Source organism: Hemiscyllium ocellatum, chromosome 8 (genome assembly GCF_020745735.1).
Source record: "Hemiscyllium ocellatum isolate sHemOce1 chromosome 8, sHemOce1.pat.X.cur, whole genome shotgun sequence".
Lineage (NCBI taxonomy): Eukaryota > Metazoa > Chordata > Chondrichthyes > Orectolobiformes > Hemiscylliidae > Hemiscyllium > Hemiscyllium ocellatum.
The window spans coordinates 22,377,636-22,516,218 of record NC_083408.1 but is presented as its reverse complement, the minus strand read 5'-3'; the positions used below and the strand labels follow the sequence as shown (position 1 = coordinate 22,516,218).

At 47.0% G+C, this 138,583-nt stretch overlaps 1 protein-coding gene across 1 annotated transcript; it reads left to right on the top strand.

Moving 5' to 3' along the window:
• Window positions 1-33,030: 33,030 nt before the first annotated feature.
• galnt16 (UDP-N-acetyl-alpha-D-galactosamine:polypeptide N-acetylgalactosaminyltransferase 16) lies at window positions 33,031-124,242 on the top strand. Its single transcript, XM_060828637.1, has 14 exons — window positions 33,031-33,230; window positions 48,003-48,101; window positions 64,229-64,296; window positions 74,525-74,590; window positions 77,380-77,501; window positions 82,269-82,356; window positions 87,806-87,890; window positions 92,443-92,546; window positions 97,618-97,744; window positions 106,028-106,120; window positions 106,729-106,812; window positions 108,995-109,139; window positions 111,132-111,248; window positions 121,308-124,242. Exons 1-14 carry the CDS (start codon window positions 33,031-33,033, stop codon window positions 121,443-121,445), a joined length of 1,536 nt encoding a protein of 511 aa, XP_060684620.1. The 3' UTR covers window positions 121,446-124,242.
• The last annotated feature ends 14,341 nt before the right edge of the window (window positions 124,243-138,583 follow it).

Sequence of the window (138,583 nt, the reverse complement as noted above, 5' to 3'; positions counted from 1 at the left end):
GGAGAGAGAGAGAGAGAGAGAGAGAGAGGAGTGTGAGTGGGGGGTGGGAAGGGGGAGAGAGAGAGAGAGAAGGTCGAGAGAGGGAGAGAGGAGTGTGTTTGTGGTTTGGAGATTGTACAGTGCATGGGACAGGTTCCTGTTCCCGGTCACTGAGCAAGTGCTGCTGAGCATCAGGTTTGGAAATGAAATCAAACCCACACCTTTCCAATGGAACATGAGGACATGTGTCGTTTCTTTTTTAAAAGTAAATGTAATGTTTTATTAAAAATGCTCCCTTTACTATAGCATGTGTTAAATGTGTGATATTTACTGTGATCTGGGTTTATATTGCTTTCGTTTTTGTGTTACATTTTCTCACAGTCTCACAGAGCACCCCTTGTATTCTGTGGCTGTTGAAAGGTATGTGTGTGATCTCGGAGTGAGCCCATCCAGCCTTGAAGCTACACTGAGCCAGGAGTGGGCAATTTCCCAACAGCGCTCGAGTTAGCTGGTCTTTAATATGCTCAATCATTTGCCTCATGAGAAGACAGTTATTTCTTTTTTGTTAAAAGTAGCGTAAGGAGAAAGCAAAATGAATGAGTGTATTGCCCTTGATTGTAAACGTTCAACTGCAGTCTCCCTGCTTCAACACCAGTTTACATTTTGCTAGCGCCTTCAGTGGCAAAATATCCCCACGCACTTCCCTGGAACAAAAAGGAGATATTGGGCCAGTCGAGGGTTGGTTTGAAGAAGCAAATTGCTGGTGAAGGGGTTCAGGGATAAAATTCCTGAGCTTGGGACCTTGATGTCCAAATGGTCACTCAATAGCGTGTTGAAAGAATCAAGAGATGTACAAGGCGTGAGCATGGGTAGACACTTGACTGACTGACAAAACAGAGCGTGGCGATAAAAGGGCCCTGGTCAAAATGTGTGGTGCTGGAAAAGCACAGCCGGTCAGGCTGCGTCCAAGGAGCAGGAGAGTCGATGTTTTGGGCATCAGCCCTTCATCAGGAATGTTCCTTCCCAGCGCCACACCTTTGGACTCTGATCCCCAGGTCCTCACCTACTCCATAAAAGGATCCTTCTCGGGATGGCCAGCCGGTGACAAGTGATGTTCCACAAGGCTCAGTGTTGGGACCACACCTTTTCCCTTGGTACATTAATGATCTAGAAGAAGGAACTGAGGGCATTCTGGCTACATTTGCAAATGATACAGAGATAGGCAGAGGGACAGGTAGCATTGAGGAGGCGAGGAGGCTGCAGAAGGATTTGGACAGGTTAGGAGAGGGGGCAAGGAAGTGGCCGGTGGAATACAATATGGGAAAGTGCGAGTGCACATTGCTAGGAAGAATAGAGGCGTGGGCTATTTTCTAAATGGGGAGAAAACTCAGAAGTCTAAAATGCAAAGAGACTTGGGAGTTCTAGTGCAGGATTCTCTCAAGGTAAGCTTGCAGATTGAGTCAGTTGTTGGGACGGCAAATGCAATGATGGCATTTATTTTGAGAGCATTTTAATATAAAAGCAGGGATGTACTGAGGCTCTATAAGGCACTGCTCAGGCCACATTTGGAGTATTGTGCACAGTTTTACATCCCATATCTCAGGAAGAATGTATGGTCCTGGAGCGGGTCCAGAGGAGGTTAATGAGAACGGTCCAGGAATGAAAAGTTTAACCAATGAGGATCGTTTGAGGACTCTGGGTCTACACTCAGTAGAGTTTTGAAGGATGGTGGGGGGGGGGGAATCTAATTGAAACACACAGAATCCTGAATGGCCTGGACAGAGTGGATGCTGGGAAGATGTTTCCATTTGCAGGAGAGACGAGGGTCCGAGGGGGACAGTAAAGGGAAGACCTTTCAGAATGGAGGTAAGGAGAAACATCTTCAGCCAGGGAGTGGGGAATCTATGGGATTCATTGCTACAGAAGGCTGTGGACAAGCAGGAGGCTGGAAGAATAGAGCAAGCCAGGCAGCATCAGGAGGGGGAGAATTCACCCAACCACTCTCTTTCCAACCTGACCATCCTTGGCCTCCAATACCACAACAAACCACAGCTCCTATTGGAGGAACAACACCTCATCTTCCATCTGGGCAACCTTACAGCCCGGAGGACCCAGCATTGAGTTCTCCAAATTCAAATAACCTCCCTCCCTCCCCATCCCCCGACTCCCTTCCCAGCCCCTCCCACTCCTCCCTGCCACCAACCAGATTCATTCCTCCCCTTGACCAACCAGGTCGTACCCTCTACCTGCCTTCACTTACAGAGACAGTGAGGTCTGCAGCTGCTGGAGATGAGAGTTGAGAGTGTTGCTGGAAAAGCACAGCAGTTTCCTGCTCCTCGGATGCTGCCTGACCTGCTGTGTTTTTCCAACAACACACTTAACATTGCCTTCACCTATAGCTACTTCACCACCCTGTGCCGGCCTTCCCCTTTATCTGCAGCTCCCTTCACATCCACCCCCAGTCTGGAAGAAGGGTTACACCCAAAACATTGCCTTCTCCACCCCCTGATGCTGCCTGCCTCGCTGTGTTCCCCCAGCCCCCTGATGCTGCCTGCCTCGCTGTGTTCCCCCAGCCCCCTGATGCTGCCTGCCTTGCTGTGTTCCCCCACCCCCCGATGCTGCCTGCCTTGCTGTGTTCTTCCAGCCCCTGCCTGTCTACTTTGGATTCCAGCGTCTGCAGTTTTTTTGTCTCCAACAGAAGGCAGTGGTAACCAGGTCACTGAGTATATTTCAGACTGAGATAGATAGGTTCTTGATTGTCAAGGGGATCCAGGGTTCTGGGGAGAAAGCAGGAGAATGGGGTTGAGGAACTTCTCAGCCATAATTGAACGGTGGAGCAGCCTCAATGGGCTGAACGGCCTAATTTCTGCTCCTATATCTTATAGCCTTAGTCTAGCAGCAAGGAAAGCAGAGAGATCCGCAAGGATTGTGTGCATTTGGTTATCCAACCGAAAGAAGATATTGGGATCAATCTGAGACATCACAAGGAATCTGACCGAGTTTTGTTTTATTTTGTATGTGTGTTTGTACGTGTGAGAGTGTGTGTGTTTGTGCGTGTGTGTATGTCTGTCTGTGTGCGTGTGTGTCAGTACGTGTGAGTGTGTGTGTGTGTCTGTATGTGTGAGTGTGTCTGTGTGTGTGTGTATATGTGTGTCCGTACGTGTGAGTGTGTGTGTGTAAACGTGTGTCTGTGTGTGTCTGTACATGTGTGTGTGCGTGTGTGTGTCTGTATGTGTATATGTGTGTGTACGTGTGTGTGTCTGTATGTGTATATGTGTGTGTACGTGTGAGTGTGTGTGTGTGTGTGTGTTGGGAGGAGTGGAATATATAAAGCAGAGCCAGATGTTACTGTGAGGAATATTTTCATTAGGCTCAACTTGGTCATCACAAGAGTGTATCGCTGTATCATCCTACAGACTGTAATGGCTAAGAGAGCTGGAAACCCTCACGTTAATGAAGGCGCCAGTATAACTATGAAACATGATCTCTATATAACGCGGAGAGAACGAGTTCTTTGCCCTGACTGTCATTTCCGTCAGGATCACTTGGTAAATAATCCTATGCAAATGCAATTGCTTCTGTCAATCTGGCTTCACTCACAGGGATTTGGCATGTGTAGCTGTGGTTAAATTAAACAGCCCACTGTCTTCATGGAGAGAGAGAGAGAGAGAGAGTGAAAATAATTTTTGGCAAACCTTTGTTTACAAGCCATGAGTTTGGGAATTGTGTGTAATCGGTTAATTGGCCTGATTAAAGACATCTGTAGCTTTGCTTTGTCATAGACAAGCAACGTTTGAGGCAAAACCCCTTTGATCAAATTGGGCTGGAATTTGCTGTGAAAGTAACGGCAGTAAAATTCATATCACGGCCTGTAATTTCTGCTCCGACAGCGCAGTCATTTCTGACGTGGGGGTCAGACACACAGTTAAATGCAGTTATCCCAGACCTTCATATACATCTCCGGGACACACCTGCACCAAAAAAACCTCACCACCCCATGGCCGACCACTTCAACTCCTCCCCCCCCCCTCACTCTGCCAAGTCCTGGCCAAAGTGGGCTCTGCAGATGCTGGCGATCAGAGTCAAGACTAGAGTGGTGCTGGAAAAGCCCAGCAGGTCAGGCAGCACCTGAGGAGCAGGAAAAATCGACATTTCGGGTAAAAGCCCTTCATCAGGAATGAGCAGGTTTTGAGTTGCCTCCATCGCCAAATCCTAGCCTGGAGGAACAACGCCTCATCTTCTGCCTCCCTTCAACCACACGGCATCCTGGCGAAGAGCTTCTGCTCGAAACGTTGACCCTCCTGCTCTCCAGATGCTGCCTGACTGGCTGGGCTTTTCCAGCACGACATTTTTTGACATGGGATCAATGTGGATCTCACCAGTTTCCTCATTTTCTCCCCCCCCCCCTCCCCTTCCCTCCCCCACCAGACCTTATCCCAGATTTGGGGCAGCACGGTGGCTCAGTGGTTAGCACTGCTGCCTCACAGCACCAGGGACCCGGATTCGATTCCAGCCTTGGGTGACTGACTGTGTGGAGTTTGCACATTCTCCCCGTGTCTGCGTGGGTTTCCTCCGGGTGCTCCAGTTCCCCCCCACGGTCTGAAGATGTGCGGGTCAGGGTGAATTGGCCATGCTAAATTGCCCATAGTGCATTAGTCAGAGGGAAATGGGTCTGGGTGGGCATGGACTGATTGGGCCGAAGGGCCTGTTTCCACTCTATAGGGAATCTAATCTAATCTAATCCGACCCTCCAACTCAGCACTGCCCTCATGACCTGTCCTACCTGTCCATCTTCCTTCCCGCTTAATTGTTCCACCCTCTTCTCCGACCTATCACCATTACCCCACGTTCATCTACCCATCGCATTCCCTGCTACCTTCTCCCCAGCCCCAACCCCCTCCCATTTATCTCTCAGCCCCCTTGGGCAACCCCCCCCCCCCCCACATTTCTAATGAAGGGCTTATGCCTGGAACGCCGAATCTCCTGCTTCTCGGATGCTGCCTGACCCACTGTGCTTTTGCTGCACCACACCTTTTGACTCATACGCAGACCACATTGTGCTCCTCTGATGTTAATGCCATCAGAACGGCAACTCTCTCCCTGGCTCGTCATTAGGGGTACAAGAACGGTGTGAGGGTGCTGAATGGTGAGTGGGGCACTAAATTTACTGCACGTATTTTGAGCCATTAATTATCGTCATACAGCACGGAAACAGACCCTTTGATCCCACCAGTTCACGTTGACTGCAATCCCAAACTAAACTAGTCCCATCTGCCTGCACTTGGCCCACATCCCTCCAACCATGTCTTAATCATGTACTTATCCAAATGTCTTTTAAATGTTATAACTCTACCCACATCCATCACTTCCTCTGGGAGTTCAATCCACATTCATTGTAAGAAAAACAAGGATCCCCGTGTGTCTTTTCACCTCTCACCCTCTAGTCTTGAACTCACCACCTCTCCCTCCCACCCCTCTATCCTCCCAGAAAAAGATACCTTCCATTCACCTTATCTATACCTCTCATGATTTTATTAACCTCTATACGGTTACCCCTCAATCTCCTACACAAATGTCTCAGCCTCTTGTTACATCTCAAAGCCTCCGGTCCTGGCAAATCTCTCCAGAACTCTCTTCAGTTTCTATAACAGGGCAACCAGAGCTAGGCACAGTATTCCAGAAGAGGTCGAACCAGCATGACCATAACATAACAACCCAACTCCTATAGGTCTGAGCATTGAAAGCCTGATATATGCCTTTCAAACAACCTGTCTATATGTGACGCAAACGTTAAGTAATTATGTCACTTGAACCCTTAGGTCTCTCTGTTCTGCAGCGCTACCCAAGGCCCTACTTTGAATTAATAAGTTCTGCCCATGTTTATTGGCCCAAATATCCTTATCAATTACTGCCAGACAATCTCTCTTGGCATTTTACCTACACAGTTCACAGTGTGGAGTCTCATTCTGTCAGGTTTTAATCGTTGGTGATAATTCTAAAATTAAGGATTTGAGTACAGGAGCAACAATGTCTTACTGCAATTGTACAGGACAAAATGGGGTGAGACTATTTTCCACTTTGGAACATTAGAATGGCACATCTCAGGAACAGGCCCTTCAGCCCACCGTGTCTGGACCAACCACAATGTTGTTCTCAACTAATTCCATCTGCCTGCACATGGTCTTCATCTCTCTGCCTGTTCCCATGTCTGTCCAAATTCCTCTTCTACGTTGCAATAATCTCTGCTTCTCCCACCTCTCCAGGCAGCACGTTTCTCGCACATATCTTTAAACTTACCCCTTCTTACCTTAAACCTATGCCCCCTGGTATTTAACATTTCCACACTTAACTAGAGTAAGATTAGGGCCTGTCAAAGACAGTTGTGCATGGATAGGTGAGGCGCTAAATGAATATTTTTTGTCAGTAAAAAGACAATGTTGTTGAAGAGAACACTGCAATACAGGCTATCAGACTAGATGGGATCGAGGGCCATAAGGAGGAGGTGTTAGTAATTCTGGAAAGTGTGAAAATAGGTAAGTCCCCTGGGCTGGATGGGATTTATCCTAGGATTCTCCGGGAAGCCTTGGAGGAGATTGCAGAGCCTTTGGCCTTGATCTTTATGTTGTCATTGTCTACAGGAATAGTGCCAGAAGACTGGAGGATAGCAAATGTTGTTCCCTTGTTCAAGAAGGGTCCCTGGTAAGTATAGACCTATGAGCCTTCCTTCAGTTGTGGGTAAAGTGTTGGAAAGGATTATAAGAGATAGGATTTATAATCATCTAGAAAGGAATAAGTTGATTAGGGATAGTCAACACGGTTTTGTGAAGGGTAGGTTGTGCCTCACAAACCTGATTGAGTTCTTTCAGATGGTAACCAAACAGGTGGATGAGGGTAAAGCAGTTGATGTGGTGTATGTGGATTTCAAGTAAGGTGCTTGGTAAGGTTCCCTGTGGTAGGCTATTGCACAAAATACGAAGGCATGGGATTGAGGGTGATTTAACGGTTTGGATCAGAGATTGGCGAGCTGAAAGAAGACAAAGGGTGGTGGTTGATGGGAAATGTTCATCCCGGAGATCAATTACTATTGGTGTACTGCAAGGATCTATTTTGGGGCCACTGTTGCTTATCATTCTTCTATGTGACCTGGATGAGGGCGTAGAAGGTTGGGTTAGTAAATTTGCGGATGACACTAAGGTTGGTAGAGTTGTGGATTAGTGGTTGTCCACAAACCCACGAACACACTAAAACAGCAGCTAATGAACTTGAAAGACCCTATACAGACAACAAGCAAAACTAATGTCATTTACAAAATGCCTTGCAAGAACTGTAACAAACACTACACTGGACAAACAGGTAGAAAACTAGCCACCAGGATACATGAACACTAACCAGCCACAAAAAGACATGACCCTCTCTCACGAGTATCCTTACAAACAGATGTGAAAGGTCACCACTTCGACTGGGACAATATATCCAACCTAGGACAAGCCAAACAGTGACATGCACGAGAATTCCTAGAAGCATGGCATTCCAACCTGAACTCCATCAATAAACACATTGACTTAGATCCCGTTTACCACCCCCTGACAAAAATAACAGGAAATGACATCACCACAGGAAATGACATCACCAACCCAAGGAAACCTAAACACATAAATAGAAAGTGGACCATGCAACCAGTGCTTCATTGGAGGCTCACCGATGATGATACCTAGTAATGTGATGAAATATGTGAAACTGAACCTTCCAACTCAGCGAGCAAACTTACATCCAAATTACGTAAGGTGGACAGTGAGAGCCTTTTTCCTCGGGTGATGGCTAACATGGGGGACATAGCTTTAAGTTGAGAGGTGATAGATATAAGACAGATGTCAGCGGTAGTTTCTTTACTCAGAGAGTAGTAGGGACGTGGAACGCACTGCCTGCAACAGCCGTAGACTCGCCAACTTTAAGGGCATTTAAATACTCACTGGACAAACATGGATGAAAATGGAATAGTGTAGGATAAATGGGCTTCAGATCGGTATCATAGGTCAGAGCAACATCAAGGGCTCAAGGGCCTGTACTGCGCTGTAATGTTCTATGTTCACACTGGGTAAAAGCCCATGGCTATCCATTGTATCCAAGGTTGTGGCTCTAACTCTACTCTCCTGTCCATACCCCTCTCACTCACCCACTGGTGACTCCCATCTCAATCAAACCTCTCTCACTCTCAGTCTGGAATATGTTCAGCAAGTCAGCCCCGACTGCTGTTGGATTGCAATTAATTCTGAGGCCTTCTCTTAGGCCTTCTCAGAGAAGAAACCCTTCCTTATCTCCATCTTCAATAGCAGACGCTTTACCTTCAAACTAGGGCCTCCTAATTATAGATTCATCAATATACAGCTCAGAAACAGATCCTTCGGTCTAGCTCGTTAATGCTAATAATATGACCCATAGTTTCATTTGCCAGCACTTGGCCCATATCCCTCTAAACCCTTCCTATTCATAAATGTTTAAATGTTGTAATTGTACCAGCCTCCACCATTTCCTCTGGCAGCTCATTCCATATACGCACCACCCTCCGCGTGAAAAAGTTGCCTTTAGTTCTTTTCATATCTTTCACCTCTCACCCTCAACCTATGCCCTCTAGTTCTGGACTCCCCCACCCCAGGGAGAAGACTTTGCCTATATCCCCTATCCATGTCCCTCATGATTTTATAAACCTCTGTAAGGTTACCTCTCAGCCTCTGACGGTCCAGTGAGAGGAGACCCTGTCTATTCAGCCTCTCCCTGTAGCTCAAACCCTCCAACCCTGGCAACATCCTTGTAAATCTTTTCCGATCCCTTTCAAGTTCCATAACATCCTGCTGACAGGAGGGAGACCAGAATTCCACACAATATTCCAACAGTGGCCTAACCAATGTCCTGTACAGATGCAACATGACCTCCCAACTCCTGTACTCAATATTCTGACCAATAAAGAAAAGCATACCAAACGCCTCCTTCACTGTCCTATCTACCTGCGACTCCACTTTCAAGGAGCTATGAACCTGCACTCCACGGTCTCTTTGTTCAGCAACACTCCCCAGGACCTTACCATTAAGTGTATAAGTCTTGCCATGATTTGCCTTTCCCAAAATGCAGCACCTCATTGGATTCTCCTGCAAGGCAAACTCCCTCTTTGCATTTGCTGTGTTGAGTCCCCTCAGATTCGTACATGTTTCAATAGCATGATGTCTCATTCCCCTGACCTCGAAGGAGTTTAGGCTCAACCTTGCCTGAAGATAAACCCTTCGTCAACCTGGCGAGAAAAACTGCATTCCATTCTGGTCACCACATTACAGGAAGGGTGTGGAGGCTTTGGAGAGGATGCAGAAGAGGTTTACCAGGACTCTGCCTGGATTAGAGGGTATAAGCTATAAAGGGGAGGCTAGAAAAACTCAGATTGCTTTCTCTGGAGCGACGGAGGCTGCATGCATTTAAGGTGAGAAGGTGAAAGTTCAGAGGAGCCTTGAGGGTCAAGTTTCTTTTCCATAGAGTGGTAGGAGTCTGGAACATGCTGCGAGGGTGTTGTGGTTGAGACGGATATGTTCGCGAATTTAAGCTTTTAGATTAGCATTTGAATATGCAAGGAATGGAGGAATATAGACCAAGGGCAGGCAGAAGGGATTAGTTTCTTTTGGCGTTACATTCAGCACAACATTGTGGGCTGAAGCCGTACTGTTCAGTGTTCATCTCAGAAATCAGCTCAGTGAACAATCTATGAGCTGCTTTTAATGCAAGCATGTCCCTTAGTTAAAAACTGCACAGTACCCAAGGTCCTGTACAGCTTTGTAAGAATCCCCTTCTTTGTAGTTTTTCTGCTTTGTTATAAAGGACGACATATAATTTCCCTTCCTAATTACTTGATGTTACTGCATGTTCAACTTTTGGGATTCATGCGCAAGGACATTCAAATTTCTCTGTACTGTCTCGTTCCACCGTCTCATTAAACAATCCTCTGCTTTTCCCTTCTTCCAGATACAATTGACAGCTTCATGTTAGGCTTAATTAAGTACATTTTCTTTATGCACTCCTGTAACCTGTCATCTTCCCTTTGTACACTCTTTGTCTCCTCCTCGCAACATGTATACTTGTATCACCGGCAAATCTGGCTATGATATTATCAGTCCTGAATATAGATTGCGAATTGTCGAGAACCCATCACTGATCAATGCTGCAGTCAAGTAGTTCCTAGTTGCCATCCTGTAGAAGGCCCAGCAACTCTGATTCTCCATTTCGTGCACCTTTTATGAGGCACTTTATCAAATGGAAAACTAAATATATTACACCAACTGGTTTCCCCTTATCCACCCTGCTGATTGTTCCTCAAGTGACATTCATAATTTTGTCGAATACAATTTCCCTTTCACAAAACTTCATTGCCTCTGCCCGATTGTATTATGATTCTTAAAAATCTTTTGCTACTGCTTCCTTAGTAATGGATTCTAACATTTTCCCAATGATAGATGCTGGACTAACTAGCCTGTAGATACCTGATTTGTCTCTCTCTCTCTCTCTTTATAGAATAGAGGTACTTGTTTATTGGTACTTGTTTATTGCTAAACAAGTGCTTGGCCATACAGAACTTAAATATTGGTAAAAGGAGACGAGAGGTTCAAACTTTTCATCTTCTACGCAACAGGACTAGAAGGCAAGAAACACATTTGAGAAGAGGGATACCAATTTATCCAGCTTGAGAAAGGTGTGTTGATTGGTTTGGCCACTTGAATACTGCATTCAACTCCTGCCTCCCTCCTATCGGAAGGATGTTGTGAAACTTGAAAGGGTTCAGAAAAGGTTTACAAGGATGTTGCCAGGGTCAGAGGGTTTGAGACATAGGGAGAGGCTGAATAAGCTGGGGCTGTTCTCCCTGGAGCATTGGAGGCTGAGGGGTGACCTCAGAGAGGTTTATAACATCATGAGGGGGCATGGATAGGGCCCTTGGGTGGGGAGTCCAAAACTAGAGGGCATAGCTTGAAGGTGAAAGGGACCTAAGGGGCAATGTTTTCACGCACACAGGGAAATGCAGATCTGCAATCAGCTGCCTCAGGAAGTGATGGAGGTGGGTGCAACTCTAACATTTAAAAAGCATCTGGATGGGTATGTAAATAGGAAAGGTTTAAAGGGATATGGGCCAAATGCTGCCAAATGGAACGAGGTTGATTAATAAATGGTCAGCATAGACAAAGAGCCTGTTTCAATGCTGTATATCTCGATGACTCAATCCTGATGAAGGGCTTATGCCCAAAACGTCGATTCTCCTGCTGCTCGGATACTGCCTGACCTGCTGTGCTTTTCCAGCACCACAATCTTGACAGCCTGTGACTCCACATAACACAACAGTTAACGGTCAATGTTTAGTTTCAGACCAGGCAGGTAGACTCTGATTGGTTAGGATGTTGCCATGGCAATGCAATAGAATTTGGCAGTTTCCTTCATGGAAGAGCTGCAATATCTGTATGATCCTGTTTGCCAACAGAAAGCAGGGTGCTGTGTGTGTTTCACGCGGCTTCCAACACGTGCAATTAATTAATATGTTTTCTATCTTGCAATAACAGGGATACATTTATATAGCACCTTAGGGCATGGCATGTAGTCAAGCTGAAATTGCCACTGGAGCAAAGAAGGAAGCGATGGTTACTGATCGGGGTGGTTGGTAGGAGTCTGCAAGAGGGAATATGATAAGTTCTCAAAAGAAAGGAAAATTGTCCAATTACATGTGAAAATTATGATAATTATATAGGTACAGTACTGCATGAATTGAATTGAATTAGCTTTATTGTAACATGGCAAGTGCAGTGAAATGTTTGTGGTGTCGTCATTTACGGCTCCATGCTTGGTACAGACGCTTAAGAATTTGGGATAAAATAGAAAAAATTAATAAATAAAAAGGTCAGCGTAAGATTAGAAAGGAAAAATGTGAAAACAGTACTCCATTCACAATCCTTCCACTCCAGCCCGTGCTGACACAAGGCTCTAGGCTGCACAGGCCCGAATCTTTCGCCTAAACCTTGGGGCCTTGCCTCCAGTTTGCAAAGGGTCAAGCCTCACCACGACGGCTTCCAGTCCATTGCATGATACAGTGTCAAAGGCAGGCTGTTCTCTCTCTGGTCAATATTTCTCCATGAACCATTGTTGCTCCATTGCCTGAGCACAGGGTCGCTGCTGTGTGTGGGGGTGGTGTCAGCAAGCTGATGTTTGGAGCATTCGTCCCAGTTAAATCAACATGGAGGGTATCGAGTAGAATGATAGCACAGGCTAGAGGGCCCGAATGGCCTCTGGCTTTTCCACTGGGAGCTGTTTTGGGATTTTCTTTTGGTTTATTGAAGATGGCATTGTTTTAACACATGGGAATAGTATGCCTTTTTCAAAGTTGGTGGAGGAGAAATTGAGGACCCAGCAGTGGATATGCCGTACACAGGGGCTAGGAGGGATGGTACAGGGGCTAGGAGGGATAGTACACAGGGGCTAGGAGGGATAGTACACAGGGGCTAGGAGGGATGGTACAGGGGCTAGGAGGGATAGTACACAGGGGCTAGGAGGGATGGTACAGGGGCTAGGAGGGATAGTACACAGGGGCTAGGAGGGATGGTACACAGGGGCTAGGAGGGATGGTACACAGGGGCTAGGAGGGATGGTACAGGGGCTAGGAGGGATGGTACACAGGGGCTAGGAGGGATGGTACACAGGGGCTAGGAGGGATGGTACACAGGGGCTAGGAGGGATGGTACATAGGAGGCTAGGAGGGATGATACACAGGGGCTAGGAGGGATGGTACACAGGGGCTAGGAGGGATGATACACAGGGGCTAGGAGGGATGATACACAGGGGCTAGGAGGGATGGTACATAGGAGGCTAGGAGGGATGGTACACAGGGGCTAGGAGGGATGGTACACAGGGGCTAGGAGGGATGGTACATAGGGGCTAGGAGGGATGGTACACAGGGGGCTAGGAGGGATGATACACAGGGGCTAGGAGGGATGGTACACAGGGGCTAGGAGGGATGGTACACAGGGGCTAGGAGGGATGGTACATAGGGGGCTAGGAGGGATGGTACACAGGGGCTAGGAGGTATGATACACAGGGGCTAGGAGGGATGGTACACAGGGGCTAGGAGGGATGGTACATAGGGGGCTAGGAGGGATGATACACAGGGGCTAGGAGGGATGGTACACAGGGGCTAGGAGGGATGGTACATAGGGGGCTAGGAGGGATGGTACACAGGGGCTAGGAGGTATGATACACAGGGGCTAGGAGGGATGGTACACAGGGGCTAGGAGGGATGGTACATAGGGGGCTAGGAGGGATGGTACACAGGGGGCTAGGAGGGATGATACACAGGGGCTAGGAGGGATGATACACAGGGGCTAGGAGGGATGGTACATAGGGGGCTAGGAGGGATGATACACAGGGGCTAGGAGGGATGGTACACAGGGGCTAGGAGGGATGATACACAGGGGCTAGGAGGGATGGTACACAGGGGGCTAGGAGGGATGATACACAGGGGGCTAGGAGGGATGGTACACAGGGGCTAGGAGGGATGGTACACAGGGGCTAGGAGGGATGATACACAGGGGCTAGGAGGGATGGTACACAGGGGCTAGGAGGGATGGTACATAGGGGGCTAGGAGGGATGATACACAGGGGCTAGGAGGGATGGTACACAGGGGCTAGGAGGGATGGTACATAGGGGGCTAGGAGGGATGGTACACAGGGGCTAGGAGGGATGATACACAGGGGCTAGGAGGGATGGTACACAGGGGCTAGGAGGGATGGTACACAGGGGCTAGGAGGGATGATACACAGGGGCTAGGAGGGATGGTACATAGGGGGCTAGGAGGGATGGTACACAGGGGCTAGGAGGGATGGTACATAGGAGGCTAGGAGGGATGGTACACAGGGCCGGAAGGGATGGTACACGGGGGGCTAGGAGGGATGGTACTTCTGGATGAAGCCATTGTGGGAGGGCAGGATTGGAAGTGGTCATGACGGAGATCTCCAGAGCTGAGCTGGAGTCAGGAGAACCAGGAGATAAAGAACAACAGCTTGCATTTGTATAGCACCGTTAATGGTGGAAAAACGCACATATACAAACAGGGAGCAAGAGTTGGCTCCTTGGCCCTTTGAACCAGCTCTCCTGTTCCATAAGATCATGATTTTAACCTCAAGACTGCATTCCTGTACAATCCCGATAATCTATCTTCCCCTCATAAATCAACTGGCTGTCTACCTCGGCCTTAAAAATTTTAAAAGATTCTGCATCCGCTGCCTTTTGAGGAAAGGAATTCCAAACACTGTCAGGTCTCTGGGAGAAAGAATGTTTTCCCATCTTGCGTTTGAATTGGTGACCCCTTGTTATTTTCAAACTCAGCCACCCAGTTCTGTATTCAGGCACAAGGGGATAAATCTTCTCCACTGCAACCTCCCCCCTCCCCCCTCCCCCCCTCCCACCCCCCCACCCCCCCTGGCCCCGGTCAGGATCTGAAATGTTTCAGTTCAGTCACTTCTGATTCTGTTAAACTGGAACGTGTTTCACAAATGTCAAGAAATGGAGCTATTGGGAAGTTTCTATTAGTTCTCCTTTCACTGCTTTCTGGGTTACAGCATGCTGTGTGATAAAACGCCAGTCATTATTTCCCTGTGTGTGTGTGTGTGTGTGTGTGTGTGTGAGTGAGAGAGAGAGAGAGAGAGAGTGTGTGTGTGAGTGAGAGAGTGTGTGTGTGTGAGTGAGAGAGTGTGTGTGTGTGTGAGTGAGTGAGAGAGAGAGAGAGAGAGAGAGTGTGTGTGTGTGAGTGAGAGAGAGTGAGAGTGTGTGTGTGTGTGAGAGAGAGAGTGAGGGAGTGTGTGTATGAGCGAGAAAAGGAAAGAGAGAGGGAATGAGAGACAGGGAGAGGGAGTATGTGGGTGAGAGAGAAAAGGAGTGAGAGGGAGAGATGAAAGAGGGAGGAGGGAGTATGTGAGTGAGTGAGAGAAAAGGAGTGAGGGAGAGGGGGGAGGGAGTGTGTGAGTGAGAGAAAAGCAGAGAGTGAGTGAGAGAGAAAAGGAGAGAGAGGATGAGAGAGGGCAGAGAGTGTGTGAGTGAGTGAGAGAGAAAAGGAGAGAGGGCATGAGAGAGAGGGGGAGGGAGTGAGTGAGAGAAAAGGAGTGAGAGGGAGTGTGTGAGTGAGAGAGACAGAGGGTGTTTTCTGGATGGTCTCACAAGGTAACGGGTTTGAGAAGCATTGTTTGAAACATTGAGGTGGACTGAGCCAGGAATTTAACTTTGGAAAATAATGTTCTGTGTGAGTGAATGATGATACCATGAAAGTACAGGGCTGGAACTGGCTAATAACTAACAAATAAAGAATATTGTGTCTGAAAATTGGAGTGTCGAGGTTGGCACAATGGTTTTTGGCATGTGCTAAGATTGCACAGTCCAGGGGGAGTATACATTGAGCCAAGGATACGTCATATTAAACATCAGTCTGCCAGCTGGCCAGCTCCATGTTTGATTCATGAATTGCATGGGCATCCATTGGACTGTCACCAAGTTCTGCTGCCGACGCTGGTATAATTTGGCCTTCTTATTGCTTTCTGTAAACGTGATATTTTCTGTTGACACAGCTGCACCTCCAATGCTTGGCCATTTCTGCCCCTCTCACACAGGGTGGATGTGGGCTGGGCATGCCTGAGAACTGGGGCCTGGCTTCTCAAGCTCAGTGCTGGGAAGGTTGAAGATAAAACAGTCCTCCCTGCGTATTACCAACATCAAGTCCCGTTGACTGCCGTGGACAGCTGTCCGCGACATTGGTGCAGTCACTTTTAGAATACTGCATTCAATTCTGGTCTTTTGTCTACAGGAAGGATGTTGTGAAACTTGAAAGGGTTCAGAAAAGATTTACAAGGATGTTGCCAGGGTTGGAGGGTCTGAGCTATAGGGACAGGCTGGGGCTGTTTTCCCTGGAGCATCGGGGGCTGAGGGGTGACCTTATAGAGGTTTGCGAAATCATGAGGGACATGGATAGGGTGAATAGGCAATGCTCCTTGGAATATCTTATTACTGTATATACACTTTAAGTGTACATTAAGGGCGGCATGGTGGCTCAGGGGTTAGTACTGCTGCCTCACAGTGCCAGGGAGTCAGGTTCGATTCCAGCCACAGTCTGTGTGGAGTTTACACGTTCTCCCCGTGTCTGCGCGGGTTTCTTTTGAGTGTTCTGGTTTCCTCCCACAATCCAAAGACATGCAGGTCAGGGTGAAATGGCCATGCTAACTTGTCCCATAGTGTTCAAGGATGTGTGGGTTAGGTGCATGAGTCAGGAGTAAATGTAGAGTAATAGGGTAGGGGAATGGGTCTGGGTGGGTTACTCTTTGGAGGTTTTTGGGCGGCAGGGTGGCACAGTGGTTAGCACTGCTGCCTCACAGCGCCTGAGACCCGGGTTCAGTTCCCGACTCAGGCGACTGACTGTGTGGAGTTTGCACGTTCTCCCCGTGTCTGCGTGGGTTTCCTCCGGGTGCTCCGGTTTCCTCCCACAGTCCAAAGATGTGCAGGTCAGGTGAATTGGCCATGCTAAATTGTCCGTAGTGTTAGGTAAGGGGTAAATGTAGGGGTATGGGTGGGTTGCGCTTCGGCGGGTCGGTGTGGACTTGTTGGGCCGAATGGCCTGTTTCCACACTGTAAGTAATCTAATCTTCAGTGTGGACTTGTTGGGCCGAAGGGCCTGTTTCCACGCTGTAGGGATACTATGATAGGGTAAAGAGCCAGGTCTTTTCCCCAGCGTAGGGGAGTCCAAAACAAATGGGATAAGTTTGAAAATGATCTGAAGGGTGGTTTTCTCATGCAGTGTTAATGGAACGAGCTGCCAGGGGAGGCTGGTACAATGTCAACATTTAAAAGGCAGTTGGATGGGAATATGAATAGGAAGGGTTTAGAGGGATATGGGCCAAGTGCTGACAAATAAATTGAGGTCAGATGTCTGCTTGGCACAGATGAGTTGGGTCGAAAGGTCTGTTTGTATTTTGTATAAATCTGACTAATCACCCCTGTCTCACTGGCCTACCTTGCTTCACTCTAGTGTAAAATCCTTCCTGACCACCTGAAATCTCTGTGCTCCTCCAATTCCCTCTCAATCTCTTTCCGATTTCCTTCTTTCTGACGTTGGCAGGTGCCCCTTCAGCTCCTTGATCCCTAGACCCAGGAATTCCCTTCTCTAACTCTCCCCATCAAAGGCAATCCTCCGAAACCAGCCTTTTTTTTGGTCTGGTCAAGTTAATGACAACCCGGCCTTGTGTCCTGTTGAGGACATTGTGTCTGGCCCTGAGATGGGATGGAAATGCCAGTGTATATTCCTGAGCCAACAGCACATGTACGGCCAGTCAGCGTCCTTCTGTTTAGCTAGTGGGAGCTGTGGTGACTCCCCAATGCTTGTGGTGTTTGTTTCATTACAACAAGTCACTGAATTTGCAAAGTGCTCCTTTTCAGCAGCACCTTGCAATGACTGATGGTTGTGAAAGGCACCATATGAAGGTGAGACATGTGGCATAGAAAAAGAACCGCTGGTCCAACCAGTCCGTGCTGATCATGTTCCCAAGCTAAACTACTCCCACCTGTCTGCGCTTGCCCATACCCGTCCAAACATTTCTTATTCACGTATTTATCCAAATTTTTTTTCGACGTACCAACTGCATTTGCATTCAGCCCATTCCTCTGGGAGTTCATTCCACAAACAAACAAAGCCTCTTGTGTCTTTTTTCCTAGTTCTTTCTCCTCTCAACGTAAACCATGCCTCTTAATCTTGAAGCCCCCAACCCCGGGGAAAAGACACCTTGCTTTCACCTTACCCCTCATGATTGTGTAAACCTCTATAAGGCCACCCCTCAACCTTCTATGCTCCGGTGAAAAAAGTCCCAGCCGTTCCTCACAACTCAAACCCTTCATTCCTGGCAGCATCCTGGTAAATATCTTCTGAACCCTCTTCAGCAGAATAATAATCTTCCATGACCTAGCAATCTGAACTGGACACAGTATTCCAGTTCTATACAATCTCGACATGATGTCCCAACACCTATAGTAAATTGTCTGAGCGATGAAGGCTGGTGTGCTAACCACCTTTTTAACCACCCTGTCTACATGTGACACAAACTTCAAGAATTAGGTCTTTCTGTTCTACAACACTACCCAAGGCCCGAATTTTAATTGGATAAATCCTGCCCGCATTTAGATTAGATTAGATTAGATTAGATTTCCTCCAGTGTGGAATCAGGCCCTTCGACCCAACAAGTCCACACCGACCCTCCAAAGAGCAATGCACCCAGACCCATTCCCCTACACCTAACACTACGGGCAATTTAGCATGGCCAATTTACCTGACCTGCACATCTTTGGACTGTGGGAGGAAACCGGAGCACCCGGAGGAAACCCACGCAGACACGGGGAGAATGTGCAAACTCCACACAGTCGCCTGAGGTGGGAATTGAACCCGGGTGCCTGGCAGTGTGAGGCAGCAGTGCTAACCACTGAGACACCGCGCCACCGTTTGTTTTACCAAAATACGGTACCTTCACAAGTATTGAAATTAAATTCTACCTGCCATTCCCACCGATCAAGATCTCTTTGTAATCTGAGGTGACCTTCTCACTGTACCCCCTTTGCTTGAACAGATCTTCAGGATCTGGGACAGAGCTCACCGCAGTGAGCGTTTCAATGGAAGAGGCATGGGTCGGCCATCCAACTCCTTAATTTTCCATCGCCGTTCAATAAGATCATGTCTGTTCTGACTGCCTTGCCCCCACAGTCACCATCATCTTTGGTGCCTTCATCAATCAAACTCCTGTCTGAGTCCTCCAACATCTTCCGTTGGGAGAGGTGATGGTTGAGTGGTGCTGTCACTGGATTATTCATCTAGAAACTCAGCGCGTTTGAATTCCGCCATGGCAGATGGTGGAATTTTACCTCGGTAAAAGAGTGACCATTGTCGAACGTCAGAAAATGTCATTGGTTCACTAACCTGCCAGCCTTCCCTGGTCTGGCCTCTCTGTGACTCAAGACTCATAGCAATGTAGTTGACTCTGACCTGTACTCTGAAATGGCCTAGCAAGGCATTCAGTTCAATGGCAGCTAGGGACAGGTAATCAATGCTGGTCAGCCCGTAACGCCCAGGACTACTTCCATCTCAAAGGACAAGGGCAGCAGATACATGGGGACATCACACGTTCCTCTCCAGGGCACTCACCGTCCTGAATTGGAAATATATTGCCGTTCCTTCGCTGTCACTGTGTCAAAGTCCTGGAATTCCCTCCCCACCGGCATTGTGGGTCAACCTACAGCATGTGGACTGCCGCAGCTCAAAGAAGGCAGCTCACCACCACCTTCTCAAGGGGGCAATAACTGCTGGCGTAACCAGCATAGCCCATGTTCCAAAACTACTTATCCTATAGTTACGTTGACTGACCCAGCCTCACCTTGCTGCAAGTGATTTTTTTTTAAGATTAGATTCCCTACAGTTTGGAAACAGGCCCTTCGGCCCAACCAGTCCACACCGACCCTCTGAAGAGTAACCCACCCAGACCTACTTCCCTCTGACTAATGCACCTATCACTGCAGGCAATTGAGCATGCAATCACTACAGGCAATCCACCCGACCTGCACATCTCTGTGACTGTGGGAGGAGACACGGGAGAATGTACAAACTCCACGCTGACAGTCGCCCGAGGCTGGAATTGAACCTGGGACCCTGGTGCTGTGAGGCAGCAGTGCTGACCACTTAGCCACCATGCCGCCCGTAAATGATTGTTTGTGATTCCCATACAAAGTCAGTCACATCCCTCTGGGCTGCAGTGTTCCCTCGCCATTTCAATAGTGTGCTGTTTTCCTAGTCTTCCTGCCAAAGTGAGTAGCCTGACATTTTCTCCCTTGTTTTTCGCCTGCCAAGGTTTTATCTCACCCGCCTCACGTGGCTATGTCCCCACTGGGCTCTCTCACATTGTTCCTTTCCTCACTCTCATTGTGTCATCAGCAGATTTGGTTACAACACAGTCAGTTCTCTCGTCCGGGGCATGAATGTCGTTTGGAAGTAATTGCGGCCCCGGCACTGACTGCCGTGACGCTCCATCAGTTAGCGTTGCCTTCCCAAATATGTCTCCTTTATCTGGGGCCTCTGTTTCTTAGATTTGTGGTGAGCCAGTCAGCTCTCCATTCAGATATATATAACATTCCCCCCCCTCCAACAGCCCCAACATTCATGATGGGAGTATGGGATCGAATCCAAGACTGTTCCTGATTGCTGAATTTATGCCAACTCCAAGACACTATTGGATGCCAGTTTCAGTGTCTCCTGCCAAGTTTGATCTAAACCAAGGTGAGCAGTCAAAGGGATTTAACTGAGGAGGGGTTCCTATCATGGAAGGATCCCGAAGACTATTTCTGATCGTGAGACTTTGAGGATGATGGTTTCATGGTGAAAACATTCCTTGGGAACAATGCTCTTCACAATTGCATTAAGACATGTCTCCCGTGAATTTAAACCTTTAAAGTGCCAGTTCAGAGCAGCAGCACCATTGTGTCTAAGTTCTTGATTTGATTTCCTATTGTCACATGGTGCTGGCAGGTGGGACTAGATTGGGTTGGCACATCTGGTTGGCGTGGATGGGTTGGACCAAAGGGTCTGTTTCCATGCTGTACATCTCTATGACTCTATGCACCAAGATACAGTGAAAAGTATTGTTCTGCGTGCTATCCAGGCAAAGTGTCCCTTACATAAGTATAACAGGATCGTAGCACAGTAGCACAGAATGCAGAATATAGTGTGACAGCTACAGAGAAGGTGCAGAGAAAGATCAACTCTCATATATGAGGGGTCTGTTCCTAAGTCTGATAACAGTGGGGAAGAAGCTGTTCTTGAACCTGTTGGCTTGTGTTTTCAAACATTTGTATCTTCTGCCCGATAGAGGAGGGTGGGAGAGAGTATAACTGGGGTGGGGTGGGGTTCTTTGATTGGGCCTTCCCGGGGCAGTGGGAAGTGTGGACGGAATCAGTGGGAGGGAAGGCTGGTTTGTGTGATGGACTGGGCTGTGTTCCGAATGCTCTGTAATTTCTTGTGGTCTTGGGCAGGGCAGATGGCACCCCAAACTGTAGTGCGCCCAGGCAGGATGCTTTCTGTGGTGCGTCTTTAAAAATTGGTCAGAGTCAACTGTGGACATGCCAAACTTCGTTAGCCTGCTGGGGTATTGGTGTGCTTTCCTGACTGCAATGTTGTCGTGGGTAGACCAGGATGGATCGTTGGTGATGTTTCTTCGTAGGAACCTGAAACTCCCGACCACCATCCGTCTCAGCAGTGTTGACATAGACAGTAAAAAATGAGATCTGCAGATGCTGGAGATCACAGCTGCAAATGTGTTGCTGGTCAAAGCACAGCAGGTTAGGCAGCATCTCAGGAATAGAGAATTCGACGTTTCGAGCATAAGCCCTTCATCAGCCATTCCTGATGAAGGGCTTATGCTCGAAACGTCGAATTCTCTATTCCTGAGATGCTGCCTAAACTGCTGTGCTTTGACCAGCAACACATTTGCAGCTGACATAGACAGTTCAAAGGTCAAGAGCTCAACTATCAATGCCGGAGTCTTGTGCACACAATCCACATGTGCAGTGCAACGCTGAGGTAGTGCTACAATGTCAGAGGGGCCACTGGATGTATATCCCAGCTAGGACACTTGGCAGGATTCGCTGTGTGCTCCTGCTGGTGTTCCAGGGGATTGTTTACATGAGCTTGTCGGGCCTCAGTTTAACGCAGCATTGACAAGGCAGCACCTCAGACAGTGCAGCACTCCGTCAGTGTGCTCAGCCTGCACTGTGTGCTCTTAAACAAGTGGAACTCGGTCTGTTCAAGACTATGGTTGTGCCAGGAGCACTGCAGAGAAGCTGTTAGTTTGAGCCCAGTTTCAGAATGCCTGCTCAAACTGAAAGATTCGGGAATCGCCACTATCATTCACTCACCCAACATGAGAGGAGACTGGGCTTCGTCACCTCATAGACAAAAGGCTAACCTGAAAAGATTTGTTTGACCGAGACAATGTTCATTAAGCAGACCAGAACTAACAACCATTAGCCTGAGGGCCTCTGTGATAGCGAGCTATAGTTGTACCTGAGGGCCACGTGATGGTGAATAAAAGCCGGGGGTGTGGTGGATTTAATCAGTGGGCTGGATGCAAGTCTGGAATTCCTGGGCGGCACGGTGGCTCAGTGGTCAGCATTTCTGCCTCACAGCGCCAGAGACCAAGGTTCAATTCCTGCCTCAGGCAACTATCTGTGTGGAGTTTGCACATTCTCCCCGTGTCTGCGTGGGTTTCCTCCGGGTGCTCAGGTTTCTTCCCACAATCCAAAGATGTGCAGGTTAGGTGAATTGGCCAGGCTAAATTGTAGTGGAATGGGTCTGGGTGGGTTGCTCTTCAGAGAGTTGGTGTGGACTTGTTGGGCTGAAGGACCTGTTTCCACACTGTAGGGAATCAAATCTAAATTACACTCCCAGCTCCAGTCCAGGATAAGGTTGAGAGTCACCCGTGGCCTGCACTCCTGTTCCCATGTCGCCGTAGAGATATGAGAACCTCCCTTACTATTCCCCTTCAGGAATTATGGCTGACATCCCTTCAGGATAGCTGGGAATCACAGTCTAGGATGCTCTTTGCAATTGTCCATATTGTTAGTCTGCATAAAGTTTACACCGAGAATTAAGTTATTGATGAGCCAGATGTCTTAAAGTTTATATGCAACACTTGTTATTGCCATGGCTGTTATCTTGCTTTTGTACGCACAGATCATCTGGCCTCTGTGCTTACTGATATTTTTGTATTTTACACACTCATAACAGACATGGAGCCAGAGGAGGTGGAAGGCATAGGTTTCGGGTGAGAGGGGAAAGGTTTAAAAGGGACCTAAGGGGCAACGTTTTCACGCAGAGGAAGGTATGTGTATGGAATGAGCTGTCAGAGGAAGTGGTGGAGGCTGGTACAATTACAACATTTAAAAGGCTTCTGGATGGGTATATGACTAGGAAGGGTTTGGAGGGATATGGGCCAGATGCTGGCAGGTGGGGCGGGATTGGGTTGGGATATCTGGTCCGTATGGACGAGTTGGACCGAAGGATCTGTTTCAGAGCTGTACACCTTTATCACTCCCATCACATAGCACCGACTCCATTACACATGGAGAGTGGCCTAGGATGAAAGGGGTCCCTTTAATGTCACATTTCGTTATGTCTTAAAGGTGCAGTACCTGCCGTGTGGTCATGAATCTATGGCATAATACGGCAGTGTGGATTACAGAAACGTTTGAGAGTTACCCTTCTATGCACCACAAAAGCGGCAAAGTTGAAGAAATAATACCCATCCAGCAATTTGGTTTCAGAAAACATTGAATCAGTACAACACCGGCGAAGGCTGTTTGACCCACCACTCTTTTCACACGTCCCTGTACCCTCCTCCCACTTCACTCGTTGACAGTAGTTTGAAAGTATAGAAGCTGTTGCAGCTCAGGAGCAGGCCACTCTGCCTATCCTGTGTCTGCTGGTCGGAACATGAGCCCCTCCCGATTCTCCTCCCACTTCTTCAGCTCTAAGGCCGTATCCCCTGGAGGTTATGGGAGTTCAGGGGCAGACCCTGATGCCTTTTAACTGTGTTGACGGTTTCAAGTCTGCCTCTCAGGCACCAGAACGCTTTGGGGAAAATATTGTCCCTCAAGACCTTCTGCCAATCAATTGTAACATATACCCTTGCCCCCCTCCCCCACCCCAAGTCACTGACCGTCCACCCATTCGCTCCGTCCAGACCATTCCCAACCTTGGACACAACAATCAAATCTCCCCTCCCTGTCATCCTAGGGAGTATAACCCCAGCCCAGCCAGTCTTGCCTCACAGCACCGATTTTCCCAGTCCCAGCAACATCCTGGTCAATCTCCTCTGCCCCCCTCTGCTGCTTTGGTCTCCTGGTCTGAGGAATGTCAGCCTTGCTACGGAGGGAGCCCGGTAAAGGGTCACCAGACTGATTCCCGGCATGGCAGGACTGACATATGAGGAAAGACTAGATCAACCAGGCTGGAATTTAAAAGAATGGGAGGGGGGGGGGAGGATCTCATATAAAATCCTGATGGGACTGGACAGGCTAGATGCAGGGAAAGACATTCCCAATGTTGGGGAAGTCCAGACCTAGGGGTCGTAGTCTAAGAATAAAGGGTAAGCCATTCAGGACTGAGAATTTCTTCACTCAGAGAGAGTTGTGAACCTTTGGAATGGTCTACTACGGAAAGCTGTTGGGGCCAGTTTGTTAGGTGTATTCAAGGGGAAGCTGGACATGGCCCATGCGGCAAAGGGGGGGGGAATCGAGGGGTATGAAAAGAAAGCAGGATCAGGATGCTGAAGTTGCACGATCAGCCATGATCATATTGAATGGTGGCACAAACTCAAAGGGCCGATTGGCCTACAGCACCTATTTTCTATGTCTCTATATAACCCAACTCTGTCAGTAGTCAAGTCGTCGTTTGACCAGTCACTGCTACCGTTTGAGTCATGCTAACCTCCCTGCTTTTGTGTTCTGGACCACACCTCAGAAGGGGACAGACCCCACCCACTTCTCAAAGCACCTTCTCAACTTGCAACCTTCAGGGAACCGTGGGGAACAGCTCTAGCAGCTCCCTCACTTTCTCTCCCTCTGTCCCAACTCTGTTGCATAGTCCTTCACCTTGTTTGTCCTCCTCAGCGGTAGCCAATCACAATCTGTACTCACAATGCACACTAAATGGGATTCAGCGCTCAGACAGCGTGTACCCAATAATCCCGAGTGCGTGGAGAATTAAGTGGACAACTGATTCAGGATTGTCAGTCAGGTTTGCAGTGTAGTGCAACGACTGGAGGATACATATATTAATACAAAGGGCCCTGTACTTTGCAAACAGAACGCGCGTACATATGCTGAGTCTGTTTCAACTCAGAATGGGGGATGGCCATTCATTGGTTTCGTTGCTCGGGCCAGTCCCTTCACCAGTCAGAGACAACCCACATGGTTTAAGATTTAAACAAAAGCCTAGTAGTTAACTGTCAATCATCATTCACTGCTGTATGGAGTGGGGATTGAACCCTGTATCTCAGACCCAGAGATGGGACAGTGTAGAGTGTGTTTTGCACCTTGCATTTTTCTGATCTAGGGTTGGGAGGATATGCTAAAATCTCTGTGTTTTTATTGTGGTGAAATCTCTGGCTATGGCTTCTGTATTCCTGTAGCATATGATGTGGTTTTTGAGCTGTGGGGACAGTGAGAGCATTGATTTTTCTCTTTGAAGATGACTCCATCCTTGCTGCTATATTAATCCCTTTCATCCTCCTGCTGGAATTACCATTCCCTTCATCTCACGGATAATCAATTCTTCACGGCTGCTAACGATTGTAAGTTTTTGAACAAATTGGCGAGCTGTCCCACAGCAGTTAGATAGTGCTGATCATATTTCCCCTCATACCCAACGCTGCTGCAGATTCTCAGTAATGACCTCAGCTCAATCTTTTCCTGAATGCTCTAATATATTCACGTGCAGGGCCCTGGGCTTCGCAGAAAGCAAGAAAATACCCTCACAGTGTGCCCCGAACAACAGATTGTGGATGTGGGGGGGTGGGTCCTTCTGAATGCATTCCCCATCGCAATTCCTGGGCCCAGTCAGAGCCGACCTGCCTGGGGCATTCTCCATGGTAACAGCTCTGCTGATCAGAGCCTGCTTCCTGAGCCAATCAGCAACTTTTCCCTCACGAGGGGAGGTGATGGCCTAGTGGCATTATCGCTAGACTGTTAATCCAGAAACTCAGCTAATGGTCTGGGGATCCAGGTTCAAATCCCACTGTTGCAAATGGTGAAATTTGAATTCAGTTTAAAAAGAAGAAGCCGGAATTTGGTGTCTAATGAAACCATGGTCAGTTGTCAGGGGGGAAATACCCCATCTGGTTCACTAATGTCCTATAGGGAAGGAAATCTGTCTTCCTTGCCTGTGTGTGACTCCAGACCCACAACAATGTGGTTGACTCTTAACTGCCCTCTGGGCAATTAAGAATGAACAATAAAGGCGGCCTTGCCAGAGACACCCACGTCCTGTCAGTGATTAAAACCAGTCCAGTGTAAATTGTCATTCCCTCTGAGATTTGGTATTCTTGCGATTCTGTCCTGATGAGAGCGAGATGAAAAGACTCGACAGCTGGTTTCATTTCCAGCGGTACTCCCAGAGGATTGTGGGAACGGTGGTTGAGAGTTGACTATGACAGCGGTACACCCTTGCGACTTGAGATGATGTCCATAGGCCCAGAGACAGTAGACAAGGCCTCGGTTTAACATCTGAGCCTGAAGAGGGCAAGTTGACAGTGCGGTACTGTGCTCTCGGAGTGCCAGCCTGGAAATTGGTGTTCAAGGCCTGGAGTGTGACACAGTAATGGCTGCCTCTTATAGTGGCTATCCAGGGCACGTGTTTGACAAGATAGGGGTGGGCTGGGGGGGGAGTGGACTGTATCCTGCCACAGCACAGAAAGGTGGATGCAGTTAGAGGGGGTTATTGTGAGTGGTCAATGGGAAGGGTGGAATGGATATGTGAGTTGGATGGTGGACAGGTTAGGTCAGGTCAGGGAGGTGAGGAGGAGGGGTGGGAGCGAGAGGTGGAATAAGGCTGGGGCTGGAGGGATTTTGAAGCTGGTGAATTCGATGGTGTCCAGCTTCTGTTTGTCTTCACTCTGACCGTGGAGGAGGCCAAGGATGGGCAAGTCACCGGGGGAGAGGGAGGGGCCATTGAAATGGATTGCAACCAGAAGGTCCGCCTCCAGAAAGCAACTCACCATGATATCCATTTCAAGCCCACTGACTCCCACAACTACCTGTACAACACCTTCTCTCACCTTCCACACCCCCAACCTCTGCGAAAAATACTATCCCAAACTCCCAATTCCTCCACCTCCACTGCGTCTGCTCCCAGGATGTGGCGTTTTACTCCAGGACGTCCAAGGTTTCGTCCCCTCCTTAGTAGTTAAGAATGCCCTCAACTGTATCTCCAGTTCCCACACTCCTGCCCTCAACACCCCTCCCCTCCCCCGACAATGACAATAAGGGTCGAGTTCCCTTAGTCCTCACATACCACCCCACCAACCTCTCAATCCAATGCATCATCCTCCAACATTTCCGCCACCTACAATCCGACCCTGCCACCGGAAGGATATTTCCTTCCCCACTGCTGTTGGCTTTCTGCAGGGACCATTCTCTCTGTGACTCCCTCGCCAACTCTACACTCCCCGCCAACCTCTCCAGCATCCCCAGTGCCTTTCCCTGCTACTGCAGGAGGTGCAACACCCTCTCACCTCCATCCAAGACCCCAAGCAATCCTTCCAGACCTGGCAGAGATTCCCCTGCCCTTTGTCCAACCTGATCTACGACATCCATTGCTGTTGATGTGGTTTTTTCTATACTGAGGAGACCAAATGCAGTCCCAGAGACCGCACTGCACTCTGCATGCATTAACCTGATCTTCCAGTTGCCATCCATTTTAATTCCCCCGACAACATGTCCATTCTTGGTCTCCTCCACTGTCAGAGTAGAAACTGGAGGAACAGCACCTACTATTTCACCTGGGAAACCTCCAGCCCAAAGGCCTCAATGTTGACTTCACCGGCTTCAAACACCCTCCACTCCGGCCTTATCCCACGCCCAGCCCCACCCTTCCTTCCTGACCTGACCTAACCTTGTCCATTTTCCTACCCACCTGCATCCCCCATCACCATCCCACTCACCTCTCCCTCAGCCCCATCCCCCCTCCCTGGATTTACATCTGGGCTCCCCTCCCCCTCCCCAGTCCTGGTGTAATCTTGACCTTCCTGCTCCATGGATGCTGACTGACTTGCGGAGCCTTTTCAGCTTCACATCTATTCACCAGAAAGGGAATTTTTAACAATCTATTTTCATTCATTCCTGGGAAGAGGGTGTCACTGACTGGGCCAGTTTTTATTGCCCATCCCTAATTGCCCAGAGGGCAGTTAAGAGTCACCACATTGCTGTGGGTCTGGAGTCACATGTAGGCCAGACCAGGTAAGGATTCCTTCCCTGAAGGGCACTAGTGACTCAGATGAGTTTATCTGAACAATCAGCAATGGATTTACGGTCACCCTTAATTCCAGATTTTTATTGAACTCAAATTTCACCATCTGCCGTGGTGGCACTTGAACCCAGATCACGAGCTGAGTTTCGGGACTTTCAGTCCAATGGCAATACTGCTCGGCCGTTGCCTCTTCAATGAGAGAAGGACACTTTCAAATACAGCTCTTTGTTTTCCCTTGGTCCATCCTGAGCCCTTTGCAGATGTATGTCTGTTTTGAGAGGAGTAATTCCAGAACAGTTGGTTAGTCCAGAAAGAAAGCTTAGATGTTGTGAAACTTGAAAGGATTCAGAAAAGGTTTACAAGGATGTTGCCAGGGTTGGAGGATCTGAGCTACAGGGAGAGGCTGAACAGGCTGGGGCTGTTTTTCCCTGGAGTGTTGGAAGCTGAGGGGGGATCTTACGGAGGTTGATAAAATCATGAGGTTATGGATAGGATAAATAGACAAAGTCTTTCCCCTGGGGTGGGGGAGTCCAGAAATAGAGGGCATAGGTTTAGGGTGAGAGGGAAAAGATATAAAAGAGACCTAAGGGGCAACTTTTTCATGCAGAGGGTGGTACGTGTATGGAATGAGCTGCCAGAGGATATGGTGGAGGCTGGTACAATTGCAACATTTAAGAGGCATCTGGATGGATATATGAATAGGAAGGGTTTGGAGGGATACGGGCTGGGTACTGGCAGGTGGGACTAGAATGGGTTGGGATATCTAGTTGGACCGAAGGGTCTGTTTCCATGCTGTACATCTCTATGACTCTGGATCACCAAAGCTTTCAATCTTGATCTGCTTGGTACGTTTTCTGTCGAAGTAGCAAATGCTTCCCAAATGACGGTGTTCCAGAGGGAGCAAGTTAGATCCCAGCAGTGAGGATTTCTTAACTCTGTGGGCCAATATTGGTCAGCACAGAATCAAAGAATTCCTTAATCAGAGATGATGAGAAGATTGTCAGGGACAGGAAGAGGTCAGGATGAATCCAGAGTGTAGATTAGATTACTTACAGTGTAGAAACAGGCCCTTCGGCCCAACAAGTCCACACTGACCCGCCGAAGCGCAACCCACCCATACCCCTACATTTGCCCCTTACCTAACACTACGGGCAATTTAGCATGGCCAATTCACCTGACCTGCACATCTTTGGACTGTGGGAGGAAACCGGAGCACCTGGAGGAAACCCACGCAGACACGGGGAGAATGTGCAAACTCCACACAGTCGGTCGCCTGAGTCGGGAATTGAACCCGGGTCTCAGGCGCTGTGAGGCAGCAGTGCTAACCACTGTGCCACCGTGCCGCCCACTGATGTGGAGAGGGTGTTTCCTGTTGTGAAAGAATATAGGAGGAGGGGCGTGGTCACTGTTTAAAAATAAGTGGACGCCCATTTCAAACAAAGGTAAGGAAAAATGTTTTCTTACAGAGGGTTGGGAGTCTTTGGATATATCTCGCTGAAAAGACAGCAGGAGTAGAGTCTCTGACTGTTGTTAAGACAGCACTAGGTAGCTTTCTGATTAAGAAGGGGGTGATAGAGGTCATCAGGGGTCGCTTGAAGTGATCAGATCCTCCCATCCGCCCAATGGTAGGACAGGCCTGAGGCCCTCTGCTCCTAACTTGTATTTTCTTTTTCTGATAGCTGCTCCAGAGGTTGCTGAAAGTCAGAAGGGGAAGTTAAGGAGGACTTTGTAGGAGAACTTCCTGACGTCAAGGTCCAGGCAGCTGAAAATGGTTGAGGAAAGTTAGGGGGACGAGTGAGAAGCTTAGTTGGACTGCACACCGCAACCAAGATGGTTCATTCACATCCCGACGATGGAAATCAAACGCCGTCAGTTGCCGAGCCCCAGCGGATCATGATCAGCCTCTGCGCTGCCCACTGCAGGCGAAGAAAAACAGACCCTTCCCAATCGCAGTGAAATGCCCCATTTTCTTTCGGCGCTTTGTTCCCGTGTCCGTCCTCCCATCGGACCTTCGCTCCCATCTGTGTTTTCTGTCATGAGATTTTGGGGCTATACAGACCCAGAGATTAGAGTATACAAAGCTGGGCCCTCAGGGCCAGGTCTGGCCGCTGGCACGTAGGGCATGCTGGGATATGCCAGCATGACTGGGCTGACAGGGAGACCTGTTCTCTCTCTGTAGCCGCCTTACTCCATTGCAATGCTGTATGTCCGACCTGTCTCCCTTTGCAAGCTGATTAATCCCTGACAAAGCAGGCTTTTAATTCTTTGGCTTCCATCCACTTGCTTGTTACAAACAGCTTTAGGTTACGTTTGCTGGAAATTAAACTCCAGCTGCCTTTTCAGTGAGGCATCAACAGGCCGCAGTTTGCACTAACTCAGTCCTTTCCGTCTCCCCTGTGATGCCTGCTTTGTCTCACTAAGTGTTCTGACGGAACCTCAGCGGTAAAAGGTCTGGCCTGTTGTCCCTCTCCGGCCTCACCCCTCCCTATCGCGGCCATCAAATGTCTTGAGGCAAAAAAACAGTTCAGCAAAATGGCTATGGATATCGTGTGCTGTCTGTCTCTCTCTCGGTTTGCGTGATTATTTGGATAGGAATGGCGTGCAGGGATGTAGGCAGGAGATTAGCACTAGGGAATGGGCTTGATGAAATTATAATGGGCTGAATGGCCTCCTCCTGGAGTGCCAGAACAATCCTGTTACCTTGCACTGAACACACTAAATGCTGGAGATCACAACGGGTCAGGCTCACACACATGGAAAGACAGCAAGTCCAGATGACTCTTCACCACAGCTGTCTGCCCGAGCCCCGCCACACTCCGAGATCCCTGCTCTCCTCCAATTCCAATCTCTTCCCCCACTTCCCCTCCTCCCCGAATCCCATCACGCCACTGCCTGAGGTGCTAAGTGCTGGAATTCCCTTCCTCAATCTCTCTGTCTCTCCCGCCATGAAATTCGAGACCCTATACCTCTTTGACCATGCTCTAAAGTTCCCTTTTTGAGCCTGGGTGTCAAACCCGATCTGGCAACGCCCCTGGGAAGTGCCTGGAGATGTGTTTTGCCGCTCCGCAGGGTGCCACATAAATGCAGTGTTGTTGTTGTTGTCCAAGGCTCCCACCGAAGGGCAAGATCGAACGGCTGAGCTCATAGCAAGCACAGCGAAAGCAAAAAAAAAACATTTACTGACTTTTATGGTTTTCATAGGCAGAGATGAGTCAATTCACACTGGGCCTATCTGAGGTTTTCCACTTGTTAAACGATGCAGGGTTTTTGTACATCTCGTCCCTGGAGAGCAGTCAGCAAGCGAGCCTGAGCGATGTGCTTGCCAAAGGACATGGCTGTATAATTTGTACCATTCCCATATAAATTTCCGCATGAAACCTCTCTACATAACTGCCTTAAACCTTTCCCATCTCAACCTTGGTTGCTTGACCTTCCTGTGCCGTTCTGTCAGATTATGGCTGACCTTCACCCCACGTCGCTGCTTTTGATTTTTCACCGTCATTACTCTTAGACAAAGTAAAATATCAATCTCAGGCATGGAAGGTTTAATTTCCTCTCAAACTCAAAACAGTCCCACTCTCAAGAATGAGGGAGAGTGGGTCTCAGAGAACCCTGCAAAATTCCAGAGGGTCACATTTCTCACATAGGTCTTTCCCCCGGGCTGGGGGAGTCCAAAACTAGAGGGCTTAGGTTTAAGGTGAGCGGGGAAAGGTTTAAATGGGAATGAAGGGGCAACTTTTTCACTCAGAGGGTGGTGCGGGTATGGAGGAAGTGGTGGAAGCCGGTACACTGCCAGCATTTGAAAGGTGTTTGGGTAAGTACATGGTGAGGAAAGGTTTAGAGGGATATGGGCCAAATGCAGGCAAATGGGATTAGGAAACCAGGTCAGTATTAACGAATTGGACTGAAGGGTCTCTTTCCATGCTGTATGACTCTTAAGAGTAGTCAAGCTACATGCAGGGTGGATGCTCCCGATGGTCAGAGAGTCCAGGGGTCACAGTTTAAGGTTACACGGTAGGCAATTTAAGACTGAGATGAGGAGAAAGGTCTTCACCCAGAGAGAAGTGAGCCTACCACAGAAAGCAGTTGAGGCTAGAACATTCAAGGAGTTTAGATTGAGTGCTTAAGGATCAACGTTACAGGGAGAAAGTGGGAACAGGGGACTGAGTTGGATGACCAGACGTGATCATAGTGAATGGCAGAGCAGGCTTGAAGGGCCGAATGGCCACCTCCTGCTCCTATTCCCGACGGTAGCAGCATTTTTCAGCGTAAAGAGTTTTAGAATTCCGTGTCCCGGTTGTGTGGAGGAGTGCTTGGCCCTGAATGGATGACAGCTTTCATTGCAAGTTGAAGTCCCCTTGTTATGGGCTCCTCCTCCAGTCTCTCTCCTTCTCTGTAAGTGTCTACCTCCATTGACTTGTTCAGTCAGATCATGCCTTCAGTCCTCGGTGTTTCAGGCAGCAGAAACCTGGTCTGTGCAGTGAGATCTTAACCCTGGTTTCCTTCAGATATCCAACCAATACTCTAATCCAAAATGTGTGTGGGGGTGGGGGGTGGGATTTTTAACCCATCGCTTTGGCCATGATTATGTGCTTTGCTCCATCCTATACTTTGCACTGGATGTCATAGGCAAATACCCCTGTTGTGAGGATACAGACGGAAATCCCAGTAATTCCGTCTGGAGATAGTAGGTGAAAGGTTGCTCCTGGTCTGGCTCCCAATATGCTCCCCCCACCAGGACATGATATTAAAAAGAAGGCCATTGATCCATCCAATCTGCAGGTGTAACCATGGTGATTGACTGGGCAAAGTCAGTCGAAGGCAGGAAGGGGTGAAGGTGGGCACTGAAGGATATGCCAGGCATTTTCGACTCCACTCTGAGGCGGGAACTACGTCTCAGAAACGGACAGGAGAGGGTGGGCTGAGGCTGTGGGCAGGAGCCGGAGAAATGACCGTCTTGCTTCTGTTCCAGGTGACCAGGCCGCCGTGGCTCGATGGGGCTCACGCGCAGGCCTTTGACGAGAAGGCCTACCTCTCGAGCAAGACCCTCAAGCCCGGTGACGATCCTTACGGACGCCACGCCTTCAACCAGCAGGAGAGTGACCGGCTCCCCAGTGACCGAGCAATCCGGGACACCAGGCATTACAGGTAGCCGGGGGCACCCACACCACACACCCGCCCCTCCCCCCCCAAAATGTCAGACCTTGGGCCCCATACTCAGGGAGGGGTTTTATCAGTGGCATGGGAGCCGAAAGGAAAACATCGTGCGACCTCCCCCTTTCACTAACAGCACCTCGTCCCCAGTGCAGCTCCTTCCTTCCCCTTCTCCAGGAAAGGCTGACTGTAATGGACTGTGATGCCTCCCCTAGTTGAACAACAATCATCCCGCAGGATGACTCAGGATGGATGACCTGGGACTGGAGAGTCAGCTGGGCCTGTGGAAATGTATCCTGGGGGTGGGTTCGAGGGAGAAGGTAAGAAAGGATGCCAATTGGCGTGGGGCGAGGGAGGGGGGGGGGGGAGGAAATGCTGTGCCCGCCCCCCCACAGTCTCGGCAGGGACTAAAGCACTCAGTGCAGTGTAAAACGTGGGAATGTTTCAGTGAATGTTTGAAGCATTGGTGGAATAAATGAGAGGTTTTTTTCTCCTGTTGTGTGAAGTTGGTTGAGGGCTGAAGAGTCCAGGATGTTCAAGTGAGCTTATGATTGAAGATTCTCTCCAGCAAGTGGGGGCCTGGGTGGGGGAAGGGGCTGAAGTGGAGCTGTTTGTACCCAACAGGGATTGAGCTGAGAGATTTTCTGGCTGTAAATGTGTGGGGCATTTGGGATATCTGAAGGACGCTGTGTTTTTTATAAATGTTGTTCAAGCGCAGGCTGAGGAACATCTGTGCGTTCACTGGGGCCTGGTACCTGGGGACCAGCTCGTACTGTCTGAATGTTAGCACCGTTTTGGAACGCTGTGTGTCGGGGATTGGGAATCTTCCTCTCTGTACAGGAACAGCAGCAGGGTGTGGACACATCTGCAGCTTATCAGGGTGTCCATGGGAGGAAACTTCAGGCCTCCTGCAGGTCACGGAGTGAAGCCTCATGACCATGTTTAACCAGAAGGAGCAGTCCCTAAGACACACTCACACAGATGTATACTAACTCACACATGTGGATATACATTCACTCACACAAACATACTCTGTCATACCCTCACTCACCCACACACTCTCACACACATACACACAGAGTTGTACATTCATTCTCACACATAAAGAGCAGATAAACACTCTCTCACACGCACTCACACATACACTCACACTCATTCACGTACACACACACATTCTCTCTCACATATGGTACAGATAAACACCTTCTCTCTCATGCACCCACACACTCAGAGAGGTACACTCATTCTCTCTCACATATGGAGCAGATAAACTCTCACAATCACTCACACGTAAATACATGCACACACACACACACACACACACACACACACAATTACTCACTCTCACACACAGATACACAATCACTCTCACACATAGATGCATACTCATTCTCACTCTCACACACACACCCATCCCTGTAATCCTGTACTGTGTATCACATTGGAGAAAGTGAGGACTGCAGATGCTGGAGATCAGAGCTGAAAAATGTGTTGCTGGAAAAGCACAGCAGGTCAGGCATCATCCAAGGAGCAGGAGAATCGACGTTTCGGGCATAAGCCCTCCTCATTCCTGAAGAAGGGCTTTTGCCTGAAATGTCGATTCTCCTGCTCCTTGGATGCTGCCTGACCTGCTGCACTTTTCCAGCAACACATTTTTCAGCTCTGTATGTCTCATTGGCTAATCCATAGGATACTAGAATCCCTACACTGGAAGAGGATCATTTTGCCCATCGGGTTCCGTACCGACCCTCCAAAGAGCATCCCTCTGAGACCAACCACTCCCTCTGCCACAATCCCCATCACCCTGCATTTCCCGTGGCTACTCTGCACATCCCTGGACACTGTGGGCAATTTAGCATGACCAATCCACCTGACCTGAACATCTTTCGACTGTAGGAGGAAACTGGAGCACCTGGAGGAAACCCACGCAGACACGGGGAGAATGTGCAAACTCCACACAGTCAGTCACCTGAGCGGGGTATTGAACCTGGGTCCCTGGTGCTGGTGCTAACCACTGAGCCACCGTGCCACCCCTAACTATGGAAAGAGGAACTGCAAAGATGGGGTTACGGGAGGGGAGCAGTTAAGGGCTGCAAAAGAAGGGGCAAGACAGGCAGGAGAAAAAGAATATTACAACACAGGAACAGGCCCTTTGGCCCTCCAAGCTTGCGCCGATCCATATCCTCGATCTAAACCTGTCGCCTATTTTCTAAGGGTCTGTATCCCTCTGCTCCCTGCCCATTCATGTATCTGTCTAGACACTATCATCCCGCCCCGACCACCTCTGCTGGCAATGTGTTCCAGGCTCCCACCACCCTCTGCATAAAGAACTTTCCACGTATATCTCCCCTAAACTTCTCCCCTCTCACTTTGAACTCGTGACCCTTAGTAATTGAGTCCCCCACTCTGGGGAAATATTTCTTGCTATCCAACCTGTCTATACCTCTCATGATTTTGTAGCCCTCAATCTGGTTCCCCCCTCAATCTCCATCTTTCTAATGAAAATAATCCTAATTTACTCAACCTCTCCTCATAGCTAGCACCCTCCATACCAGACAACATCCTGGTGAACCATCTCTGCACCCTCTCCTTTTGGTAATGTGGGGACCAGAACTGTATGCAGTATTCCAAATGTGGCCAAACCAAAGTCTTATGCAACTGTAACATGACCTGCCAACTCTTGTACTCAATAGGCAAAAGTGAGGACTGCAGATGCTGAAAATCAGAGTCTGGATTAGAGTGGTGCTGGAAAAAGTACAGCAGGTCAGGCAGCATCCAAGGAGCAGGAAAATCGATGTTTCGAGCAAAAGCCCTTCATCAGCATTCCTGATGAAGGGCTTTTGCCTGAAACATTGACTTATCTGCTGCTCAGATGCTGCCTGACCTACTGTACTTTTTCCAGCACCACTCTAATCCAGACTCTTGTACTCAATACCCTGTCCGATGAAGGAAAGCATGCTGGATACCTTCTTGACCATTCTACTGACCTGCGTTGCCACCTTCAGGGTACAATGGACCTGAACACCCAGACCTCATTATACATCAATTTTCCCCAGGACTCTTCCATTTACCATATAGTTTGCTCTCGAATTGGCGCTAACAAAATGCATCACCTCACATTTGCCTGGATTGAACTCCATCTGCCATTTCTTTGCCCAACTCTCCAATCTATATCCTGCTGTATTCTCTGACAGTCCCCTTCACTATCTGCTACTCCACCAATCTTAGTGTCATCTGCAAACTTGCTAATGAGGCCACCTATACCTTCCTCCAGAAAGGTTACCGAGGCCAGCAAAGGGCAGGGGGTTGCAGCAAAAGGGAGGAAACAACGCCATTCACCAAACCCAGCACATGAAAACCGAGCTGTGAGTATTCCTTGCAAATTAGGAGAGAGTGTCAGGATTGAAGTTGCAGGAGTTCTGGAGCTACTGCATGGAGGGAGAATGCGGTGATATAGATATGATGAATGCTGTGTCAATAGTTTCATTTCATAAAGATGTACATTTATGTGTTGCCACATCTAAAAGGATCTTGCATGCTATGAACTACTGGTGGTGTAGCAATAGAGTTAAGATCTGACTTCATTACTCCATGGCATATAGGGTGTGGTGGCTTTTCAATGTGGAAGTGTGTGTCAGTTACTTTTTTAAAGCAGTTTTTGTTGCTAAATTAGGCCTGTACCTTTTGCTGATGGCTCAGTGGTTAGCACCACTGCCTCACAGCATCAGGTCCCAGATTCGATTCCAGCCTCGGGTAACTGTCTGTGTGGAGTTTGCACATTCTCCCCGTGTCTGCGTGGGTTTCCTCCGGGTGCTCCGGTTTCCTCCCACAGTCCAAAGATGTGCAGGTCATGCTAAATTGCCTATATTTTCCAAAGTGGATTGACCATGGGAAAAGTAGCGTTGTGGAGATAGGATGGGTGGGATGGTCCGGATTCATCACGTCACACAAATACAGTAGTCATTGTTTTTAAGTGACTGTATCACCTGATGAAGGAGTTCATAAGTCTAGAATAAAAAGGCAGATGATATGAAAACTGCCAATGTAACATCTTTATTTAGAAAGGAAAGGAGCAAAACATCAAGTAACCATAAGGTAATTAGCTTCATGTTGGTTATTAGGAAAATGTCTATAATATAGGGTGTAAATATTTAGAAATGTGAATATGTAGAGTTGGCATGGCTGAATGAAGGGAAAATCATAACTGAAAAATGTATTCAAACTCTTTGAGGATCAATAATGGGGAAGGAGTAGATGTAATATATTTGGATTTTCAAAAGGCATTTGATAAGGCTTCATACATTGGGTTACTTAATAAGATCAGAGTCTGTGATGTTGGGGCAGTGTATTAAAATGGATGGAGGGATTGGCTAACTGATAGAAGACAACATGTTGAGAGAAGGGGGGCATTTTCATGATGGCAACCTGTAGCCAGTAGAAGCAGCAGGGGGCGGTGCTGGGGCCACATTTATGTACAACACATTTCACTGACTTGGTTAGAGAAAGTAAATGTACGGTACGCCAGGTGATACAAAAATAGGTGGGAAGGCAGGTGGTAAAGAATGACATAGAATCTGCAAAGGGGTGTAGGCAGGTCAAGTGAGTGGGGCAGAAACTTGGCAGATGGATAATAATGTGGTAAACTCTGAGGTTGTGCACTTTGGCAGGAATAGTCTATGATTCTATGATAATAATAGAGGAGCTGAATATTGTTTAAACGGAGAAAAACTGCTGAAAGAACAGAGGGATTTAGAAGTCATTGTGAGTAGATCATAAAAACACCAGCACCCAAGCTCAGCAATTAATAGGGAGGGCAAAGAGACTGTTGGGCTTTATTTTAAAGAAAATGGAGTATTACAGCAGGGAGATTTTATTACAAGGCACTAGTCAGACCCCAGCTGGAATGCCGTGAACAGTTTTGGGTGTTGTATCTGATGAAACATATTGTGGCATTGGAGGCAGTCCAGAGAAAGCTCATTCGGCTGATCCCGGGTATGGAGGGACTGTCTTACGAGGAGAGGTTGAGGAAGTTGGGCCTGTACGCGTTGGATTTGAGAAGAATGAGAGGTGACCTTATTGAAACATACAGGCTTCTTCGTGGAGAGATGCGGAAAGGTTGACTCCCGTTATGGGGAGAGGCGAGGAGCAGAAGGCATCATCTCGGAATAAGGGAGTCACACATTTCAGCTGCAAATGTGTTGCTGTTCAAAGCACAGCAGGTTAGGCAGCATCTCAGGAATAGAGAATTCGACGTTTCGAGCATAAGCCCTTCATCAGGAATAAGGGCTTATGCTCGAAACGTCGAATTCCCTATTCCTGAGATGCTGCCTAACCTGCTGTGCTTTGACCAGCAACACATTTGCAGCTGTGATCTCCAGCATCTGCAGACCTCATTTTTTAGTCACACATTTCAGGCAGAGATAAGGAGGAGTTTCTTCTCTCAGAGAGGGGGGTGAATCGGTGGAATTCTGCTGAGACTGAGTCGAACTGAGGACGGAGTTTTAATCAGTAAGGGAATCGTGGGTTGTGGGGAAGAGGCAGGAAAGTGGAGCTGAGGGTTATCAGATCTTACTGAATAGCAGAGCAGACTCGATGGGCTGAGTGGCCTACATCTGCTCCCTACATCTTAGGGATTTACACGCTTTGGAGGAGTGTAGGAGACTCTGCCCACTATGATCCATCATATTCTTAATGTCTGATTAAAGGATATGGTTTCTCTGCATTAACCGACTTAAACAGAATAAAAGTCGGGGCCAGAGGTTTTCAGTGTTGCAAGTAAAGTGTGCATTCTGACATGCCGGTGTTGAATGTGGTGTCTTTGAGAGGAGACGCAGAACTGAGGCCCTGTCTACCAGGCTAGCAGGTGTGAAGAATTCTATGACCCTTCTGGAAAAAAGGTCGAGTTTTTAAAACATTTGATGATGGGACATGGGTGTCACTGACTGTTCCAACATTTATTGCCCCTCCCCAGTTGCTCTTGAGACAGTGAACCCATTGCTGAGTAAAACAAATCCTCTTTCTCTGTAATCCATCTCTCTCAAATTCCACATTTCTCCTGAAGTCTCAAGACAGACAGAACCAGCAGAGTTAAATCATCCTTTTCTGGCAGTTTTGAAACCATCCCCCAATTTTTCTCGCTGTGTAACGTTCATCCAACTCACGTTGCCTAGCAACCATCGTCTGGTAATCGCCATGGTAATATCGTCAGGTCAGTGGTTGTTATGGTACCGAGTAGCTTGCTTGTCATTGCAAACTCATAAACCTCCCCACATCTGTCCACTCCGCCAATTCCAAACAAATCTGCCCTAGATATCCGTACTTTGTGGAGGATTTAATTATGTCTTCACCTTCCCTCCACCACCCGTCATGATCTCAGACTGAGTGACTCCAGTGAATAAATATTTACCAACGAGGCTGTAGAAATAGGGATAGTAATCTTCAGAGTGGACAAGAGATTGAAGCAAGGTGTTAGAATCATCCATTGTGATTACCGTCCACCCTCCTATCCCTATAACCCTGCATTTATCATGGCCACCTAACCTGTACATCTTTGGACTGGAGCACCTGGGGGAAACTCACGCAGACATACAGAGACTATGCAAGCTCCACACAGACAGTCTGTAGTCTTTCTCTCTCAAATTCCATATTTCTCCTAAAGTCTCAAGCCTTTAGTCACCTGAGGGATGAATCAAAGCCGGGTCCCTGGTGCTGTGAGGCAGTAGTGCTAACCATACCACCCAGGTTGATAGTGATGAGGTGTTTTGAGACTCTAAATCCAGCCAAACCATTCTCCCTGGCAAGGGAAGGTTAGGAGGTGATGGACGAGTGGTATTAGTGTCGAGAGCGTGTTGCTGGAAAAGCACAGCAGGTCAAGCAGCATCCGAGGAGCAGGACATTTTGGGAGTAAGCCCTAGATCAGGAAATGGTATTAGTGCCAGATTATTAAACCAGAAACCACAATAAAATAGCAGATGGTGGAATTTGAATTCAATACCTGGAATTAAGAGTCTGATAATGACTGGACTGACAAGGATGTTGCCAGGGTTGGAGGATTTGAGCTATAGGGAGAGGCTGAACAGTCTGTGGCTGTTTTCCCTGGAGTGTCAGGGTGACCTTATAGAGGTTTACAAAATCATGAGGGGCATGGATAGGATAAATAGACAAGGTCTTTTCCCTGGGGTGAGGGTGTTCAGAACTAGAGGGCATAGGTTTAGGGTGAGAGGGGAAAGATATAAAAGAGATCTAAGGGGCAACTTCTTCACACAGAGAGTGGTACGGGTATACAATGAGCTGCCAGAGGAAGTGGTGAAGGCTGGTACAATTGCAACATTTAAGAGGCATTTGGATGGGTATATGAATAGGAAGAGTTTGGAGGGATATGGGCCGGGTGCTGGCAGGTGGGACTAGATTGGGTTGGGATATCTGGTCGGCATGGACGGTTGGACCGAAGGGTCTGTTTCCATGCTGCACATCTCTATGACTCTATGACCATGAATCGATTATCAGAAAACCCCATCTGGTTCCCTAATGCCTTTCAGGGCAGGGAATCTGCCATCCTTTCCTGGTCTGGCCTACATGTGATTCCACACCCACACAGCAAGGCGTGGTGACCTTGTGGGCATTAAGATTGGGTAATAAATGTTCAGTGAAGCCCAAATCTCCTGAATGAATGTTAAAAAAAGGCGCCACACTGTATTGGGAGGGAGGAAATGGAGAGAGTTCGGTTTCGCTTTTCGTTGGGCGAGTTGATGCCATCTGGAATCTTCCGCCCGGAAGCAGATTCCACAAGGGACAGAAATTGGGTTGAGGAATCCTTTGCAGGTCTACGATGCCAAAGGTGGGTGGGTAACTCTTTCAGACAGGCCTGTACCACCTTCAGTTCCATGAGGTACAGCAATAATGTATTGAGGAAGTGCTGCAGGTTTTTTGAGCCGTAGATTTCTTTGGAACTGCAGTTTCTGTCAGAGTGGCTAACATAGCCACGTCGGAAATGTGAAACAACAGAAGATGAAGTGTTGGAATGACGGAATAATTTGTTCATTACTGCGATCGATCTCCGTTGTTCAGGCTACGACTGACCCAGACTTGAGCTGGGGAAACCCTTTCCCGGTCTGGTCTAAAGTCACTGCTCTCTACTGAGCAAGTTCCCCTCACGGCATTAAATCATGTTTACACTGTACCCGTTGTGTTGCTATTTTGAGTGAAGGTTTTGGCCAGCCCTGAGCATCATGGGTTTAGGAAGGAAGGTGGAAGGCAGGATTCAGGAGCATGGTTACAGGGACGAAGAATTTGAGTTACATGGATGAAGTCAGGACTCTTTTCCCTGGGAGGAGAGGAGGGGTTAGAAACTGGGGGAGGAGCTGCACTGTGCCCATTTCCTTAAGGATGAAGAAGCACTGGGTGCTAATTTAAAGTCATTGAGAAAAGGCATACGATGAAACAGATGTACCTGGAGGGAGTGGCGAGGATGTGTATGTGGTGAGGATGCTCAGCTGGTTCAGACAGTCTTCAGATTATTATACAGCACAGAAACCAACCCCTTGGTCCACACCAACCGTCTTCCCCAAACTACACTGGGCCCACCTACCTGCGCTTGGCCCAAACCTTTCCCCATTCATGATCTTATAAAACATCAAACATAGAACATTCCAGCGCAGTACAGGCCCTTCGGCCCTCGATGTCGGTCCGACCTGTGGAACTAATCTGAAGCCTCTCTATCCTACACTATTCCATTTTCATCCATATGTTTATTCAATGACCATTTCAATGCCCTTAAAGTTGGCGAGTTTACCAGTGTTACAGGCAGGGTGTTCCACGCCCCTACTACTCTCTGAGTAAAAAAACTGCCTCTGATATCTGTCCCATGTCTATCACCCCCCAATATAAAACTATGTCCCCTCGTGCTAGCCATCACCATCAGAGGGAAAAGGGTCTCACTGTCCACCCTATCTAACCCTCTGATTATCTTATATGTCTCAATTAGGTCACCTCTCAACCTTCTTCTCTCTAACGAAAACAGCCTCAAACCCTCAGCCTTTCCTCTTAAGACCTTCCCTCCATACCAGGCAACATCTTGGTAAATCTCCTCTGCACCCTTTTCAAAGCTTCCACATCCTTCCTATAATGGGTGACCAGAACTGTACACAATACTCCAAGTGCGGCTGCACCAGAGGTTTGTACAGCTGCAGCATGACCTCGTGGCTCCAAAACTCAATCGCTCTACCAATAAAAGATAACACACTGTACGCCTTCTTAACAATCCTATCAACCTGGGTGGTAACTTATCCATTGTTGTAACTCTATCCAAATCCACCACTGCTGCTGGAAGTTCATTCCACACACAAACCACTCTATCTGATGATGAAATGTTTGCAAGCCCATGGGAAAAGGGCAGAGGGCAGTGGGACGAGGGGAGTTTCTTTTGCAGAGAGCTAGTATGAGGTGGTGGGTTGAATGGCTTCCTTTGTCATAGTGAGCATTCGGTGTTCCCATGACTCAGGAGATTCAGAGCAGGTTTTAGACACTTAAGGAACAGACGACAGTTGGAGGACTCAGTGAAATTGACACTTCCACGTCAGGTTTCAGGGGCACCTAGGTGTGGTTAACCCATGGATCTTTCCCTGTGTAATCAGGGAGTTAATCTCTGAATGTGTCACCCATGGAGTCATAGAGGAGAAAGTGAGGACTGCAGATGCTGGAGATCAGAGCTGAAAATGTGTTGCTGGAAAAGCGCAGCAGGTCAGGCAGCATCCAAGGAACAGGAGAATCGACGTTTCGGGCATGAGCCCTTCTTCAGGAATTATTCAGCATGGAGTCATAGAGTCATACAGTGTATAAACTGACCCTTCGGCCCATCTAGTCCACACTGACCATAATCCCAACTGAGCTACTCCCACCTGCCAGCACTTGGCCCATATCCCTCATATCCCTCCAAACTGTTCCTATTCATGGCCTTATCCAAATGTTTTTTAATTGTTGTAATTGTACCCACATCCACCACTCCCCTCTGGAAGTTCATTCCAAACACAAATTGCTCTCTGTATGGAAAAAAAATTACCCCTCGTGACTTTTTGAAAATTCATGCAGAGGATGGTACGTGTATGGAATGAGCTGCCAGAGTGAGTGGTGGAGGCTGGTACAATTACAGCATTTAAAAGGCGTCTGGATGGGGATATGAATAGGAAGGGTTTAGAGGGATAGGGGCCAAGCGCTGGCAAATAGGACTGGATTGATTGAGGATAGCTGGTCAGCATGGGCGAGTAGGGCCAAAGGGTCTGCTTCCGTGTTGTACATCTCTATGACTCTATTCAGTACCCTCCACCATTTGACATGAACATCACCGAGCTCATCCTAGCCTCTACCCCACACCCCTGCCTGCTCCCCGTAACCCTCCAATCCATTGCTCATTAAAAATCTGTCACTCTCCTCCTCAAATTTATTTCATGTACCAGCAGCTATTGCACTCTGAGGTAGTGAATTCCTGTGATTCACCATCCCTGGGAGAGACCTGATTCCTTCTAATCTCTGTTTGAAATCTGCTGCTCCTCATCGTGAAACTGTAACCCCTCGTCCTTGATTGCCTCATCTGAGGAAATGACCTCTCCACGTCTGCTTTCTCAATCCCCTTTAGCATCTTGCATTTAGCAATTAGATCGTCTCTCATTCTTCTAAGCACCAGAGAGTCTCGGCTTAGACTGCTCAATCTCTCTGCGTAAGACAAATCCCTCATCTCTGGAATTAATCGAGTGAACTTCCTGTGAACTGCCTCCTATACAACTACATGTGAGATACGAGGTAGTTCCTCATAACAAACTCCATATGCTGAAAGGCTGGCTTTGAACTACAGTGAGAGTGCTACTTGCTATGTAAAGATACGGCTAACCTTTACCATTGGCCTCAGTATAAGGAACACTTGTGTTTGCAAAACAAAAATACTTTATTCATAAGTTATCTGTAAGTGTCATCAGATTGATTTGTGGGGTGGCAGGACTATGTATGAAGAGAGAGTGGATTGGTTGGAACTATATGGGTGGCACAGTGGCTCAGTGGTTGGCACTGCTGCCTCACAGCACTAGCGTCCCAGGTTCAGTTCCAGTCCGGAGTGACTGTCTGTGTGGAGTTTGCACATCCTCTCCGTGTCTGCGTGGGATCCCTCCGGGTACTCCGGTTTCCTCCCACATTCCAAAGATGAGCAGGTCAGGGTGAATTGGCTGTGCTCAATTGTCCATAGTGCGAGGTGCATTAGTCAGAGGGAAGTGGGTTATTCTTTGGAGGGTCGGTGCGGACTTGTTGGGCTGAAGGGCCTGTTTCCACACTGTAGGGAATCTAATCTATATACCCTGGAGTTGAGAAAGGATCTCATAGAAATGTATAAAATTTGAATAGGACTAGACGTAGTAAATGTGGGAAGGGTGTTCCCAATGACCAGGGGAGTCCCGGACTGGGGGGGGGGGGGAGTGGGGGGGAAGGGTGGTCACAGTCTCAAGATACAGGATAGCCCATTTAGGACTGAGATGAGGAGAAGTTTCTTCACCCAGAGAGAGGTGGAATTCTCTGCCACAGAAAGCACTTGAGGTGAAAACATTGAACGTTTTCAAGAAGGAGTTGGGTCTAGTTCTTAGGGCGAAAGGGATCAAAGGGTATGGGGGGGAAAGCGAGAACCAGAGACTGAGATGCATGATCGACCACAATCATGTTGATGGCGGAACAGGTCTGAAGGGCTGAATGGCCTGCTCCTTCTATTTTCTATGTTTCCAGGTTTCTAAGTGCAGTACAGAATAGTTCAAGTACAGAAAATACAATATAATTATCACATTCCTCATTGACACATTATGTTCCTGAATCCAAATACAAAGTTGGAACATTTAATATGTATGATCAGAAATTATTTACATTCCAATGCAAGCTCATTCTATATTTTGACAAACCCTTGGGATATCCCAGTAGAAAGACCTCGTCCCCATGCAGTTTTGGAGAGACATAAACAATGCTGTACATTATCAAGGAGTGTCCCCTCGGCAGACTGAGGTATTGATTAATCACCTTCAACTCAGCAAATCAGGAAGCTACGACTTGTGTCCAGTTAAATAACTCACTGTCCCGTGCTCACTGACCACCCGTTGGCCAGCAAGCTGGCAATCCTTCACTTCGAAAATTCTCGTCTTCTTTTATAGAAAAATGCCACATATGTTTTTAATTTTCTTTCCTCGCAGTTTGGCCCAATAAGTCCGCGCTGACCCTCCAAAGAGTATCCCACCCAGACCCATTCCCCAACCACTCTACATTTTACCCCCGACTAACCTACACACCCCTGAACACTATGGGGTAATTTAGCATGGCCAGTTCACCCTAACCTGCACATCTTTGGTCTGTGGGAGGAAACCGGAGCACCCGGAGGAAACCCACACAGACACATACCAACAGATTGAAGAATTGCCTTTCCCTGCAGTTATTAGAATTCTGAATGGACCTTTCAAACTTTAAAATTAATTCTGATCTCATTCTTTGTGCAAACTGAACACAGCCAGTCACCGGGCGCTGGGATCGAACCCAGGTCCCTGGCGCTGTGAGCTGTGCACAGCTGATTTGTTTAAGTCCTCGAGTGGTTGCCTTTGGCTTGTTTTGTGGTTTCAGGGCTTTTGGGGGGGGGGATTGACACCTTACCTCCTTACCTCTGTCACCTTCTCCAGCCCGATAACTCTCTGAGGTATGTGTGTTCTTTGAATTTGGTCAGCTTGGAATCTTTGTGATGTTTAACCCCACACAGCAATAGCCTGTGCCTTCAGCTGTACTGGGGACCCGTACTGTGCAATTCCTTCCTTAAACATCTCTTCCATGCCTTAAGATGCTCTCAGATAGCTGTGGCCATCTGTGCGGAAACCACTTTATGTGGAACAGTGTCAGGCGTTAGATAATAAGTTCCTGTGAAGCAACTGTGATGGCATTAAATGAATAACTTTAAACACATTTTGTTTTGAGTGAACCACCATAACCCTGTACAGTTTGATCGATATCCCAAAATTGGCCTGGGATGGGTGCTCTTGTAAAGTTTAGTTTGTCATCGATTCTGGAAGAGGTCACTGTCCACAGACTTTTGGAGCCTTGCAAAAGTGTGTTTTAAGAGATTTGTGCGCGTACGCAAAAAAAATCTTTACATTAATTTGTCCTGCTCCATGCCAATAGCTGCATGCCTGTGGGCTCTTTAGAGATGTCTCTGTGTGATCATTTTGTGTCAATAAATGCAGATCGAGGGTCTCGACCGACTAATGTGATTGGCCAGGTTAATGCTCCGGGGATGATGGGAGGGCAGGAACGATACTGAGCTTAAAAATTGCAAGCTTCAGTTTGTGAAAAGACGAAAGAAAAACTTGGAAGCTGTAATGTCCGCTTCACAGCTTTAAGGTAGCTCACGGTGCTTTCCGCTCAGTGAAGTATTTGTGAAGTGTCCATTGTAAGAAAGAATCCTGGTGCTTAGTTTCCAAATGATTTGATTTAATTTATTGTTGTCCCATGTCCCTAAGTACAGTGAAAAGTTTTGTTTTGTGTGAAGTATCACAATGTACAAAGTTCATCGGGGTGATAGAACAGAGCTAGCCATACAGGAGGTACACAAAGAGTGACATCAGTATTAATGTTAAAGTTTGAAAGGTCAGGTCAGAGTTGTAATAACTGCAGGGAAGATGCTATTCTTGAATCTGTTGGTGTGTGTGTTTAAGCTTCTGTATCTCCTGCCTGAGGGAAGAGACTGGAAGAGTGTACAGCCAGGGTGAGAGGGGTCTTGGATGATGTTAACTGCCTTCCCGAGGGGTAAGGACAGAGTCAGTGAATTGGCTTGTGTCCATTGAAGCAATGAAACCACTAGCTGACTGCACAAAGTCTGTATGTGGGGCGGCACAGTGGTTAGCATTGCTGCCTCACAGCGCCAGGGACCCGGGTTCGATTCCAGCCTCGGGCAACCGTCTGTGTGGAGTTTGCACGTTCTCCCCATGCGTGGGTTTCCTGCAATTGCTCCTATTTCTTCCCACAATCCAGAGATGTGTGGGTAGGGTGAATCGGCCATGCTAAATTGCCTGTAGTGTTCAGGGATGTGTAGGTTAGGTGCATTAGTCACAGGTAAATGTAGGGGAATGGGTGGGTTATTCTTCAAAGGGTTGGTGTGGACTTGTTGGGCTGATTTCTCATAACATGTACATTGGGGCATTTCTGTTTTGCATTGATATGTATTTGGCGTGATTGCCATTAATTAATGAAGTCAGTGTTAACTCCAAACTGAATAGAAAGTACTGTGATGCTGGCGATCTGAAATAAAGGCAGATAATGCTGCCAATACTCAGCGGGTCTGGCAGTATTTGTGGAGAGAGAAAAACTGAGCTGGCCTGTCAGATCAGGGTGAACCTTTGTCAAAGATGTGGGAAGATGGGAATGTAATAGACGAAAGGTGCTGGAGATGAGAGTCGAGAATGTGGTGGTGGAAAGCCCAGCAGGTCAGGCAGCATCCGAGGAGCAGGAAAATCAATGTTTCAGGCAAAACCCCTTCATCAGAAATGGAATAGAGCCAGCGGGAGACAAGGCAGGGAGCAGCAGAACGAAAGGGAAGGTGGGCAATGAGATTCAATCGTGAAAGATATTGTGTTGCTGTGGTCGAAGTGAGTGTTGATGGTAATAGCAGAGAAACGAAAGGCAGTACAGATCATCCTCTGAGGGTCTTACTCCTGTCACTGTGGTTCAGTTCTGTGTTGTAACTGGCCTTCTTTCGGTGTTTTCCAGGTGCTCCGCCCTACAGTACAGCCAAGACTTGCCGGTGACCAGTGTCATCATCACCTTCCATAATGAAGCTCGCTCCACACTGCTGCGCACCGTGAAGAGGTACCAACACACCATCACCTCTCACTTGATGTGCCCCAGGCACCGAATGTCCAGATTGTTGCCTGTCTGTTCATAGGGGTAGGCCATTCATCCCTTTGAACTTTGATCACCTACCTCCAATGACAATTTCCTGTACTGTCCCAGACAGCTGTAGTGTGTAGAAACCCACTGGTCATCTCCTCCACTCTCTTCAGGCAGCTCTTGTCACTCGGTTTTCCCTGCTCGCTCTGTCTGTCCTTCCAATTACAGGTTAAAGGCAGTACAGAAGGAGTGCTGCACGGCCAGAGGTGCTGTGTTGTGACTGTGAGTTTAAACTACACTTAATCTCTCAAGTGGACTAATGATCTCATGACCCTATTCAAACAGAAATAGACTGTGCGCGTGTGCGGTTGCATGTGTATGTGTGTGACTGTGTATGCATGCGTTTTTGTTTATAAAAGTGTGCATGTGTGCATAAATGTATATCTGTGTATGTAGGCTTGAGTGTGTGTGTGTATGGGTCTGTGCACGTGTGAATCTGTGTGTACATTTGTGTACACATGTATGTGTCTGTGCATGTATGCATGTGCACGCGTCGGTGTGTATGTGTCCGTGTGTGTGTGTGTGTGTGTGCATGTGTGTGTATGTGCGCGCGTGTGTATGTGTGTGTGTCTGTGTCCGTGTGTGTCTGTGTCCATGTGTGTGTGTCTGTGTGTGTATGTGTCTGTATGTATGTGTCCGTGTGTTTCCGTGTCCGTATGTGTGTGTCCGTATGTGTGTGTCTGTGTGTGTTGGTGGGACGTTGGAGTTCTCCCCGATGCCTGCTATGTGCAATTTGATTACTGCGGTCCCTCAATTACAAGTGGCCACCACTTAGAAAGAACTCAGTCAGATCGATGTCACTATTATTTTCGAACAGGAGAATGTTGTGGTTGCTGTGGTTGTGAAAGGTGGCACTTAAATGCAGGATTTTACATCTTGTCCCTCTATATTCAATGACCACATCCTGAAATTTTGGAATTGTTAACTTAGTCGCGTTCCCATTAAGCCTCCTTCAAAACTTTCCCCCGGGATCTTCCATCTCTTCTGATGCATTCTCCCTTCCGGGCCATTAACTGCTTCCAGATTCCTCTTGAGATCTGTGGAAGTATTCTTTCACGGGATGTGGGCATCACTGGAAAGGCTGGCATTTGCTGCCTGTCCATAATTGCCCTTGAACTGAGAGGCTTGCTTAGCCGTTGCCGGGGTCAGTTATGAGTCAACCACATCGTTGTGGGTTTGGAGTCACATATAGATCAGACTGGGTAAGGATGGAAGTTTCCTTCCCTAAAGGTCATTGGTGTTTTGCACAATCCTTTTTATCTTGCCAGTGAAGTCCACATCTCGTAAAGGTAGAGAAGCAGTGAGGTTTGAGCTAAGCTGTCTTCCTGGTTTAAATTGCTGAGTTGATATTAATTAGGAGCGAACTTTGCACTCTGCAGAGTCACAGATTTAGACCTGTCTCCCTTAATTCCACTGAAAGCACTGATACATTGCACCAAACCCAAGTAATCATTCTTCACTCGTAAGCCTGGCCAACAAGCCATCTGACTGTTGTGGGATTAACACCAGAAACCCAATTCACTCCTCACCTGCCCTCCACTCATTCTCCAGCATTAGGCACTGGGAGTAGGAGTGTGACCCCTGACTCATTGTTTTCCAACCTGACTCAGGGGCACTTGTGATCCTTTGCAGAGCCCTCATTGGTGCCTTCACGTTCATCACTTAACTCAGTCCCAAACCGGTAGCCTCTGCCATCTAGAAGGACAAGGGCAGCAGATATATGGGAGCACCGCCACTTTCAGTTCCCCTACAAGCCACTCACAACCTGACATGGAAATGTATCGCCTTTTCTTCACTGTCGCTGGGTCAAAATCCTGCTTTCCTTCCCTAAGGGTATTATAGGTGTCACTACACCCCAAGGACTGCACTAAGTCCAAACAACAGCCCACCGCCACCACCTCAAGGGCAATTAGGGACCAGCAATAAATGCTGCATTTGTCTGCTTAAGAATTTCAAAAGGTAATGGGTGTTAAGAAGGGGTGTTTTTCTCATTTCTCTTGAACCTTTTGTTTATTAGTTCGAAAGTACTGTAGATGGGGAGAAAGGCTGTTTGACCGATGTCCAAGAACCATCCAATTGGCAAGTGAAGAATCTGTTCACCATCCAATTAGCTTTTGGGAAGCTAGTGCCAACGAGGATGGATGTACCATGTGACCAATGGAAGGAGAACTTGCAAAACTATGTATAAGTTCAGTACCTAAACCGAGAGGGTATAAATATCAGCAAATAAAAAAATAACCAGAGTGCTTTATTCTCAAAAAGTGAAGGCTGATAGAAATCATTAAAATTGTGAAAGGGCTTGATCGAATAAATGCAGAAATGTTTCTGCTTGTGATCTTGAACGCTTTGATACATACATATTGCGAACAAGACTAGACAACTCTGCACCTTGAACTCACTCTACCATTTAATAAGATCATGGCTGTTCTGATCACTCCAAGTTGTTGTCTATCCCCAATGACCTTTCACCATCCCCCCTGCCCCCAACCTCCTGTGAAAGTCTATCCACGTCCGCCTTAAAAATATTTCAAGACTTCTCTTCCACCACCTTTTCAGGAAGAGAGCTTCACCACCCTCTACGACAAATAATTTGTGCTCATCTCGGTCTTAAATCAGTGACTCCGGATCTTTAACAATCACCTTCTAATTCCTAGATTCACTGGCAAGAGGAAACATCCTTTCCACATCCACTTGTGGTAAAGTCTCCTCAGGAACATTTACATTATAATTAAGTCACCTCTGACCCTTCGAAACTCCTGTAGATGCAGCCTGTCCTCATAAGGCAATCCACTCATTCTGGGTTTTTGCCCATTAAATCTTCAGGGAAGGTTTCCAATGCATGAGCATCCTTCTCAAAGTAAGGGGACAAACACTGCACACAGTACTCCATGTGTGGTCTCACTAGTGGCCCTGAAAAATTGAAGCATAATCTCTATACTTTTATATTGAATTCTCCTTGCAATAAATGATAATGTTCTATTAACTTACTTACTGTACATTCATATTCTATTAGCTCTCTTAATTACTCCTGTGATTCTTTCATCAGGACACACAGATCTCTCTCTCTCTCTATCTTAGGGCTACAGGAAGAGGCTGAATAGGCTGGGGCTATTTTCCCTGAAGCATTGGAGGTTGAGGGGTGACCTTAGAAAGGTTTATAAAATCATGAGGGGCATGGACAGGGCAGGGGAGTCCAAAACTAGAGGGCATAGGTTTAAGGTGGGGGCGGGAATTAAAAGGGACCTGAGGGGCAGAGTGTGTATGGAATGAGCTGTCAGATGAAGTAGTGTAGGCTGGTACAATTACAACATTTAAAAGGTATGGGATAAGCATATGAGTAGGAATGGGCCAAATGCTGGCAAACGGGACTAGATTAATTTAGGATATCTGGTCGGCATGGACGGGTTTGATCAAAGGGTCTGTTTCTGTGCTGTACATCTCTATGACTGTGCAATCTTTCACCGTTTAGATGTGTGCTTGTTTTTTATTCTTTCTGTCAAAATGGACGATTTTCACATTGTACCCCATTTGCCCACATGCTTATCTGTTAAAATTCTCCTCATGTCTTCTTGACAACTGACTTTCCTACCTATCTTTGTGTCATCACTGAATTTAGCTCCCATGCCTTCACCCCCTTTATCCCAGTCATTTATATAAAATAATCTCTGTAAACTGTAAAGAGCTGAGGCCCCAGCAATGACTGGCACGCCACTCATGACATCTTATCATCTGAAAAAGACCCACTTATTCCCACTCTCAGTTGTCTGGTGGCCAGCCAATCCTCTATCCATGCCAATGTAGTACTGCCTCCACCAGGAGCTTTCATATATCCTCAACAATCTCTGATGTGACACCTTATCAAATGCTTTTTTGGAAATATAAGTATAGTATATCCAACAGTTTCCTGTTCCTCCACACCATACATTACTCCCTCAAGGAGCTCCAAGAAATTGCTGAAACATAATTTCCCTTTTCACAAAACCATGTTGATTTTGCTTAACTAATAAAACTTCAAGGAAGTAATAAGTTACAAACACATCCAATAATGAATTCAGGAGAAGTTTTGTACGTGGAGAGTGGACGGTATGTGGAGAGTGCTGGTACACAGGGTACTTTATTTTAATAGAGTCATAGAGTTGTACAGTTCGAAAGCAGACCCTTCGGCCCAACCTGTCTCTGCTGACTAGGTTTCCCAAACTAAACTAGTCCCATTTGCCTGTATTTGGCCCACATCTCTCTAAACCTTGCCTATACTTACTGAAAATTAACAGCAGCATGGGAATTAGCTGAGGGAGGAAGAGAGACAGACCTATCGAACTGTGTCGGCCACAGATTAAAACACGTGGATTGAACTGAATTAAATTTATTGTCAAGTGTACCGAGGCACAGTGAAAAGCTTTGTCTTGCAATACAGGCAGATCACAGAGTTAAGGAATATAGATAGTAAATAATAGGTAAACAGCAGCAAAAACCACAACACAGGTACAGGCGAATGTTAAGAGTTTGTGAGTCCATTCAGTATTCTAACAACAGTCGGGTAGAAACTGTTTCCAAACCGACTGGTGTATGTGTTCAGGCTTCTGTACCTTCTCCCCGATGGTAGAGGTTGTAGGAAGACATTGTCGGGGTGTCCACATGAAGAGTCCAAGAAAGCTTGTTGTGGATGAGCACTCCCAGGAGCTTGACACTCTCCACTCCTTCCACCTCTGTGCTGTTAATGTGTAGGGGGCATGAGTAACAAAAGTCAATAATGAGTTCCTTGGTTTTGCCGGCATTGAGAGCTAGGTTGTTGTCAGTGCACCATTTTTTCAGGTCTTCCACCTCCCATCTGCAGTCTGTTTCGTCACCATCTGAGACCGACCAAGGTGGTGTCATTAACGAACTTGTAAATGGCATCAGTCTGGTATTTGGCGATGCAGTCATGGGTATACAGTGAGGACAGTAGGGGGCTGAGTACACACCCCCTGGGGGGCTTCAGTGTTGAGTGTTAGTGAGGATGAAATATTGTCCCCAGTCTTCACTGATTGTGGCCTGTGGGTCAGGAAACTGAGGATCCAGGTGCAGAGAGTGGGGCTTAGTCTGAGATCACCAAGTTTAGTAATCAGTCCAAGGGGAGACATGTGAGATGCTTGGGAATGGTTGACACTCTGTCTGTGCTCTGGGCCTGGAGTTGGCTCGGTGGGGAGCTGGAGGTGCACTGCTTTGACAAAGGGCACTGTCTCATTGAGCAGGCTGGAACGAAGCCTCCCTCAGATGGATGTAAAAGATCCTCCTCTGAGGGCGAGTCCATGTCCCCAGATCAAATGTTGAATCCTCTGCACGAGATCGTGTGACCAGACATCTCTACCACCCCTGTCCCTGAAAAGCTGGTCTGACTACTGGGGTCTCCCACAGGTACAGTGGGAGGCAGGTCCTGAATCCGTAATGCTGTAAGGTACAGTCGGAAAATTAGGCCATTCAACCCCATTGCCCCTGATCCCCTTACTAATCCACCCCAGTGGGATCGCACCTTGTACTGTTGGCGTTAAGCTGGCTCCCCTCCACCCCAACTGTGCAGCCACTGACTACAACCTCCCCCCACCCCCCACCTCAGCTCCAAACCCACCCTCTCTCCCGGAGGAGTCTGGGTTTCCATGGCAACATGCATATGGATGGGGCTTTCCATCACATATACGTCAGGGGAAGCATTTACAACTCGATAACTGATCAGTTTGACCACGTTGCTAACACAGCTTCCCTGGCAACGAGACTTGAACCCAGAGGCTTCTGGCTTAGAGGCATGGACACTGCCCACTGTGTCACCAGGTCTCCTTCAAGTGCAGACAATGTGGTCATAATCAGATTGCTGATCCTGGGAACATGCGTACAAATTGGCTCCCAGGCATTCACCCGCTCCCCACTCCCCCAGTTACAGCAGTGACCACAAACCTAGGGGAGGTTACCAGCTGTAAACGCCTGGGTGACCTCAGGGTGCAACTCAAATGCAAGCTCTTTCTTTCTCACCTGTAACCTTCCTGCAGTTAGGCTGGGGTTAGCTCCTGAGTGCTCTGCTGAGATAATGCGGTGAGCTGGCACAGGGAAGTGTAGTGTCCTGACTCACTCTACCCCAGTGTTCAATTCCTGATGAAGGGCTTTTGCCCGAAACCTTGATTCTCCTGCTCCTGGGACCTGCCATGCTTTTCCAGCACCATGCTCTCGACTCTGATCTCCAGCATCTGCAGTCCTCACTATCACCTACCTCAGTGATCCCGTGCACATCCCAGCACAGGCCATCTTCCTCAGGAAGTAAAACAGTAGCTGCTTACATTTATCCTGAATGCAATAAAAATACCCAAAGGATGTGGTGGACAAAATTTGATAGCAAGTGACATTTATTGTTGGAGGGGCCTTCCTCACAGAGCTTCAGTCCTAAATAGGGGGGGGGGGGGAAGAGAGAGAGAGACCGACCCACCACCCTCTGCCTGAAGAACGTTTCATGGATATCTCCCCTAAACCTTTCCCCTCTCACCTTGAACCCGTGATCCCTAGTAATTGAGTTCCCCACTCTGGGAAGAAGCTTCTTGCTATCCTCACCTTTCATGATTTTGTAGACCTCAATCAGGTCCCCCCCAACCTCCGTCTTGCTAATGAAAATAATCCTAATCTACTCAACCTCTCTTCATAGCTAGCACCCTCCACACCAGACAACATCCTGGTGAACCTCCTCTGCATCCTCTCCAATGCATCCACATCCTTTTGGTCATGTGGCCACCAGAACTGTACGCAGAATTCCAAATGTGGCCAAACCAAGGTCCTATACAACTGTAACATGACCTGCCAACTCTTGTACTCAATTCCCCATCCGATGAAGGAAACACGCTGTACGCCTCTTGACCACTCTACTGAGCTGTATTGCCACCTTCAGGGTAGAATGGATCTGAGGTGAAGGGACAGCTGATGGCACGCTGAATAAATAAACGCGGGGTGGGGCTGTTCTCAAGAATTGTGAGGACTGCTGGTGATTGTGGGATGGAGCAGGTTATAGCAGTGAAGTGGGCCGTGACGGGGATACTGGGGACAGTGAGACCTCAAAGGGAACTGGAAATAAGGCCAAGAATCTGAGATGGAGTTTAGTTTGGATAAATATGAGGTGTTGCGTTTTGGCAAGACCTAACTCGGATAGGGCTTACACAATTAATGGTCAGACCCCAGGGAGTGCTGCCGAACAGAGAGACGTAGGGGTGCAAGTACATAGTTCATTAAAGGTGGCATCACAGGTGGACGGGGTAGTGAAGACAGGGTGATTTGGCACGCCTGTCTTCATCGGTCAGAGCACTGAGTACAGGGGTAGGGATGTCATGTTGTGGCCGTGCAAGATATTGGTAAGACCTCATTTGGAGTATTGTGTACAATTCTAGCTGCCCTGCTATAGGAATGACATTGTTAAACTAGAAATGATACGGGAAAAGAACTGACCAGGATGTTGCCAGGACTGGAGGGTTTGAGTTGTAAAGAGCAGCGGGTAGGCTGGAGCTTCAGAGGCTGAGGGGTGACCTCAAAAATTCATGAGGGGCATGGATGGAGTGAATAGCCAAGGTCTTTTTCCAAGGGTAGGGGAGTCCAAAACTAGAGGGCAGAGGTTTATGGTGAGAGGGGCAAGATTTAAAACGGACCTGGGTCATAACTGCTTCCCCATATGTGCTGTCAGAGAAGGTGGTAGAGGTAGGTCCAGTTGCAACATTTCAAAAACAATGTGGAAAGGCTTAGAGTGATATGGACCCAATGCAGGCAAGTGAGACGAGTTCTGTTCCGGACGTCTGGGGGTCTGCTTCCGTGCTGTATGTCTCTAACTGGGATTGGCTGTGGGGAGGGGGTCTAGAGGGCCAAAACTGAAGGTATGTCAAAAGGGGCAGCATGGTGGCTCAGAGGTTAGCACAGCGCCAGGGACCCAGGTTCGATTCCAGTCTCGGGTGTCTGCCCGTGGGGAGTTTGCACATTCTCCCCGTGTCTGTGTGGGTTTTCTCCCACAGTCTGAAGCTGTGTAGTGTAAGTGGATTAACCATAGGGTTACAGTGATAGGGTAGGGGTTTGGGTAGGTTGCTGTTCTGAGTTTCGATGCAGACTTGTTGGGCTGAATGGCCTCTATCTGCACTGTCGGGACTCTGATTTGACAAGGGAATGGGAGTTGGATACCGAGCAGCTCGAGCTGTGGCTGAACTGCAGACAATGCGGTCCAGCTTTGTAACCTTTCGCAGTCAATAACAGGATCTGAAAATGAAAGCTCTTGTGCTGTTGAGGCTGGGGATTGGGGGCTGCTTAGTTGTGGGCCCCGCAGCCTCCACCTATAGGAACAGAAACAAGCTCCGAAAGGAACCTTCAAACACCTTGTGGCCAGAACCACTCAAGTCGACTAACAATTGAAGGCAGCCTGGTTTGTGAGCGTCAACCTTTGAGCAGACTGCAGAGTGCTGGGTTATACAGCACTGAGTGAGAATATCGCCCACTGTTACCAGGAGTTACTACCCACATCATTACATTTTCACAAACCCTCCCTGCTTTCTAATCTTCAATGTTTTTGTTGACGTACAAACAATCTCAACAGTTGGTTCACGCGGGGCTGAGGAAAACAGCATCATGTTAGGGAGAGAGACAAGAGACCAGGAGCTGTTTTACAGGAACGGTTCAGGAATGATGAACTCCAGTGATGAGGATAGATTGAAGATGTTGGGATTTTCCTTCCTGGAGAGGAGGTGGCTCAGCTGGAAATCCAATAGAGGTTCTCAAAATCATGAGCGGCCTGGACAGACTTGACAGGGAGAAATAACAGAAACAAAACTGAGAGGGTGTAGGTTTAAAGTCACCTGCAATTGAAGCAAAGGTGATGTGAGAAAAATCCTTTCTTCACCCAGTGAGTTGTTAGGGTATTGCCTGGAAATGTGGTGTAGGCAGATTCAATGGAGGCATTCAAGAGGGACTTGGATCAAAATGGTGTGTAGGGATGTGGAGATAAGGCAGGATTACATTAGATTCCCGACAGTGTGGGAACAGGCCCTTCAGCTCAACAAGTCCACACCAACCCTCTGAAGGATGACCCAATCCCCTACATTTACTCCTCACTAATGCACCTAACCTGCGCATCTTTGGATTGTGGGAGGAAACCCACACAGGCACAGAAAGAACGTGCAAACTCCACACAGACATTCACCCGAAGCTGGAATTGAACCTGATTCCCTGGCGCTGTGAGGCAGCAGTGCTAACCACTGAGCCACTGTGCTGCCCAATTGGTTGGCACTAGGGAAATGATTGTTTAATGGACTGGTACAGCCAAGATGGGCTGAATCGCTTCTCTCTGCTCTGGTAACAGTCTGTGACTCTGTCTGTGTGAGTCTGAGCGGTGGGGCGTGGGAGTGAGGGTTTGGCAGGCCAGTGTGCAGCTTCTTGAATGAACAAAGCACTGAGCTCGAGAATCTTCCATCTTACCTGCAGCTAGAGCTGACAGCACCATCAATGTGTCAAACTGTATGTCTGAGCCACTGTCGATGGAGATGTTCAGGACTCCTCTTTCACAGTGACAGCACTCCAGCCCATCATCACTCCCTCATCTGTGTGAAGGTGGATTAACTCGGAATGGGTTAAAAATGATACTCCACAAACTGAACCGAATAATTTAGTTGATACTGTGGTAAGGAACAGCTGTCTCTTGTATACGATGCCCTAGGGGCTTGTGTAAATACAAGTCTGATACATACTTCTTAATAAACACCAGCAGGTGCTGGAGAAACTCAGCAGGTCTGGCAACATCTGTGGAAAGAGAAACACTTGGAATTCACCTTTTAAACCTGAATTCAGGTTTGAAAATGACCACGGTGGGATTTGAATTGCCATTAGACTGGGATTGTGCATGAATATGTGATTCAGCAATGTAACCATGACCCCATCACACTTTAAACGATGCAGTGGCTTAAAGGTGTACCACTGGAGTTTATATCCTTTATTCCAGCGTTTTTAATACCCAGGAGAATAATGTATGTGAAGTCAGTGAGGTTGGCCGTTTGTATCTTCTCTAGCATAGAGGCATTTTCCAGCTGAGTTTTGATGCTGTGGCTTTTCTCACGGAGGCTCAGTGGTTAGCACCGCTGCCTCACAGCGCCAGGGTCCCAGGTTCGATTCCAGCCTCGGGCCACTGTCTGTGTGGAGTTCGCACATTCTCCCTGCGTCTGTGTGGGTTTCCTCCGGGTGCTCCGGTTTCCTCCCACAGTCCAAAGATGTGCAGGTTAGGTGGATTGGCCATGCTAAATTGCCCACAGTGTCCACGGAAGTAGCCATGGGAAATGCAGGGTGATGGGGATTGTGACAAAGAGAGTGGTTGGTCTCAGGGGGATGCTCTTTGGAGGGTCGGTACAGAACCCGATGGGCAAAATGACCCTCTTCCAGTGTAGGGATTCTATTATCCTGTGCCCCAGAAATTGCTTTGCCACGAGTTGTAGAGGGGGATCTCTGCAGACAGGCTGTGATTCTGGAACATTTCCCATTCTGCTTAACACGTACAGAGCTTTGGTTAGGGTGCAGATGGAGTACACTCGAGAAGATTTTTAAAACTGGGAAGAACGCTCCCAGAGGTCATCTGTAAAGACTGAAGAAGCCTTTCCCCAGCAGGCAGATACAAAAGTTAGGAAGGATTTCAACATCTTAAAAGTTAAGCAAGGTTTCAGTAGGGTGAGTGCTGAGCTGATATTTCCACCTACCCAGATGTAAAGGGCATAAATATAACGACTAAACCCAATTGGGAAACAGCAGAAGATGTTTGGAAGGCAGACTGGTGAGAATGTGGAACAGGCATTCATGTTGAGTGACTGCAGTTAATGAGGAAGTGAGCTCAACACAGCGAGGGGAAACAATTGGGAAGTTGTTGTTTTGATTGATATGAAGCACAAGAGGAGGAACTTTCAACAGAAACAAAAAAACATTGAGGTTCAGATCAATTGGGCCTCTTCCCGCGCTGTACTTTCACTCTCAGGGAGTTTTGATCACATGAGCAAGGGTGTTTCCCCACTGAGGGGATGGCTCTAGTTAACATAGCCATGTTAAAGTCTGAAAAAGAGAACCAAGCCAAGGTGTTTTCGAGAAATCTCCACTTGGGGCTGCTTCACTCAGTTAATTGAACGGTGAGAATGGTGTCGTATGTGTTTGATCTCTGCGCTGACTCAGAGTTCTAGAGAATAGCAGTGTGTATTTACTCCCTGTACTGACTCAGATAATCCTAGAGAATGGTGCAGTGTGTTTGATCTCTGTAGACGTTTTGGGGCTTACGCCCTTGTCCCTGAGTAGCAACCCTTGGATATTGAGGGAGTTAGATAGAGAGAGGGGCAGTGTTACTGCTTGTCTATCTCCTGCTGCTGTTTAACTTGTCTGTATATTGTCTCTAATACGTTCACACTTCCCAGTCAGCTTTCTTGAAGTATGCCATCTGAGTTCTTCACGTCACTCTGTCCAACTTTCCACACGTCCTAGTATTCCAGCTGTCTGATACAGCCTTTCCCAGGATCTACCAACTTTCTCAGCCCATCCTTCCTCTCTGTTTCGACTCAGCGATAGGTATTCCCAGCTCCTGACTTGTCTTATTTTCACTGGTACGTCCTCCAAATGTGCTGAAGGCTGCAGTTCAGTCGATCGTACAGTCATAGAGGTGTACAGCATGGAAACACCACCCTTTCGGTCCAACCCGTCCATGCCGAGCAGATATCTCAGCCTGAACTAGCCCCACCTGCCAGCACCCGGCCCATATCCCTCCAAACCCTTCCTATTCATATACCCATCCAAATGCCTCTTGCAATGTACCAGCCCCCACCACTTCCTCTGGCAGCTCATTCCATACACGTACCACCCTCTGTCCCTTTTATATCTTTCCCCTCTCACCCTAAACCTATGCCCCTCTAGTTCTGGACTCCCCCACCCCAGGGAAAAGACTTTGTCTATTTACCCTGTCCATGCCCCTCATGATTTTATCCACCAAACAGTAATTCCTTCTGCCTCAACATAATGGACTGAAACGTCTGAATACAGAGCAGGGTGAGGTCCTCCTGCACCTCCCCCACCCCCTCCATTGTCTCTTTCATGAACACCTACCTCTCTAACCAAGCCCTGTCCCCATTGCCTCTACTTTGACTCTTAGAAACACTGGTTAGGTGCCCCGCTGGGCATAGTTCTGGTAAGGCAAAAGTGAGGACGGCAGATGCTGGAAATCAGAGTCTAGATTAGAGTGGTGCTGGAAAAGCACAGCAGGTCAGGCAGCATCGGAGGAGCTCATAGTTCTGGTAAGACACTTTCAGAATGTTTTCAGAGGCGCTATGGGGCAGTTTGACTGAATGGTTACAGGGTTGATGGGAGGCACGGTGGCTCAGTGGTTAGCACTGCTGCCTCACAGGGCCAGGGGCCTGGGTTCGATTCCCACCCCGGGTGACTGTCTGTGTCGAGTTTGCACGTTCTCCCCGTGTCTGTGTGTGTTTCCTCACACGATCCAAAGATGTGCAGGGTAGGTGGATTGGCCATGCTAAATTGTCCCGAAGTGTTCAGGGATGTGTAGATTAGGTGCGTTAGTAAGGGGGAAATGTAGGGTAGGGGAATGGGTCTGGGGGGTGGGGGGGGGGGGTCACTCTTTGGAGGGTCGGTGTGCACTTGTTGGGCCGAAGGGCCTGTTTCCACTCTGTAGGGATTTTATGAGATCACTCATTTGAGAGACTCAAGAAGTTGGGTTTGCTCTCCGAAGAGGGAAGTTATGGAAGGAGAGATTTGATGGAGGTTTTCACACAACGCTGCAGGCTGCTGAGACAGCAAACCGTGAGCAATCACGCTAACCCCGAGCTCATGGCTGGGCCATTGAGAAACAGAGCACAGGAGCTGGACAAGCTCATTCAACTCCTGCAGTGGCTTCACCTTCTGAAAAAGGAAGCTTGTGTCGGAGCTTCCACATGCAACTGGCTGCTCGTGTTTCTCAATCCCGCTCGAAGCCAGTCCCTCCCCGACAGACTCTGAGCTCTTTCTGGTCAGGAATCCTCAGGGGGAAAGGATTCCTCTCCGGCCCAGTCTGAAATTACTGATTGATTGTTTCTTCTGTGGAATTGTCCTCATGTTCTTGAATCCCCAGGCCTGGGTGGGCAGGCGGGAAGCAGCCTCTTCCCAGCACCTAGCTGGTCACCTTGGTCAGAGCTGTGTGCTGCCCTGACACACCGATGGTGCGGAGAAGCCCCCCCAGGGTGGTTAAAACATCCGGCGGCCATTTTGGATCACACTAGAATCATCCCCAACGTAGTTTGGGCCAGAGAGAGGCCTTGGAAGATTGAGGTTCCCCACTCCTCACTACCAGACACCTCTGACCAATCTAACCAACCCCCACCCACCCAATACCTGACTGGCCCCTCCTGCCCAATTCTTGAGCCTCACTCCCCTTCCCAATACTCACACCCTCTGTTCCCCCCCCTTTTCTCCACACACCTGACTTCACCCCCACTCCACCCCCAATCACTCCACCCCCAATCCCTCCTCGATATGACCCCTCGCTTAATCGGCATTTCCCACCTGCCTGACATCTGGTACCCTCTCACCCACCTACCCCCTCACGCCCCTGTTTCCCCATCCCTCACCCCCCTGGAGAATGCCAAGAGGCTGGGGGAGGTTTCGCCAGTTTTGATCTGAACAATGTCTCTTACACACCTGCAGGAAGAATGCTGCACTCCTGTCGTCCAATCCAGACTTACGCACCACTCACTTTCCAAATCACTTGATGTACTTGAATTCCTCTGGTTTGTGTAAAATAACGACCCACCCTCCGCTTAATGCCAGCTTTTCCCAGTCTCTTGTTGTTGAAAAGTAACCCTTTTCCTCTCTATGTTCTGTCCGAAGTGGATAGTTTCATGTTTTCTGTGTTTTACTCCACTTACTTTCTCACCCACTCATTTTTAAAACATTCTTTCATGGGATTTGGGCATAGTTGACTGGCCTCGTGTTGATTGCAGAAACAGTATTAGTCATAGGCTTTCTTTCATACTTGTGTGAGATGTGGACTTTGCACGTATTCATTGCATGTCCCGAGACAGCCCTTGAGAAGCTGATGGTGACCTACCTTTTTTTTAAATAAAAAACCAGTACAAAATAGTGTAACTACTTTATAATATAATAACAATAATAGGAAACAAACTACTATCCTACTCCACAAGATACCAAAATATGAAAAAAAGCAAAAAAATCTGCAAAAACTGCAATCCAATAAATAACCAAGGAAAAAGAAGAAGAAAAATAAATAAACAAACAAAATAAAATTTAACCAAGTTATAGCAAGGTAACTTAAATTATAATCAATTGAACCCAACTCAGGCGACTGACTGTGTGGAGTTTGCACGTTCTCCCCTTGTCTGCGTGGGTTTCCTCCGGGTGCTCCGGTTTCCTCCCACAGTCCAAAGATGTGCGGGTCAGGTGAGTTGGCCATGCTAAATTGTCCGTAGTGTTAGGTGAAAAGGTAAATGTAGGGGTATGGGTGGGTTGTGCTTCGGCGGGTCAGTGTGGACTTGTTGGGCTGAAGGGCCTGTTTCAACACTCTAAGTAATCTAATCTAATGTAATCTAAATGAATTAGCACACTCAGCGCTATCTCACCAAAGCTCCCCACCACTGGGAACATTAGTAAGTGAACCCGTACTTGTTTAGGATTCCTCCCCCAGGGGCCCGTGGACCACCAGACACAACCCTCACGGCTACACAAAGGCCCTGAACAGTACAGCCAACAAGTCTGCATCGATATAATTCAAAAAGGACCATGGTGTTCCGTTGTTTGGTGCACCAGACTCGTCAGGAGGTCCGGGGGGATGTGTTTTATAACTAACCTACACCAGCTTGAATCTCCTGGGGGATTCTCCGATACCCAGCTCATTTGAATGTTCCGTGACTGGCCTTCTTAAACAGCTCCAGGCCGAGTGCCGTATGTAGACCCACATTGCCCTGAAGGAGGGAATTCCTTCACCTTGTCTCAATGTTCTTGCCATTTCTTTGTGTTCTGTTCCACTTTCCCACCTCACTTTACAACTGATGCATTTCACTTGACCTCCTCATTTAAGTCGTTGATAGGGATTGTAAGGAGCTGAAGTCTTTCAGTAACACACTGGTTGGTATCTGTCGGCAGAAAAGTGACCCATTTATTCCGACTGCCCTGTCCAAACGTGGAGTCTTTGTGAGTATATTACCCTCTATTCGGATCACCCATGTACTTCTTCAAACGTGTTCGGAAATCCCATTAAAATTGATTTCCTCCTGTTAATCCTGAATGTTGCAACCTCCAAAACGAAATCCCTTGACAGATTTGTCAAATCAGCATTTTTTGCCATAACTAACAGCAAAGTATGACAGATGCTGGAGATCTGAAATAAAATCAGAAAATGCGACAGAAACTCATTGAATCCCTACAGTGTGGGAAACAGGCCATTCAACCCCATTGAGTCCACACTGATCCTCTGAAGAGCATCCCACCCAGACCCAATCCCCTACCCTACCCCTGTATTTCTCATGGCTAACGCACCTCGCCTACACATCCCTGGGCACTCTGGGCAAACTAGCGTGGCCAATCCACCTGACCTGCACATCTTTGGATTGTGGGAGGAAACTAGAGCACCGGGAGGAAACCCACGCAGACACGGGGAGAATGTGCAAACCCCACACAGGCAGTTGCCTGAAGGTGGAATCAAATCTGGGTCCCTGGTGCTGTGAGGCAGCAGTGCTAACCACTGAGTCACCGTGCCCCTCAGCAGGTCTGGCAGCAGTTGTGGAGAGAGAAACATTTCAAGTCCAGTCTAATTCTTCCTCAGAATTTCTTTTGATAATCCACATTGACTCTGCCTAATCATATTAGGATTTTCTAAGTCCTCTGCTGTGATGCCCCTAATGACAGAATTACATTTAAAGAATCAAAAAACCGATTAGTGTTTGGAGGTGAGGGAGGTGGAGAAACTGTCCTGGGGCTTTGTGTCTGTGTCACTGGTCTTGTAATAAGCTGCAATCTCTCATCGCCTTGTCTTCTTGCAGCATTCTGAACCGCAGCCCCCCGAAACTCATCCAGGAAATCATTCTCGTTGATGACTTCAGCAATGACCGTGAGTAACTGTTTCCTCTTCAGAACTGAGCTGCTTAAGAAAAGGAAGAGGCAAGAAGGGACTGCAGTGCATCCATTCAGAGTTGTTGCTGGTGCATGTTACAGGCCGGAGGATTGGGGGACTGGTGGTAACGTAGTGATCATGTTACTCGTAACCTAGAGGTAAATGTACTCAGGGTGGGAGATCAAATCCGGGGAAATTTAAATGCAACAAATAAGTCTGACAATTGGAAACTGGTCTCAATAATGGTACCATAAAGCTATCAGCCATTATTGTTAAAAACCCATCTGGTTCACTAATGTCCTTTAAGGAAAGAAATCTGCCATCTATACCTGGTCTGGCTCCAGGTGACTCCAGACCCACAGTAATGATGTTGAGTCTTACTTGGAGTCAGAGATTCCTACAGCATGGAGACAGGCCCTTGGGTCCAAACTGGTCCATGCCAACCAAAATGTCCGTCCACGTGAACTCCATTTTCCTGCACTTGGCCCATATCCTTCTAATCCTTTCCTATCCATGTATTTTTCCCAATGCCTGTTAAATGTTGTTAATGTACCCACCTCAACCACTTCCACTGGCAGCTCCTACTATATGCGTACCACCCTCTGTGTAAAAAGCTGCCCCTCAGGTTCCCTTTTATTCTTTCCCCTCTGACCTTAAACTGACGCCCTCTCGACCTTGATTCCCCAACCCTGGGGTAAAGACTGAGTGCATTCACCCTATCCATATCACTAATGATTTTATACACTTCTATAAGATTCCCCTCCTCAGTCTTCTGGTCTCTAAAGAAAACAGTCCTCGCTTGTCCAACCTCTCCCTATAACTCAGACCCTTGACTGAGATAGATTGGTTCTTGAGTATCAAGGAGATCAAGAATTACAAGCAGCAAGCAGGAGAATGGGGTTGAGAAATGTATCAGCCATGACTGAATGGCGGAGCAGACTCAATGGGCTGAATGGCCTAATCTCTGCTCCTATATCTTATGGTCTAATGAAGTCCTGGCAACATCCTTGCAACTTTCTTCTGCACTCTTTCCAGTTTAAAAACATCCTTCTTATAACAAAGTGACCAAAACTGAACACAATACTCCAAGTGCGGCCTCACCAATGTCCTGTACAACTGCAACATAACTTCCCAACTTCCATACTCAGTGCCCTGACTGATGAAGGCCAGTGTGCCAAAAGCCTTCTTCACTGCCCTGTCTACCTGGGACTCCACTTTCAGAGAACCATGCACCTGAACTCCAGGGTCCCTCTGTTCCTCTACACTCCTTGTCATTCACCAGGAAACTCCTACATTGATTTGACTTTCCAAAATGCAAGAGCTCACATTTATCTATATTAATTCCATTTGCCCTGTCTCGACCCAGTTTCCCAGCTGCAATTTCTGATAACATTTCTCACTGTTCACGCCTATTTTAGTGTTATCAGCAAACTTACTCATCATGCCTTGTACATTCTCATCCAAATCATTGCGATAGCTAACAAACAGTAATGGGCCCAACACCAACTCCAAGACACTCCACTAATCACAGGCCTCTGCTTCCTACCATCAAGCCAATTGTGTATCCAATTTGCTAGCTCCCCTGGATTCCATGCAATCTAACCTCCCAGAACAGACTATTGTGTGGAACCTTATCAAAGGCCTTACTGAAATCCATATAAACTACATCTACCGCCCGGTTCTTGTCAACCTTCCTGGTCACTTCATCAAAGAACTCTAAACATTTGTGAGGCATCATCTCCCACGCACAAAGCCATGCTGACTATTAATGCCTTTCCAAATGCATGCATATCTTACCCCTCAGAATCATCTCAAGTAACTTACCGACACAGAGATGTTAAGCTTACTGGTCTATAGTTCCCAGGATTTTTTTTGCAGCCTTTCTTGAATAATTACACAACATTCACTACTCTCTAGTCTTCCGGGACCTCACCCGTGGCTATCGATGATGCAGAAATATCAGCCAGGACCCCCGCAATTCCATCTCTAGCCTCTTGCAGTAGTCTTGGACTGGACCAGGAGATTTATCCACCTTCATACATTCTAAAACATCCAACACCGCCTCTACTGTCAAATGGACTGTCCCCAAGATATCACCACTAACTTCCCAAGTTCCCAAGTCTTCATGTCTTTCTCTATGGTAAACACAGAGGAGAAACCTTCATTGAGAACCTCGCCCATCTCATGCAATTCTGACATTCATGCCTACTTTGGTCCTTCAGGGGCCCGAACCTCTTTGGATTCACCCTAATGGTCTTAGACAAGGCTATCCGTGCCCCCTTTTCGCCTTCCTGATTTCCTTCTTCAGTAAACTCCTGCATGCCCTTCATACCTACAGGAATTCCCTTGATCCCAGCTGCCTGTACCTGAGCCAAGCCTCCTTTTTTCTGGTCAAAGCTTCAATATCTCTTGTCATCCAGGGTTCCTGTTAACCTTGCCCTTCACCCTCACAGGAACATATAGACCTTGAATCCAGCTATCTCACTGTTATAGGCCTCCCACTTGCCAGAGGTCTCTTTGCCTGCAAACAGACTACTCCAATCAACTCCTGCAAGCTCCTGTCTAATTCCATCGAAATTCACCTTGCCCCAGTTTAGAACGTGAACCTGTGGAGTTTTGTTTTAACTATTTTAAAATTAACAGAACTCTGGTTACTGGTCCCAAAGTCCTCCCCCATTAAAAGATGGAAAAAGTTGTAAAAGCTGGACATTTAGAAAGAGAGATTAGGAATAGGAGATGGCCATTCAGCCTGACGAGCCTGTTCAGTTATTCTAGATAATCTACCTCAATGCACATTTCCCACATTATCTCCATATCCCTGTGTGTCATTAGTTGCCAGAATCGGCAATGGTAGCTCATTGGTTAGCATTGCTGTCTCGTTGTGCCAAGGACTGAGTTCAATTCCCGCCTCAGATGAGTCTGTCTGGAATTCTCCCCGTGTCTGTGTGGGTTTCCTCCAGGTGCTCTGGTTTCCTCCCACAGTCCAAAGATGTGCAGGTCAGGGTGAATTGGCCACGCCTGTAGTATTCAGGGATGTGTCGGTTAGCTGTATTAGGGGAAATGCAGCACAGTGGGGCTCTATGATGATCCTAACTCTATCATCAATTTCTATCTTGAAGCTGTTCAATGATTGAGTCTGCGTAACCCTTCAGGATAGAGAATTCCAAATTTTGACTTAAGCAATTCTTCCTGATCTTAGTCTTAAATGGCCTGTCCCTTATAATGAAATAAAGTTTTAAGACTCACCATTGAAGGTATATCCACCCAATCACGCCCTATAGGAATTTTGTAAGATTCTGCTCCTCATAGACAATCCCAGGGATTAAACTGATGAACCCGTGCACAATCTTTCTATGGCAAGCATATCCTTCCTTTGGTAAAGAGACTGTGCAAAATCTGCAATTGAGGTCTCACCAGGGCTCAGCACAACTGCAATAAAACACTTGTTATTCCTGTTCTCAAATCCCTTGCAATGAAGACCAATTTGCCTTCCTATGTGCTTGCTGTACCTACATGGTAACTTCCAGTGACTCACATACAAGGACACCCTCTGGACCTCCATACTTCCTGAACTCTCACCACTGTCTGCCTTTCATCCAAAGTGAATAACTTCACATTATATTCCACCTGCCATGTCCTACCCAACTATTCACTTCCCCTGTTCAAGTCCTCTAGGAACGTCTTTCAATTGGTTTCCCACTCAGTCTGGTTTCATCAGCAAATGTGGAAATAGTACAGCCCGATCCTCACATGAAAATCATTGATGTTGAGTATAAATGTGCCCCTCCCCTCCAGCACTGACCCTGATGGTATCTCACTAATAACAGCCTATTATCCTGAGATCAATCAGTTTATTTCTGTTTGCTCATCAATTCTTAATCCACATGTGTATAATTCCTCCAATTTGGCGAGTTTGCATTTTATTTACTCACTTCACTTGTGAGACCTTTGCGGAAGCCTTCTGAAAAGTCAGATACACCACCTCTTCTGTTTGACAAGAAAGAAGTAGGTCGTATGATTTCCCAAACACAAATCCGTAAATCATGTATAATAAATTCTAATATGTTCCTATGACTGATGCCAAGCTAATTTGTTTGAAGTTTCCCATTCTCCCTCCACCTCTCTTCTTAAGTGATGAGATTACATTTGCTATTTTCCAGTTGTCAGGAAGTTACCCACAAACTTTAAAATTTTGAAAGATTACTATCCACTATCTATCTGGCCACCTCCTTCAGTTTACTGAAGTGAAATCATGTGGCCCAGGGATTTATCAACCTTCCACTCAGTTAATGTTTCAAGTACAACCTCTTAGTAAACCTATTTCCTGCACTTCCTCGGTTTTATAAGTCTCTTGTTTGCCCGGTATTTCGCGGAGATTTTGTGTGAAGACACAAAGAAACTATTTAGTTTCTCTGCCATTTCCATGTCCTCTGTTATAAATGTTCACATCTCCACTGTAATGGGCCAATGTTTGTCCGAGCTGTATATTTCTTTCCTTTTCATAGAGTCATACCAACGTGGAAACAGACTCTCTGGTCTAACTCGTCCACGCTGACCAAGTTTCCCGAACTAAACTAATCCCATTTGCCTGCATTCAGCCCATATTGGCTAAATGTGGGCTGCACAGTGGCACAGTGGATAGCACTGCTGCCTCATAGCGCCAGAGACCCAGGTTCAATTCCTGCCTCAGGCGACTGACTGTGTGGAATTTGCACATCCTCCCCGTGTCTGTGTGGGTTTCCTCCGGGTGCTCCGGTTTCCTCCCACAGTCCAAAAATGTGCAGGTTAGGTAAATTGACCATGCTAAATTGCCCATAGTGTTATGTGAAGGGGTAAATGCAGGGGAATGGGTCTGGGTGGGTTATGCTTCAGCAGGTCAGTGTAAATAATCTAATATCCCTCTAAACTCTTCCAATTCATTCCAACCCAAACGCCTTTTAAATGTTGTAACTGTACCAGCCTCTACCACTTCCTCTGGCAGTTCATTCCACATATGAACCATCCTCTGCATGAAAAAGTTGCCCTTCAGGTTCCTTTTAAATCTCTCACCGTTAAACCTATGCCCCCCAGTTTAGAACTCCCCCACCCTAGGGAAAAGACATTGGCCATTCACCTTATCCATGCCTGTCATCTCTCAGCCTCCTACACTCCAAGGGAAAAAGTCCCAACCTATCCAGCCTTCCCCTTATAACTCAAACTTCACCAGTCCTGGTAATATCTTTGCAAATCATTTTTTGCTCTGTTTCCAATTTAATAACATCCTTTGTCTACAATAGTACACACCATACTAATACCTAGTGAAGCTGTAACAGCCACATTTATGTTACTCAGTAGATAGCAACCATATTCTCTTTTCTCTTTCCTTATTCGGTCTACTGGACTTCCTTTGAGGTTCTGTTGCTCCCATTTCTGTGGCTTACCACTATTTTTGGAATCCTTATAAAACACTTGCTCTGATTTAAAAACCACACAACACCAGGTTATAATCCAACAGGTTTAATTGGAAGCACACTAGCTTTCGGAGCGATGCTACTTCACCTGATGAAGGATCCTTCACCTGATGAAGGAGTGTCACTCCAAAAGCTAGTGTGCTTCCAATTAAACTTATTGGATTATAACCTAGTGTTGTGTGGTTTTTAATTTTGTACACCCCAGTCCAACACCGGCCTCACCAAATCCTGACTTGCTGTGATGAAATGCAAATATTTAACTATTTTTGTTAACCACGATTGACCATCCTTAGGATTATATTGTAGAGGATGGTATATCTGTTGTATACAAACTACTGCCCATCTACAATCAAACCATTTTGTCTGTTTCCCAACTCTACCATATTGACTCCATGACAGGGTCTGAACTCAACATTTGCATCATTGTTTTCAGCTCTATAACGTTGCCACATCATGCTCAGCTGCTCATCTCATAGAATCATATCATCCCTGTAGTGTGGAAACTGGCCATTCGGCCCCACAAGCCCATCACCGCCCCTCTGAAGAGTAACCCAGCCAGATCCATTCCCCTACCTTACTACTTTACATTTACCCCTGACTAATGTCCCTAACCTACACATCCCTGAACACTATGGGCAATTTAGCACAGCTAATTCACCCTGGCCTGCACAACCTTGGATTGTGGGAGAAAACCCAGAGGAAACCCACGCAGACACGGGGAGAATGTGTAAACTCCACATAGACTGTTGCCCAAGGCTGGGATCTCCTGCTGAAGCCATCAGCAGTCCCCATGTGACCTCGAGATTTGACTCATTTGAAAAGACTCCAAGCATTGGATTGGCTGCTAGCATTGTGGTTTCCTGTAGGGGACCAAAGGCAGGCTGCAGACCACTTCCATTCCACCCTTAGGAATGACCCTGACCTCCCAGTGGCTTTCCATTTCAATAAACCACCTTGCTCTCATGTGAACATGTCTGTTCGGTCACATTCCAATGAAGCATAAGCAAGCGTGAGGGAAAATGTCTTATTTTCTGGTTAGGCTCTTTACAGACTCGCGGTCTCAATATGGAATGTAATAACTTCAGAAATTGACCGTCTCTTCTTCAGCTTTCTTACATTCTCTTCTGCATGACACCATGCCCCCCCGGTTTAGATTAAATTCCCTACAGTAGGGGAACAGGACCTTCAGCCCAACAAGTCCACATTGACCCTCCGAAGAGTAACCCACTCAGACCCATCATTTTGGGCAATTTAGCACGGCAAATTCACCTGACCTGCACATCTTTGGATTGTGGGAGGAAACTGGAGCAAACCTGCACAGACACAGGGAGAATGTGCAAACTCCACACAGGAAGTCACCCGAGACTGGAATCAAACCCGAGACCCTGGTGTTGCGAGACAGCAGTGCTAACCACTGAGCCACTGGCCACCCACTTACTCTACACTTTAGTAGAGAGAACCCAGTCGCTCCCTTTCACAACGTTAGTTTGCATTCGCTTTACATCTCTCTCTTTCTCTCTCTCTTTCACCACCATTAACAACCCTTTTTTGCCTTCTGCACTGCTGCTTTGTCATCTACACCACCAGTCCCTCTTCCTCCTATTCTACCTCAGTCAAAAGCAGAAAAAAGTTTCTTACATCTTCTTGTTCTGAAGAAGTCTGGACTTGAAATGTTCTCTCTCCACAGACGCTGCTAGGTTTCTCCAGCACTTTCCAAGTTTGAAACCACCTCCTAGCCTCTCTAAATGTGACATTTCCCAAGCCCATGTCCAAACCTGCACCTATGTCCTACCCACATACCATCAATGAATCTGTTCCCCTCTCTTTCATCTCCTTCATTGGCTGCACAAAATGTTGTAAAATGCACCTATGTCTCACTCCAGTGAAAAATGGAGTTCGCTAGTACACCAGAAACAATTAATGAGCTAATTGCAAAGTTTACTTGAATGAAACAAAGAGCAATTTTATTACTTACTAACACTGAGGAAAATAATACACCATACCTGGCGCACATAAGTACAAAGTTGAAAAAGGGCTTGTGTCTGATACCAAACGAAAGATATCATACAATGCAATTTAAAGTCCTTAAGGTGTTCTGGTGGTGTAAGATGTTAAGCTGAGACCGTGGTTGGTTTGTGGTGCCCTGGGTCAGCAGCAGCCATGAGTATTGCAGATATCTTAAAGTTGAAATGTTTGCCCAACTTGTGCTGTCAGCAGTTGTCTTACCTTTCCTGAGCAGGAGTAGAGAAACAGAGTTCCATTGTTACAAATCCATCTCCAATGCTGTGCCAAAATAGTGACTTGAAGCACAGCTCATTTGTGTATTCCTGTGTCTAGGGTCATTGTTTCCCCAAGCTGTCTTTTATCTCCATAATGTGAAACACGTCATACAGGTGGAAAGTAACAACAGCAGCTGCTGTGAGTTTCTTCTGAACAAATTTGTTTCGGTCCCTTTTGGGAAGAAGTGAATTTCAGCTGAGATGATTTTGATTATTCCACACTGGCTTCCTGGAGCTCGGATCAACCTGTGCTCAGATCTTCAATGTGCTCAGTTTCAAGTCAGTGCCATCCCTTTCTAAAACCGTGTGGTTTGTGAAAGACCTGGGTATTAAAATCAAACTTTGGAAATCAAAAGTAGATCGTCCATGTTTTACCACTGTCATGATAAATACTAATCCTTAATTTCAAAGTCTCTCAGTGGCTTCAGTCCTCCCTTACAGTCCTCCCTCCTCTTCAAGCCCTACAGTCCCCTTGGTTCCTTGTACTTGACTCAATCTGGCTACTTCATCAAGCCTATTTTCATCACTCTGCCATTGGTATCCTTGCCTTTAGGTGCAATTAAACCCCTCCCTAAACTTCGGCCTCACTTTCCCCATTTATGGAAATCCTTGCAACACTTCCTGAACCATCGAGTTGCTCAAATATAACCTCATGTGGCTTGCTATGAACCTCTGTTCGAGAAACACCTTGGTCCACATCAAAGGGTGCTATAGAAATGCAAGTTTTGCAAGATCAGAGGATTTGAGTTATGAGGAGAGGCTGGACAGTCTGGGACATTTTTCCCTGGAGCATCGGTGGGCGAGGGGTGACCTTATAAAGGTTTACAAAATCATGAGGGACAGAAATAAGCCGAGAGTGTGGTGCTGGAAAAGCACAGCAGATCAGGCAGCATCCGATGAGCAGGTGAATCGACATTTCAGGCATAAGTCCTTCATCAGGAACACACTCTCGACTCTGATCTCCAGCATCTGCAGTCCTCACTTTCTCCTTGGGACAGAAATACAGTGAATAACCAAGGTCGTTTCCCCAGTTTAGGGGAGTCCAAAACTACAAGGTTAAGATTTAAGGTGAGAGGGAAAAGATCTAAAATGGACCTGAGGGGCAATGTTTTCATGCAGAGGGTGGTGTGTGTATGCAATGAGTTGCCAGAGAAAGTGTTGGAGTCTGGTACATTTGCAGAATTTAAAAGGTATCTGGATGGGTATATGAATTGGAAGGATTTAGAGGGATGTGGGCCAACTGCTGGCCAATGGGACTTGATTAGGTTAGGATATCTGGTCGGCATGGATGAATTGGATTGAAAGGTCTGTATCTGTGCTCGATAACTCTGGAAATTATTGAATTGAATTTATTGTCAGGTGTACCGAGGCACAGTGAAAAGCTTTGTCTTGCAAGCAATACAGGCAGATCACAGAGTTAAATAGCGTAGATAGTAAATAATAGGTAAACAGCCACAAAAACAAAAACACAGGTACAGGCGAATGTTTAGAGTTTGTGAGTCCATTCAGTATTCTAACACTGTTAGGGTAGAAACTGTTTTGAAACTGGCTGATGAGTGTGTTCAGGCTTCTGTACCTTCTCCCTGATGGTAGAGGTCGTAGAAAAACATTGTCAGGATGGGATGGATCTTTGAGAATGCTGGCGGCCTTTCCTTGACAGTGGGCCTGGTAGACGGATTCTATAGATGTGAGGTTGGCCTTTGTGATTGTTCGGGCCGAGTTCACCCACTCTCTGTAACCGTCTCCGATCTTGAATAGTACAGTTGCCATACCAGGTAGTGATACACCCAGACAGAATGATCTTGATGGCACGCCTATAAAAGTTGGCAAGGGTATTCACCATCATGCCAACTTTTCTCAGCTGCTTGAGGAAGAAGAAACGTTGTTGGGCCTTTGTAACCAGTGTGTCCACATGAAGAATCCGAGAAAGCTTGTTGTGGATAGCCACTCCCAGGAGCTTGACACTCTCCACTCGTTCCACCTCTGTGCATGAGTAACATCCTGCTGGAAGTCAATAATGAGGTCCTAGGTTTTGCCAGCATTGAAAGCTGGGTTGTTCTCAGTGCACCGTTGTCGGTCTCTGTGACAGGACAAGAACGAGGAGGCACACATTTCAGATTTTGAATGAAAGATGTTGCTGGGGAAGAGGGGGTGTGAATGAGGTGGGAAGGGAAGCTGTGAAAAAGAGCAATTTTACCCAGTGACTGGGAAGGACCTGGGCAAAGTGAGGGAGGGGATTGAGTAGATTGATTTTGAAAAGGGCTTGGACGGGTCAGTTGAGGAAACTTGTAGGGACAGTGCTGGGGATAGAGAGCTGGCATTAACACTCCAGGACAAACGGCCTTGCCCTGTGCTCAAAGGACTCCCAAGCTATCTGCCTGTACCTACGGTGGCAGTGAATAACCCCCAGTGTTGAATAAAAACAAACCTCGACGGGCATATGCATGTTCCTGAGACTGTCAGTCACACATTAACCAGGCTTCCCTTCCCTTTCAGCCGAGGACTGTGAACTCCTAATGAAGATCCCCAAAGTGAAGTGCTTGAGAAATATGAAGAGGGAAGGTAAGTCAGGATACTGTTTCCCCTGACTTGTGTCATTCGGTGAACAGGAATGCAGCTTTATCTGTCGTAAAGTCAGTCGTTCTGAATACGGTCCCCTTTGAAATCTTCCGGGTCTGTGTCCACACTGTCACATCTGAACCAGGAGAGGACATGCATTGGAGGTAACCTTACTGGGGCGGACAGTGCAGAGAAGATGGTACATTCGCAAACTGACAGTTTATGACTAGTCCCCAGAGACCTGCACAATGGCCTTACACTTATATTAAAGAGAAATCATAGAACCCTTACAGTGTGGAAAAAGGCCAACCATGCCATATAGTCCATACGGACTCTCCAAAGAGCATCCCACTGGAGAAACCTCCGTGTTAGTTTGCTGGTGACACCAAGTTAGTTGACCCAGTAAGTAGTGTACGCAGTTGGGAGTGAAAGTTGCGAAGGACATTGGTAAGTTAACTAAAGTAGGCAAAAGTTGGGGCGGCACGGTGGCTTAGTGGTTAGCACTGTTGCCTCATGGTCCCAGGTTCGATTCTAGCCTTGGGTGACTGTCTGTGTGGAGTTCGCACATTCTCCCAGTGTCTGCGTGGGTTTCCTCTGGGTGCTCCGGTTTCCCTCCCACAGCCCAAAGATGTGCGGGTCAGGGTGAATTGGCCATGCTAAATTGCCCGTAGTGTTAGGTGCATTAGTCAGAGGTGAATGGGTCTGGGTGGGTTTCTCTTCAGAGGGTCAGCGTGGACTGGTTGGGCCGAAGGGCCTGTTTCCACACTGTTGGGAATTGAATCCAATCTAATCATAAATAGGTCGAAGTTGCAGTTTACAAAACTCTACTTAGACCCCATGAGACAAAGGAGGAGGCCATTCTGCCCATCAGTCTTTAAGTCCATGCATCCAACTTTGCTGCAGATCTCTTAATACCTGTAGTTAGCTGAAATCGATCAATCTCAGATTTAAAATTAATAATTGATCTAGCATCAATTACCACTTGCCGAAGAGGGCTCTGAATGTCTTCCCTTTGGGTTTTGAGGCGTTTCCAATTGTCATCCCTTCGAACGAACCGCGCTGTAATCGTTTGACGATTCTCCCTTTCCTAGTCCCTCTCACTGGGAGGATAGCTTCTCTCTTCATGCCCCAACTATCTTGTAAACTTCAGTCAAACTAACTTTCTGGTGGTTCGTGTAACCTCAGTTTGGAATTGTTCCCTTACAGTCCAGGGACCATTCTGTCTAAAGCCAGCATTTCCTAACCCACTGCACGGACCCCAGGTATGATCCAACCAAGGCTTGGTGTAGCTGCAGCATGACCTCTACCCTCTTGTGTTCCTGTCCTTGGGATTGTAACGTATCGCCATTCCTGGTTGCCGCTGTCTTGCTGATTGTTCTCTGGGACCGAACACCAAGAGCTCAGTGGTTTCTGTAGAAACTGGTCTGGATCGCGTTCCCTGGGGCCCTTCCTCCTATCAGAGCGCAAACAAAGTGCCCAAGGATAGGGATAACTGCCGTAGTGAAGGACCAAACCTGGAGACCCCCAGATGTGTAGCTCCAAAAGGACATTACTCCAATTCTACAGGTTGGTCCCTGGGCCCGGGGGCAAGGGGGGGGCAAGGGGGAAAAGGAGGGGCAAGGGGGGGGAAGGAGGGGCAGGTGGAGCAAGGAGGGGCAAGGGGGGGAAGGAGGGGAAAGAAAGGGCAGGTGGGGCAAAGGGGTGGCAAGAAGGGGGCAAGGCTGAAGTACTGGTGGATTGATGCAACCCACTCAACGGTTTGGGGTCTGCGAGTCCCTCCATACTGCCAGCCCTCTCTTTCCTGCTGCTTTGATTGCTGAGACCACAGGGGATACGTGATGGTTCTGTGGCAGTTAAGGAATGAGCTGGGTCTGTGGAGAAGCAGAGATGGGGAATCAGTTGGTGGGTGTCTGGAATTCATGACTGAATCAGTGGTAGAGACAGAGACCCCAAACCCTTTTAAAAAGTCCCTGCATCTGCATCTTAAGTGCTGTAAGCTGCAGATCCGTAGGCCCATGTGCAGGAAGATAGGATTAGAAACAGTGACTGGGTGCCTTTGGGTTGGCATGGATAGGATGGGCTGAACGATCCCCTTCTGCACTGTATCGTATCTATGGTTCTAACTTTTGAGATGCGCCAATGAGAATAAAACTGAACGTATAATGACAGGACTGTCTAACTGACCTTCAACCTCTAACATTCCTGTACTCTTTCAATTCTGGTCTCTTTGGAATTTTAATCCATGATTTGAAGCTTTTTCCCAGAGTGGGGGACTCAATTACCAGGGGTCACAAGTTCAAGGTGGGAGGGGAAAGGTTGAAGGGAGATATGCGTGGAAAGTTCTTCCTGCAGAGGGTGGTGGGTGCCTGGAACACGTTGCCAGTGGAAGTGGTAGGGGCGGGAATGATAGCATCATTTAAGATGTATCTAGACAGATACATGTATGGGCAGGGGGCAGAGGGATACAGATCCTTGGAAAATGGATGACAGATTTAGATCGAGGATATGGAATGGCGCAGGCTTGGAGGGCTGAAGGGCCTGTTCATGGGCTATGATGTTCTTCGGTCTTTGAATCATGTCACCATTGGTGAGTGTGTCTTCAGGTACTAATCTGTAGAATTTCTAGATGTCTCTACTTTCCCATTTCTCTCCGGCTTTAAGGCAATCCTTAAACCCTACCTCTTGGACCAACCTTCCCCGTTACCTGTTCTGATATCTCCTGACCTCACATGAAGTGCCTTAAAGGCAGGTGCTGGCTGTTTCAGGGTGAAAGGTTGTCTCTCTGTTGGCAGGGCTGATCCGGTCTCGGGTGAAGGGAGCAGATGCCTCGACTGCAGAGGTCCTGACCTTCCTCGACAGTCATTGTGAGGTGAACAAGGACTGGCTGCAACCCCTCTTACAAAGAGTGAAAGAGGTGAGTCCCTGGAAGTCCTTCTTGTATTCAAATGGCATCGGCAGTTCAGGGTCAGGGAGAGAGAGAGAGAGAGAGAATGGTGCTGAAGGGGGCGACACGTTGGCTCAGTGGTTTGCACTGCTGCCTCACAGCGCCAGGGTCCTGGGTTCGATTCCATTCACGGGCGACCGTCTGTGTGGAGTTTGCACATTCTCCCCATGAGTTTCCTCTGGGTACTCCGGTCTCCTCCCACAATTCAAGTTAGGTGAATTGGCCATGCTAAATTGCCCATAGTGTCCAGGAATGTGTAGGCGAGGTGCATTAGTCAGGGGCAAATGTAGGATAATAGTGTAGGGGAATGGATCTGGGTGGGTTACTCTCAGAGGGTTGGTGTGGACGTGTGGGGCCGAAGGGCCTGTTTCCTCACTGTAGGGATTCTATGTAAATGTGGTTTTGTTAGAGTGAGGGCCCTCAGTGCTGGGGATAAACTATTCTCAAGCTAAGATAGAGAGGTAAGAGGTGAGGTGAATAGATTATTGGTCTGTTCGGGAATCTCGGATTACAGGAGGAAAGTGGGCATGAGGAGCATCAGATCAGCTGTGATGCCATAGAATGGTGGAGTAGACCCAAAGGGGCTGAAGGACCTGCTCCTCATGGTTACTTGTTCCCCATGGTCAATCATTTGTTAACAGCAGATAAGTGCCCCTGAGAAAGTGGGGGTGAGCTGTCAGTCTTGAACTTCTACTGTCCTGAGTGTCTGCAGCCCAATGCCCTCAGAGAGGGATGTCCAGTATTTTGACCCAGCAACACTGAAGGACTGGTGGTAGATTTCCAAGTCAGGATGGAGGGGAACTTGCAAGAGGGGGGTGGTGTTCCCATGGATCTGCTGCCTTCGCCCTTCTCAGATGGTATCGTGGATTTTGGAGGCTGGCATTGATCTGTCTCCCGGAGTTTTGCCCGTTTCCTCAGGAAACCTTCGTCCACTCAGTGGGACGTTGCGGAGGCCCAGTGGTAAGAGAGCACCCTCCTTGTTGCTATGAAGGAGCAGCAATCCAGCTGACTGTCAGGATGGGCTCTGTGGAATGAGTGTCACCATTCTGGGCTGGTCTGATGAAGACAGCGAGGAATGAGGCACGTATCACTCAGCAAAGGTGTCTCTCGCTTGTGGTGATCATTAAGGCACTCCAGAGCAGAAATATTTCCTGATTGTATCGAATGTTTCTCTCTCTGCTCCCTCTCCTTTCCGCCACAGCACTCTCTTTCTGTCCCTCCACTCTTCGGAGTCGGTGCTCAGGCCGCTCCGAGTTGAGATGGAGAAAGAGCCGCATTTGTGTAGCGCCTCCCACGAACGCGGGATGCCGCCAAGTCCTCTGCAGCCAATGAGGGTGCTTTCAAGAGCGCCATCGATGATGAAACATGGCAGCCAGTCCATGCTCAACAAGATCCCACAAGCAGCAACATGATCCTCTGCTCTTGTGATGTTGATTGAGGGATAAACGTTGGCTGGTCACGGGAGATGGTGGGGGGAGATATCCCCTTGCCCCCATCCCACTTCAGACCTGGAATATTTACTGCAACTGCACCAGACAGACACCTGAAAGATGGCAGCTAAGATGGTGGCTGAGCATTGCACTGGGGAGTCCACCTGGATTAGACATTTAAGTTTCTGCCACAGGGAACCCTTTAACTCATGGTAGGTGCTGCAGCAAATATCAATGCCGTACTCAGGGAATGTGCTGTGTCTGGTGTTTGCACCAGATTTCTTGGCACTCTTTCAGGAAGAACAATAAATGCTGCTCCTTTTCTGGATGACATTTCTCCTTCATGCTGCCATTTTAAGACCATCCTGCTCCTTGCCCACTGGGGGCCCAGTCTGAAGTATCTCTGGCTGTGGGTGTCTGTACGTAACACTGTCCCAGAGGCTGTTTGGTCCTCAAGGCTATGTAAGGGTCTTCAAATCCTTAGGTACTGTCATTCTCCTGTACTTACATTTCTACGTGGTAGGTTATCAAATACAACTCTGCAGTGTAGGGTCTAAGACCTCTCTCCTCTCTCGCTCAGCCTGGACTGCTGACGTCTCTCTTGCTGATGGCAAAAGTGAGGACTGCAGATGCTGGAAACCAGAGTGTAGATTAGAGTGGTGCTGGAAAAACACAGCAGGTCAGGCAGCATCCGAGGAGCAGGAAAACCAACATTTCAGGCAAAAGCCCTTCATCAGGAATAGTCAGGGTGGAGAGATAAATGAGGGGGGGCGGGTGGCAGAAAATAGCATAGAGTACAATAGGTGAATGGGGGTGGGGATGGAGGTGAAAGGTCAGAGAGGAGGGTGGAGGAAGGTAGCAAATAGTGCAGTGGGTAAATGGGGGCGGTGATGGAGGTGATAGGTCAGAGAGGAGGGTGGAGTGGATAGGTGGAAAGGAAGATAGGCAGGTAGGACAGGTCATAGGGACAGTGCTGAGCTGGAAGTTTGGAGCTGGGGTGAGGTGGGGGGAGGGGAAATGAGGAAACTGGTGAAGTCTACTTCTCTCTTACTGATGTCAGTCATGTGATCAGTTACATCAGACCATAGGAGCAGAGTAAGGCCATTGAGTCTACTCCATCATTCAATGAGATGATAATCCTCATGTTCATTTCCTGTGTTTTGCCCACAGCCCTTGATTCCCTTACTGTTTAAAAAAAATCTGTCTAACTCAGTCTGGAATATACTCCATGACCCAGCCTCAACAGCCTTCTCCGGTAAAGAAATATGATTCACCGTCCTCTGGGAGAACAAATTCCTCCTCATCTCTGTCTTAAATGGGAGACCCCTTATTCTGAGATGGTGCTGTCTGCTCCTAGACTCTCTCACAATGGGAAACTGACCTTCCACATCTTCCCTGTCAAGTCCCGTAAGAATCTTACGTGTTTCGATAAAGTCGTCTCTCATTGTTCTAAACTCCAGAGAGTACAGGCCCAAACTACTCACCCTGTCCTCATAAGACAGTCCCTCCCTAGCCAGGATTAGCCGAGTGAACCATCTCTGGATTGCCTCCAATGTCAGTCTACTTTTCCTTTGATAAGGGGCCCAAAATTGTTCACAGTGTTCCAGCTCGGGTCTGACTGGTTAGACCTTTTAGTAAAATCTCGTAATTTTATAATTCATTCCCTTTGAAATAAAGACCAACATTTAATTTGTCTTCTTCATTACCAGCGGAACTTGGGTGCACGCTTTTTGTGATGAGGACTCCCAAATCCCTTCGTTCCATCGCTCTCTGTTTATTAGATTAGAATGGAAGCAGGCCCTTTGGCCCAACAAGTCCACACCGACCCTCTGAAGAGCAACCCACCCAGACCCACTTCCCCCAGCCTACATTTACCCCTGACTAATGCACCTTTCGCTCGGGGCAATTTAGCATGGCCACTTCACCTAACCTGCACATCTCTGGACTGTGGGACGAAACCGGAGTGCCCGGAGGAAACCCATGCAGACATGGGGAGAATGTGTAAACTCCACACAGACAGTTGCCCGAGGTGGGAATCGAACCTGGGTCCCTGATGCTGTGAGGCAGCAGTGCTAACCACTGAGCCACCGTGCTGCCCCCTAGAGCTCTCAGTATTTAAATAATATTCTGCTCCTGCCACTAAACATAATTTCAAATTCCTCATGTAATGTTCCATCTGTTCAAGATTTTCCCCAGGTAAGACTGGCCAACATTACCCCTTGCCTTCCCATTTATTTTGGCCATACTTGGCTATAATACATTCCTTCTCCTCATCCAAGTCATTTACATACATTGTTAATAATTATGATCCCTACCTGCAGGTTGCTATCCTGAAAATACCCCCTTATCTCAACTCTGTGTTTTTGCCAGTCCCCTATCCACGCTGAAATGCTACTTCCAGCACCATGGGCTATTATTAAGTAGCCAAAGGTATGGTGCCCTATCAAATGCCTGTAAAAATCCAAATATATTACCTCCACTATATATCCCCGTTATCTATCTAACTTGTTATGTCCTCAAAGAATTCAGATACATGTGTCAGGCATGATTTCCCCTTCAGAAGCTATGCTGACTCTGCTTGATCATATAACGTAGTTGCAAATACTCTGCTATTACTTGCTTTATAAGAGACTCTAACATTTTTCCGAATAACAGGTGTTCAACTCACTGGCCAGTAGCTGCCTTTTATTTTGGTTTCCTTCCCTTTTCAAATAAAGGGAGTTGGCAGTTTGGTGAAACCGAGGATTGGCAGATTTCCAATCCTCTTGTTCATCATGATTTACACAAGACAGGATCACTCATCCTATTTTGTTGCCTATGGGATCTTGCTGTGCTCTGATTGGCCAAATCTGAAAAATAAACTCACTTCAAACATGGATCCATTGCTTTGAACCATCACAGGGAAGTGATGAAGTGTTTCTTAGATTAGATTACCTACAGTGGGGAAACAGGCCCTTCGGCCCAACAAGTCCACACTGACCCTCCGAAGAGCAACCCACCCAGACCCATTCCCCTTACAGTACACGGCCAATTTACCTTGGCCAATTTACCATGGCCATTTGTTTGGACTGTGGGAGGAAACCCACACAGAGAATGTGCAAATTCCACACAGACAGTTGTCTGAGGCGGGAATTGAACCCAGGTCTCTGGTACTGTGAGGCAGCAGTTCTAACCACTGTGCCACTGTGCCATGTTCTACCAATGTGAATGTTTTCTTGTGTTGGAGGCTTCCTGTAATTAATTCCCTTCTCCATGTTGTACCACTGTTGACTGTAGCCGTCTTATCTTCCCCGCCTCTTACCCCTAGGATTACACTCGTGTGGCGAGTCCCATCATCGATGTCATAAGCCTGGACAACTTTGCTTACCTGGCAGCGTCTGCGGATCTGAGAGGAGGTAGGTACACAGGAGCTTCTGACTATCATCGCTATGTCTTGGAAATCTCATCAGGAACCCATGGCAGAGAAGACTAGGCCCAGGCCGGCACGAGGTGAGGGATTGTGACTGGCTCACCAATGTTGCGGTCATATTGTAGACCGTGACAGCAGCCATTGCTGTTGTCTCAAGAATTACACGTTTAGAAATTGGGGCAAATTTAGACTCTGCCGCTGTGAATCAGGTGCCTGTTTATCTCCAGGCAGACTTTAACCTCTGTGGAAAGTCAATCCTCAATCTCTGGTTAGGTTGTTCCATTAAAATGATCTTCCCAGTGGTTGTTATGGATTGGATTTAATAGAAACTGAAATTGTCCATTTTGGCTTACCATCCCATTGTGCTTGACTTCCCAGGTAAGGATGTGCAGAAACTAATAACGGGAGTAGGTCATTTGGCCCATTGACCCTGCTCCACTCCTCAGCACGATCAGATCTCTTTGGGTGTGGACGTTGAGGGAATTGAGTCTCGTATGTTGGTTCCAAATTGGATGTCCCGCATTTGTATAGCACCTGTCATGGGGTGCTCTGTCTTGTATTTAGATTATGCTTGATCTGTATTCCAATCCATTTTTCTTTGGTTCATTCGTGATGTGTGGGCATCACTGGCTGGGTCTAGCATTTATTGCCCGTCCCTAGGTGCCCCCTTGAGAAGGTGGGGGTGAGCTGCCTTCTTGAAATGACGCAGTCCACCTGGCCACAATGCCCTGGGGGAGGGAATTCCAGGAATTTGACCCAGCGACGCTGAAGGAATGGAGATATATGTCCAAGTCAGGGTGGTGAGTGGCTTGGGGAGGGGTGTGGTTTATAGTATTCCCATTTATCTGCTGTCCTTACTCTTCCAGATGGTAGAGGCTGTGAGTTTGGGAGGTGCTATCCAGGGAGAGCGATACGTAACGTTCACTCCAAATCCCTCGAGACTCACAATGAAAATCCCTCAATGTTTCCTGAGGGTTCCTGAGGGTGAACCTCCCAGATTCCTGGTTTTCTTTGAAGTGAAATCAGGAAGCCACACAATCTTGAGCTTTGTCCTGAAGGCTTCTGCCAGAGTTCCTCCGACACTATTGAAAGCTTGGAGCACTAGCCTGGCGAGTTACTGATGGAGGAAAAGCCATTCACAATCACCAAGAGAGATGGTAGGAGGAGATGAGCGGTGGGAGGGTGAGTGGAGAGCAGTGCAATGTAACTCACTCTCTGGAGCATGGAGCATGGAGCCTGGGAGTAGGACAGGTCTTGTGGGGTTTTCTTCATAGCCCCAGTCGTGAAGAGATGGTGAATCGATGAATAGTTAGAATGAGGAAAAATGAGTTTTCCCCATCAACATCGCAAAGTGGAATCAGTTATAGAGTCATAGAGATGTACAGCATGGAAACAGACCCTTTGATGACCTCATTGATCATTAAGAAGCCATATTCTCTCCCTAGATGCTCTTTTGCTGTTAATGTTCTTGGAGAATCTCTCTGGATTCTCCTTAACCCTGTCTGCCAAAGCTATCTCACATCCCCTTTTTGCCCTCCTGATTTCCCTTGTAAGAACATCCCTACACCCCTTATACTCTCCAAGAGATGCACTTGATCCCAGTTGTCTATACCTAACTTATGCCTCTTCCTCATACTTGACTAAAACCTCAATGTATCTATTCATCCGTAGTTCCATACTCTGATCAGCCTTACCCTTCACAGGGACATACTGTCTCTGAACTCTGTTATCTCACTTTTGAAAGCCTCCCTCTTGCCAGTCGTTCCTTTACCTAGGAACAGACCACCCCAATCAAGCTTTGAAAGTTCCTGTCTCACACCATCAAAATCTGCCTTGCTCCAATTGAGAACTTTAACTTTTATACAAGGCCTATCCTTTTCCACAACTCTTCCAAAACTTACCGAATTGTAGTCATTGGTCCCAAAGTGCTCCCTTATGAACACTTCAGTCTTATACCCTGTCCTGATTCCCATGAGAAGTTCAATGTTTGCTCCCTCTCTCATCGGAGGAAGTGAGGATTGCAGATGCTGGAGATCAGAGCCGCGAGTGTGGTGCTGGAAAAGCACAGCATTCCGAGGAGCAGGAGAATCAACATTTTGGGCAAACACCCTTCATCAGGAATGTGGGGGTAGGGGTCCGAGCGATAAATAGCAGGGTGGTAGTGTGGGATTGTAGCTGGGAAGGTGATAGGTAGATGCAGGCGGGGGTGATTGTGATAGGTTGGTGGGCAGGGTGGAGTGGATGTGGGAAGGAAGGTGGACAGGTAGGACAGGTCATGAGGGCAGTGCCGAGTTGGGGGGGGGGGGGAGATGAGGAAACTAGTGAAGTCAGTGTTGATGCTGTGTGGTTGAAAGGTCCCAAGGCGGAAAATGAGGCGTTTTTCCTCCAGGCATCGGGTGGCTTGATTCTCTAGTAGGTACATCTATATGTGGATACGAAAAACTTTTCTTAAACATATTTAGCAAATGCTCACCATCCAAGTCCTTAACACTGTGCAGTCCCAGTCTGTGTTTGGAAAGTTAAAATCTTCAACTATTGCAAACCTTATTATTCTTTATATTTTTAAAAATATATGTATGAGATTTCTCTACATATTTGCTTCCCAGTTTCCCTCTGACTGTTAGGGGTCTATCAAGGTACAATCCCATTAGCGTGATCATCTCTTACTTATTTCTCAGTTCCACTCATACAGATTCACTGGACGATCCCTGATAAATATCCTCTCCAAGTACAGCAGTAATGTCTTCTCTAATTAAAAACTCCACTCCCCCTTCTCTCTTGCCTCACTTTCTATCGTTCTTCTAGCATCTAAACCCCAGAACACTGAGCTGCCAGGTCTTGTACCTCTCTCAGACATGTTCCTGTCATCCCGATGATATCCCAGTCTCATGTAACCATGCATACCTTAAGTTCATCGGCCTTACTTGTAGGACCCTTTGCAGTGCAATAAATGCAGTTTAATTTTTCAGAGTTCTCCGAATTGCTCTAATTATCTGCCTTATCTAATTAACTTGATGTCTTTAACTTCAGAACCATCCTAATCTGATTCTCTATTCTCAATACTATTTCGGATCCTTCCATCCCCTCAACCCCCCCCACCCAACACCCAACTAGTTTAAAACTTCCCTAACTGAACGAGCAAATCTCTCCACCAGGATATTGGTCCCCCTCCGGTTCAGGTGAAATCCATCCCTCTTGAATGGTCACCTGTTTCGGATTAGTGGATGAGGATAATTACAAGACACCATGGAGAACATGATACTTCAGGCAAAACCCTTCATCAGGAAGATTCCTGATGAAGGGCTTTTGCCCGAAACATCGATTTTCCTGCTCCTCAGATGCTGCCTGACCTGCTGTGCTTTTCCAGCACCACTCTAATCTTGACTCTGATCTCCAGCATCTGCAGTACCCACTTTCACCATGGAGAACTCCCCTGTTCTTAGAATCATAGAATCCCTACAGTGTGGAAACAGGCCATTAAGCCCAACAAGTGCACACTGACCCTCCAAAGAGTCCCACGCAGACCTGAGAGAGAAAAAACAGACACTTTTCGGATTAATGTCTGATCTGAGGGACAGCACTTTGGACAGTGTGGCACTCCCTCAGTAACGCACTGCCTGGACTATGTGTTGGAGTCTCTGGAGTGAGATTTGAACCTCTGACTCAGAGGATAGGGGGTTCTCACTGAGGCAACAGCTGAGATGCAGTATTCTTTCTCTTCACTGCAAACTAGGTTTGGGACCGCAGCTTGTTTACTTGGTAATGCAGAATCTCTCGGCCTCACTTATACTGCTGGCTGTGCATTGATTCAGCAGGTCGTGGAATACACAGAGTTCCTTGGATGTGCCATTCATTGGTCTTGGAACGTTTTGAACGAATGTGAAAAGTGAAAGGCTGGAAACATTAACAACCCTGGAGTTAATGATTTGAACTTCACGTCACACCTGGGCTGGGGCCATTGCTGTAATTGAGAGGCCCAAGCATTGGTGCAGCTGTACTGAAGGAGTGATCCCTATGAATCTGTTCAAAACGCTTATGAAGAGACAGAGAGAAACTGATTCTCTGATGTTGGTGTCGATAAAGAAGGTGTACAACCTTAACGTTAGGGTTACAATACTGTGAGATGATGCTGGGGATCACACCTTCACACAAAGTGAGAGGGAGGAAATCCAGGTCAAGTTACAGGTTTCCATATTGATGTTTCTCAATAAGGATATAAAGTGTCACAGAGTAAGAACAGGCCTCATTGCGTGTATGGGACAGACATAAAGGGGGCTGAATGGCCTCCTTTCATTCCTCTGTCTCGATCTCTGGAAGTAGACTGCAGTGTTTGCTAAACTGGTTCAGCTTGGCCTATTGCGTTTTGCCTCCCTTCAAACCCGCCTGGATCGTGAGCGGTTTGGTATTGTAAGGTCGGAGGGTACTCTGTGATTCCTCTGTTTGTCAAAACTGCCATGTCCTTTTGTGAACCTCAAGACAAAATGAGGGAACTGTGAATCACTAGCCAATTTAATTGTGTGTCAGATTTCACTGGGAAATGCTTCCCCCGTTTTCAGTTCCATGCAGTTGAGAAGTTGACAGGACATAAATGTCTGTCAATTTCCCCAGTGATTTTAGGGTGCTCAGAGTTGAGAGAGTGACAATGGGCTTTGTAATGGTCCTCTGGGAGGGAGGAGAAAATCTTGCATTAATTCAAGGCAGATACTCACCACTTGCGAAGCAAAGACAGCAAGCACTTGGGAGCACATCACCGACATGTTCCCCTCTGAGCCCCTCACCATCCTGATGTGGAAAACTATCCCCGTTTCTTCAGGGTCAAAATCCAACAGCACATGGACTGCAGTGGTGTAAGAAGGCAGCTCACCCCCACCTTCTCAAAGACAATTAGGGATGGGCATTAAATACTGATCAGATAGGGCTATTGCGGTTCAGCGGTAGTGTCCCTACCTATGGGCCAGGAGGCCTGAATTCAAGATTAGAGTGGTGCTGGAAAAGCACAGCGGGTCAGGTAACATCCAAGGAGCAGGAAAATCGACGTTTCGGGCAAAAGCCCTTCATCAGGAACAAAGGGCTTTTGCCCGAAACATTGATTTTCCTGCTCCTCGGATGCTGCCTGATCTACTGTGCTTTTCCAGCACCGCTCTAATCTTGACTCTAATCCAGCTCTGGCCTGAATTCAGGTCCACTCCAGGGATGTGTGATAACAGGTTGATCATAAATTGAATACTAACCGAGCCAGTGATGTCCACATCCCCCTCAACAAATTTTGAAAAATCTCATGAAAAGGGGACATGTAAACGTCTTGGTGATTGAGCGGAGGATTGTCTGGACTGTCTCCTTTGTGTCTACCTTGTGATGCCTTTTCAGCACGGTCTTATCCTCGTCAGCTCGGATTCTCTCTGTTCATCTTGCTGTTTTCCCTCCCTTGGTCATAGGGTTTGACTGGAGTTTGCATTTTAAATGGGAACAGATACCTATTGAACAGAAGATGGTGAGGTCTGACCCGACCGAATCAATACGGTAAGCACTGGATTCAGCACAGCGTGCTCAGGAGTGGTGTCTGATCAGAAATCCACGCAGACACAGGGGGGGAGAATGTGCAAACTCCACACAGATAGTCAGCTGAGGCTGGAATCGAACCTGGGTCCCTGGTGCTGTGAGGCAGCAGTGCTAACCACTGAACCACCAATAGGAGGAATTTAAACTAGAATGGGGGTGGGGGATGGGAACCTGAATGGGGAGAAACAAGGATAGGAACAAAGAAGATAAAAAAGCAAAAGTAGAAGGCAGAAAAAATAGGGTGGGAAGCAAATGGGGACATAGTGCAAAATAAAACTAGAATGACGAACAAGGTAAAGAAGACAGATCTGAAGACATTGTGAGTTAAAGCATGGAACATTTTCAATAAGGTAGATGAATTAACAGTGCAAACGGATATACGTAGCTATGATACAGTTGTAGTTACGGAAACATGGGGGTTGTAGGGTGATTAACGTCAAGGGTATGGTATTCAATATTTAGGAAAGAGATTCAGATTGGGAAAGGAGGTGAAATGTTGTTTATAGAGTTATAGAGTCATTGAGTCATACAGCATGGAAATAGACCCTTCAGTCATTTCAATTCATGCCGAATATGACCCCAAACTAAAGTAGCCCCACCTGCCTGCTCCTGGCTCATAACCCTCCAAACCTTTCTCTTTCATGTATCCATCCAAATGTCTTTTGAACGTTGTTATAGTACCCACATCCACTCTAGGAAGTTCATTCTGCACCCTCTGTATAAAAAATTTTCCTCATGTCTTTTTTAAACCAGTTTCCTCTCACCTTCAAAATGTGCCCGCAGCCTTGAAACTTCTCATCTTAGGGAAAAGGCAATACCATCAACTCTCCCTATACCTCTCATTATCTTATAAACTCCTGTCAGGTCATCTCTCAACCTCCTATGTTCCAGTGGGAAAAACTCCCAGTCCTTCTTTATAACTCAAACCTTCCATACCCAGCAAGCCCAGCATTCAGCCCATTCCCCTCAAAATCTTCCCCATCCACCCACCTGTCCAGATGACTTTTAAATGTTGTAATTTTACCAACCTCCACCACCTCGTTCCATACACACACTACCCTGTGCATGAAAATCTTGCCCCTCAGATCCCTCTTAAATCTTTCCCCTCTCACCTTCAACCTATGCCGTCTAGTTTTGGACCCCCCACCCCCCCACCTGGGAAAGGGACCTTGGCTATTGTTTAGTAAAGGAATAAATCAATGCAATAACCAGGAAGAATATTGGAAAATGTGGCTGTGGAATCCGAATGGATGGGGATAAGAAACACAGTGAGGTTATTGGGGGTTGTCTATAAGCCCCCAGACAATAGTGGAGATGTAAGGGGAAGGCATTAAACAGTAAATCAGAGAGGTATGTGACTGGAATCTTGGGTGATCCTAATGTACATGTCACTTGACAAACCTTAGTTGCAATGTCATAGAGTCATAGAGACGTACAGCACGGAAACAGACCCTTCAGTCCAACCCGTCCATGCCGACCAGATATCCCAACCCAATCTAGTCCCACCTGCCAGCACCCGGCCCATATCCCTCCAAACCCTTCTTATTCATATACCCATCCAAATGCCTCTTAAATGTTGTAATTGTACCAGCCTCCACCACATCCTCTGGCAGCTCATTGCATACACGTACCACCCTCTGTGTGAAAAAGTTGCCCCTTAGGTATACTTGTCTATCTTTCCCCTCTCACCTCAAACCTATGGGTGGCACAGTGGCTAGCACTGCTGCCTCTCAGCACCAGGGTCCCAGGCTCAATTCCAGCCTCAGGCAGTTGCCTGTGTGAAGGCTGCAAACTCTGTCAGTGTCTGGGTGCTCGGGTTTCCTCCCACAGTCCAAAGATGTGAAGGCCAGGTGAGTTGGCAATGCTAAATAGCCCATAGGGTTAGATGCATTAGTCAGAGGGAAATGGGTCTGGGTGGGTTACTCTTCGGAGTGTCGGTATGGACTGGTTGGGCTGAAAGGCCTGTTTCCACACCGTAGGGAATCTAATCTAACCTAAATCCTCTAGTTCTGGACTCCCCGACCCCAGGGAAAAGACTTTGTCTATTTACCCTATCCATGCCGGAATAATTTTGTAAACCTCTATAAGGTCACCCCTCAGCCTCTGATGCCCCAGGGAAAACAGCCCCAGCCTTTTCAGCCTCTCCCTATAGATCAAATCAAGTTTCACAACATCCTTCCGATAGGAAGGAGACCAGAATTGCACACAATATTCCAGCAGTGGCCTAACCAATGTCCTGTACAGCCGCAACATGACCTCCCAACTCCAGTACTCAATACTCTGACCAATAAAGGAAAGCATACCAAATGCCTTCTTCACTATCCTATCTACCTGCGACACCACTTTCAAGGAGCTATGAACCTGCACTCCAAGGTCTCAGTTGTTGTTCAGCAACACTCCCTAGGACCTTACCATTCAGTGTATAAATCCTGCTAAGATTTGCTTTCCCAAAATGCAGCACCTCGCATTTATCTGAATTAAACTCCATCTGCTACTTCTCAGCCCATTGGCCCAGATCCTGTTGTAATCTGAGTAACCCTCTTCGCTGTCCACTACACCTCCAATTTTGGTGTCATCTGCAAACTTACTAACTGTACCTGTTATGCTCGCATCCAAATCGTTTATGTAAATGACAAAAGTATTGTGAAGGAGGATTTCCTGGAGTGTGTAAATAATGGGTTTTTTTTCTTAGACCTTTGCATTGAGGAACAAGCTACTCTTGAACAGCACTTGCTGCAGAAACTCAGCAGGTCTGCCAGTATCTGTGGGGAGAAGGCAGAGTTAACGTTTCGAGTCCAGTGACCCTTCATTAGAATCCACCGGGCTGGAGTCACCGGACGCAGAACGCTAACTCCCCAGCAATTTCTGTTTTTTGTTTCAGATTTTCAGCATCTGTAGTTCTCGAGTTTTATTGCTATTCTAAGCTTATGACTGACAATCCTGTTGTATGGGATCACTTGGGGAAGAGAGACCATAACAAAATGGCATTTTCGGTTAAGATGGAGGGTGGAGTAGTTGGATCTGAAACTAGGGCTTTGCAAGTAAATAAAGGAAACTATGAGGGCACTGGGAGTGTTAGTCTGGAGTTGAAGCCCAAGACACTGGAGTGAGACTTGAATCGACATTCTGGTAATAGTACTGAAGGCATGCTCCAGATTTGCTGCTCTCCTAGCCAAGCTGTTTCAGTACAATTACATAATGCTGGCATTTATCCGACAATGTGGAAAATTGCCCAGGTATGTCCTGTACACAGAAAAGCAGGACAACTCCCAACCTGGCCAATTATCGGCCAATCAGTCTCCTCTCCATCATCAGTAATGTGATGGAAGAGGTCATTAACAGTGCTATCAAGCAGCACCGGCTCAGCAATAACCGGCTCAGCAATAACCTGCTCAGTGATGCCCAGTTTGGATTCCACCAGTGTCAGTCAGTTCCTGATCTCAAACATGGACAAAAGAAAGGGTTCAGAAAAGATTTACAAGGATGTTGCCAGGGTTGGAGGATTTGAGCGATAGGGAGAGGCTGAACAGGCTGGGGCTGTTTTCCCTGGAGCGTTGGAGGCTGAGGGGTGACCTTATAGAGGTTTACAAAATTATGAGGGGCGTGGATAGGATAAATAGACAAAATCTTTTCCTTGGGGTGGGGAAGTCCAGAACTAGAGGGCATAGTGGGGATGTTCATCGATGATTACACAGTGTTCAGCACTATTCGTGACTCCTCAGATACTGAAGCAGAAAGTGCTCAAAGGCAACAAGATCTGGACAATATCCAGGCTTGGACTGACAGTGGCAAGTAACATTCACGCTACACAAATGGTAGGTAAAGACCATTTCCAATAAGAGAGACACTAATCACCACTCGTTGACATTCAATGGTGTTACCATCAATGAAGCCCCCATTAACAATACCCTATGGGTTACTATTGACCAGAAACTGAACTGAGCTAGCCATATAAACACAGTGGCTACCAGGACAAGTCAGAGGCTAGGAACATTGTGGTGAGTAACTCACGTCCTGACTCCCCAAAGCCTGTCCATCATCTCCAAGGCCTACGTCAAGCGTGTGATGCTATTGGGTGCAGCTCCAACAACACTCAAGAAGCTCGACACCATCCAGGACAAACACCTACTCCCTCCACCACTGACACTCAATTGTAGCAGTGTGTGCGATTTCAAGGTGCACTGCGGAAATTCACCAAGGCTCCTTCGGCTGCATCTTCCCAACCTGTGACCACTTCCATCTAGAAGGACAAGGGCACCTGATCTATGGGAACACCATCTCCTGCAAGTTCCTCTCCAAGCCACTCACCACACTGTTCCTTCAATGTCACTGAGTCAGAATCCTGGAATTCCCTCCTTCAAGGCCATTGTGGGTCTACCTATAGCACATGGGCTGCCTTCAAAAAGGCAGTTCACCACGACCTTCTCAAGGGGGCAACTAGGGATGGGCAATAAACACTGCAATGAAAGTATGAAAGAAAACCCATGACTGATGCTGCATTTTCTCTCTGTAGGACCCCAGTTATTGCTGGAGGGATATTTGTCATCAATAAATCCTGGTTCAACCACCTCGGGAAATATGACACACAGATGGACATTTGGGGCGGTGAAAATTTTGGTAAGCGTTTGTAACTTTAGTAGGAGATTGCTCATGACTGATTGCTATTGTTACTTCATGGTGGATGTTTGAGTTAGAAAGTGAAACAGGAAGCTGCCTTGCTGCTGTTAGCCACGACCAGGTGAATTCCTCTGATCCTTTTTGAACGTCGGCCACAGAATCTTTCATGTCCATGTGAGGGAGTGGATGGAGTGTTTGCTTGACCTCTCATTAAAAGGACAGCTCCTCTGGTAACGCAGCACTCCCCCGTGCTGCAAAGCCTCCACTATAAGGCAAGTGAAACCTTTACCCAAACCCCCTTGACTCTGAACTTGGACAGCATGGGCCCTCAGCTGATATGTGGGAGAGGGAAGAGTTGTGGAGATTCCATATCCTAATGGGACGGTCAATGAAGGGTTTGTCATCGCTGTCCAATATGGCTGCCAGTGCCTGATGGGTAGTGTGAGGGTGGGAGTAGTAAGTTTGGTGAGTTTCTGTATCTGACTATGGAACAGCTGATCCAGACTCTCCGATGCTACCAAACTACAAGAAAAATGTATCTTCATTCTTCCATGCAAAGAATCCTGACTCCAATAAATACAAGGCACCTCAGCCCCAGCATATTCCTGTAGGAGTGCGTCAGGGCAGTGTCTTCAGCTGCTGCACCAATGACCTTCCCTCCATCAGAAGTTCAGAAGTGGAGATGTTCGCTGATGATTACGCACTGTTCAGCACTGTACATGACTCCTCAGACAGTCCGTGTTCAAACGCGGAGTTAGTGAGGACGCAACAAAACCTGGACAATATCCCGGCTTGGTTTTCAAGTGACAAGTAACAGTCAGGACACACAAATGCCAGGCAATGACCATCTCCAATTAAGACAATCTAGTCACCACCCCTTGACATTTAATGGTGTTACGATCACTGAATCCCCCACTATCAATATCCTGGGGGTAAAAATTGGCCAGCAACTGAACTGGACTCACCACATGAACACAGTGGCTACAAGAGCAGGTCAGAGGCTAGGAATTCTGCAGTGAGTACCTCCCCTCCTGACTCCACAAAGCATGCCCACCATCTACAAGGCACAAGTCAGGAATGCGATGGAATACTCCCCACTTACCTGGATGGGTGCAGTTCAACAGCACTCAAGAAGCTTGACACCATCTGGGACAAAGCAACCCACTTGATTGGCACCACATCCATAAACATCCACTCCCTCCACCACCTCCCTCAGTAGCAGCACAGAGTACTACTTACCACCCCCTGAGAAAGAGAGCAGGAAATGACATCATCATAGGAAACAACATCATCACAGGAAATGACATCACCAACCCAAGAAAACCCAAATACATAAATAGAAAGCAGGCTACACTACCAGTGCTTCATCCAGAGGCTCACTGATGGTATCACCTAGTATGGTGATGAAACATCTGAAAACAAACCTTCCAGCTCAGTGAGCAAACCTACATCCAGAACCTCAACCTGAGCGACAAATCTTCTCAAAACCTGCTAACAGTGTACTGTTTACAAGATACACTACAGAAATTCACCAAAGACCCTTCCAAACCCGTGAGCACTTCCATCTAGAAGGACAAGGGCAGAAGATACATGGGAACATCATGCCCTGCAAGTTCCCCTCCGAGCCACTCACTATCCTGACTTACCGTTATAGAGTCACACAGCTGTGTAAGCAAGCCCTCTTGTCATGCAGTGAAACCTGTGAACTAGGAAGCCCAGGTTCAAATCCCACCTGCTCCAGAGGTATGTGATAACATCTCTGAGCAGGTTGATGAGAAAAGTAGATTAAGTTTTTGAAAAACAAGCTTCTTTGGCTCATCATTCTATACTGACCAACAAACATTCAATTACTTGAGGCCTATTTTCTTGCAATTAGCCCGCAGCATGCAATGAGCATTTTAAGTGCTCATCCAGACGCTGATTAACTATTGTGAGAGTACCCACCTCTACCACTCTCTCATGCAGCACATTCCATATTCCCACCACCCTCCGGGTGAAAAAAAATCCTCTCTCAGATCACTGACTCTTAAACTCAGCCCCTTTTGGTCTTCTGGAGAAAACAGGTTCTCACTCTGACTATGTCCTTCATAACTTTGTAGCCCTCAATCAGATTCCCCCTCTCAGCCTCCTCTGCTCTAAGGAAAGCAAACCCAGTCTCTCCTCATGACTGAGATTTTCCATCCCAGGCAACATCCTCTGATTCTCCTTGAAACCGTCTCCAGCGTCGTCACCGCATTCTCGTAGTCTTTCCGAGAGTGTGTGACCAGAACCACACACTGTATTCTATCTGTGGGCCAACCGATGTTTCATAAAGTTGTAACAAGAATTCCTTGCTTCTATATTCTCCACTCTGGCTACTGAAGGTAAGTATACAGGATGCCTTTTTCGCCTTGTGTATCTGTGCTGACACTTTCAGGACTTGTACACCAGTCCTCAGTCTTTCTCTGGGGACCTCCCATTCATTGTGTATACTCTTCCCTCCCACAATGCATCACCTTTGGCTTGTTGAGATTAAATTTCACCTGCCATTGCTCTACCCCATTGCCAGCTGATCGATATCAGAGTGTAGCCTGAGACCCTTCTCCTCATGATCAACAACACCACTAATTCTACCTTCTGCATTCACATCCAAGTCCTTACAAGTTCTTACATAACAAGTATAGCAAAGGGTCCCATCACCATTCCCTGAGGTATACTGCCAGTCATAGGCTTCCAATTAAAGCAACAACCATCCACCAGCACCCTTCGTCTCCTGATTACAAGCCAGTTTTGGATCCAGTTTGTCAGCTTGCCTCGGACCCCAAGGGTCCATACCTTTTGGACCAGCCTTCCATGTGGAATCTTGTCAAAGACGTTGCTTACGTCCATGTAAACCACATCTACTGCACCACCGTCATCAATATGTTTAGTCACCTTTTCAAAAAGTGCAAGTAAACTAATCAGGCAGGATCTCTCTGTAAAAAAATCTGTGCTGACTAACCCTGCGCTTTTCCAGCAACACATTTTTAAGCTCTGATCTCCAGTATCTGCAGTGCTCACTTTCTCCTAACCCTGATCAATCCCGGTCTTTCCAATTGTTGATTAATCCTCTCCCTCAGCATGTTTTCCAATAATTTCCCTCCCACAGACTCTCTGCTCTGTAATTATCTGGCCTATCCCTGCTTCCCTGCCTGAAAAAAGGAACCACATTAGCGATCCTCCAGTCATTCAGCCCTTCACCTGTGGCCAGTAAAGTATTAAATACATCCGCCAGAGCTCCAGCAATCTCCTCCCTTACCTCCCATAGCTGCCTGGGATACATCATGCCCTATGGATTTATACACCTGTCTGCTTGTTAAAATATCTAATACCTTCTCCTTATTCATCTTAACATGCTTTAAAACCTCACCAACCCAACTGAAATCTCCAGCTACAATGTCCCTCTCCTCTGTGAATACAGATGAGAAATATTAGTTTGAAACCTCAGCCACATCCTTTGTCTCCACGCACAAGTTGCTCCCCACATTTTCCCTCTTCCTCTTAACATACTTACAAAATGCTTTGAGTTTTTCCATAATCCTATCTGCCTAAGATATTTTGCGGTCCCTCTTTGCACCCATTTGTTTTTTTAAAGTAACCCCCTAGATTCTCGATACTTCTGAGGGACATCCCCAGTTTTTAGTCGATATCAACATTCCTGGCTGTTGCCGGGTTAAATTCCCTCCCTGATGGCATTGCGGGTCTACTGACAGCACATCAAAACAGTCAAGAAAACAGCTCACCACCACCTTGTTTTTTAGATTCTCTACAGTGTGGAAACAGACCCTTCGGCCCAACAAGTCCACACAGCCCCTCCGAAGAGAAACCCACCCAAACTCCTACCCTATATTTATCCCTGACTAACACTATGGGCTATTTAGTGTTTCACCTAACCTGCACATCTTTGGACTGTGGGAGGAAACCGGAGCACCTGGAGCAAACCCACGCAGACACAGGGAGAATGTGCAAACTCCACACAGACAGGCAGGAATTGAACCCAGGACCCTGGTGCTGTGAGGCAGCAGTGCTAACCACTGAGCCACTGCGCAGCTTCTGGAGGGATGGGCAATAAATGCTGACCCAGGCAGTGGCACACAGATTCTTATGAAGGCATAACGAAGCCTTGAGTTTTCACCTTAAGTCTCTCTGCCTCCCCCACCACTTCAACATTGTGTGACCCTGGACTGAGTTCTGTTTGGTAATCATTCCTCATGAAGCCATTTGACTGGACCACCATCCAACCAGGCTCGCTAAATACAAGTTGTGTTTCGTTGTTAAAAGTAATAGGGTTCCCTCTTAGATTGAAGACAGTTATGGGTGCAGGCCTGGGAGGAAAGGAATATTTTTGTAACAGATTGGCAGCTGCAGAGGGGGTTATCGCCCTGTGAGTTTGTTCCTTCAGAGCAGTTTTTGTGACTGTGAAAGTATTGATTGGTAGAAGGCATCTTCAGTGTCTCCAGATCACAATCTCTGCTGGAAGAGGTTGGGATGGCAGGCACTGGGGAGGAGCAGGGTTGGGGAGGAGCAGGGTTGGGGAGGAGCAGGGTTGGGGAGGAGCAGGGTTGGGGAGGAGCAAGCAGGAAGGAGAGGTGGGTATTGAAGATGGTCATGGACGGGGGTGGTTCAGGCAATGGGGAGACTCAGGCAGCATGGAGGGGCAGGGAATGGGGAGAGGCAGTCCTGTAATTGGACAGACACTTGAAGGAAAAAAACCTGAAGGAGTGCAGGGATATGGTTGGGAAATAGGCCTGACTGCATTGGCTTCTTGGAGAGCCAGCATGGATGGGATGGGTGGAATGGCCACTTCCTCTGCTATTCTGACAAACCCGTTACGAACATTAACAAGGTGGGGGGTGGGGGTAGAATGAGGCCATTCAGCCCCATGGTCCTGGCAGATAATCTACATCAACACCTTTTTCCTGCACTACCTCTCTGATGTGTTTAATAACGGTAGAGATTCCCCTTGTGCAGCCTGGTTACCGAGGTGGTCACAGGTGAACATGAGAGCTGGATGGGTCTTCTTTAATCCTATAACTTCTCCACTCTGTTGCAGAGCTGTCTTTCCGTGTGTGGATGTGTGGAGGGAGCTTGGAGATTGTCCCGTGCAGCCGTGTGGGACATGTCTTCCGCAAGAGGCACCCATACAACTTCCCCGAGGGCAACGCGCTCACCTATATCAGGTAACACTATCCCACAGACTCACCTATATCAGGTAACACTATCCCACAGACTCACCTATATCAGGTAACACTATCCCACAGACTCACCTATATCAGGTAACACTATCCCACAGACTCACTTATATCAGGTAACACTATCCCACAGACTCACTTCTATCAGGTAACACTATCCCACAGGCTCACTTATATCAGGTAACACTCCCACAGACTCACTTATATCAGGTAACACTATCCCACAGACTCACTTATATCAGGTAACACTATCCCACAGACTCACTTATATCAGGTAACACTATCCCACAGACTCACTTCTATCAGGTAACACTATCCCACAGGCTCACTTATATCAGGTAATACTGTCCCACGGACTCACCTATATCAGGTAACACTCTCCCACGGACTCACCTATATCAGGTAACACTCTCCCACGGACTCACCTATATCAGGTAGCTCTCTCCCATAGGCTCACTTATATCAGGGAACGTTTTCTATAGGCTCACTTATATCAGGTAACTGTTTCCCATAGACTCATTTACATGAGGGAACGATTTCCTATAGGCTCTGTTATATTAGCTAACTCTCTCCTATACGCTCACTGATATCAGGTAACTGTCTCCTGTAGGCCCAGTTATAGCAGGTAACTGTTCCTATAGGCTCATTTACATTAGGGAACTTTTTCCTATAGGTTCAGTTATATTAGGTAACTGTCTCCTATACGCTCACTTATCAGGGAACTGTCTCCTATAGACTCACTTACCTCAGGTAAACATCTCCAATAGGCTCGCTTATATTTGGTAAATGTCTCTTTTGGCAGACTTATATAAAGTACACATCTCCTATAGGTTCACTCCTGTAAGGTAAATGTCTCCTGTAGGCTCAGTTATGTAAGGCAAATGATTCCCATAAACTCACTATATAAGATAAACATCTCCTACAGGCTGTTATATAAGGTAAATATTTGATAGAAGCTCATTTATATAAGGTAACCATCTCCTATAGGTGCACTTATATAAGGTAAATGTCTCCTATAGGCAGACTTATACAAGGTGCATCTCCTATAAGCTCAATTATATAAGATAAGCATCTTATATAGGCTTACAAAAAGGTAAGTGTCTTAAATAGGTTCACTCATATAAGGTAAATGCCTTCTATAGGCTTATTTACATAAGGTTTGCATCTTATATCAGCCCACTTACATAAGGTAAGTGTCTTACATATGCAATATATATGACTGATGCCTAACTGCCTTCTGAAGCAGTTTAGTAAGACACTCGATTGTATCAATCGCTATGTAATGTCAACAAAGACTGAAACTGGATGGACTACCAGACACCAACCTCAGCACTGGTATAGGCCACAGCAGAAAAGGCCCTCTTGACCCTGCAAAACCATTCTTACTAATGTCTGGGGGCTAGTCCCAAAATTGGGAGGGCTGTCTCACAGACTAGTCAAGCAGCAGTCTGACATAGTCGTACTCACAGAATTATACCTTACAGACCACCGGAGACCACCGTCACCATCTCTAGATACTTCCTGTGCCACCAGCAGGACAAGCCAAGCGGAGGTGACAGCACCATGGCATATAGACAGCAGGGAGTGACCCTGGGAGTCCTCAATACTGACTGTGGATCCCGTGAAATCTCATGTCTTCAGGTTGAACATGGTCAAGGAAAACTGCTGGTTACCGTGCACCATCCTTTCGGCTGATGAATCATTCCTCTTCCATGTTGAACAACACTTGGAGGAAGCCCTGAAGTTGGCAAAATGTTCTCTGGGTGGGGTTCTCAATGCCCACCACCAAGAGTTGACACGACAGCAGCATTACTGATAGAGCTGGTCGGGTCCTAAAGGATATAACTGCCAGACGGGGTCTGCAACAGGTGGTGAGGGAACCAACAAGAGGGAAAAAGATATTCTGGTTGGCAGATATAAAGGGGATACTCTGGGGGTGGGGGGGGGAATGGGGAGACAGTGCAGTGCTGGACAGTGACTTATGAATTGGGAGCAGCAGTTGGCCGTTCAAGTTCTGAAGCTTGCGCTGCTGTTCAATGAGGTTGTAGCTGATCTGATCAGTCCACATTCCTTCCTGTCCCCACTGACCCTTCGCTTCTTGCTTACCAAGAATCAGCCTCAGTCTGCCTCCACTCAAATTCAAAGACTTTGCTTCCACCACCTTTTCAAAGAGAGAGAGAGAGAGTTCCAAACCGCACACTCTTCCCCATTCCTTGTCCCAGCATGGTGGCTCAGTGGTTAGCACTGCTGCCTCACAGCAGCAGGGACCCTGGTTTGATTCCAGCCTCGGGTGGCTGTCTGTGTGGATTTCCTCTGGGTGCTCCAGTTTCCTCCCACAGTCCAAAGATGAGCAGGTTAGGTGAATTGGCCATGCTAAATTGCCCATAGTGTTAGGTGCATTAGTCGGGGTAAATGTGGGAATGGGTCTGGGTGGGTTACTCTTTGGAGGGTCGGTGTGGACTTGTTGGGCCGAAGGGCCTGTTTCCACACTGTAGGGAATCTAATCTAATCTAATCTAGAACACGGGCCCAGTTTTCTGGATGGATGTGGGTGGTGCTAACATTTACTGTCTTTCCTGAGCTGACTGTGAACTAGGGCTGTTTCAGTGAATAGTTCAGAGTCAGCCATATCGCTGTGGGTCTGAAGTTACATGTAGGCCGGACTCAGTAAAGACAGCAGATATCCTCACTTATAGGACGTCAGTGGACCAGGACTCTTTTCACATGGATCGATGATAGTTCCATGGTCACCGCTACAGAGACTAACTTTACAGGAATATAAGAACTAGGAATAGGAGGAGGTCATTCAGACCCTCAAGCCATTCAACCCCAGGATTGTGGCTGACCATCAACTCCTCTCTCCTGATCCTCACAACCCTCCCATCCCTGGTATTTCCAAAATCTATCTACTCCAACTTTAAGTTCTTTCACTGACCTCCATATCAGTCTGGGACAGATATTTCCAGGCATTCACCATCCTCTGGGAGAAGAAATTTCTCCTATCTCAGTTTTAAATGAGTGACTCCTTATTCTCTTATCACGCCGTTTAGTTTCAAGATTCCCTCACGAGTGGAAACATCTTCTCTACAGCTACCCTGTCAAACCCCCTCAGAATCATGGATGTTTTGAGAAGATCACCACTCCTCCTTTTAAACTCTAATGACAAAGGAGCAGTATTCCGAAAGCTAGTGCTTCCAAATAAACCTGTTGGACTATAGTCTGGCGTTGTGTGATTTTTAACTCTGTACACCCCAGTCCAACCTTCACATAGCACCTTCAGGTCAAGACCGACACTTGAGATCGTGACTTCCCTGTTTTTAAACTCCAACACCTAGCAATAAAAGTCAAATTCCTTCTTAGTTCCTTGCTGCATTCTACATTCTGACATTTTGTGTTGCATGCATAGGATTACCCAGATTCCTCTGCACTGTGCTTTTTTTGGGAAATCTCTTCCCGTAAATAATAGTCTGCCTTTTGACACTTGTGACCAAAGTGCACGACACCATGCTTTCCGACTTTAAATTTCATCTGCCTCTTACTCAATCTATCTATATCCCCCCATAGTTTCCTTTGGCCTTCAGAGCAACATGCCTTCCCACTCATTTTTGTATCATCAGTAAATGTAGACATATTACACTCAGCCCTGTTCTCCAAGTCATTAATACAGATAGTAAATAATTGAGGTTTTGAGACTGATCCTTGTGGCACTCCACTAAATACAACCTGAAAAAGACCCATTAATCCTGACTCCCTGTCTGCTGTAATACAATGCCCTCAATACAGTGAGCTCCAATATTGTGCAATAATGTTTTCTGTGACACCATATTGAATGCCTTCTGGACATTTAAGTGTAGTCCCATTAGTTTGCCAAATGCTTTGCCCGCTGTGAGAGAGGTTGCTACATGGCCACCTTGTTTACCTGATATCCCTGTTGTCTCCAGATTCCTCCAATTTGAAGATTGATGCAAAATATTCATTTAATTTATCTGCATTTTCCCTGTTGCCACTATTAATTACCCAGTTACATCCTAGAAAGGTCCCACACTTACTTTAGCCACTCTCTTTATTTATGTATACCATAGAAGCTCTTGTTGTTGGTTTCTATATTTCTTATCAATTTACTTTCATCGTCAGTTTTCTGCCATTTTTTTGACTTTTAGTCATCTGTCGCTGGTTCGTAACAAAATAAACACCAAACGTCTGGCCTTTGTCTCACTTCTTTGCGTGCCTTAGGTTTTCACTGGACACTCTCCTTGGTCTTTTAACCTACTGCGAATCCTCTTGCAAGGATGCCTTCCTTGAAGAAGCTCTCTTCCTCCCTCTACAAGGATTATCTTAGCCTGCCTGGCACCCTCTCCTCATTCCTGATGAAGGGCTTATGCCCGAAACGTCGAATTTCCTGTTCCTTGGATGCTGCCTGACCTGCTGTGCTTTAACCAGCAACACATTTTCAACTGTCCTTGGTCACCTTTGTAAACCACAGGTGATCCAGCCTTCTCATTGAGTCCTCCTTTTTACTGCAAGACATTTTTGCTGGGCGTTGTGACACATCTGTTTAAATCCCTGTCACTGCTCATCCACTGACTTTCAGGAGAACGTCTACTTCCCCAGCCCAATTTAAACAACTCTTTTATCATCCCTCTGTAATTGTACTATTTAATTTGTCGATACTGGTTTGAGACCTGTTTAGCTCTCCTTTGAACGGGGAGGCTATCACCTAGTAGTATTTCTGCTAGATTGTTAATCCAGAGACCAAGGTTCTCTGGGGACTTGAGTTCGAATCCCGTCACAGCAGATGGTGGAATTTGAATTCAATAAAAAATCTGGAATGAACGATGACCATGAATCCATTGCTGATAGTTGTAAAACCCCATCTGGTTCACCAATGCCCTTTAGGGAAGGAAACTGCCATCCTTACCTGGTCTGGACCACAGGTGACTCCAGACCCACAGCAATGTAGTTGACTCTGAACTGGCCTCTGGGCAATTAGGGATGGGCAGTAAATGCTGGCTTAGCTAATGATGCCCTCATCCTGTCAATGAATAAAAAATTTGGGGAGGTACAGTGGCTCAGTGGTTGGCACTGCTGCGTCATAGCGCCAGAGACCCGGGTTCAATTCCCACCTTAGGCGACTGTCTGTGTGGAGTTTGTACATTCTCCCCGTTTCTGCGTGGGTTTCCTCCGGGTGCTCTGGTTTCCTCCCACAGTCCAAAGATGTGCAGGTTAGGGTGAATTGGCCATGCTGAATTGCCCATAGTTTTGGGTGCATTAGTCAGGGGTAAATATAGGTTAGAGGAATGGGTCTGGGTGGGTTACTCTTCAGACGGTTGGTGTGGTCTTGTTGGGTCGAACAGCCTGTTTCCATACTGTAGGGAATCTAATCTTAGAAAAAATTAATTTGAAATTCTACCATGTTGTGATCACTATCTCCTAGCAGACCCTTAACCATGAGATCTCTTGTTAATCCTACCTCATCACACATTACAAGATGTAAAACAGCCTTTTCTTGGGGCGGTTACTACAATGTACTGCCCTAAGATACAATCCCTGATGTAGTTGACAAATCGTCTTCCATGTTGTCTTTGCCCATCTGATTGGTCCAGTCGTTATGCAAATTGAAGTCACCCATAAAGTGCCCTTCTTGCATGCCTCGATTATTTCCTAATTTATACTTCCTCCTACAGTGAGGCAACTCTTTGTGTTGGATGGGTGGCAGGGGAGGAGGGGGTCTACAGACAACTCAGAACCATGGTATCCTACCCTTGCCATTCCTTATTTCCACCCAAATAGATTCCACTTCGTGATATGATGCTTCACACTTTATCATCAGAGCTACCCCACCTCTGTTTTGCTTGTCCTCCTGAGTATATGGTTCCCCTCCAGGGCCACTCATCAAGGTGGGACAGAGTCAGTCAGATGAGACAATCCTCCATCACTGCTCATTAACACAGCAATAGGGACAGTGAAACTGGAACAATGCGAAAGTATTGAGGAGAGCGCAGAAACGGTTCCAGGAACGAGATACTTCAGTGATGAGGGTAGATGGAAGAAGCTGCGACTGTTTTCCTTGGGAGGAGATTTGATAGAGATTTTCAAAATCATAAGCAAGCTGAATAAATAATAGGGAGAAACTGCAGAATAAGGTTTAGACAGTAGATTTGGATATGCTCAGGGAGGGCCGAAGGGCCTGTTCCTGAGCTGTAAATTTTCTTTGTTCTTCGTAATAAGCGAAAATGAAGTGAGCAAAATCTTTTTCACACAGTGAGCAGTTAGGGTACAGACTGCACTGTCTGGAAACGCGGTGGAGGCAGCTTCAATAGAAGCATTCAAAGGGTCACTGGTACAAAGGTAATGGGGAAAATGCAGGAGATTGGCAGTGGATGACTAATCTCATACGACAAACTAGTGTGGGAATGACGGGCTCATAAAGTCATAGAGTCATAGGGATGTACAGCACAGAAACAGACCCTTCCGTCCAAGCCATCCATGCCAACCAGATATCCCAACTCAATCTAGTGCCACCTGCCAGCACCCAGCCCATATCCCTCCAAACCCTTCCTATTCATATATCCATCCAGATACCTTTTAAATGTTGCAATTGTACCAGCCTCCACCACTTCCTCTGGCAGCTCATTCCAAACATGTACCACCCTCTGTATGAAAAAGTTGCCCCTTAGGTCTCTTTTATATCTTTTCCCTCTCACCCTAAACCTATGCCCTCTAGTTCTGGACTCCCTGACCCCAGGGAAAAGACTTTGTCTATTTGCCCTATCCATGCCCCTCATAATTTTGTAAATCTCTATAAGGTCACCCCTCAGCCTCCGATGCTCCAGGGAAAACAGCCCCAGTCTGTTCAGCCTCTCCCTGTAGCTCAGGTCCTCCAACCCTGGCAACATCCTTGTAAATCTTTTCTGAACCCTTTCAAGTTTCACAGCATCTTTCCGATAGGAAGGAGACCAGAATTGCACACAATATTCCAACAGTGGCCTAACCAATGTCCTGTACAGCCGCAACATGACCTCCCAACTCCTGTACTCAATACTCTGATGAATAAAGGAAAGCATACCAAACACCTTCTTCACTATCCTAGCTACCTGCGACTCCACTTTCAAGGAGCTATGAACCTGCACTCCAATGTCTCTTTGTTCAGCAACATTCCCCAGGACCTTACCATTAAGCGTATAAATCCTGCTAAGATTTGCTTTCCCAAAATGCAGTATCTCACATTTGTTTGAATTAAATTCCATCTGCCACTTCTCAGCCCATTGGCTCATCTGGTCCAGATCCTGTTGTAATCTGAGGTAACCCTCTTCGCTGTCCACTACACCATCTTCAAAAAACTCAATCAAGTTTGTGAGACATGATTTCCCACGCACAAAGCCATGTTGACTATCCTAATCAGACCTTGCCTTTCAAGTACATGTACATCCTGTCCCTCAGGATTCCCTCCAACAACTTGCCTACCACCGACATCAGGCTCACTGGTCTATAGTGCTCTGGCTTGTCTTTACCACCTTTCTTAAACAGTGGCACCACGTTTGCAAATCTCCAGTCTTCCGGCACCTCACCTGTAACTATCGATGATACAAATATCTTAGCAAGAGGCCCAGCAATCACTTCTCGAGCTTCCCACAGAGTTCTCAGGTACACCTGATCAGGTCCTGGGGATTTATCCACTTTTAACCATTTCAAGACATCCAGCACTTCCTCTTCCTGTGCTGTAATACTTCCAAGATTGTGGGGCATGAAAGAATTGGTTGTACAGGCATCCCTATTTTTAGGTCCAAAGATCTCAAGTCTGTTGTTCCCAACCGCGGGATAGCCACATTAGTCAGGCCTTGGAGCATCCCTGTGGGGTATTCCTCTGTCTGTCCACTCTCCTCTGCACAGATCAGGGAAAGAACAGGACTGAAGCACGACCAGAAATCACAGAAAACAGCCCATCGAAACGGTGCAAGAGGGTTACAGTCTCCCACTCCCAGAATCCCGGGCACGGAATTCCACTGTGATACGTGGGGAGAGGGTGAGAGGTGATGGAAGGATGGGGAGTGAGTAACTTTGATGGTCTTGTCATTTCATAAATAAGAGAAGAGAGAAATGATTGACTGGGGATGAGTTAGTCCAGACGCCGTTAATCAGGTGACACTGGGTGGTTTGTGGCTAAGCTTGTGTTTAGATTAGGATCGGACCTGGGTCCCTGGCACTGTGAGGCAGTGGTGCTAACCACTGAGCCACCACGTTGCATTTGAAGTTGTGATTTTTTTTTCAAAAGGAACACCAAACGCACAGTGGAGGTGTGGATGGATGACTACAAACAGTACTACTATGAAGCCAGGCCGTCTGCTGTGGGAAGGCCCTATGGAAAGTAAGCAGATGATATTCCTACCTATTCATTTTCCACTCGTATCCCCTGTTCCGGTCGAGCACCAGGTTACATCTCAAAGGGTTTCTCCAAAGTGGAGAGACCTTTATTCCCGAGCAATTCCACGTCCTCCCGGGTTCAGCAGTAAGGGGATTGGGATTGATTATTGTCATGGCACCATTGGGTCTGGGCACGTGAGACGGAATAATCTTCCTCCAAGGTGCAACGGGGGCCTTAAAATTGCACGCCTCCGCTCCGGGGCAACACCTCCAGCAGTGCGGCACTCCCTCAGCTCCGCGCTGTCAGCCTGGATTGTTAGTTCAGGCGGCTGTACGTGGGTCTTAACCCTTGAGTCGCAGGGTAGACTGCACCCCCCCCCCCCACCTCAATGAGGCCTGGCTGGCAGGGGGTGGCCCATCACCAGCTGCCTGGGCCTCTCTCTCTGTATCAAGATACAAGGGCCTTGTGGATTTCTGTGCAACCTCTTCTAATAAGTGCATGTAAAACCAGGCCCTGTATGAGGCTGAGCGCAGCCTGCTTTCTCAGTGGTGACATTCCCTTTGGATGAGCTGTGTGCCTGGAGAGGTTGAACTTAGTGCCGTCTGTTTCAGTGTTGCAGATCGTGTTCACCTGCGGAAGGAGCTACAGTGCAAATCCTTTCAGTGGTACCTCCAGAACGTCTACCCCGAGCTCAGGTAGGGCTCCTCCGGCTTCCACTGGCCGGCATTCCCCCCCCTGTCTCCACCCGGACTCCGTTTCCGAGAATGATCAAGTGCGTGAGGGCGGAGCTTGTTAAAAATCACGGATACGCAAGTTTGCCCACAGGCGTGGAATTTTGTCGGTATTTATCTTTTTGCAGATAGGGAAATTTGTGAGTTATGATAGAGAGGGTTTACAGATTTTATCTCCCTTGGTGAGGTTTATAATTCTCAACCATCCTTCCCATATAACAGCGACAATGTGGACTCAAGATAAATCATGTAATTGCTACAGGGCAAACACAGGCCATTTGGTCCTAAACTACCCTCCAAATGGCCCACCCAGACTCTAGCCCCATATTTACCAGGGCTAATCTACCTAACCTGCACATTCCTGGATGCTACAGATCAATTTACTCTGGCCATTCCACTTAACCTGCACATGTTTGGACTGTGGGAGGAAACGGGAGCACCCGGCGAAAACCCATGCAGACACAGGGAGAATGTGCAAACTCCACACACAGAGTGGCCCGAGGCTGGGATCGAACCCCGATCCCTGGCACTGTGAGGTAGCAGTGCTAACCACTGAGCCACCATGGTGCACCACCAGCAGGACATATCCCTTGATGTCATTAGTCCCCAGAACCCCAGCCATTTCTGTCTTGTACTGTTCAATGGCTGAGTCGGCGCAGCCCTCCAGGATAGAGAACTCTGGAGATTCACCATCCTCTGAGTGAAGAAATCTCTCCACATCCCGCTCCTAAATGGCTATCCCTTATCCTGAGATGACATCTAGGGAAGCGTCCCCAGTCACACTCTGTCAGAACTTTGCAAGTTTCAATGAGGTCAGCTTTCATTTGTCAAAACTCTACAGCGTACAGTCCCGGTCTCCTCAAAGTCAGTGCCACCATCTCGGGTGGATTAATATGGTGAATCACTAATGCATTCCTTCTGAGGCAAGAATATCCTTCCTTAGATAACAGGCCCAAAACTATACACAGTACTCCAGGTGTGGTCTCACCAAGGCTCTCTACAACTGCACTCCTGTTCTCCAGTCCCCTTGTGATGAAATCAATGTGGTATTCACCCTTCCTAGTGCTTCCTGTACTCCATGCTAACTTCCAGTGACTCATCAACAAGGACACCTGTATTGCCCAACCTCACTCCATTTAATAAATATTCTGCCTTTTCTGGTTTTTTTTCTACCAAAGTGAACTGTGTCACAACCAGTGGAGAGTTTAACCCCCCCTCAATACTCATTAATTCTGATTTTGCCAGGGCTCCTTCACGTCACGCTTTGGTTATTGCAGCCTTGGTTCAGGGGCTGTCACCCTCCCCTCCCCTCTGGAATTCAGCTCTTTTCTCCATGCTTGAACCAATGAGGTCAGGAGCTGAGTGGCTCTGACACCGCCCAAACTGAGCAAGTTATTGGTGATCAGGTGTTGATGTTTGCATAATATTTCGCTCTGTTCACTAGTCCTCAAATGCTGAAGCAGTCCATGTCCGTATGCAGCCAAATCTGGACAAATATACAGATTTCAGCTAACAAGTGGCAAGTACCAGGCAACAAGCATCTCCAATAAGAGACAATCTAACCATGGCCCCTTGAAGTTCAATAGTATTACCATCACTATATCCCCCACTTTCAACATCCAATTGGCCAGAAACTGACCTGGACTAGGCACATAAATACACCAGCTACAACAGCAGGAAGACTCCAGCAACCCACAAGGCACAGGCCAGGAGTGTGATGGAGGACGGAGGAACCTCAATTATCCGAATAACATGAGCGGGTAGTATTTTGTTTGGATAATTGACATTTGGATAATCGAGGTTCCTCTGTACTCCCCACTTGCGATGGGTGTGGCTCCAACAACACTCAAAAAGCTTGACACCATCCAGGATAAAGCAGCCCACTTGATTGGTACCACATCCATAAACCTTCAGTCCCTCCACCTCCGTCGCCCTTGTAGTACTATCTACAAGATGCACTGCAGAAATTCTCCAAGACTCCTTAGATAGCTCACCTTCTCCCAGGCACAGGCCCCCAAATATTGGCCTTGCCATTGACCCATGAATGAAATGAAATTGAGATAGTCCAAGTGCTGACTTCTGTTCAGTTTGCCATGACTGAGTGGCTTACTTTATCTGGTTTTCACATCTTTATTTTTAACTGCAGAATTCCAGAAAAGCAGACATCCGAAACAGTTGTGCTGAGACAGAGAGGGAAGTGCATGCAATCTCAGGCCCTTTACAAGACAGACGATACCATCATTGGCCTGGGGCAGTGCACAGAGACACTAAGCAGCATTCCCTACAGCCAGGTGAGAAGCAAGAAACCAGTGGCCTTGTTTCCTCAAGAGCAGCTTGTGTTTATGCGATGTCTTTAAGGTCTTATGAGGAGAGGGACTTGACGCTGTTTTCATTAGAGAGAAAAAGGTTGAGAGGTGACTTAATTGAGACAGAAGATAATCAGAGGGTTAGAGAGGGTGGACAGTGAGAGCCTTTTTCCTCGGATGGTGATGGCTAGCATAAGGGGCATAGCTTTAAATTGAGGGGTAATAGATATAGGTCAGATGTCAGAGGTAATTTCTTTACTCAGAGAGTAGTAGGGACGTGGAATGCTCTGCCTGCAACAGTAGTAGACTCGCCAACTTAAAGGGCATTTAAATGGTCATTGGATAAACAAAGATGAAAATGGAATGGTATAGGTTAGCTAGGCTTCACATTGGTTCCACGGGTCAGCACAACATCGAGGGCCGAAGGGCCTGTACTGCACTGGAATGTTCTATGTTCTGTGTTCTGTAACACTGGTGCTTCACTGGATTGTTCTCTAACCTGGTTTGACGCTGAGCCACAATGAGAGGTGATTTTATGACAGGTAACCGAAAGGTATTAAGGAATATACTAAAAAATGAGACAGTTTCAGCGGGGAATTCCAGAGCTGTGGGGGTCTCGGCAGCTAAAAGCGCAGCCACGAATGGTAGACCGGTGAAAAATCTGGGCTGCCGGAATTGGAGAAGCTCGGATATGTTCGGAAGGTTGCCGGGCCAGAGGGAGATTACTCAGGTCGGGAGAGGTGAGGTAGTGAGGGAGTTGCAGGCTTAAAATCTGATTGAAGATTTGTAGCTCGGGTATCCGTTGTTGTGGTTCTGCTCGCCGAGCTGGAAGTTTTTGCTGCAAACGTTTCGTTCCCTGGCTAGGGAACATCATCAGTGCTGTTGGAGCCTCGTGTGAAGCGCTGCTTTGATGTTTCTTCCGGTATTTATATTGGTTTGTTCTTGCCGCTTCCGGGTGTCAGTTTCAGCTGCAGTGATTTGTATGTGGGGTCCAGGTCGATGTGTCTGTTGATGGATGTTCTTGCCGTTTCCGGGTGTCAGTTTCAGCTGTAGTGGTTTGTATATGGTGTCCAGGTCAATGTGTCTGTTGATGGAGTTTGGGGATGAATGCCATGCTTCTAGGAATTCTAGAAGTTGCAGGCTTGTAAAACAGAGAGAGGTCACTGGAGCAGGAACTAATGTACGTCACAAGGTGGTGGGTAAATAGCACTTGGCTTCCTGAGGGGTAACATGTCAATGAGGAGTTGTAAGGGAGTCAGGAATAAGATCTTGGAGGCAGGAAAGGCAACCATTATAGGTCACACACACCTTTCTTATCTATCTTAGCAAGTGTAAAGGTATTGGAAGCAGGTTAGAGGAGGTTTACTAGACTAATACCTGGAATGAAGGTAAGCTGGATAGGCTGAGCTTGTTTCTACTGGAGTTTAGAAGATTGGGTGGTGACTTTATGAATCTTGAAAACCACCCTAAAGGATGGTTCATCTTGCGGATCAGGCCAGAGGTAGTTTGAATGTGAGGAGTCCCTCTGGTAGGACAGAGTAAGACCGTTTCTCTCTGATGGTTGTGAGACAGAAGGCTGAGGTAGATAGATTCTTGTTTGACAGGAGAATGAAAGGTTACCAGAGGGATGCGAAATTTGACCCACAGTCGATTAACTCCAATGGCGGGGTTGGGGGGAGGAGTGCTTCGAGGGGCCGAATGGTCTACTTGTGGTGCTGTTTTGTTCGCTGCTGTCAGAATGGAACCAGGTGAGAGTGTTGTCCCACAGTTGGAGGAGGATGGTCTGGCCCACATTGTGATCGGCGATGTTGGGATTGACCAAGAGGGCAAATTTACCTCCAAATTTGTGGTTTACATGGCAAGGTAATCACACCGACCTTGAATGGTTTCATTAATATTTTCCAGTTTGCTTCCATCCTCTCTCTGATGGAATTGAACGGATGTGATTGGATTTTTGGGTGTTTTGATGATTTGCAGGAATGGGTGTTCTCCGGGGGACAGATCAAGCAGCAGGCCAAGTGCGTGGCAATTTCAAACTTCTCCATAGCTTCCCAACTTGTACTCGAACCGTGTAACCAGGAGGACGGCAGACAGGTGAGAACGGGCACTCGTGTACCTGCAGGAACTCCGCTCCCGGGACTCAGGGGTTGGGGCAGGGAACTCAGTCCTGTTCACGGCCATATTAGATCCTTTCTCCCCAAATGTCCCTGCTCTCCTGCAGCACAACACTGTTTATGACCCATCAATTACTCTGGAAACGGAGTCAGTGTGAAAGTGGGGATCTGTTTGTGCGGTCTTGTTGCGTGCAAAGTGATTAACAATCGTCCTGTGCGTGATAAATGCCTGATAATCAGGGACGAATGAACTCTTGTGGGTTCATTTATTGAACACAGTAAAACACATTACAAAGTAATGAAGCAGACACCAAGCAGGTGAGCAGTCAGGCAGGGTCACAACAACACAGCACAGGAAGCCCTTTAACGGTGAGCTCTCTTAAAGGCAAGGTACACGGTCAACGATGAGCAAATCATCTGTGTTTCGGTCAGTCGATCGAAAGACAAGCGTTGGCCAGACCACAAGGGACAACTGGCCTCTGCTTTGAGGAGTGGAACTGAGAGGGAAGATGGCGTCTCTGACCTTGCAGCATTCCCTCAGTACGGCACCTTTGTGCTCTTGTCTCCAGAGTAATGACAGGAACCCACGATTTCTGTCTCAGCTCCGTTTGTCACTCAACAGTCCAGAGATTGCCCCTTCTGATATTCACTGAGCAAGCCAAAATTGGGTGAGGGTTAATTCAACAACAAGTCTAATACATTCTCCAAAATAAATCTTGGAAAGTGTGAGGAGTCATCTAAAAAAATAGAGAATCAAGAGTCACTATTAACTGGTTTGTGTATATCCTTGTGATAATACAACGAAGTAGGGCAGCTTACTCCCTGCAATATTAGGGATTCTTCAGGCTTAAAACATGCTGAAACATTCAAATTATTAACAGGAACCATGTGGGCAGGAACTCCAAATGTTCACCTGTGGTTTATGTTGACAATAAAACATCCCAACACATCAGCAGCAGCAACGGTCAGGCAGCAGGGGACACATTTAAAGGCTTCAGTTTACAATGGAAAATGGTTACTTAGCGGGGAAACTGAACTGTAAACGTCAGCAGGGATCACTGCTTATTCTAGCTCCAGAAGCACCCTGCAGTGTTTCCTTCAGGCTTCCCGGCCCATCTGCTAAATGGTCTCCTGCACACGTGGAACTGAAGTAACACCACCAAGGCTGGTATCCTGTCATCAAGTCACCCTTTTTATACATGGGAAGGGTCCTCGAGACTGATCGAGCTTCCTCAGAGCCAGCCCTCAGTGTGAGCAGACCCTCCTGTTCTTAGCTGGTCCCTGATTAACAGCCCCAGTGACGGAACGTCTCACCCCCATGAGGTCCCCTTGGCTGACCTTATTACAATCATTACAGGGACACAGTGAGGTTTGACCCCCCCCCCCACCTCCTCCAATTCCACCAAAACCCATTCACTCTCAGGGCGTGAACACCACCCATGAGCAACGTTACCTGCGAAAGCCGTGCAGCAGCCACAAAGCCCCACCAAAACAGAGGCGTCAGACAGGCCGGCCCCTTTAACTTACACAACAGGAGGCCACGCAACGGAATTAAAGGGTTACATGCTGGAACAGATTGGCTATGTACTTCCTCCTCTGCCATTTAAGGATGTGTTGCTGACATTTGTAAGCCAACCCTTGAGATATTTCGTGATAGTGAGGGCCACCTGGCCACTTCAGAACACATTAGATTAGGTTAGATTCCCTACAGTGTGGAAACAGGCCCTTCGACCCAACCAGTCCACACTGACCCTCTGGAGAGTAACCCACCCAGACCCATTTCCCTCTGACTAAAGGCACTTAGCACTATGGCCAGTTTAACAAAACCAATCCATCCTGACCTGCACATCTTTGGACTGTGGGAGGAAACCGGAGGAAACCCACGGAGACACAGGGAGAATGTGCAAACTCCACACAGACAGTCGCCCGAGGCTAGAATTGAACCTGGGACCCTGGCACTGTGAGGCAGCAGTGCTAACCACTGAGACACCGTGCCACCCTAATTTAAAGATAATTCCAGTGATGTCATGGAAATGTAGTCAATTACAAACCCTGGCACATCTCCTGCCTTAAAGGATGTGAGTCAGTTTGTTTTTTCTAAACGAAACAATAACAATTTAGCAACATCACCTAGACTTTTTCTTTAATCCTGGATTATTTAAATTAAATTGAATTTGAACGCGTTCTGTGGGTTAATAGCCAAATCTATGATTAGGCTAATACACTTTAACCATGCTGCCTTTTTCTGGGATGGAAGGGGAAGTACAAACACTGAATGCTGTAGTCTGTGTTCTTACAGACCAGCGACTGCCCTGTTGACATTCAGAATAGGAATATTGGAGGAGGCCATTCAGCCTTGAGTGTGTTCCACTACGCACTGGGAACACAGATGGTCTGTAATTCAAATGCCTATTATTAAATTAGATTCCCTATCGTGTGGAAACAGGCCCTTCGGCCCAACCAGTCCACACCAACCCTCCAAAGAGTAACCCACCCAGACCTATTTCCCTCTGACTAATGCGCCTAACACTACGGGCAATTTAGCATGGCTGATTCACCTAACCTGCACATCTTTGGACTGTGGGAGGAAACCAGAGCACCCGGAGGAAACCCACGCAGACACAGGGAGAACGTGCAACTCCACACAGGCAGTTGCCCGAGGCTGGAATTGAACCCAGGTCCCTGGCGCTGTGAGGCAGCAGTGCTAACCACTGAGCCACCATGCCACCCCTAATGCTTTAGTATCCTATCGTAAACCTGGCTAACAAAATGCTACTGATCTCAGATCTTCAAAGCTTAAAAATGAAAATGCTTACTGTTTATGGGCGTGCAGTGGTAATGTCTTTAAAGTAGCCACTGGCCCAGGGTAATACTCTGCAGGTATAGGTCCAAATCCCACTAATTGAATTTAAATCCACCTGGTATTTAATCTGGAATTAAAAAACTAGTTGTGAAAGCCCGTCTCTAAAAGACTAATGTCTTTTAGAGACGGAAATCATCATCCAGGCCGCTTTCATGTGACTTCACATCAATGGCAATGTGCTTGCCACTTAACTGTCCTCTGAAATGATTACAGAATCACAGAGAGACTCAGAAGGAGACCACTCAGCCCATCGTTACCCGTACTGGCTCGTTAAGTGAGCATCATTACCTCATGCCAACCTCCTGCTTTCTGCCCATACCCTTGCATATTATTTCGATCCAAATGTTCCTCCTCTCGACTGCCTTAAGTTCAAGAACAATTAAAGACAGGCAACAAAAGCCGTCCTTGCCTGAGAGACCCACGCCCCATGAAAGGATAAAGGAAAGTTACCACATTTCTGATCAGCCTTATCATGAAGGTGTGCCTCCTGACCTCAGCTTCTCAATGGCTTGGCTTGGACTTCCAACTGACTTCCATTCCTGATGAAGGGCTTTTGCCCGAAACGTCGATTTTCCTGCTCCTCGGATGCTGCCTGACCTGCTGTGCTTTTCCAGCACCACTCTAATCTTGACTCTAATCTCCAGCATCTGCAGTGCCCACTTTTGCCTTGGACTTCCAATTCATGACCCTTTGTCCTAGAATCTCTCTCACCAGGGCAGAAGTGTTTCTCTTCTTCCAGCTTACTAGTTTGTTTCAAAAACTGAAATATCTCACTTCAATCATTGTAACTGCCTCTGTCCATGAGTACAAACTGAGTATGTGTACACACACCTCACAACCTAACCCTTAAAGTCTTACTAACATTCTTGTTAAGTCTGAAGGCCTGTATATCTCTCCTAAGAAATCATAGAGCATGGAAACAGACTGTTTGGTCCAACTCATGACCCAGCTTCAATCCCAGCCTCGGGTGACTGTCTGTGTAGAGTTTGCACATTCTCTCCATGTCTGCGTGGGTTTCCTCCGGGTGCTCCGGTTTCCTCCCACAGTCCAAAGATGTGCAAGTCAGGTGGACCGGCCATGCTGAATTGTCCCAAAGTGTTCAGGGATGTGTAGGTTAGGTGGATTAGTTAGGGGGTAAATGTAGAGTAATAGGGTAGGGGAATGGGTTTAGGTGGGAAACTCTTCAAAGGGTTGGTGTGGACTTGGTAGGCCGAAGGGCCTGTCTCCAAACGGTAGGGATTCTAAGTTTGTCCATGCCAGCAAGATTTCCGAAACTGATTGAGTCCCATTTGGCTGTGTTTGCCCCATATCCCTCTAAACCTTTCCTATTCATTTATCCGTCCAAATGTCTTTTAAATGTTGCCTTTCCCACTTCCTGTGGTAGATCATTCCCTATACACACCACTCTCTGTGTGAACAGGTTGCCCCTCAGATCCTTTTCAAATCTTTCTTCTCTCATCTATGCCCTCTGTGATTTAGGGATGGCGGTGTGGGACTGGGGTGTACTAAGTTAAAAATCACACAATACCAGGTTACAGTCCAACAGGTTTCATTGGAAGCACTAACTTTCAGAGCGTCGCTCCTTCATCAGGTGGTTGTGAAGGAGCAGCGCTCTGAAAGCTTGTGCTTCCAAATAAACCTATTGGACTATAACCTGGTGAGTGTGATTTTTAATTAGACCCTCTAGTTTTGGACTCGCCTATCCTTGAGAAAAGACCTTGGCTATTCACCTGATCAATTTGTATAAGATCATCCCTCAACCTCCTACGTTGCAGGGAAAAGGAGTCCCAGCCTATCCAGTCTGTCCTCATGTCTCAAACCCGGTAATATCCTTGTAAATGTTTTCTGCACCCTTTCGACTGTCCTGACTTGCCCTGAGTGCTCCACATATAGTCTAACCAGGGCTTTGCATCTGTGTGTCACAACATTCTCTTCTTTCTATGTCCATCCCTTTGTTCTATGCAACCCAAGTAGATAATGTGGTCAAGGGGCAGATGGCACGCTTGTCTTCACCAGTTTGGGCACAGAGTAGAAACATTGACAAGTCATGTTGCAGCTCTATAGAACTTTAGTCAGGCCACATTTGGAATATTGCTAATAGTTCTGGTCACCACACTAGCAGAAGGATGTGGAGACTTTGGAGTGGGTACAGAACCAGTTTACCAGGATGTTGCCTTTTTTAGAGGGTATTAGCTTTGAGGAGATATTGGACAGATGCGGTTTGCTTTCACTCGAATGTGGAAAGATGATGGGTGACCTGACAGAAGGTTATAAAAGTATGAGAAGCATGGAGAGTCGGGGAGTCTTTCTCCCAGGGTAGAAATGTTGATTTCTAACAGACATAGGTTTAAGGTAAAGGGGGAGGGGGGGCATATTCAAAGCAGGAGTGAGAGGTATGTTTTTTTTTTACACAGAGGGTGGTAAGTGCCTGGAATGCACTGCCAGGGGTGGTGGTGGAGATGGTGACAATAGCAATGTTGAAGAGGCATTTTAACAGATATATGATTAGGCAGGGAGGGGGTATAGATGTTCAAGGTATTTAGTTCAGAAAACTAAAACATGTCTTGGCACAGTCTTTGTGAGTTGATGAATCCGCTCCTGTGCTGTACTGTTCTTTGCTTTTTGATTTTCCCCTTTGGGGAGAAGCAAGGAGGCATTTTAGTATCAGCTGATTATCAACTTGTCGAGAGATCATGTTCAATAAAGGAACGTGGTTGCAGTTGGAGCGAGGGTGATGAACACCACTGTGTGGAGCCAATGGTTCAAATGGTGTGCCAGAGGTTTGAATAGGCTTTCAGTGATGGCCTGGAGTCAAGGTACAAAACTCATCTCAGAGGATGACACCAGGATTGCAAACAGCCCATCCTGTTCACACAAAGTTCATCTAAACTACGCTCGTAGATATTCCCTGTGCACGTGCTCGGTTACTCCCTCACCAGTTCAATGAGTTTCATTTAACTGTACATGATCACCCTGTACAAAGTCGAGAGTGCGGCGCTAGAAAAGCACAGCTGGTCAGGTAGCATCCGAGGAGCACAGGAGTCGCCGTTTCGGGCAGAAGCCCTTCATCAGGAAATCCTGATTCTCTGGTGAAGAGCTTATGCCTGAAACGTCGATTCTCCTGCTCCTCGGATGCTGCCTGACCAGCTGTGCTTTTCCAGCAGCACGCTCTCCGAATCTGATCTCCAGCATCTCCAGGCCTCACGTTCTCCCACTCTTTATAAATCCATGTGGACTCCATCTCTGGCCAGCTCAAATTTCTTGAAAGACTCGATCACTCTTAATTCCACTCTTGGTAGACTCACAAGTTAGTAGCTTTCCAGGATTTTCTTTCTCACTTAAAGGAAAAGATTACATGTATAATCTTCTCCCTAAAGGGACATCAACTGAATAAGAAAACCCTACTGATGGCTAGGGCACTTGCAATTTGATCACTTATTTTCTCTAAAAGCCAACAGCTTCTGGTCATCAATATTTTGTATTAGTAGATTTGTCGCAGTATTGTAACAGAATTGTAGTAGTGGATGCATTATAGAGTCATAGAGATGTACAGCACGGAAACAGACCCTTCAGTTCAACTCATCCATTCCGACCAGATATCCTAAACTAATCAAGTCCCATTTACCAGCACCCGGCCCATATCCCTCCAAACCCTTCCTATTTATATACTCATCCAGATCCCTTTTAAATGCTGTAGTTGTACCAGCCTCCACCACTTCCTCTGGCAGCACATTCTATACACCCAGCACCATCTGTGTGAAAAAGTTGCCCTGTAGGTCTCTTTCCCCTCTCACCCTAAATCTATGTCCTCTAGCTCTGAACTCCCTGACCCCAGGAAAAAGACCTTGTCTATTTATCCTATCCATGCCCCTCATGATTTTGTAAACCTCTATAAGGTCACCCCTCAGCTTCTGACACTCCAGGGAAAACAGTCCCAGTCTGTTCAGCCTCTCCCTGTAGCTCAGATCCTCCAACCCTGGCAACATCCTTGTAAATCTTTTCTGAACCCTTTCAAGTTTCACAACATCTTTCCAATAGGAAGGAGACCAGAATTGCACACAATATTCCAACAGTGGCCTAACCAATGTCCTGTACAGCCGCAACATGACCTCCCAACTCCTGAACTCAATACTCTGACCAATAAAGGAAATCATACCAAACGCCGCCTTCACTATTCTATCTACCTGCAACTCCACTTTCAAGGAGCTATGAACCTGTACTCCAAGGTCTCTTTGTTCAGCAACACTCCCTAGGACCTTACTATTCAGTGTATAAGTCCTGCTTAGATTTGCTTTCCCAAAATGCAGTACCTCATATTTATCTAAATTAAACTCCATCTGTCACTCCTCAGCCCATTGGTTTTTCCAGACTTGCTTCAGTTGTGGTGAGTGTCAGTTCTTGAATTTGTTCTTAGAATCCTTGGAATGTCTAGTTTATTAACCTCTTCCCTACTGTGAAGGCCAACCAAAGAATTGAACAGATTATTTCCCTACAGTGTGGAAACAGGCCCTTCGGCCCAACCAGTCCACACCGACCCTCTGAAGAGTAACCCACCCAGACCCATTTCCCTCTGACTAACACACCTAACACTATGGGCAATTTAGCTTGGCCAATTCACCACCATCTTTGGAAGAAGCCAGAGGAAACCCACGCAGACACAGGAAGAATGTGTAAACTCCACACAGACAGTTGCCCGAGGTTGGAACCGAACCTGGGACCCTGGTGCTGTGAGGCTGCAGTGCTACCTACTGTGCCACCCCATCATTTCCTGATTCTCATTTTCAATATTACACTCCATTTGTTCTTAAAGGGCTCACGTTATCCTTGATTAAAAATTATACCGAAAGAGAAACAGTAAAGAAACCAAGGATTGATCTTGTTGTCCCTAAATTCATTTTCATATTCCTACTTTGCAGTTGTTGGCTGCCTTCTTTTATCCTGTGTTTCTCTCCCAGCCACATGGGATTATCATATTCAAAGCACTTTCATACACTCTTTACTTCATTGTTATGTTATCACTTACCCTTTTTGTTGAGCTCTGTCCCCTTAGCGCCATATACTAATGCCCCTGAATTAAGGGGTTTTGTTTTTTTTCCCCACTGCTGTTGTTTCCTTGGTCATATTTTTGATCAGAATGCAATTCTCAATCTCAGTCTTATCCCATTATTTTGTTTTATTCATTTGCCAGGTGAGGGTGTGACTGGCTGGGCAAGCTTTTATTGCCCATCCCTAATCGCCCAGAGGGCAGTTAAGAGTCAAACACATAGCCGTGGGTCTGGAGTCACTTATAAGATGGCTGTATCCTTCCCTAAAGGACATTAGCGAACCAGATTAGTTTCTCCTGACCATCGGTGATTAGATTCTTAATTCCAGAGGTTTTTTAAAATTCTGCCATGGCAGGATTTGAACCCTGGTACCCAGAATATTACCTGGGTCGCTGGATTAACTGTCCATCGATAGCACCCCAGTAGGCCATCACCTCCCCATTAAAACCTAGCTTTCCTGAAACCTATGTTACGAGACGTCCCAAGGTCAAATCCCAGACGAGTCCCCAAACTATTACGACACAGGGGTAAACCCTCCTGCTTAATTTAAAAACAGAAAAACAGAAAAGATTGATTCCATGAAATAATCTGTGAAAATCCAAGAGGCCAAGGAGTATTTAAAGTAAAACTTAACTTTATTTCTTAAGATATAACAGAGAATAATTAACTAGCAACTATTTACAACTCCTTCTTCTAATCTACCTTTTACTTTCTCTTCTACAACGCGAGTCTAATAAAACACTCGATTAAGATTTACCAAAAATTCAAATTTTAAAACCAGCCAGCTGTCAAATCTTCTCTTTATTTTCTTTGCTAGATTTGCTCTCCAGGTCAGTGTTGATGTTTTTCTCTGGACAAACACCTTCTCTAGACATGTACCTCTCAGAGAGTTCTGACTAGCAGTCTACAGCTGTTGGTCTGGCGGAAGTTCTCCTCCCAACTGTTCAATTTGTCCTGGTTTTATACCCCCAAAGCATTGGATTGTGCCATTGGTTTTTAATACTGTGAATATACTCAATTCAAACTGGGTTGGTGGCTAGTATATTGGGGCATAATTTAAACTGATTGGCCGAATTTGAATTTTTTTTGTCATCTTCAGCCAACCCAGTTAATCTAGCTGTTTGACCAAATGTTGCGTTGTTCCCTTGTTTGGAACACTTAGTTCTGTGTCAGGTAGTTCTGCTAGCTTTTAACTCTCTTAAAGGTACAGTATCCCTTATACCTTCGTAACACCAAGTATTGCGTTGAAGGAAGTCCCTTTCTCTAATAATTTGCATGGTATAATATTATTTACACTAACCAGTCAAAAATTGTCCGAATGGGTTTTAGGACCAAGGGTGGTATTTCATCAGGACTCTAGGATGACCTGTCCCAACTAACTATCTGCCAAGAATTTCACAACCAAAGAGTAGAATCCGAAATTTACCCAATGTCTTACACACTCACTTCTAACTTAAAAGACCATGAAGGTATATGTGAACTGGACAATCAGAGATCACTGCCGTCAGGAGGAATACATGAGGCTGTCCTTCCTCAGTCAGAAAGTTCTGAGCTCATGCCCCACTCCAGAGCACACCGGTCAGACTGAGGGAGTGCTGCTTTGTCAGAGGAACTGTCTTACAGTCAGTTTCTCAAAATGAGGAGCCGCCAGTCTGAAATAAAACCGGGGAATGCTGGAGAAACTCAGCTTCGGCGGAGGGAGGAACAGCGTTCCCGTTTCGAGTCTAATATGACGCCTTCAGAACTGATCTGAAGCACCTCGTCAGCTTGACCTAAAAGCTAACACGCTGACCGAAAAGCAGGGGAGTTCTCTCGAAAGCATTGGTAATGTTTATCCTCTCTTAAATGAACTCAGCTGGACATGCGAGAACTTGCAATTGGCTTCTGCATTTCCTTACAACAGTGAGGTGCAGTCAGGATACACAGCGGCCATTACAGGGGACGGGGAGCCGCACTCGTGATTGGGCAACACGAGTTGGGATCCTGGCATGGCATGTGGGGAAGGGAGGGAAGGAGTCAATTAGATTCTGTGAAACGAGAAGCCTAGCGTTGTGAAAGGTGACCGCGGCCCGCCGTGAGGTGCCACATAGCTACAAAGCGCGTGTAACCACGTCTCTGTTGGTCGTTTCAGAAATGGAAGCTGAAGGGGTCGGCCATCCAGCAGCTGATAACTGGCGCCTGCCTGGACAGCGAGTCTGGGAGGGTGGGGACCAGCACCTGTCACCCTGAGCTCGGCACTCAGCAGTGGGAGAGGCTGCAGATTACGTGACACTGCACACCGACCCCACCCCCCACCCCTCCTCCAGTCACCCTGTATGGACGTCAGAGGCATGGTGGCAGGGTGGGGTTCGAATGTATGTAAATATATTCCCCCTCCACCATCCCAACCCCACCCCCTCCCCCGAGAGAGGTTACATGAAGAAGTCGTCGGAGAGTTGCACAGTTGCTGGCTAAACACAACTGAGAGGGAACAACTGTATGGGAAACTCACCAGGACTCAGTATGGATGCTGCTGGAGCTATCCAAAGGCACAATCTTGCACAAACAGATGACATCCCACTCCCTTTTCTCTGTAGCCTTTTCTACTTCATTCCCAATCATTTTTCCCATCAGTTGATTCGCAGATATACCCTTCATGGACTTGGCTTCCCTTTAGACTTGGGCTCAGGTAGAGATTGCCCGGTCTCTTTGCTGATCACATGACTTACTGCCACCCGGCAGCCCCGTCCCCAGAGTCCCACCATTGGTGCCCCCTTGCCCCGCCTCCCCACACTGATTGGAACACAAACAGATGGCAGTTAGGAATAATCCAGTCCCGGTATGACTGACCAATCAAAGAAAACGCTAACCATCTTTGTAAAATGTTCCTGTAATTTGTAGACGTGTGGAAAAGCACAGATGTGGCCAAATGTCGGTGTCAGTCATAAGAAGAGCTGTCCAGTGTGTATCACCGTTTACCCAACTTGGGCCATAGCTCTGCAGATTACTGCACTTTAACTTCATGTCCCATCTTCTCAAGGTATGAGGGTTTTTGCTGTACCACCTTTTCAGGCGTTGGTTCCTAGATTCCCAGTACACTCTGGGTGGAACTAAAGTTACTCCTTAATGTCCCTCCAATTCTTTGCTAATTAGTTTACATGTATGCCCGCACTAACCCCAGTTATTGATTTCTCTGTAAAAGGAACATGGATCCTCCTTCCCAGCTGATCCAAACCCCTTTAATTCAACGAACTCACGTTAAATGTCCCCTCAGCTTCTTCACTTCCAATGCTGACTTCTAGTCAGTCTTCCCTTCAACTATTTCCATCATCAGTCTGATAGATCTCTGCATTCACTCCTTCCTATAATGCTGTGAGGAGAACTCGATGCAGTGTCCACACCCCAGTACAACCAATGTTTTATATGGTTCATCTATATCCTCCCGGCTCCTAAATTCCAGGCCTCAAGCATTAAACGGAAGCATTCCTTGTGCAGATGGAATGTAATGTGGGGAAATCTGAGGTTATGCACTTTGAGCAAGAGGGGCTGAATATTATTTAAATGGAGAAAGACTGCAGAAAGCTAAGAACAGAGGGATCTGAGGGGACCTCATCCAGGAATCTCACAAAGCTAGCACCAAGTTCAGCTGGTAATAGGGAAGGTGAAAGTGAGGACTACAGATGCTGGAGATCAGAGTCTAGATTAGAGTGGTGCTGGAAAAGCACAGCAGGTCAGACAGCATCCGAGGAGCAGGAAAATTGATGTTTCGGGCAAAAGCCCTTCATCCGGTAATAGGGAAGGCCAAATGGACTACTGGTCTTTATTTCAAAGAGAATGGAGTATAAAAGTTAGGGAAGTGTTGCTAAAACGAGACATGGTATTAGTCAGACTGCAGCTGGAATACTGTGAACAGTTTTGGGATGCCTATGGAAGGAAAGATAGACTGGTGTTGGAGACAGTCCAGAGAATGTTCACTCGGCTAATCCCCGTTTGGAGGGACAGTCTCACGATGAGAGGTTGACTAGGTTGGGCCTGTACTCATTGGAGTTTCGAAGATACTTATTGAAACATACAAGATTCTTAGGGGACTGGGCGGTGGAGAGGCAGAAAGGTTGTGGGCGAGTCTAGGACCAGAGGGGGATTATCTCAGAATAAGGGGTTGCCCATTTAAAACAGGGAGACGAGCAGGAATTCTGTCTCTCGGAGGGGAGTGAGTCTGTGGAATTCTTTACTGCAGAGGACTGGCGAGGCTGGGTCATTGAGTTTATTCAAGGCTGAGGGAGACAGTTCTTAAATCAGCAAGGGAATGGAAGCCGATGGGGAAACGGGAAGGATGGGGAGTTGAAGATTATCAGAGCAGCTGTGACATCAAGGAATAGTAGGACAGACTCGATGGGCTAAACGGCCTACTTCTGTTCCTGTGTTATATGATCCTACCTTATCTTTCTGTCCCGCTAATGATGGAGGGAGTGGTTGGGAGGAGGTAGGTACACAATCCAATTTCCCTGATGCTTCCCCTGAGTTCCCTGTTTGATTTTTTTGGTGACTGTCTTACTTTTGACTTGCTGTCACTGTAGCGAAAATCGATCAAGTAAAGATCTTTAAATTGCCCTGCCTCAGCCACTCCGTTCAAAGCAAAGATGGCTGTCTGAGCCTGAGGGGTACCATTGATCTCATTCTCTGTCCACATCCTCTCAGGTGAGTCTCTGTCCTGCAATGTACAGTGTGCCAGTGTCAACATAATCTGCCCTTTTCAAGTCCATCTCTCTATAAATAATGCTTTCCCCCACAAAGCCGTCCTACTGACATCCCTCCCTAACTGCACACAATGGTTCACTAAATCCAGTCTGGAACCGGCCCTCGCCTGGGATTAAAAACACAGTCTTCTGAATAAATTTGAAGAATTTCACACCTCATGCTAATTCTGTTTGCACTCTCTCAGCTCATCAGTAGGGTAGGTAGCGGAAATTCCTGTTGTCTTTTTGTTTTAGAGTCATACAGTATGGAAACAGACCCTTTAGCCCAGCCAGTTCATGCTGTCCACACCCCCAAACTAAACTAGTCCCAAGTGCTTGCGTTTGACCCATATCCCTCCAATTCTTTCCTATTTGTGAACTTATCCAAACGTTTTTTAATCATTGTAACTGTACCCGCATCCACCACTGCCTCTGGAAGTCCATTCCACACACTAACCACTCTCTGTGTGTAAAAAAAAAGTTGCCCCTCGTGCCTTTTTTGAATCTTTTCCTCTCATCTTAAAAGTATGCCCTCCATTTTGAATTCCCTTGCCCTGTTTTGCAATTCACCTTTTCTATGCCACTCATGCTTTTGTAAACCTCAATACGGCCTCCCCTCACCCTCCTAAGAATGGAGTGAGAAAAATCCCTGTCTTCCCAGTCTATTTTTATATCTCACACCCTCCATTCCCAGCAACATCCAGGTAAATCTGCATGTCTTAGCAATTGCCCTTCAGATTTACTCACCTATCTCCCTCTGAGTGTCCTGGGATCTATTGCATGCTCCCTTCCATGCGATTGCTGAGTTGATGGTCCTTGGTCCGACCCGTATAGTCTCATTTGATGGATCCTTACACCTATTCTTCCTGTGGTTGGAACATAGAACAGTACAGCACAGAACAGGCCCTTCAGCCCACGACGTTGTGCCGACCATTGATCTTCATGTGAGGTAAACCGAATGTACAAACTCTCAAATTTCTGTGACCATATGTATGTCCAGGAGTCTCTTAAATGTCCCCAATGACCTCGCTTCCACAACTGCTGGCAACGCATTCCATGCTCTCACAACTCTCTGCGTAAAGAACTCGCCTCTGACATCCTCTCTATACTTTCCTCCAACCAGCTTAAAACTATGACCGCTCGTGTTAACAATTTCTGCCCTGGGAAAAAGTCTCTGGCTATCGACTCTATCTATGCCTCTCACTATCTTGTACACCTCAATTAGGTCCCCTCTCTTCCTTCTTTTTTCCAATGAAAACAGTCCGAGCTCAGTCAACTTCTCCTCATAAGATAAGCCCTCCAGTCCAGGCAGCATCCTGGTAAACCTCCTCTGAACCCTCTCCAAAGCATCCACATCTTTCCTATAATAGGGCGACCAGAACTGGACACAGTATTCCAAGTGCGGTCTAACCAAAGTTTTATAGAGCTGCAACAAGATAGAACATAGAAAGATACAGCGCAGTACAGGCCCTTCGGCCCTCGATGTTGCGCCGACCGAATCTTACCTAACCTACACTAGCCCAATAACTTCCAAATGCCTATCCAATGCCCGCTTAAATGACCATAAAGAAGGAGAGTTCACCACTGCTACTGGCAGGGCATTCCATGAACTCACAACCCGCTGTGTAAAGAATCTACCCCTAACATCTGTCCTATACCTACCACCCCTTAATTTAAAGCTGTGTCCCCTAGTAACACCTGACTCCATTAGCGGTAAAAGGTTCTCAGTGTCGACCCTATCTAAACCCCTAATCATCTTATACACCTCTATCAAATCTCCCCTAAACCTTCTCTTCTCCAATGAGAACAGCCCCAAGTGCCTCAGCCTTTCCTCATAAGATTTTCCTACCATGCCAGGCAACATCCTGGTAAACCTCCTCTGCACTCGTTCCAATGCCTCCACATCCTTCCTATAGTATGGCGACTAAAACTGCACACAATACTCCAGATGAGGCCGCACCAGAGTCTTATACAGTTGCAACATGACCTCAGGACTCCGGAACTCAATTCCTCTACCAATAAAGCCCAGTACACCATATGTCTTCCTCACAGCACTATTTACCTGGGTGGCAACTTTCAGAGATCTGTGTACATGGACACCAAGATCCCTCTGCTCATCCACACTACCAAGTAGCCCACCATTAGCCCAGTAATCCATCTTCTTGTTACTCCTACCAAAGTGAATGACTTCACACTTAGCTACATTGAATTCCATTTGCCACATTTCTGCCCAGCTCTGCAACTTATCTATATCCCGCTGTAACCTACCACTTCCTTCCTCACTATCCACAACTCCACCGACTTTTGTGTCATCCGCAAACTTGCTTACCCAGCTTTCAAGCCCTTCCTCTAGATCATTTATAAAGATAACAAAAAGCAATGGTCCCAAAACAGATCCTTGTGGTACACCGCTAGTAACTGCACTCCAAGATGAACATAGTCCATCAACTACTACCCTCTGTCTCCTTCCAGCCAGCCAATTCCTAATCCAAACCTCTAATGTATCCTCAATGCCATACCTCCGTAGTTTTAGCATTAGCCTACCATGGGGAACCTTATCGAACGCCTTACTAAAATCCATATACACAACATCTACTGCTTTACCCTCGTCCACTTCCTTAGTCACCTTCTCAAAGAACTCAATAAGGTTTGTGAGGCACGACCTGCCCTTCACAAAACCATGCTGGCTATCCTTGATCACGTTATTCCTATCCAGATGTTCATAAATCTTATCCCTTACCATTCTCTCTAAGACTTTGCCCACACTGAAGTCAGACTCACTGGCCTATAGTTACTTGGGCTGTCCCTACTCCCCTTCTTGAACAAGGGGACCACATTCGCTATCCTCCAGTCCTCTGGTACTATTCCCGTTGACAATGACGACATAAAAATCCAGGCCAATGGCTCTGCTATCTCCTCCCTAGCTTCCCATAGGATCCTAGGGTAAATGCCATCAGGCCCAGGAGACTTGTCTATTTTCATCCTCTCCAATATTCCCAGAACCTCTTCCCTGCATATTTCCAGGCCATCCATTCTAATCATTTGTGACTCCATATTCACATCAGCAACAGTGTCCTGTTCCTGAGTGAATACTGATGAAAAGTATTGATTTAGTGTCTCTCCAATCTCCTCCGCCTCCACACACAACTTCCCACTACTGTCCTTGACTGGACCGATACCTACCCTAGTCATCCTTTTATTCCTGACATACCTATAGAAAGCCTTTGGGTTTTCCCTAATCCTACCAGCTAAAGACTTTTCATGTCCCCTTCTCGCTTCTCTTAGCTCTCTCTTTAGATCCTTCCTGGCTACCTTATAACTCTCTATCGCCCCAACTGAACCTTCACGCCTCATCTTTACATATGCCACCTTCTTCCCTTTCACAAGGGATTCCAATTCCTTACTAAACCACGGCTGCCTCACAAGGCCCTTTACACCATGCCTGACTGGTACATACTTATCGAGGACACGTAGTAGCTGCTCCTTGAACAATCCACCGACCTGTGGAACCAATCTGAAGCCCATCTAACCTCCACTATTCCATTCTCATCCAAATGCCTATCCAGTGACCATTTAAATGCCCTTAAAGTTGGCGAGTCTACTATTGTGAGAAAGTGAGGACTGCAGATGCTGGAGATCAGAGCTGAAAATGTGTTGCTGGAAAAGCGCAGCAGGTCAGGCAGCATCCAAGGAGCAGGATCGGAATGGAATAGTGGAGGTTAGATGGGCTTCAGATTGGTTCCACAGGTCGGTGCAACGTTGAGAGCTGAAGGGCCTGTACTGCATTATTTTGTTCAATGTCACACACCATTGCAAGGAAGGACAGGACCCAGTAAATCGATGGTTGTAGAGATGTAGCAGGAGCGAGAGCTAGAAGATTCCAGGGGAATTGGTCCTGGTTTTTTTGGAAACATAGAAATTACAAGCAAGAGTTGGCCATTATTCCTGATGAAGGGCTTTTGCTCGAAACATCGATTTTCCTGCTCCTCGGATGCTGCCTGAACTGCTGTGCTTTTCCAGCACTACGAATCCAGAATCTGGTTTCCAGCATCTGCAGTCGTTGTTCCTTGGATATTGCCTGTTGCAGGCAGAGCATTCCACACCCCTACTATTCTCTGAATAAACAACTACCTCTGACATCTGTCCTATACCTATCGCCCCTCAATTTAAAACTATGTCCCCTCGTGCCAGCCATCACCATCTGAGGAAAAAGGCTCTCACTGCCCACCCTATCTAACCCTCGGATTATCTTATATGTCTCAATTACCTCTCAACCTTCTCTCTAATGAAAACAGCCTCAAGTCCCTCAGCCTTTCCTCACAAGACCTTCCCTCCATACCAAGCAACATCCTGGTAAATCTCCTCTGAACCCTTTCCAATGCTTCCACATCCTTCCTACAATGCGGTGACCAGAACTGGACACAATACTCCAAGTGCGGCCGCACCAGTGTTTTATACAGCATGACACTGGGAGTAATCTACGGAGGAGAACTTTGGTGCACCCTGCTCTGTAACTTCTTTCCTAACTTGCTAAAGGTTTTGTCTTCAGGGCCTCATCCATCTTGCCACGCTGGGAGTAATGGCTGCTCCCACAACACAGTGGCATCCTTGAGTTTGCAACAGGGAGGAAACTTGGGCATTTTAACACTGAGTCGGACTGCTAGAAATACTCAGTATGTCGGACAGTAGGTGTTTGGGGGAGAGGAGTTACCAAAACATTTTTTAAAAGGCAAAAAGAAACGTAAAGGAGTTAAGACCCAGGAGATGGCCCTTGACCCTCTGCCATTCAATACAATCATGGCTGACCGTACTGTTCTGTGTCCCTAACTTGTCTGCCTATCCCCGTAACACTCGACTTCTGCAAATCTGCCTCTCTCAGCCTTGAATATATTCAGTGACCTGACTCCCATTGCTCCCTGGGGAAGACACATACCGACAACTGACAAGCTAGGAGGAGGCCATCCAGCTCTTCGGCTCTGCTCCACTATTCAGTCAGAGAGTGTTTGTGTTCCAAGTTTCACCTTTCCTGTCCACCCCTGAGAAATTAACTCTGTATCTCTCACCACAGGTGTCTCCTGACCTGGTGGGTACTTTCACCAAGTTTCTGTTTTTAATTGCTGACTTTTTTCTTTGTAACCCTGTCCGTGAAGTTAATCTTCACGTCTTGGAGATGCTGGGCTAGAACCCCGAATGAAGAAACAGAGTCCTAGGCAGAAGTGTTACAAAATCCCTTTGGTGCTGTTGTCCACACAGTACTAGTTAGTCAGTTATAGAGTCATAGAGATGTACAGCATGGAAACAGACCCTTCGGTCCAACCCATCCATGCCAACCAGATATCCCAGCCCAATCTAGTCCCACCTGCCAGCACCCGGCCCATATTCCTCCAAACTCTTCCTATTCATATACCCATCCAAATGCCTCTTAAATGTTGCAATTGTACCAGCCTCCACCACTTCCTCTGGCAGCTCATTGCATACACGTACCACCCTCTGTGTGAACATGTTGTCCCTTAGGTCTCTTTTATATCTTTCCCCTCTCACCCTAAATCTATGCCCTCTAGGTCTGGACTCCCCGACCCCAGGGAAAAGACTTTGTCTATTTATCCTATCCATGCCCCTCATAATTTTCTAAACCTCTATAAGGTCACCCCTCAGCCTCTGACACTGCAGGGAAAACAGCCCCAGTCTGTTCAGCCTCTCCCTGTAGCTCAGATCCTCCAACCCTGGCAATATCCTTGTAAATCTTTTCTGAACCCTTTCAAGTTTCACAACATCCTTCCGATAGGAAGGAGACCAGAATTGCACACAATATTCCAACAGTGGCCTAACCAATGTCCCGTACAGCTGCAACATGACCTCCCAACTCCTGTACTCAATACTCTGACCAATAAAGGAAAACATACCAAATGCCTTCTTCACTGTCCTATCTACCTGTGACTCCACTTTCTAGGAGCTATGAACCTGCACTCCAAGGTCTCTTTGTTCAGCAACACTCCCTAGGACCTTACTATTAAGTGTATAAATCCTGCTAAGATTTGCTTTCCCAAAATGCAGCACCTCGCATTTATCTGAATTAAACTCCATCTGCCATTCCTCAGCCCATTGGCCCATCTGATCAAAATCCCGTTGTACTCTGAGGTAACCTTCTTCGCTGTCCACTACACCTCCAATTTTGGTGTCATCTGCAAACTTACTAACTATACCTCTTATTCTTGTGAACAACAGACCAGCCTGTGATCGCTTTTGGTAAATCCAGTATTGGATGAGATCACAGCTGGATCTGAGAGCATTTTCGAAAACCAGTTGAGAAACTTCCAGAATTTATACCATCCCAGCAGTAAGCAGAGACCCAGAGTTAAGCCAACTGAATGTCAGATTAGTTAAAATTTAAAACCCTAAGAAATGCCCCCTAACTGAGGCAATTACAACCAGCACAAAACAGGGCCTTCGTTAATTTTTTCCAAAAATGAATGGATTTTTGTTTTGTCAGTTTGTACTTCAGAGGATCAGTAGCTCGTTCAGCGGGACAGTCTTAACTTGTCACGGTAATTTCAACACTTTATTTCCAACTCAGTTCTAATGAAATAGGCGGGTGGACGAATAGGGAATAAAAACACTAAAGGATTCCAAAACAGTTACGGATTTTTGGAGGACCACTGCCAACTCAATAAGATTTATTTGTTGTCACACGAGGCAGATGCCCCACTGATTTCCTTCTTTGAGTAAGTATATACAACTTACTACACAACAGCAACTGGGGATAAGCAATAAAGTGCTGGCCAACCAACAATGGTCAGGCCCCACAAGTGAATAAAAACAAAAGACGTCTTTTGAGTTTTGCAGAATCACGTAGCAAAGTAGGCTATTCAGTCCCTCATACTAGTGTTAGCCCTTAAAGCATGATCCATTTAGCCCTGGCCCACGGCTTTTAATGCATTTCTCCAGTTCTCTTTTGAAAGTTAATATTAAATCTGCTTTACTGCCCCTTCAATTAGACACGGTATATTCCAGGTCACTTCTGTAGTGGCTGTTAAGCTGAGAGTCTAGAAGTGATTCATCACCTTGTTAACATTATTGGGCATTGTCCTGAAATAAAATTGAAACAAAAACATAGAACATTACAGCGCAGTACAGGCCCTTCTGCCTCAATGTTGCACTGACCTGTGGAACCAATCTGAAGCCCAGCTAATCTACAGTCTTCCATTTACATCCATATGTTTATCCAATGACCATTTAAATGCCCTTAAAGTTGGCGAGTCTACTACTGTTGCAGGCAGGGCATTCCACACCCCTACTACTCTCTGAGTAAAGAATCAACCTCTGACATCTGTCCTATATCTATCACCCCTCAATTTAAAACTTTGTCCCCTTGTGCTAGCCATCACCATCCAAGGAAAATGGCTCTCCCTGTCCACCCTATCTAACCCTTGGATTTTCTTATATATCTCAATTAAGTCCCCTCTCAACCTTCTTCTCTCCAACGAAAACAGCCTCAAGTCCCTCAGCCTTTCCTCATAAGACCTTCCCTCCATACCAGGCAACATCCTGGTAAATCTGCTCTGAACCCTTTTCAAAGCTTCCACATCCTTCTTATAATGCAGTGACCAGAACTGTACGCAATACTCCAAGTGCGGCCGCACCAGAGTTTTGTACAGCTGGAACGTGTCCCCTGAAATGCAATCCCTCTCTCATTAAAAGCTAACACACTGTATGTCTTCTTAACCCTATTAATCTGGGTGACAATTTTCAGGGATCTGTATGTATTGACATCGAGATCTCTCTGCTCATGTACACTATCAAGAATCTTACCATTAGCCTAGTACTCTGTATTCCTGTTACTCCTTCCAAAGTGAATCACCTCACACTTTTCCACATTAAACTTTATTTGCCACCTCTCAGCCCAGCTCTGCAGCTTATCTATGTCCCTCTGTAATTGACAACATCCTTTGGCATTATCCACAACTCCACCGATCTCAGTGTCATCCGCAAATTTACTGACCCATCCTTCTACACCCTCATCCAGGTCATTTATAAAAATGACAAACAGCACTGGCCCCAGTACAGATCCTTGCAGTGCACCACTTGTAACTGAACTCTAGGATGAACATTTCCCATCAACCAACCTCCTCTGTCTTCTTTCAGCGAGCCAATTTCTGATCCAAATCGCTAAATCACCCTCAATCCCATGTCTCCGTATTTTGTGCAATAGCCTACTGTGGGGAACCTTATCAAACACCTTACTGAAATCCATATACACCACATCAACTATTTTACCCTCATCCACCTGTTTGGTCACCTTCTCGAAGAACTCAATAAAGTTTGTGAGGCATGACCTACCCTTCACAAAACTGTGTTACTATCCTTAATTAATTTATTCCTTTCTAAATGATTATAAATCCTATCCCATCTAATGTTTTCCAACACTTTACCCACAACTGAAGGAAGGCTCATAGGTCTATAATTACCAGGGACCCTTCCTGAACAAGGGAACAATATTTGCTATCCTCCTGTCTTCTGACAGTATTCCTGTAGACAACGGCGACATAAAGATCAAAGCCAAAGACTCTACAATCTCTTTCCTGGCTTCCCAGAGAATCCTAGGATAAATCCCATCCAGCCCAGATTTTCACACTTGCCAGAATTGCTAACACCACGTCCTTGTGAACCTCCATCCCATCTAGTCTAGTAGCCTGTATCTCAGTATTCTCCTCAACAATCTCGTCTTTTTCCAGTGTGAATACCATTGGAAAATATTCAATTAGCGCTTCTCCTCGGACTCTATACATAATTTCCACTACTGTCGTTGATTGACCCTAATCTTACTCTGGTCATACTCTTATTCCTGACATAGCCATGGAAATCTTTCTTGATCCTATCCACCAATGAGTTCTCATGTCCCCTCCTGGCTCTTCCTAGTTCACTCTTTAGCTCTTTCCTGGCTAACTTGTAACTCTCAAGTGCTCTAACTGAGCCTTCATGTCTCATCCTTACATAAGCCGCCTTCTTCCTCTTGACAAGAGATTCAACTTCTTTTGTAAACTCCCCTGCTCAACCACTTCCTCCCTACCTGACCGGTACATACTTATCAAGGACACATAGTAGCTGTTCCTTGAATACGCTCCACATTTCAGTTGTGCCCATCCCCTGCTATTTCCTTTCCCAGCCTATCCATCCTAAATCTTGCCTAATCACATCATAATTACCTTTCCCCCAGCTATAACTCTTGCCCTGCAGTATATACCTATAACCTTCCATCACATTGGAGAAGGTTTGAATAGAAGGCTTGAATAGAAGAAATTTTACTGTTAATTTTTTTCCCCACTGAATGCTATCACTTGGCTTTTACTGATTTAGACAGATTTTGTTCAGGACGTTGCTGTCTATCCAGCAAAGTGACAAGTCATAATCAAATCAGAGTGTTAGAGTTTAATTTCCCTTGCCAAGGTTAAAGGAATTTCGACAGAGCAAGAATCCCTGAAACTTCCCTCCAGACCCCTTCCTGGTAGTGTGAGTGGGAAAGAGCTCTAGTTTTAGTTTGCAGTGATGTCAGAGAATCTCATCATCATTGGGATGAGTCACCTTGGCTGGGTCAATGTTGATGAACTCCCTTCCTCACACCTACACCAGAGACACTGCAGCTGTTAAAGTATCAACCTTCTTGAGAGTAACTCGGGATTGGTAATAATTGTTGATATTACCATGAACTGAGAATTGATGGAGAAATAAAGGAAGATGTGTGCGTGATTAGATCACACATGTATTTACCTTCTGCTTTTTGCAAATGTATTGGACATTGATACTTCCAAAAAACCATCTTTCTCATGCAAGAGCCTTTCTATGGTTCTCTTCAAAGCTGATGTCCATAACATTGAAATAGTCACATTTGTCATGTTTACAGACTTGGAACGTATCCATGTTCTGAACATACAGGAATATACATGCAACCTTCTTTCAATGTGAAAACCTGCGTTTGTATATTACCTGAGACGACCTTGGGATATCCCAGTCTGGGAGCTTCTGCTGAGGTACTTTGCAGAGATACCAGTGAATGGTGGAACTCACTGATTACAGATCCTCACTTAACCAAATCATTTTGCCCTTTCAGTCAGTATAGATGATATTCCCTTTAGTCTGGAAACAGGTCCTTTGGCCCAACAAGTCCACACCGACCCTCCGAAAAGTAACCCACCTAAACCCCTTTTCACCCTGACTAATGCACCTTCGGGCAATTTAGCATGGCCAATTCACCTAGCCTGCGCATCTTTGGATTGTGGGAGGAAACCAGAGCACCTGGAGAAAACCCACGAGACACAGGGAGAATGTGCAAACTCCACACAGACAGTCGCCTGAGATTGGAATCGAACCTGGTGCTATGAGGCAGCAGTGCTAACCACTGAGCCACCGTGCCGCCCATTGCTCTGAATTACTTCCACAACATCAAATAGGTGCACTGTAGACAAACTAGATAAGAGAAGAAAAAGGCATAATCCCTCCTCTGACTTACTGCAGACAGCTTTTGTATAATTTGACACCAAATTCAGTTAGCGAAACTGAGCAGGTCTGGCAGCATCTGTGAAGAGAGAACAGAGTTAATGCTTTGAGTCCAGTGACCCTCCTTCAGAAAGGGAAGGAGCTGGGAAAGGGTGGTATTTATGCTGCGACATCAGGGAAATAGGGGAAAGGTGTAAGATGAATAGATGGAAACGGTGCCATAGAATGAGAAACTGCTGATAAACTAGGGAAGAGGCAAATACTGAATAAGAGCTAGTGAAAGTGTGAATGGGTGGAAGTGTATCAAGTGTGTTGGGATCAATCTGTACGGAAGAGGACCCGGGGTGTTTGGGAGGGTAATCAGCACGGAGGACGGCGTTCACACTCTGAAATTGTTAAACTCAATATTGAGCCCTGAAGGCTGGAGGTAGCTAGGCAGAGGATGAGCTGCTGATTTTTTTCCCAGCATGCCCTAAGTATAGCTGGAGCACTGCAGCAAGACTGGGACAGTGATGTCAGCCAGGGAACAGGCCAGGGGAAGCTGAGGACTATTCTTGTGGACAGAAACGTAAGTGTTCTGCAAAGCGATTGCCCAGTCTGTGTGTTGTTCTCCCAAGTGCGGAGGCGGTCAAGTTGTGAGCAGTGAACGCAGTGGACTAGATTGAGTGAAGTGCAGGCACATCGCGGCTTCACCTGGAAGATGTGTCCAGGCCTCGGATGGTGAGAAGGGGCAAGTAAACAGGTAGGTGTTACACCTTCCGTGATTGCATGGGAAGGGGCCATGGGAGAATAGGGAGGTGTTGGGGGTGGACCAGGGTATCCCAGAGGGAATGGTCCGTGTGAAACACTAACCAGGGAGGGGAGGGGAATATGTGTTCGATTGTGGCATCCCTTTCGAGGTAGTGGGAACGGCAGTTTATGATCCTTGGATGCAGAAGCTGGTAAGTGAGGAATTTTTTTTAGATTAGATTACTTACAGTGTGGAAACAGGCCCTTCGGCCCAACAAGTCCACACCGACCCACCAAAGCGCAACCCACCCATACATTTACCCCTTCACCTAACACTTCGGGCAATTTAGCATGGCCAATTCACCTGACCTGCTCATCTTTGGACTATGGGAGGAAACTGGAGGAAACCCACGCAGACACGGGGAGAACGTGCAAACTCCACACAGACAGTCGCCTGAGGCAGGAATTGAACCCGGGTCTCTGGCGCTGTGAGGCAGCAGTGCTAACCACTGTGCCACCGTGCTGCCCACTAAAGGAAAAGGGGGACCCTTCTGCCACTGTGGGAGGGAAGAGAAGGGGTGAGGGCAGAAGTGTGGGACGTGGGTCAGACAGGGCTGAGGGTCCTGTCAACTGTGGTGTTGGGGAATCCTTGATTGTGGAAGAAGGTGGACATTTCGGAGGCCCCTTGAGAAAGCTGGCATTGTTGGAACAGATGCGACGGAGACGGGGGATCCGGGAGAATGGCATAGAATCTTGACAGGAAGCAGGGTGTGAGGATGTATGGTTAAGGTAACCGTGGGAGCCAGTGCACACATAAAGGATATCGGTGGCCAGCCTATCCCCAGAAATGGAAACAGAGATGTCAAGGAAGAGAAGGGAGGAGTCCGATTAAGGGGAAAACAGAGTGGAAATTGTAAGCAAAATTGAAAAAGTATTTCCAATTCCAGACGAGAGAGGGAAGCAGCACTGACGATGTCATCACAGGTGGGTAGCACCACTGCCTCACAGCACCAGGTACCCGAGTTCGATTCCAGCCTCAGGCAGTTATGTGGGTTTCCTCCCACAGTCCAAAGATGTGCAGGTCAGGTGGACTCATGTTAAATTGCCCAGAGTGTCAGGCGGGTTAGCCATGGCAAAATGCAGGGTTACAGGGAGAGGGTAGTGGGATGGGTCTGGGTGGGATGCTCTTCAGAGGGGTCAGTGCAGATAGGCCCAAATAGTCTATTTCCACACTGTAGGTATTTTATGTACTGGAGAAAGAGTTGTGGTTGGGGGGGGGGGGGGGGGGGGGCTGGAGGATGACGAGAACAAGGAATGTTCTAAGTACCCCACAAAGAGACAGGGGTAAATGGGACCCTTGTGAGTGCCCACGCCCATACCTTTGACCTGAAGGAAGTGTGAGCTTTTTCTTTCCACGGGTGCGGTCAGACCTGCTGAGTTTCTCCAGCACTTTTGGTTTTTGTTTTGGATCTCCAGCACCTGCAGTTCTTTGTTTTGTTACAATTTGTACAAATAAGCAATTCCCGTCTGGGAAAGACAGCGGTGGGAATATTCCAGTTGACATGGTCAAATGAATTGGGATCAATGTTCAGAGTCATAGAGATGTGCAGCACTGAAACAGATCCTTCGGTCCAACCCATCCATGCCGAACAGATATCCCAACCCAATCTAGTTCCACCTGCCAGCACCCGGCCCATATCCCTCCAAACCCTTCCTAGTCATACACCCATCCAAATGCCTCTTAAATGTTGCAATTGTACCAGCCTCCACAACATCCTCTGGCAGCTCATTCCATTCACGCACCACCCTCTGTGTGAAACAGTTGTCCCTTAGGCCACTTTTATATCTTTCCCCTCTCACCCTAAACCTATGCCCTCTAGTCCTGGACTCCCCGACCCCAGGGAAAAGACTTTGCCCATTTATCCTATCCATGCTCCTCATATTTTTCTAAACTTCTATAAGGTCACCCCTCAGCCTCTGACACTGCAGGGAAAACAGCCCCAATCCGTTCAGCCTTTCCCTATAGCTCAAATCCTCGAGATAGTCTTCAAATCTCCAATCCGGAACTGAGCCTCAATTGTAAAATAAAAGTCAACGGGAGATGAAAATGATCTTGAGGCCCTACTGGAAAGGGGAGTTGAATTTTGTTCAGCTAGGCGGCAAGGATAGGAGATTGAGAAATGCATCGCCAAGTTAGTACATGGTAGTACCTGACTGGGAATCCCACTCACAAATACTAGGACGTGTGACTGTGATCTTTCCCCCTTGTTGAATAACCCACAGCCAGACACTTTAGGCTCAGTTTAATTGTGAGATTGTAGCAGGCAGCTGCAATCACAAGAACCCTGGACCTACAACTGGGCATGAAGAGTGGCAGAGGAAGGATGGTGCCATGATGGAAAGTAAAACCAAATGAAGCATCGAATCCTCTTGCCATTCCCGCTCGTCATTCCTGAACCGGATTTTCTCTGCTGAAAATAAACGGGCCACTGCTTGAGCAAATGGAATTTTATAAAACGTAGGGCCTGAATGATTGATGGAGCTCATTATTCGATTCCAACAGGACGTGCACATTTAGTTGGCGACGCTCCCAATGTGTTCGTTCGATCAAAAATAAAAATCTCCCTGACTTGGAGCTTAGAAGACTTGGGCTTTACAAAGTGGCTCATTACATAAACTGGAACCTGGCAGCTGGAAAACAGATGCAGCTGTGACTCACTCATTCCAAATAATACTTCAGCTCAAGTCTTTTTCAGATCCAGGAACAGAACACAGAAGGTGGCCCTGCCTCTTCACATGAGCGATCCGAGGAGCTCCAATTGCTCTCCCACCAACCTAGCTCTTCCCACTCACACAGACTGTTCTTCTTCAGCTGTTTCCCCCACTCTCTTTCAAAGTTCCTGGGTCGTCTACTAGGTGGTGTGGCTGTGAGCTTTCCCCATTGTTGAATAACTCATCGCCGGGCACTGTTGGCTCAGTTGAAGTAACGGGTGAGGTAGCAGCAGGTACAAGAACCCAGGACCTACAACTGGTCCTTTCAGGCAGTGCCCCTTTCCAAATCACAATCAGAAAAATAAAATTACCATCTTCTCTGGTTATTATTTTAGCAATTATCTTAAAATCTGTACCCCCTCCCTTGTTACTAACCTTACTGCCAGAACTTGATTGTATGGAAGGGTTGATAAATATCAAGTGCCTGTTTCTCCAGAAACAATCCACATTGAAAAGAGCTGGCTGTCAGAGCCCAGTCAGAATGTTAGCCCAGGACCAAGGTGGTTTATTGAAATGGCGAGTGACTGGGATTTTGGGATCATTGCAGCGTGGTAAGTGTCTTCTTACAGCCAGAGGTTAAACTAATGAATCACCCTGCCCTCCGTTATTTTGAATTCACTGACAGGGCCTAGGTGTTGCTGGCTGGGCCTGCATTTATCGCCCATTCCCAGTTGCCCTGGAGAGGCTGATGGAGAGCTAC

What these genes read in the sequence shown, in the direction of transcription:
- galnt16 (XM_060828637.1), top strand. Translation starts at nt 33,031, where the DNA reads ATGACCGTCTTGCTTCTGTTCCAGGTGACCAGGCCGCCGTGGCTCGAT. An exon ending in TGATGACTTCAGCAATGACC is followed by an intron (nt 64,297 to 74,524) that starts GTGAGTAACTGT and finishes CTTCCCTTTCAG; the next exon opens with CCGAGGACTGTGAACTCCTA. An exon ending in ACCAGGAGGACGGCAGACAG is followed by an intron (nt 111,249 to 121,307) that starts GTGAGAACGGGC and finishes TGGTCGTTTCAG; the next exon opens with AAATGGAAGCTGAAGGGGTC.